The sequence below is a fragment of the Hippoglossus hippoglossus genome, chromosome 24 (assembly GCF_009819705.1).
Source record: "Hippoglossus hippoglossus isolate fHipHip1 chromosome 24, fHipHip1.pri, whole genome shotgun sequence".
Classification (NCBI taxonomy): domain Eukaryota; kingdom Metazoa; phylum Chordata; class Actinopteri; order Pleuronectiformes; family Pleuronectidae; genus Hippoglossus; species Hippoglossus hippoglossus.
Window position 1 is genome coordinate 2,022,648 of NC_047174.1, and position 138,910 is coordinate 2,161,557.

General features: G+C 43.3%; 10 protein-coding genes, 2 long non-coding RNA genes and 1 other non-coding gene across 27 annotated transcripts in view; 9 read left to right on the top strand and 4 right to left on the bottom strand.

Annotated features, from left to right (window-relative positions):
- Positions 1 to 10,867: 10,867 nt before the first annotated feature.
- znf512 (zinc finger protein 512) lies at positions 10,868 to 20,377 on the top strand. Of its 5 annotated transcripts, XM_034580959.1 has the most exons (18): positions 10,868 to 11,332; positions 12,358 to 12,458; positions 12,577 to 12,632; positions 12,777 to 12,835; positions 13,352 to 13,772; positions 13,809 to 13,923; positions 14,210 to 14,272; positions 14,363 to 14,464; positions 14,638 to 14,762; positions 14,832 to 14,918; positions 14,990 to 15,088; positions 15,400 to 15,567; positions 16,040 to 16,237; positions 16,358 to 16,459; positions 16,711 to 16,773; positions 17,094 to 17,192; positions 17,301 to 17,925; positions 17,960 to 19,769. In XM_034580959.1, exons 2-18 carry the CDS (start codon positions 12,359 to 12,361, stop codon positions 18,151 to 18,153), a joined length of 2,676 nt encoding a protein of 891 aa, XP_034436850.1. In that variant the 5' UTR covers positions 10,868 to 11,332; position 12,358; the 3' UTR covers positions 18,154 to 19,769. The 5 variants fall into 5 exon arrangements, with proteins under 5 accessions (XP_034436850.1, XP_034436848.1, XP_034436849.1 ...); XM_034580957.1 differs by having other exon boundaries at positions 13,352 to 13,923; XM_034580958.1 differs by having other exon boundaries at positions 13,352 to 13,923; positions 14,369 to 14,464.
- Positions 20,378 to 21,994: 1,617 nt separating this feature from the next.
- Positions 21,995 to 38,365, top strand: gtf3c2 (general transcription factor IIIC, polypeptide 2, beta). Of its 5 annotated transcripts, XM_034579842.1 has the most exons (22): positions 22,003 to 22,104; positions 22,280 to 22,299; positions 23,198 to 23,289; positions 23,740 to 24,253; positions 24,323 to 24,526; positions 25,090 to 25,208; positions 25,601 to 25,803; positions 25,981 to 26,069; positions 26,189 to 26,266; positions 26,718 to 26,819; positions 27,016 to 27,243; positions 27,338 to 27,449; positions 27,567 to 27,684; positions 31,425 to 31,456; positions 31,630 to 31,759; positions 31,976 to 32,120; positions 34,551 to 34,712; positions 34,917 to 34,995; positions 35,310 to 35,438; positions 35,698 to 35,967; positions 36,315 to 36,422; positions 37,176 to 38,365. In XM_034579842.1, the coding sequence occupies exons 3-22, from the start codon at positions 23,265 to 23,267 to the stop codon at positions 37,374 to 37,376; spliced, it is 3,048 nt and encodes a 1,015-aa protein (XP_034435733.1). In that variant the 5' UTR covers positions 22,003 to 22,104; positions 22,280 to 22,299; positions 23,198 to 23,264; the 3' UTR covers positions 37,377 to 38,365. The 5 variants fall into 5 exon arrangements, with proteins under 5 accessions (XP_034435731.1, XP_034435735.1, XP_034435734.1 ...); XM_034579840.1 differs by lacking the exon at positions 22,280 to 22,299 and having other exon boundaries at positions 21,995 to 22,132; positions 23,199 to 23,289; XM_034579844.1 differs by lacking the exon at positions 22,280 to 22,299 and having other exon boundaries at positions 21,995 to 22,132; positions 23,199 to 23,289; positions 23,740 to 24,193.
- A 1,007-nt stretch (positions 38,366 to 39,372) lies between these two features.
- Positions 39,373 to 40,949, bottom strand: LOC117758293. The gene is made up of 2 exons (XR_004613262.1): positions 40,124 to 40,949; positions 39,373 to 40,085 (listed from the first exon to the last, which is right to left on the bottom strand). It is a non-coding gene; the product is annotated as an uncharacterized LOC117758293 (long non-coding RNA).
- Positions 40,950 to 42,310: 1,361 nt separating this feature from the next.
- slc30a2 (solute carrier family 30 member 2) lies at positions 42,311 to 52,394 on the bottom strand. The gene is made up of 8 exons (XM_034579846.1): positions 52,034 to 52,394; positions 45,813 to 46,024; positions 45,084 to 45,230; positions 44,603 to 44,756; positions 44,203 to 44,428; positions 43,817 to 43,922; positions 42,824 to 42,958; positions 42,311 to 42,698 (listed from the first exon to the last, which is right to left on the bottom strand). Exons 1-8 carry the CDS (start codon positions 52,114 to 52,116, stop codon positions 42,553 to 42,555), a joined length of 1,209 nt encoding a protein of 402 aa, XP_034435737.1. The 5' UTR covers positions 52,117 to 52,394; the 3' UTR covers positions 42,311 to 42,552.
- Positions 52,395 to 54,112: 1,718 nt separating this feature from the next.
- Positions 54,113 to 71,405, top strand: si:ch211-243j20.2 (uridine-cytidine kinase-like 1). Its single transcript, XM_034579845.1, has 15 exons — positions 54,113 to 54,259; positions 55,843 to 56,051; positions 58,277 to 58,383; positions 59,171 to 59,341; positions 61,469 to 61,540; positions 63,267 to 63,456; positions 63,656 to 63,717; positions 65,358 to 65,374; positions 68,229 to 68,327; positions 68,574 to 68,667; positions 69,197 to 69,259; positions 69,451 to 69,573; positions 69,760 to 69,867; positions 70,477 to 70,633; positions 71,220 to 71,405. The coding sequence occupies exons 1-15, from the start codon at positions 54,171 to 54,173 to the stop codon at positions 71,294 to 71,296; spliced, it is 1,638 nt and encodes a 545-aa protein (XP_034435736.1). The 5' UTR covers positions 54,113 to 54,170; the 3' UTR covers positions 71,297 to 71,405.
- A 1,094-nt stretch (positions 71,406 to 72,499) lies between these two features.
- Positions 72,500 to 73,027, bottom strand: LOC117758292. Its single transcript, XR_004613261.1, has 2 exons — positions 72,897 to 73,027; positions 72,500 to 72,811 (listed from the first exon to the last, which is right to left on the bottom strand). It is a non-coding gene; the product is annotated as an uncharacterized LOC117758292 (long non-coding RNA).
- A 1,081-nt stretch (positions 73,028 to 74,108) lies between these two features.
- On the top strand, positions 74,109 to 82,483 carry mpv17 (mitochondrial inner membrane protein MPV17). 2 transcript variants are annotated; one of them, XM_034579291.1, is made up of 8 exons: positions 74,109 to 74,244; positions 75,327 to 75,403; positions 76,659 to 76,774; positions 77,673 to 77,765; positions 78,936 to 79,031; positions 81,253 to 81,285; positions 81,462 to 81,514; positions 81,742 to 82,483. In XM_034579291.1, exons 2-8 carry the CDS (start codon positions 75,331 to 75,333, stop codon positions 81,809 to 81,811), a joined length of 534 nt encoding a protein of 177 aa, XP_034435182.1. In that variant the 5' UTR covers positions 74,109 to 74,244; positions 75,327 to 75,330; the 3' UTR covers positions 81,812 to 82,483. The 2 variants fall into 2 exon arrangements, with proteins under 2 accessions (XP_034435182.1, XP_034435181.1); XM_034579290.1 differs by having other exon boundaries at positions 74,123 to 74,244; positions 75,324 to 75,403.
- A 1,749-nt stretch (positions 82,484 to 84,232) lies between these two features.
- On the top strand, positions 84,233 to 85,899 carry uts1 (urotensin 1). The gene is made up of 2 exons (XM_034579292.1): positions 84,233 to 84,268; positions 84,782 to 85,899. The coding sequence occupies exon 2, from the start codon at positions 84,785 to 84,787 to the stop codon at positions 85,223 to 85,225; it is 441 nt and encodes a 146-aa protein (XP_034435183.1). The 5' UTR covers positions 84,233 to 84,268; positions 84,782 to 84,784; the 3' UTR covers positions 85,226 to 85,899.
- Positions 85,900 to 90,019: 4,120 nt separating this feature from the next.
- Positions 90,020 to 99,094, bottom strand: trim54 (tripartite motif containing 54). Its single transcript, XM_034579283.1, has 9 exons — positions 98,592 to 99,094; positions 98,255 to 98,433; positions 95,850 to 96,027; positions 94,064 to 94,159; positions 93,110 to 93,343; positions 91,970 to 91,991; positions 90,791 to 90,916; positions 90,360 to 90,431; positions 90,020 to 90,157 (listed from the first exon to the last, which is right to left on the bottom strand). Exons 1-8 carry the CDS (start codon positions 98,781 to 98,783, stop codon positions 90,361 to 90,363), a joined length of 1,098 nt encoding a protein of 365 aa, XP_034435174.1. The 5' UTR covers positions 98,784 to 99,094; the 3' UTR covers positions 90,020 to 90,157; position 90,360.
- A 2,393-nt stretch (positions 99,095 to 101,487) lies between these two features.
- On the top strand, positions 101,488 to 117,726 carry cad (carbamoyl-phosphate synthetase 2, aspartate transcarbamylase, and dihydroorotase). The gene is made up of 44 exons (XM_034579282.1): positions 101,488 to 101,648; positions 102,260 to 102,399; positions 102,505 to 102,634; positions 102,859 to 103,001; positions 103,096 to 103,237; positions 103,326 to 103,497; positions 104,408 to 104,593; positions 104,710 to 104,819; positions 104,897 to 105,039; positions 105,155 to 105,286; positions 105,523 to 105,756; positions 105,878 to 106,099; positions 106,279 to 106,467; positions 107,030 to 107,154; positions 107,443 to 107,576; positions 107,769 to 107,881; positions 108,275 to 108,439; positions 108,534 to 108,619; positions 108,809 to 109,055; positions 109,209 to 109,307; positions 109,805 to 110,029; positions 110,193 to 110,375; positions 110,460 to 110,678; positions 111,015 to 111,182; positions 111,263 to 111,445; positions 111,634 to 111,738; positions 111,973 to 112,218; positions 112,326 to 112,407; positions 112,495 to 112,661; positions 112,765 to 112,929; positions 113,034 to 113,165; positions 113,344 to 113,545; positions 113,687 to 113,877; positions 113,977 to 114,117; positions 114,227 to 114,316; positions 114,410 to 114,551; positions 114,659 to 114,855; positions 114,947 to 115,021; positions 115,344 to 115,556; positions 115,665 to 115,790; positions 115,890 to 116,045; positions 116,180 to 116,281; positions 116,571 to 116,665; positions 116,911 to 117,726. Exons 1-44 carry the CDS (start codon positions 101,567 to 101,569, stop codon positions 117,008 to 117,010), a joined length of 6,699 nt encoding a protein of 2,232 aa, XP_034435173.1. The 5' UTR covers positions 101,488 to 101,566; the 3' UTR covers positions 117,011 to 117,726.
- Positions 117,727 to 118,532: 806 nt separating this feature from the next.
- On the top strand, positions 118,533 to 129,991 carry dnajc5ga (DnaJ (Hsp40) homolog, subfamily C, member 5 gamma a). 5 transcript variants are annotated; one of them, XM_034579287.1, is made up of 7 exons: positions 118,590 to 118,793; positions 125,236 to 125,363; positions 125,948 to 126,161; positions 126,311 to 126,467; positions 127,390 to 127,568; positions 128,256 to 128,299; positions 128,835 to 129,991. In XM_034579287.1, exons 2-5 carry the CDS (start codon positions 125,245 to 125,247, stop codon positions 127,563 to 127,565), a joined length of 666 nt encoding a protein of 221 aa, XP_034435178.1. In that variant the 5' UTR covers positions 118,590 to 118,793; positions 125,236 to 125,244; the 3' UTR covers positions 127,566 to 127,568; positions 128,256 to 128,299; positions 128,835 to 129,991. The 5 variants fall into 5 exon arrangements, with proteins under 5 accessions (XP_034435179.1, XP_034435180.1, XP_034435178.1 ...); XM_034579284.1 differs by having other exon boundaries at positions 128,259 to 128,302; positions 128,837 to 129,991; XM_034579285.1 differs by having other exon boundaries at positions 128,259 to 128,299.
- Positions 129,992 to 134,190: 4,199 nt separating this feature from the next.
- Positions 134,191 to 134,262, top strand: trnaa-ugc. Its single transcript has one exon. It is a non-coding gene; the product is annotated as a tRNA-Ala (tRNA).
- A 355-nt stretch (positions 134,263 to 134,617) lies between these two features.
- The window catches only part of ift172 (intraflagellar transport 172), a 20,763-nt gene continuing 16,470 nt past the window's right edge, over positions 134,618 to 138,910 (top strand). For both annotated transcript variants that reach the window (XM_034579382.1, XM_034579383.1), the window contains exons 1-14: positions 134,618 to 134,806; positions 134,842 to 134,967; positions 135,668 to 135,811; positions 135,950 to 136,062; positions 136,158 to 136,197; positions 136,375 to 136,440; positions 136,547 to 136,626; positions 136,784 to 136,868; positions 137,043 to 137,257; positions 137,369 to 137,492; positions 137,623 to 137,718; positions 137,818 to 137,979; positions 138,081 to 138,134; positions 138,275 to 138,378. In XM_034579382.1, the coding sequence (XP_034435273.1) occupies positions 134,929 to 134,967; positions 135,668 to 135,811; positions 135,950 to 136,062; positions 136,158 to 136,197; positions 136,375 to 136,440; positions 136,547 to 136,626; positions 136,784 to 136,868; positions 137,043 to 137,257; positions 137,369 to 137,492; positions 137,623 to 137,718; positions 137,818 to 137,979; positions 138,081 to 138,134; positions 138,275 to 138,378 (1,322 nt within the window). In that variant the 5' untranslated portion in view covers positions 134,618 to 134,806; positions 134,842 to 134,928. The remainder of the gene's footprint in view (positions 134,807 to 134,841; positions 134,968 to 135,667; positions 135,812 to 135,949; positions 136,063 to 136,157; positions 136,198 to 136,374; positions 136,441 to 136,546; positions 136,627 to 136,783; positions 136,869 to 137,042; positions 137,258 to 137,368; positions 137,493 to 137,622; positions 137,719 to 137,817; positions 137,980 to 138,080; positions 138,135 to 138,274; positions 138,379 to 138,910) is intronic.

Sequence of the window (138,910 nt, forward strand, 5' to 3'; positions counted from 1 at the left end):
GGCGGACTGAGCCTTATTCAACACATATATGAAGATTCTTCAGAAATGTGGTAATTGGATATTAAAACCCTCATATATGAACAGTCATATAGTTTAGTTGCTTAAAAACATATTTAAGTGCAGTATCTCTTTACGCTGTCATATTTGTGTTACTATCCCTCCACTGCATCTTATCAAGAAAAACAAAGACCGATTTGTCTTCTAAAATTCTGTTAATTTGGGAAACACTCACTTTATCTGGCTAAGTCAGTATTAAAAGACAGTTTAAAGAAATCTGAAGTCACACTTACAACTGTTGATGGACCAGTTCTACAAGGAAGAAAACGAGAGAAAAACATGAGTGATGATAATCAAACGGCATCGTGATCTTTAAACAGTAACAGTAATATGTCGGTAAATCCGGTCGTCACCTGGGGGAATCCAAGAAACCTCCGGATCTCAAACTGCGCGATATCGTTGCAGCTACAGCTCAGCAGTTTCTGCTCATGGAACAGACAGTTCACTTTGAGGTGGACACGCGGGTCGTCCGTCAGCCTCCTGCTGTCGAGTACGAGGTGGTTACGATCAAAGGTGTGATACATCACCACCAGGATCGTCGGTTTATTTTCTGTAAGAACAGAGAAAAACACAACAAGCAACTGAGTCGGACACAAGTGGAAAGTAACGAGATCCGTTTGGTTTCTGTGGCTCTTTTTATTCACCTTTTCCTGTATTTTCAATCCAAGCTATAACTACTTCTTTAAGTTGATATGGCAACGATCACACACATCTAGCAGATAGACCAACATTAGCATCGTTTCTGGGCTCCTAATGAACCTCTGTGTTGTATTTACTCTCCTGTTTGCTCTGTTTTGGTCTCCACCCACTCATTTCTCACCAGGAATGTGTCTGAGGGACAAACCCACGTCGGTTCCAACTCGTGAAGTGATGGGACAGAAGAGCAGACAGTAGTCACATTCTTCAGGAGTGGTGACCTCAGTGTGTCCGTTGTTTTTAATTATCTTTACAAAGTCTCCATGAGTGTCGTTCGTTTTTCCAGTCAGGACCACAAAGAACTTACTCCAGGACTCTGAAGGCAAAACAGAGGAGAAGAACATGATCATTAATCTGCATCAGGATTTTGTGCAACAACACATCCTGAGCGATCTCATGTGTGTGTTCTTACACTGAACCGCATCAAAATTCGTTAAATTAGCAACTGACTGAATTTAAAATCTACTAAAAAAGAGGTGTGTCCTGTTAATCAAGAGTAACAACAAATATTCGGCATTGGTTTGAAATCAGTGGGTCACATGACATGAAAGTTAATTAACGTTTTCGAAATTATTACATTATATTATGATTATATCAAATTATACTCATATAAAATAGAGGACACGTTAAAATCAGATAAAAAGAGGCAATAATATCTGACTTGATTTGGAGTCGGTTTCCCATATGACACTTTTATTATTATTTATTCCATTTTAAATATGTATTTCTCATTTAATATATCAGAAACACTGAACTCTATTGAATGAGGTGTGTCATGTTGTGGAGTCAGAGGCTGAAAGGACAGAAAACAGTGAAGTTATCTTATCTCAGAACACTTCCCTCATTAGTTAGATACTTTATATTCCTACAATAAGAACTAGACATTGAAATGAAGGATTATTCAGAGACATTCTAGTTTCTAGCAAAGAATAAAATCAAATGAAATAGTCATTAGTCCCACAGTGACAATGGAGAAATTCACTTTCACTTTTGATTCTCCACAAACTCAAATACTCAAATGGTTGATAAACGGTAGAAACATATGTTGTCACAGTATAAACACATTGAACGTGTTTTCTCACCTGGATATATCTGCGGCATGTCTCTGCAATAAAAACACACACAGAGAAACTTTCAGTCGACACAACTTAACAAAGCTGCATAAAGGTCAAATAAAAACACCAGTCGGTTTTAAACATCAGAAGCTGCTCAGCTCGAGCTTTCCTCCGGGACACAGAGTGGTAAATACCTGACGGGTTGATAATCTGTACTGTGTCGATGCATTGCAGAGGTTCAGCCGCTCACAGCCTCTTATTTCAACCACCTTAATGTAAGAAGCCTACTTACGAAATGGACTGATAGTCTCTGGATGTGGACGCGTCTGACATGTCGGCCCCACACTCTGCGGAATCAAGAAAACGCCCTCCGGTCGCTGAACGCCCTGATGCACTGTCACTTTCACTTTCTACCACAGAGCACAGTGGGGGGGGGGGCGGCGGAGACGTGGCAATGTTTACTGTCGATGACCATGGTGGTGGTGGTGGACGACCGCGCTGAGGAGGGAAGCATGAGAGACCATGTCAGATACAGATATCATCTTGATCGCCCCCTGGTGGTTGCAGTATAGGCCATACACTCTGCCTCCTCCATGTCGGTGGATGGGACATGGACCAAAAAGTCCAAATACGCATTGAATAAACTTTCTCAAATGTGGTTTCTGTCAGTTTCGGTCGTTCGTATCACTGATGTTTGTTCAAGTGCAATAATTTTTTCCAGATATTTCAGTTTTAAATATTTGATGCTATTAAAATATGGAGAAACATCATGATTGACAGCTGAGACGCTGTCAATTTGCTTTTTCAAGTCCATCTTAAAATCTGCGCTAAAACTATAAGACCATTATAACTTGAGATAACTTTTACATTGATTTAGATACAGTGAGTTAGTTTCCTTCTCCCTCGCTCATTGTCTGTCGCCTTGATTTGAAGCTCATATTGTTTTATGACAATAGTTTCAACCTTTTCAAGCTGCTCACTTTTCAACTTGCAATAACTTTCACCTGTGCGGCTCTGATCCCATAGACCACCACCTCTTTCCCAGACATGATACAGATGAAGGCATTAATGCGGCTCTTCTGGACAAAGCTGACATGAGCCTGAAGTTTCCCACTTTCGGTTGACATGTGGTTTTGCTAAGTCTTCCTTGTGGCCCAGATCTGGCAAACTGGAGTTGTCTTTATTCCTGTTCAATGCATTTTCTTCATTTTTCTCTCCTGAATGAAAAACTATGTCGTAACATTTCTCATGACAATCTTCAGCCCCGGAACCTTCACAATTACACATACATGACACTTTAGACTTCTCACTTTAGGAATAATTAATTGTGATAATGAGATTCAAAGAGATTTTAGATTCCTTATTTTGATTTTGTGTTGTCATGCGTGTTCACTGTCCTGTCATGTTAGTTCAGTTCCACGATAATGATCACCAGAGCAATGACAGAAAGAACCCCAAACAGGCCTAAACTGAAAATCACCGGATGGTTCCTGATCCCTGAAAGAAAGAAGAAAAACACATCGATGACTCATCAGGTACAAATCACTAGATGAACAATAACGATAAAGACTTATGTTACATACTAGAATATTAACACCCGAGTAATTCTCTAAAGTAATTCCAGAAGTTCCTGGGGCCAGAGACCAAGATATTTCCGAGCCACATGAACCACCGTGCCGGTGCCCGGCAGCAAAGCCATGCCCGGGAGCAAAGCCAGGTCAGGAAGCGAAGCAAAACGACCCAGGGCCAAATCACGTCTGAGGACATGGAGGGACAGGAGAAGACGGAGGACGTCTCTGAATGGTGGTCCATGACGGAGTTGACTTTTTCTCAATGTCTCTATGAGTATTGGCTCCAGTTTGAAACACTAGATGGCGGACTGAGCCTTATTCAACACATATATGAAGATTCTTCAGAAATGTGGTAATTGGATATTAAAACCCTCATATATGAACAGTCATATAGTTTAGTTGCTTAAAAACATATTTAAGTGCAGTATCTCTTTACGCTGTCATATTTGTGTTACTATCCCTCCACTGCATCTTATCAAGAAAAACAAAGACCGATTTGTCTTCTAAAATTCTGTTAATTTGGGAAACACTCACTTTATCTGGCTAAGTCAGTATTAAAAGACAGTTTAAAGAAATCTGAAGTCACACTTACAACTGATGATGGACCAGTTCTACAAGGAAGAAAACGAGAGAAAAACATGAGTGATGATAATCAAACGGCATCGTGATCTTTAAACAGTAACAGTACTATGTCGGTAAATCCGGTCGTCACCTGGGGGAATCCAAGAAACCTCCGGATCTCAAACTGCGCGATATCGTTGCAGCTACAGCTCAGCAGTTTCTGCTCATGGAACAGACAGTTCACTTTGAGGTGGACACGCGGGTCGTCCGTCAGCCTCCTGCTGTCGAGTACGTGGTGGTTACGATCAAAGGTGTGATACATCACCACCAGGATCGTCGGTTTATTTTCTGTAAGAACAGAGAAAAACACAACAAGCAACTGAGTCGGACACAAGTGGAAAGTAACGAGATCCGTTTGGTTTCTGTGGCTCTTTTTATTCACCTTTTCCTGTATTTTCAATCCAAGCTATAACTACTTCTTTAAGTTGATATGGCAACGATCACACACATCTAGCAGATAGACCAACATTAGCATCGTTTCTGGGCTCCTAATGAACCTCTGTGTTGTATTTACTCTCCTGTTTGCTCTGTTTTGGTCTCCACCCACTCATTTCTCACCAGGAATGTGTCTGAGGGACAAACCCACGTCGGTTCCAACTCGTGAAGTGATGGGACAGAAGAGCAGACAGTAGTCACATTCTTCAGGAGTGGTGACCTCAGTGTGTCCGTTGTTTTTAATTATCTTTACAAAGTCTCCATGAGTGTCGTTCGTTTTTCCAGTCAGGACCACAAAGAACTTACTCCAGGACTCTGAAGGCAAAACAGAGGAGAAGAACATGATCATTAATCTGCATCAGGATTTTGTGCAACAACACATCCTGAGCGATCTCATGTGTGTGTTCTTACACTGAACCGCATCAAAATTCGTTAAATTAGCAACTGACTGAATTTAAAATCTACTAAAAAAGAGGTGTGTCCTGTTAATCAAGAGTAACAACAAATATTCGGCATTGGTTTGAAATCAGTGGGTCACATGACATGAAAGTTAATTAACGTTTTCGAAATTATTACATTATATTATGATTATATCAAATTATACTCATATAAAATAGAGGACACGTTAAAATCAGATAAAAAGAGGCAATAATATCTGACTTGATTTGGAGTCGGTTTCCCATATGACACTTTTATTATTATTTATTCCATTTTAAATATGTATTTCTCATTTAATATATCAGAAACACTGAACTCTATTGAATGAGGTGTGTCATGTTGTGGAGTCAGAGGCTGAAAGGACAGAAAACAGTGAAGTTATCTTATCTCAGAACACTTCCCTCATTAGTTAGATACTTTATATTCCTACAATAAGAACTAGACATTGAAATGAAGGATTATTCAGAGACATTCTAGTTTCTAGCAAAGAATAAAATCAAATGAAATAGTCATTAGTCCCACAGTGACAATGGAGAAATTCACTTTCACTTTTGATTCTCCACAAACTCAAATACTCAAATGGTTGATAAACGGTAGAAACATATGTTGTCACAGTATAAACACATTGAACGTGTTTTCTCACCTGGATATATCTGCGGCATGTCTCTGCAATAAAAACACACACAGAGAAACTTTCAGTCGACACAACTTAACAAAGCTGCATAAAGGTCAAATAAAAACACCAGTCGGTTTTAAACATCAGAAGCTGCTCAGCTCGAGCTTTCCTCCGGGACACAGAGTGGTAAATACCTGACGGGTTGATAATCTGTACTGTGTCGATGCATTGCAGAGGTTCAGCCGCTCACAGCCTCTTATTTCAACCACCTTAATGTAAGAAGCCTACTTACGAAATGGACTGATAGTCTCTGGATGTGGACGCGTCTGACATGTCGGCCCCACACTCTGCGGAATCAAGAAAACGCCCTCCGGTCGCTGAACGCCCTGATGCACTGTCACTTTCACTTTCTACCACAGAGCACAGTGGGGGGGGGGGGCGGCGGAGACGTGGCAATGTTTACTGTCGATGACCATGGTGGTGGTGGTGGACGACCGCGCTGAGGAGGGAAGCATGAGAGACCATGTCAGATACAGATATCATCTTGATCGCCCCCTGGTGGTTGCAGTATAGGCCATACACTCTGCCTCCTCCATGTCGGTGGATGGGACATGGACCAAAAAGTCCAAATACGCATTGAATAAACTTTCTCAAATGTGGTTTCTGTCAGTTTCGGTCGTTCGTATCACTGATGTTTGTTCAAGTGCAATAATTTTTTCCAGATATTTCAGTTTTAAATATTTGATGCTATTAAAATATGGAGAAACATCATGATTGACAGCTGAGATGCTGTCAATTTGCTTTTTCAAGTCCATCTTAAAATCTGCGCTAAAACTATAAGACCATTATAACTTGAGATAACTTTTACATTGATTTAGATACAGTGAGTTAGTTTCCTTCTCCCTCGCTCATTGTCTGTCGCCTTGATTTGAAGCTCATATTGTTTTATGACAATAGTTTCAACCTTTTCAAGCTGCTCACTTTTCAACTTGCAATAACTTTCACCTGTGCGGCTCTGATCCCATAGACCACCACCTCTTTCCCAGACATGATACAGATGAAGGCATTAATGCGGCTCTTCTGGACAAAGCTGACATGAGCCTGAAGTTTCCCACTTTCGGTTGACATGTGGTTTTGCTAAGTCTTCCTTGTGGCCCAGATCTGGCAAACTGGAGTTGTCTTTATTCCTGTTCAATGCATTTTCTTCATTTTTCTCTCCTGAATGAAAAACTATGTCGTAACATTTCTCATGACAATCTTCAGCCCCGGAACCTTCACAATTACACATACATGACACTTTAGACTTCTCACTTTAGGAATAATTAATTGTGATAATGAGATTCAAAGAGATTTTAGATTCCTTATTTTGATTTTGTGTTGTCATGCGTGTTCACTGTCCTGTCATGTTAGTTCAGTTCCACGATAATGATCACCAGAGCAATGACAGAAAGAACCCCAAACAGGCCTAAACTGAAAATCACCGGATGGTTCCTGATCCCTGAAAGAAAGAAGAAAAACACATCGATGACTCATCAGGTACAAATCACTAGATGAACAATAACGATAAAGACTTATGTTACATACTAGAATATTAACACCCGAGTAATTCTCTAAAGTAATTCCAGAAGTTCCTGGGGCCAGAGACCAAGATATTTCCGAGCCACATGAACCACCGTGCCGGTGCCCGGCAGCAAAGCCATGCCCGGGAGCAAAGCCAGGTCAGGAAGCGAAGCAAAACGACCCAGGGCCAAATCACGTCTGAGGACATGGAGGGACAGGAGAAGACGGAGGACGTCTCTGAATGGTGGTCCATGACGGAGTTGACTTTTTCTCAATGTCTCTATGAGTATTGGCTCCAGTTTGAAACACTAGATGGCGGACTGAGCCTTATTCAACACATATATGAAGATTCTTCAGAAATGTGGTAATTGGATATTAAAACCCTCATATATGAACAGTCATATAGTTTAGTTGCTTAAAAACATATTTAAGTGCAGTATCTCTTTACGCTGTCATATTTGTGTTACTATCCCTCCACTGCATCTTATCAAGAAAAACAAAGACCGATTTGTCTTCTAAAATTCTGTTAATTTGGGAAACACTCACTTTATCTGGCTAAGTCAGTATTAAAAGACAGTTTAAAGAAATCTGAAGTCACACTTACAACTGATGATGGACCAGTTCTACAAGGAAGAAAACGAGAGAAAAACATGAGTGATGATAATCAAACGGCATCGTGATCTTTAAACAGTAACAGTAATATGTCGGTAAATCCGGTCGTCACCTGGGGGAATCCAAGAAACCTCCGGATCTCAAACTGCGCGATATCGTTGCAGCTACAGCTCAGCAGTTTCTGCTCATGGAACAGACAGTTCACTTTGAGGTGGACACGCGGGTCGTCCGTCAGCCTCCTGCTGTCGAGTACGTGGTGGTTACGATCAAAGGTGTGATACATCACCACCAGGATCGTCGGTTTATTTTCTGTAAGAACAGAGAAAAACACAACAAGCAACTGAGTCGGACACAAGTGGAAAGTAACGAGATCCGTTTGGTTTCTGTGGCTCTTTTTATTCACCTTTTCCTGTATTTTCAATCCAAGCTATAACTACTTCTTTAAGTTGATATGGCAACGATCACACACATCTAGCAGATAGACCAACATTAGCATCGTTTCTGGGCTCCTAATGAACCTCTGTGTTGTATTTACTCTCCTGTTTGCTCTGTTTTGGTCTCCACCCACTCATTTCTCACCAGGAATGTGTCTGAGGGACAAACCCACGTCGGTTCCAACTCGTGAAGTGATGGGACAGAAGAGCAGACAGTAGTCACATTCTTCAGGAGCGGTGACCTCAGTGTGTCCGTTGTTTTTAATTATCTTTACAAAGTCTCCATGAGTGTCGTTCGTTTTTCCAGTCAGGACCACAAAGAACTTACTCCAGGACTCTGAAGGCAAAACAGAGGAGAAGAACATGATCATTAATCTGCATCAGGATTTTGTGCAACAACACATCCTGAGCGATCTCATGTGTGTGTTCTTACACTGAACCGCATCAAAATTCGTTAAATTAGCAACTGACTGAATTTAAAATCTACTAAAAAAGAGGTGTGTCCTGTTAATCAAGAGTAACAACAAATATTCGGCATTGGTTTGAAATCAGTGGGTCACATGACATGAAAGTTAATTAACGTTTTCGAAATTATTACATTATATTATGATTATATCAAATTATACTCATATAAAATAGAGGACACGTTAAAATCAGATAAAAAGAGGCAATAATATCTGACTTGATTTGGAGTCGGTTTCCCATATGACACTTTTATTATTATTTATTCCATTTTAAATATGTATTTCTCATTTAATATATCAGAAACACTGAACTCTATTGAATGAGGTGTGTCATGTTGTGGAGTCAGAGGCTGAAAGGACAGAAAACAGTGAAGTTATCTTATCTCAGAACACTTCCCTCATTAGTTAGATACTTTATATTCCTACAATAAGAACTAGACATTGAAATGAAGGATTATTCAGAGACATTCTAGTTTCTAGCAAAGAATAAAATCAAATTAAATAGTCATTAGTCCCACAGTGACAATGGAGAAATTCACTTTCACTTTTGATTCTCCACAAACTCAAATACTCAAATGGTTGATAAACGGTAGAAACATATGTTGTCACAGTATAAACCAGTGGTTCTCAAACTTTTTCTGTCATGCCCCACTTTGGAGCTAGAATATTTTTCATGCCCCACCCCCCCCCCCCCCCCCCGCTCCCCTGCCCCAACAAAATTATGACCAAATGGGACAAGTTTAACATGTGTATTTACATAACATACACATGAACATTACATTCACATTACTTTCAGGAATTTCTGATGTGCAAATAAAAAACCTTTTTCAAACAACTTTTTGTGACATTTGCCACTTTTTTCAAAGAATAGTGCAATAACTTTGCTTCAATTCAACTTAATTGAAGGACTTTTGGTGACATTTATCACTACATTCCTCAGTCTGTACTTTTTCCAAAATAGAGAAAAAATAAAATAAAATTATAATCACTTTGTTACAACGATGATAAAGCTCAACCAAAAAGAACACATGCATGTGACTCAGGTGTAATGTTTCTAAGTGTCTTCTTAATTTGTTGGGTCTCATACTGTCAGCTGACCTAAAAGACACACTGGTCTGTCCTCATGTCCTCCTTCATTCACTGTGAACCCAAGAGCAAGACAGGCTTCATCGGACTTTCTTTTCAACTTGGATTGTGAACACTGTCTTGTTTGTCACTGAGCTGCTGCTTCACGTGAACGAGCTCTGATCTCACTGTGTGTGTCTGAGCGAGTGAGTGGGGGCGGAGCCCCGGGGCCTGTGTGTGTGCGCAGTCTGGGGGCACACGGACGGACGGACACACACACACACACACACACACACACACACACACACACACACACACACACACACACACACACACACACACACACACACACACACATTCCCCCCTCCCGGTGCGCGACACAGTTTGAGAATCATTGGTATAAACACATTGAACGTGTTTTCTCACCTGGATATATCTGCGGCATGTCTCTGAAATAAAAACACACACAGAGAAACTTTCAGTCGACACAACTTAACAAAGCTGCATAAAGGTCAAATAAAAACACCAGTCGGTTTTAAACATCAGAAGCTGCTCAGCTCGAGCTTTCCTCCGGGACACAGAGTGGTAAATACCTGACGGGTTGATAATCTGTACTGTGTCGATGCATTGCAGAGGTTCAGCCGCTCACAGCCTCTTATTTCAACCACCTTAATGTAAGAAGCCTACTTACGAAATGGACTGATAGTCTCTGGATGTGGACGCGTCTGACATGTCGGCCCCACACTCTGCGGAATCAAGAAAACGCCCTGCAGTCGCTGAACGCCTGATGCACTTTCACTTTCACTTTCTACCACAGAGCACAGTGAGGGGGGGGGGGGGGGGGGGGTAGGCGGAGCGGAGACGTGTCAATGTTTAAACTGAGATTAGATAAGAAGCAGCTGTAACCAGTTCAGGATCAGTAAGTTTTATTTCTCTGAGACAGCGACATCTCGTGTGCGTTATCTTTTCAGGTCGACGTCCCAAGAACATCTTTGGGAACCTTCTTCAAAATGTGTACAAACTTCACTTTGACTTAAAGAAGGAGAATTTAACTTTTTGTTTCTTTGATTATTGTACAAATGTTCATTTTGACCCAAAGATTAACTGAGTGAAACTTTGTGGTTGAAGGTCAAAGGTCAAGGAGGCTGCCACGAGCTGTTTTTGTGAAAAATACTTTTTTTTTTTTTTTTTAATCTTGTGATCACAATATCTCAACAACACCTCGAGGTTATAAATTCACCCACACATGAATTAAATTGTAAACCAGGATCATTTTGATAAAGATATTAATTTCATGCAATACACCACAGGACAGATTTCTTCACTTTGATGGGAAAAGTGAAGAGATAACAACTAGATAACAGGTCGATCAGCTGCAACGTGACACTTCACCACTAGATGTCACTGAATCCCGCACACTGAACCTTTAAAGGCCTTATTTCCCACAGGTCCTGAAGGCAGCAGCAGATGCAGGAGGAGGGCGTTCCTCTGAAGAAAATCGGATCTCACAGCTGGACCGGTTCTTTTCTCACACTTCTCTGGTCCGGATCACCCCCCCTCTTGGACCGGGCCTGTGCTGGGTGTTCGAACCGCCTGCTGCTCACCAGGGCCGGGGACAGGAGGCCGGGGATAGGAGGCCGGGGCTCGGGCTGAGGACATGGAGGCTGTGACCGAGCTGTAGGACGAAGCCTCGCTGTTCCTCCTCCCGGTAAGAAACAATGGAAGGCGGCAGCAGCTCGTGTGAAACAGCGCCTGGAGGTCCAGGAGAACAGAAGTCCGGAGAACCCACTGGTTCTGCTGCAGATTCACGTTCACACCAGTTTCCCTTCGTCTGAAGACAAATGTTGTTTTAACCACGCAGGCTGGGATGATGCGTTCACGTGCTCCTGCCTCAGTGTGGAGCTGGTGATTTGGGATCATGGAACCATAACAACAACTGCAATCATATGACGATAATAATATGTAGATGTAATGTAAAGTCGCCCAGGTGTAAATCATTTCACTGCAATATGCATTTCTGTCTGTGTATTTCATAGATAATGTATTCCACTGTATTTATTCTGTTTACACTCTATGTTATTTCTATTCCATTCGTGTTCCTATAACTTCTTTGGGTTTCCATTTGATTTTTTCCTTCGTTTTATAATGCATATTTACTTATAAGAATAACAATACTAAATAATCATAATTATAATAATATAATAATAATTTAAAATCTCTATTCCATTCATGTTTTTATATTTTCTTTGTACGTTTACTTATTACTTTACTGATGTTTATTTTTCGACTATTCCTCTTTGCTGCTGTAACTCAGCTAATTTCCCTTTAGTGTGACTAATATATATCATAAAGATAATACATCACGTCAAATAAAGTCTGTGTCCTCATAGTTTGGATTCTCTGCCCAAATAATAATAATAACAATAATTATGGTGAAAATGGAAATGAAATAAGATAAAACAACTGTCTTCAGGAATAATTATGTATAATGTGATTAAGATTTAGTTTTACATGCAAACCGATTCGAGCAGGAGCAGGTGGAGGCGTCATGTGACACCAACTGTTTTAACTCATATGATGATATATATATATATAAAATAGCAATAATGTATAGAATGAAAACACGATTGAAGTTTCACAGACAGAAAATGAGTATTTCACAGTAAAATTAAGTGATGTGTATGTTTATGATCTTTTCTTTTCTTGTGATTTCTCCCGGCTGTCGGCTCATAGAATGGACCCTGCCCACGTCGGAGGGGATATGTCACCTCTGTATGTGCCAAGAAAAAGAAAGTCAGCCCAGTCACACCTTAAAAGTGGATCTCTATGTCCAGGTACACAAAATAAAATGACAAATTCACATCATTACAATCAGTGTGAACGTGACTGTGAAACATCAGGATGGAGCTAGTTTCAGTTTTTCATTAATTTGAGTTTAAATCTCTCCTACAGTTGTTCAGCGATTGCCGGAGAGAGACTGTGAATCGAACGCAGGTGGATACACTAAGGTGAGAGTGAATGGATTATACACCACATCCTGCTGGTGTTGCATTTGTGGGGTCGTACCAGTAAATGTTGCTAATTAAAACACACAATCTGTCGACTTTATGCAAAGCGTTGGATCTTCACAGTTCTGTACTTGAATGTTTTAGGATGACGAGTCTCAAGCCCACGGTTCTCTGAAGATGAAACGGACGTACGGTAGAAAAAGGTAACAGAGCGATTCATTGCACCTTAAATGAGACATTTTATGCTCATATTCAGGTTGAACATTTTAATTAGTGTTATGTTTTCATGCTCTAATGTTCAGAAAACACATCACGTGCATTATGCAAATGTGTGACATCGTGACACATGACATCATTGATGTAGAAGTATTATATAATCCAAGAAGTTACTTGTTTTTGTTGATCTTAAGATGTAATTCAGGCTAAGATAGTTTATTTGAACTTAAGGATGCGTAAAAGTCAACAAACACAACGTTAAGAAAATTCCTGGATTCAGGCGTTTGTCTGGTTGTATTATTTTATCTTGTCTCAGATATTAATAAAACCTCTTATCTGTTACCAGTTTGGAAACTTTGAAAGCTTGATGATGATGATGATGATGATGATGATGATGATGATGATGACGACGAAGAAAAGCCAGTGACAGTCTAACCCCACGTTTGAACGTCTATCTGCTCCGCCAGTCTTTTCTGACACGTATAATATCTTTTTGACATCAGGTACGAGGACCTCCAGAGTGTTTCCATGGGAACAGTAGATTACCCAACCCCCAGCTGCTCAGTGATGTCATCAGGTGACCTGGCCAATGGGGTGGACCCAGGCTCCATGGCTCCACCCACAGCGAGGCTCCCTCCGAGGCTGGTGGCGAAGGAGGCGTGGCCTCAAGGCCCTGAAGCCTGTAGGGAGCAGTCCCAGCCTCAGGACCAGAGCTGTAACTCCAGGGAAAGAGGCCCCAACACCTGGGCCCCGGTTCGAGACCGACCCCAGGAGCAGGTGTGGAACTCTGGCAGAGAGCGAGCGGGACACTCGTGTCCAGACCAGACATGGATGTCAGGCAGGGACAGAGCTCATGGGGGACAGGAGCAGGCCTGGATGACGGGTCAGGACCGGGGTCCTGAGCAGGGCTGGGCAGCCGGCAGAGACCGAGGCCAGGATCAGGCCTGGAACGCCGGCAGGGATCCAGGAAGAGAGCAGGTCTCCTCTGGGCCGGAGCCGGCGTGGGGATCGGGACGAAACCAAGAACTAGTTTGGAGCAACACGAGCAGAGACAGAGGACACGTCTGGAGACCAGGTACAAAGATCCCAGACGCACAATTTCTCACAATTGTGTTGTCAAATATCTCAAGTTATGAATAGTATTTATTTATAGTGGACTGATTGGCTGCTGCACCTCTGTTTTCAAAATACTACAAATTGGCCTGAATTAACAAATATCAGTTATTTATCCTGAATCCATATTTATGGTGCATATACCTGAGTTTTTAATGTTAAATGCTCAAATTAAACTGTCCTCAAAGTGTATGCACGAGTATGTTTTGCTGATCTGTTGGTTTTGTTCCTCCTGTGTGGTTTTAAAGAGCTGAACATGAAGAAGGTCCAGAGACCAGAGATGGAGCAGCCACCAGAGAGCAGAGACTCCTGTGAGTTCACATCCTGTCTCATATTTAACCAAGTGGTGGCTGCTGCAGTTTGGGTCATGAACCCTACTCTTGTTGTTCTTAATGTTTCAGGTTCAGACGCAGCCAGTGGTGAAGCCTCCACATCTCAGTCCAGTGAGGATCACAAACCTCCAGTTGTCTCCAGTAAGAAGGAGCCTCCTACCTACGCTCCAGGTGAGAGACGTAAACAGGTTGAGTCTGTACTTCTACTTTTACTTGAGTATCTGTACTTCTACTTGAGTAAATAATGTGTGTACTTTTGCCACCTCTTCTAAATGAACCTCCAAACCGGCCATAACACCACCTCTTCTTCCGTGGAGTAAAATAGATAATGTTTCTCCCGACAGGAAGTCCAGAGGAGCGCTGGCAGCTCCAGATTGTGGCCAAAGGCAGAGTCACCTGTCCCAAATGTAAGAGTGTGAGCAGGAAGACGGTGGAGGGGCTGAAGAAGCACATGGAGAACTGCCGACTGGTGAGTACAGATTAAACATGAAGCAAAGCCCCGTTCACACCTGATGTTAACATGTGTCCCTGTGTGCAGCAACCGTTCACCTGTCAACACTGTGGGAAACAGCTGAAGTCTTCCACGGGGATGAAGTACCACGTCATGGCCGACCACAGCCACCTGGTAAGAGTCTCCCTCTCTGGTTCCTGCTGTGCCGACCTTCAGGTCTTTCCTCTCATGTTTTCTCTCTGTAGCCTTCAGCAGAAGAAGCCAAGGACCTGGACGACCGCACCATAAAAGACAAACTGCGCAAAATCCTGAAGCGACTGGGCAAACTAAAATGCTCCAAAGAGGTAAACTGACAAATCATATGGTGTCATATTGGCCACTTTATTGCATTAATTGAGATGCATAAACCATGCACACAGAAACACATCATATCTCACAATGTTCAAGAAAGAGAAACAGAAATCCTGGCTCTGCCCCCTGATCCATATCTGCACGTTTACCCCCCGGACTCATATCCCATCCATCCACCCAGTTTTATGGAAATCCATCCAGGAGTCTTTGCACAAACAAACAAGGTTATAAGTAAGATACGATAAGAGAAGATACTTTTTCTATATTTCCATAATATGTTCTTTTCTCTGTTTCCCCGTCTCAGGGCTGTACTGCTGCGTTCACCAGCATCATGGGCTACGTCTACCACATGAAGAAGTGTGGGAAGGAGGAGTCCGAGCTGGAGAAGCTGTTGCTGAACTGTTCTCACTGTGGGAAGACATACAAATCCAAGGCTGGTCTGGAATACCACCTTAAATCAGAGCACGCTCCTGTGAGTCAGGTTTTTAATTTGACTCAGATCACAGAAACTTAATGAACATAAATAAACAGGATCTTAGTTATAGGCTTTAAAGTCTTAAATCCATCAACGTATTACGTACGAGGTCTGAAGTACGATTTTGTTAATGTTGTTTCGTCCGTTACCTTTAGTGATAAATACATTAACACACTGTAATAAAACTACAAACAAGACCAACATGAGGTTTCAATTGTTTTTTTTCTTCTTAAACTTGAACTTATCTTCAATTATGAGGAAGATCAAGTGATTCAGAGACTCTGATTCCTTCATATCTGTTGTACTCGTCGTAAATATAAAATTTAATTCATTATAGTCTTAAAAAGTTCTAAATTTAACTTATTGAAACCTGCAGAAACTCTTATAAAGCAAACATGTTTCACACAAAAAGAACATTTGAATGAATAGCACCATAAAACCTTCAAACTGTGTCCTTCCCGTTACCCAGACGCCCCAAAAGCCTGAGGAAGACGAGGCTCTGAAGGCCCAGAGGGAGGCCAACCCGGAGAGGACGCCGAGCGGCCGGGTGCAGCGGGCCTCCGCACAGGTGGCCAACTTCCACTTGGCTGAAATCGCCAGCAACGACCTCCCCAAAGACTGGCCCAAGAGGAAGTTTCAGTGCGACCTGGTGCCCGACGACAAGAAGGCAAGAGGACATTTGTATGGAGGAGGAGTGGAGAATCCTTGTGTATTTATCTATACTCTGATCTATGGAAGAATGAATGAACCTTTGCACTTTAATTAACCTGCGTTCTGTGCTTGGTAGTTAAAATACGCTCGACCAGGCCTCCCTGCCTTCAGCCAGGAGGTGCTGAGGAAGTGGAAGAACGAGGTGAAGCTGCAGAGGAAAGTCCACTGTCCCAACCAGGTAGAAAACATCACTTCACATGCTGCATGTAAATTCATTGATAACGTTTTATATATACTGTGTATATATATATATATACACAGTATATATATAATATCTGCTGATATGAGCCTTTAACAGACATATTGGAATGAGTTTGCCAATGTGTGAGATTTCTATTTGTCAAATCCTTCTCTGTTGTCTTTATTTGTTCATCTCTCAAGTCCAATAATCAGGTTGTGTTGTTGGTTTAATATCATCTGTGTCCTCAGGGCTGTGGCTGCACCTACACCAGTGTGTCTGGGCTGAAGGCTCATCTGGGCCTGTGCATCAGGGTGAGTTCATTCTGTTCCAGACTGACAATGATCCCACACATCATAATACACCTTGATGACCCCAGTGCAGATGCAGTGAATCGTTAAGGCCACGTCTACACTAGATCGATCTCCATCCACACGAGCACTTTAGCTCTGCATCAGTCATAATCACCTGAAAACATATATTGACTATGAAACAGACCCAGAGTTTTCAAACTACAACAGGACCACCTCTATTTCAGGCGCTCAAACATTCTGGAGTGACCGTAGCAGCAATGTAGTAGTGTTGATGTTCCAGTGCTCAGTGGTCACAGATTTCTTATTTGATCCCATTTCAGGGTGATTTTGAAGCTGGAAAATACAGATGTCTCATCTGCAACAAAGAGTTTAACTCTGAGAGTGGAGTGAAATATCACATCAACTCTATCCATTCACAGGTAATGACATAGTTCACATGTATCGTATCACCGCACAACCACTGTTTGGACTTCCCCTGTTGACCTGTCCTTGTGTTTCCTCTCCTCTCGCTACATGCGTGTCGACAGGACTGGTTTGTGACCAACAAGAAGGCCTCCAAAACGTTTGAGAAGTTCCTGAAAAACCAGCACAAGGAGTTAATCCATAATGTGGACAAGCAGATTGTGGATCAGTATCACCAACACCACCTCCAGCATCACACTCACGTCCACTGCCCCCATCACCATCACCATCACCATCAGCAGCAGCAGCAGCTGCAGCAGCAGCAGCTGCAGCATCTCCAGCTCCAGCCCATGCAGCACCCTCTGCAGCCGCTGCATCACCTCCAGCACCAAACCCAGCTCCTCCATCCAGAGCACCAGAACCTCCCCCCGCAGGCGGACGCCCAGCTTCAGCAGCCCATCCTGCAGTACACCCCTCTGGAGCCTCCTGCGGGACCGCTGTGGGTGGACATGGACCGGAGAGGAGTCGTGCACGGGTCGGAGCAGGCCCCGCTCCACATGGAGGTGGCCGCCGAGGACAAACCCGCAGAGGACGGCAGAGAGATGGTGGAGGATAGAGAGAAGGGAGAGGGAGGAGCGGAGAGGGGGAAGGCTGACGGGAAGAGGAAGGATTGCTTTGGGTTCGATGCAGGTGGAGGCGTCAGCAGCTCGTCCAGCGAATTGGAGGTGGAGTGGAATCTGAAAGGGCCGGGCGTCATGGAGCCGCACCCTGAGGCCGGGAAGCAACAGCGTGGAACTTAAAGACGTCCCTGAAAACTTCCCCTCGTGGTCGTCAAGCGCTATCGTGCACCGGAGCAACAACAGAGGTAGGAAGAGACACCATCTGGAGTCTGTCCACATTTTATTAGACCTAGAAAGTTTTCCTCAAGACAGGGCAGCTAACGACAGAGCTGCACTTCTTGAGAAAGCTTTTCTGTGATGATTGGAAGGAAAACCTCAAGGTGTCACCGTGGATGGAGACTTCATGTTTCTCTGTATCGAAATGTTTGTTGCTGTGAAGCTCAGAGAAATCGTAGTTCTACCATTTATCTGTGTTTGTATGTAACAGATTCTTAAAACGTGTCTTATACTTTTAAAAGGTTTGATAAACACACTCTTTGTCTTTTACGTTTACCTGAAAGGGAAGAAGTTGCTCTAACTTGAAGAGAGGATGCTTCGGTATTTTTGTTAAACCGGTCCAGTCGTTCTCTGTCTGAAAACATTTGTGCCTCTTGAATATGATTTATAACTTCACACGACTCATCATCATCATCACGTGGAATCCGAGCTCATTTAAAAGCCTTTTCTGGGCTAAAGAGGATCAGTTCCACCTTTTCTCCTCATTTCCATCTGTGGCAATAAATGTCTGCTGGCTACTGAAATGGGCAAAAAAAAGTTTCTCTGCAGAGCTAAAAGGTTTCCATCAAGATTGCGTCTTGTCTGACCAACAGAACGAAACAAAAGTTAGTAAGTTTTGTATAATATCGACAAAGAAAATCATTAAATCTGATGTATTTATTATTTATCCTGAAGCTGGAGCTAGAAAACTTCTGACAACTAAAATTGTTAATCAATAATCAAAATAATCGCCCAACTGATTTCCTGCGATGGATTTAATAAATTGATCTTATTTGTTTTCGGTTAGGAAGGAAGTTTAACGTTAAATTGTGTAAATCGTTTTAAACATTCCAAGTGTTCACTAAACAAACTTCCATCAGCAGGGGAACGAAGAAAAGCACAGAAATATGAATAAAGACTCATCGATCTTGTCACAGTGAAGGGACGACGTCAGAGAGGCTGTTTTATTTATCTTCACAGCGTAGCACGAGTCCTCTTCACCTCAGAGTCGTGAACCGTACTGAAGGAAAAGCATTTAACATGGAGCGTTCAAACACAGACCTGCGTTCACCTCCGAATATTTAACCAATAGCATGTAGCCTAACGTTTATATACTCTATCTACAATAGTGCTTATGGATGGTTCGTTTGTTTGACTCTATTTTGTATTTTTCTTTTCACATTTATGAATGTTTTTGATTCTTAGTTTCTCTCCTGTTCTGCACTTCAGTTTCCTTTTAAAACAACAATGATTCTTCCCTTTAATCTGTGAATCTGTCTTAAACAAACTGTGTTAATGTATTTTACTGTTTCTGTTGAAAGTGTTTTCCTCTTCACTTCCCTCCATCAGATGCCTTTAGAGAGATCCGCCTGTGTCGTTAAAAGTGGAAAAAACCTCCTGTGCTGCATGGGAAGTATTTCAGAAAGCGGGATTTCTGTCTTTATTAATAACCGAGTATTTTATGAAGTAGTGATTTCTATTATTTTACATCAGGCCTGATAAGAAGTCTAACACAGTTTTTCTTCAGGCTTTGTTCCCAGAACGTTCTGTGGGAATCCGTCCAGCAGTTTTTTGCCTAACGTCTCTCAACAGAGCTCATTCGTCCATCAAGGCCCAACAGTTCAGTTAAATTCAAGCTGCAGGAAATCACACACACTCATAGATGTCAGCTCCCTCAATGTGCCTGATATTTTTCATCAAGATACGTGAATTATTCTCTTGGAAGACTCTCAAGAAAGTGATACAAATTCCTGAATCCTCACCAAAATTCAATAGTTTCTCCTCATTTGGTTGTTCTGGTTTTCTTACAAACAAACAAACCAAAGAGCAAACTAAAGGACGGAGGTGACCACAGAACCACTGCTGGTTCCCTCTGATCCTGAGTGTGACCTCTGACTCACTGTGTTGAAATACTTCCCATGTCCTTTACGCTTGTGACCAAATCTTTATCACCATGCTTGCCCTTCGAACTGTTTGATAGCACAAAGAGAAGCAGGTTTATTTCACAGAGCACCTTGGATCCCTGACCTCATTTTCTTTTTTTTTAAAAGCTTCTTACGTCAAATTAGAGTTCAATATCTGACATTTAATAATTTAAACTAAGGCTCAGACATGTTAGTTATGATAGAACTACTGAGACTTTTACATTTCGTCACATTGCTTTTCACCGTACAGCAGCAGCTTATGTTTTTATTGAGGCTGGAGCACAGTTCTATTATCTAAACTAGGTAAAAAACTAGATTGTCACTCAGTAGAGTTCATACTTCCTTCAAGGTCCAACAGTCCCCTTATGAAACCACATTTACTGGTAAATTCCTTGGTGGAGGGATAAAAACCTTATCATATATTTCTTTTATTTTGGTGCCAGTAGATGAGCTATAAACAACCATTTACCACAGGCAACCAATTCCACAGTAGAGAGGACTAGTGAGGGTCATCAATTTGTTTTCAAATACTAGAGGTTGAGTTTAGAAAGCTGGATTGAATTTATGTTGCACTCTGTTAAGGAGATTTTGATTTCATGACTTGTTGGAGGGTTTAATGTGGCTCAAGGGAAGAATACATCAAATTTAGGTGGAGATCCAGGAAAGCTTTTCACTTTCTTTGGCTTTGTGAGACAGTCTTTGACATTCTCACCATTTCTCAGAGGATAGTCAAAGACATTTGATGTTTAGGGAACTGATGATTGCGGGTGAGTGAAACTTGGTGCAGCTTAATTGAATGTCAGGGACTGTTGGGCCTTGGAGGAGGTGAGAGCTCCTGAGAGCCGTTCAACTCATTGAATGTTGTTGAATCAACCCCCTGCAGACACTGTGACTCGACGTATTTAGTGAACGTGTAAACTCGTGGTTGAACTCTTTGATTTGGTCTCGACCTCCAGAACTAGCATCTTGTGAAAAAGATGGCCGTCATAGATGTGATGTTGGGGCAGAAGTTGTGTTTTTAAACCATTGACAGTGAAGAAGCTCTGTGCGTCAAATGAATATTGAAATGAACGAAACACTGTTGTCATGTCTTAGTGCCTCATCCCCAACATCCATACAGATAAAACATATATATATATATATTGTCTAGACCAGATTTAATTAAGATTCAGTAATAGAAAGCAGTTACTTTTTTCTTTTTGTGGTATATAATTTCTACCCAAGTAAAAAACTGTTATTGTCTCTTTAAAAACTCTGTAAATGAATATGTTATGACTTGTTTTTTAGAAGTTACGTGCTGCTGTTTCATAGTTCCAGCAGTGTTATAACAACAGATAATTAAAAGTTGAATTCATGGTCCTTGTGTCCTCTGTGATGTTTGTACTATGAGCTGGACGGTAAGAAAAGCACAACTGTTACTCCTAGTATTTAGTGTTTTTATAGATTTTGACAACATAGAAACATTATGTAAAAAGAACTACATAAAATATACGAACTAGAGTGGCACTCAGTACAGTGCATATCTCCTCCAAGGTCAACAATCCCCCTAATGAAAACACATTTTAATAGAATACTAGATTTGTATTTAGATCTTCACACACTGATCGATACCAACCCCCTAAATATGTCTTTGTCATCAAGATTCACACATAGTTCTCTAAGAAGTCAACGGAAATGTCGAAAAACCAACAAACCACCCAACAGCCAATCAACATCCAACCAATCAACAACTAACCAACCAGCAGCCAATCAACATCCAACCAATTAACCAACAAACGCCATCACTACATCCTCATAAAGTTTATTCTTATTTCACCTTTCACACATGAAATACATGAAGACGTGTAATGAACATAAAGTGGAAATAAAATCCAGTATGTGAGATAAAATCTGAAGAATAAAACTAATTCACGATGGTAATCAACTGGTGTAAATAAGATTGAAAACCAGTAAGAAGATCATAAACGATGTGTGGAGTCAGTGAGGTTTGAACCCGCGGCTGCTGCAGAGGGTCCCGGTCTCCTGTGTGCCGGTAGGGGGCGGTGTGGAGCAGTAACATGGCGCTGTGAGTGTGGCTGAAATCAGCGAGAATCAACCCGATCAACACCGGAGATGTTTGCTCTTCGCCGCCGGTGAGAGAGGATCGTCCGGAGGCGAGTGTCGCTGGTGTCTGCGCGGCTCCGGACAGTCTCCACGGTGCCGGGCCCGCTCGGCGGACATTGGGATTCGATACCGCGAGACCTGAGACCAGCTTCCCGGGTTCAGTGCGCCGCCTGTCCGCCTCCGCCACCGGGGCAGAGAGTCCCGCAGCCAGGCAGGGTGAGTTATAAACGGTGCCAGTCGTCCCTGCCGGGAACGACTCCCGGTGCCGGGGTCGATTCCTAACACTACAGCAGATCTAACGAGAGAGACAGAAGCGCCACACTCCGCTCGTCCACTGTAACAAGTTAGCTTTAGCAGCGTCTGCTAGCTTAACAGCGTGGCTGCAGGAAAGATGCGAGTCACCGCGAAAACAAACGACTTACAGCAGTTTCTATCAGTTAAAGTCACCCGCTTCTCGCTTCGTTTCGAGTGAGACATTGATGCCGAATCATTAACGGGACTCGAAACATCCAGATTGTGTAATAATTGTGTATGTGTGACTCGTGTGTAGTTGTCAAAGCGGAAGAGAGAATAAAACTGTCACTTTGGTGGACGAGCTTTGGTTTGTCAGGCTCCAGGCAGAGTTTCCATGTGATGGCTGAATCTTCTGTATGTTGTTGGTTCATCAAACACAAGAAATACAAAATGTTAAGCTGCTTCTTTTTCTTCTTTTAAAGAAACAGACCAAAAAAACAACAATAACTTACTCCACAGTCACTGGCTGTAATCTACTACATTCAGCTTGGACCACAACAAACATTTACAGGACAAATACATGTACCGTACGTGTACTCGTGACTCAAAACTATCACCTTCAAGACTAAAGCCTGGGATTATTGTCATTATTGATTAATCTCTTGATTATTTTTTGCCAAATATTGAAAAATTCCGGCTTCATAAAATAGAGCTGCAGCTGATGACATTGAGAAAGTCAGTCGGGACAAACTGGGAGTATGATGAAATATTACTGCATAATTACAGTCACAGTCACTTAAAGGAAACATGTGTGGTTTCATTTTACAGATGCTGCAGTCAGGTTCACCCAGAAAGTCAATAAGTGTTTGTCTTGGTTCTATGTTTCAGGAACCTGCTCTACACATGAGGAGGCACCAGATCAGACAGCAACAGCACAAGAAACCCAGAGCTGATGGAGTCCACTGACCCTGGACCAGGTTTCTGCTTTTTTCACTTGCTAAGATAAGATCAGTCAATATTGATAATCATCACGTGAAAGGTCACATTATTATTATCTCCGCGAAGGAGCTTATGTTTTCGTCTGTCGGGCTTTGGCGGAGGTATGCGTTCTACTAAGTGAGTTTTTGTGCTTAAACACTTTATCTTTGACACAAAAGATTAATTTGAAAGAAATAATACCTGATTCATTTGCACAAAATAGTACTTAAAGAATACAAATGACTAATTACTGTGTCATCTGCCATATAATGTAGAATGCAGCTTATAAAAGTAACATTTGCTGAGATGCAATCACAAAACACATGGAATGATCGTTTTGATGAAGCTACAGCATATCTGGCAGTTTTATATATATTTATTATCGTATATTGTTTCCCTTATATAATGTCCAGTACAACTGTGGAATAACACTGCTACTGTCCTCACAGGGCAAGAGAAGCCATCAGCGCAGAATCAGGAACTAACCCCCAGCTCAAGAGGACGGCAACGGAAGAAAAATTCCAAATATGCTGATTTTGAAACTGATGATAAGTCAACTGGGCCAAAAACACCTAGAAAGCGCTCGGGGGGAGGAAGGACACCTTCTAACACATCTCCGGCAAAGAGTGAAGATGCTAAAAATGCGACACAACCTCCTGCAGATAAAGAAAAAGAAGCAACAGACACAGCAGCTCAAGAGTCTGATGGAAAAACCTCAGAGGAATCTCCGAAAAAGGCGGCGAGAGCCAAGAGGACCCCGTCAAAACAGACTCCCGCAAAACAGACTCCCGCGAAACAGACTCCCGCGAAACAGACTCCCGCGAAACAGACTCCCGCAAAACAGAGTCCCGCGAAAAAGACTCCCGCAAAAAAGTCTCCTGCAAAAAAGACTCCCGCAAAAAAGTCTCCCGCGAAAAAAACTCCTGCGAAAAAAACTCCCGCAAAAAAAACTCCTGCTAAAAAAACTCCCGCGAAAAAGACTCCTGCCAGAAAAACTCCCGCCAGTAAAACTCCCAACGCTGACAGGGGCTTGGCAACTGGAGAGGATGGAGCTGTAGAGGCTGCGCAGCAGGAGAATGGGACGCCAAAGCCAAAGAGGAAGTATGTAAGAAAGCAGCCTGCACAGGAAACACTGGTGGCAGAAGCACCAGCCGAGGAGGCTCAGGGAGAACATGCAGTTCCACCTGAGGAGACGCTCGGACCGGGCGGCCGCCGCAGGAGAGGTGCAGCTACAGCGTGAGTCATTCGATTTACTGAATTCAGTTACAAACTACGTATGTGAGTCGTATTTTACTTTTCTATCTGATATGTTCTCTCTACACTGCGCTGGAAAACTATTTTACGACAGTGGCCAGAGGCATTATGACTTGTGAACACGATATCTGAACAATGCCTTTAGGGAATTTCGTCAAATTTTGTACAAATGTTCAGTTTGACCTGAGGATGAACTGATTCGATTTTGGTGGTTAAAGGTCAAAGGTTAAGGTTGTTGTGACCTCACAAAGCATTATGTTGACTGACAGTGCACTGGTTGGCGTAGGCATACAACCACCGTGTGGTATTTCTAGTTATTTGAATGATCCCATGTACATTCTTAAAATACCCAAATCAATCTTTGTTTTGTGCCTTTTCTCAGTAAACATCTGTGCTAACTGTTGTGCATAGACAGTGAAACCTGTTGTTCAGTCAGAGCCTATTTAAACTTAAAAGGTAACGTAGGTAAATGCTACATGAGTAATAAATTCTGAAATGGCGATCTAATCAATCTAATCTAGAATAATGTGATTAATCTCTTCCAGAGCCTTGAAGTACCTCCAGATTCTGGCAAAAGAGGTGTTTGGTAATACGAATGATGATTCCCAGCCTGGTGCCAATAGCAAAGTCGACTCAGAGGGGAAAGGTCCCAGAGGAAGCAAAGGTACTGGGACAGTCCTGCTGGTAATCGTTCCCACTTGACTGACGGGTCCATCTCAATGTTGTTGAAACCTTTTTCCAACGAAGTCATGTTTTCAACTTTGCAGAAAGCTTAGCTAGCTGTTAGCCTCTGTTTCTAGACTTTATGCTAAACGAGGCTATAGCTGGATATTTCAGGGGGGGGGCGTCAATCTTCTCCACTAATTCATGGAAAGAAAGAAAATAAGTGCACTTCCCAAAATTGATATTTCCTTTAATTATATGTTTTAGTATTTTTCTGTTTTGAGTTCATTTTGTGCTTTGAGGAAAACCACCTCACAACGTTCGCACAATATAAGTCGTATACTTCTCGGGGGAGACGTTATGTACCCTGACATCAATGTTTCGTCTTTGCAGCGCGTAAAGGAAAGAAAAGGAAACGGCGTGCTTCTAACAGCAGCGGTGATGATGATGACGACTTTGTGCCTGGTGCTGAAGAAGACGAGGGTGAGGAGATGGAAGAGGAGGAAGAAGAAGAAGAAGTAGAGGAGTCAGATTTGGACTTAGACTTCGGGAACGCCAGAGGAAGTCCAGCAGTTTTTCACATCAACAGGAACAATGTTAGTAGTTTTCTGATGTTTCCTGTTTCTTTGAAATTACAATTTCGTTGTACTTGTTACTCTGTGCAGTGACAATAAAGTTGAATCTTGTCCTAATCTAAGAATCTGTTTATAGAGATCATCATCTCTGACTTCTCTAAATGTAACTGGACTGTAAATATGGTGTCTTCTCTCCAGCAGATTTACTCCAATGCCAAAACCAAGAACGGCCTCACCATGAGAATCATGGCAAGTGTTTGGAGCAGCTTTGAGACGACCAAGAAATTGTGAGTAGCTGCAGTTACTGCCGCAGTGTGGTTGTTTCTAGTATTGGTAATTTAACTGGTTGTTATTTGTTTCCCCAACACATTCATGGTATGTGATGCGATATGTTTGTGTGTTTTAGCCGTGAGGAGCACTTCAGCAGCTGGGTGTTCCCAGAGTGGGTCCCCTCCACCAGTAACTGGCACCTTGTAGCTCAGAGGTATTTCACCTTTGATGCTGTTTTTGAGGTGCATGACGTAAATGGATGGATGTTTCGTGTGCTGTGCTTTTAACTGTACATTGGTTATCTCACCACTGTAAATTCAAATTAATTTAAATTTCTACCAGATTTTCATCAAATGGACAAAAGAAAATGGACATTTATGTACGTTTCCATCGACTGCTAGTAGGAGTTGTAATAGTCTCCAGTCAGCTGCTGTTAAACCACTGCAGAAGAAGAAGATGCAAAAAACATCACGTAATTAAAAGAGCGCCAATAAAACAATATTCACAATATGATAGAAAATTGCTGAAATAGAAACACACCAATTCTGATTTGATTGGTAACTTAAAAACTCTCGGCTTGTCTGTATTGTGCCCTGCTTAGTGTCTTAAACCTCTTATACAAGTTAGTTTACTGTGTGTTTTCATGTGTCTTCCATGGGACTCAGTGATGTGGAGAAGTACCTGCCCCAGGAGCTTCGTTCAGCTGCTTTCAAAGTGTCCAGAGACGGCCTCGGTGAGGAGGAGACGTCTTTTCAAAGTCTCAACAGGTGAGAAAGATCTTCATCAAAACATTGATTCTTACTGAAGTTATCCACTGGACAAATGTGGCTGAACACTAGTTATAGAAGTATGTGTGAATCTGGTTGATCTAAAAGTCAGATTTGGTTGTTTTTCTTAAGGTAAATGGAGAAAATAGTCCTTGGTTCTTGTTTCTAAAGCGTTTCTGTGAATGTACCTGACCAGGTTTGAGGCAGTGCCTGCTCACACAGAACGCTGGGACATGCTGCTGTATGCAGGGGGGCCCGTCTGGGCCATGGAGTGGTGCCCGACACCGGATGGAGCTCCGGCCACACAGTACATCGCGGTGGCCTGCCATCGAGGCATGGACGACCAGCACTACGTCAACAAGACGTACACGGGACCCGGACTCATTCAGCTGTGGGACGTGGGCAAGATGGAGTACAACAGCAGGTACACATGATGTTTCAAACTGTAGTGTTTCCTGCTCCTTTGCTTGTTGCGATGCATCTTGTTCTCAGTCTTTACCTCCGTCTGGTCTCTGCAGCCCGGACTCTCAGCCGGCCCTGGCTTACGGCTTAGCTCAGGACAAAGGCTTCATCTGGAATCTGAAGTGGTGTCCTGCTGGAGGCTGGGAGCTCCCCAGCTGTGGCAGAAAGGTGAGGTGCTTTCAAAGTGGGCTTCGACCAAAGTGACTTCTTTGGAAAGCCAGTAGATTTGGTTTGGTGTTTATAGCTAAACATTATGTGACGTTTTTTAATTGTGCACCTCCGAAGGCTCCGTTCCTGCCCAGACTGGGTCTTCTAGCTGCTGCCTCCTCGTCCGGCGTGGTCACCATCTACAGCCTCCCCCACCCTGCCGCGCTGCATTCCAACAAGAAGCTCCCTGACTCTGGTGAGGCTGAGACACAACCTCCTTAACTCTAAAAAGGTCCTGACTCGAGCAGATTCACACACCCAGACGATGTTGTGCGTCTGGGTGCTCAGCAGAGGGCAGTGTTGTCTTTCTGAAGCCTGCAGTGGGTCTGTGGATTGTGTGATTCCTGCTGTTTCCTGTGAAGTCACGTGACTGCAGCACCACAGAGCTCAATTAGTGGTGATTCCTGGATCACCTATAAAATGTCAACCAGCAAAGTGAAGTGAAGATGCAGAGGCTGGTGGAACTTTAAAGAGGGAAAGTGAATTGTGTCATTTATTATTATTATTATTGATTTATTTTCTCAATTACCTGGTGAATCTGCTTTGGTCCAAAACATATCTGAAGACAATTGAACAATGGTCGTCGAGACTCTTTAAGTGACGATGAGTAAAAACCTTAAAATATTCAGTTTACAATCATCAAAAACAGAGAAAAGCAGAAAATAATTTAATTTCTCCAAGAAAAATGGCTTCAATGATTAATTGTCTATCAAAATACTTGCTGATTCATTTTCTGACGATGGACTAATCGATAAACAGTTTGAGCCACTGTGATGATTTGATGATTTTCATCAATAACGTGATTAACTCAAACCTAAGTATGAAATCCATCAAACAGCATCACACCAGTCATGGGCATCATTAACTGAACCAGATATCATATTCAAACATTCAGACAGTGTCCACGAGGGGTGTGTCTGTGTTGTGTGCTCGGAGGCTATCAAACAGTTTAATGCTGCTTCAACAAGGGGAGAAGTGAATCGCTCCTCTGAGAGATCTGAACACACACACACACACACACACACACACACACACACACACACACACACACACACACACACACAGTGCTCCAGGAGTGTATATATGCTGACATTATGGATGGTGGGGCCTGTGGTCCAGTCCATTCAGATCACTGCGCCAGCTGCCTCTGGGGCTCCGCTGATGGAATGCTGTATGAATGAGATTAATGGCGACCTCGTGGGCCACATCCATCATGCACACAAAGCTGTTTATATCTACACATTTGTGTGTTGATCTGCCTGCGACTGCCCTCGGGCACGGACTGATCTGAACCACTACACCAGTCTGAGACCACAGCATCTCAGAACACTTGAGATTAGATCAACACAACCGTCTCACATCCCAGCCACACGCGTCTGTGGGTCACATCTTGTCTGTGGTTGTGTAACATGAAGATTGGCTGATTGTTGTGTGCAGATTTTCATGCTGAATTTTATTCTCACAGTTTTAAACCACATGAGATTAAATTCTTGATTAAATGTTAATAACTCTATGATCTATCTAATCCAGCTGCGCTCACGATTATTTCAATTACGATTAATGAACGATTATTTTATGCCACACGTGTCTTTGCTAAGGTTGTAGAGCACCGTGTATTGGTATTTAATTGACATACGTTGTATTGGATGATTCTAATGTATTACACTTGGTTTTATGATTAAGAAATACTTTCAGTGCTGTAGTTGGGACATGAAAGCTCTATGAAGCCTGACATTTACACTCTTTGTTTTTTCCCTTTTCCCCCGTAGCTTCATGGCCGATAGTTTCCATTTTATTTTGTGGCCATGGGTCATTGGGTCTGTTTTCCAAAGAGCGACTCTGTCAGCCGCTTGCTTCCAACCATAGGTTATGGTTATTGGATAGAAAGGTTGCAGAGCGCTCACATTAGAAGACGCTGTGTCCTGAACACACAGACTGATGACCGCAGAGCCAGACTTGGACTTGGACTAAAACCGAGCTTTTCAATATGGTTTTCATACAAACGCTGCTTCAAAGGGTTCCCCACACACAGGAATATACTTAGTAAATACTTAATTACTCAATATGCTTAAAATCACAGTCTAAAAATATCGCATTTAGCTTCTAGAAAATCTACCATCTGTTTTTTGTTTTTTTTAAATCATTGAACGCTGGATTTACCACATATACAGAGGACGGGACCTCAATGTCTTCAGTGGCTGCTACAACCAACTCGATAGAAAACCACACGAGTGGTATCCGGGTGGTCAGTGTATATAGAAATGTAAATGTCTGCTGTTTGCACTTGAGCCTCAGAGTGATGAGGTCAACCAGTGGATTGGTTTTTACAACAAACCTTGAGGAGCACCCAGAAACATGAGGATGTTTTTCAACGAGATCCATGAAATCTGAAAAACGCCAGATGTTAAAGAACATGATCTGGATCCAGACCATAATGTAAAAGTCTCTTTCCTGACCCGTCCTGCCTCCTTCCACCATGTTCTGTGGTCTCCGTCCAGCAGTTTTAGTGAAATCCTGCTAACAGACATACTCACAGAAACTCATCATGTGGTGGTTGTGGGTAGATGTTGAATTTCTTTAGTCCTCCATAGTTTGCTCGCTGGCTCTGCAGCCACATGTCATTTTGAGCTGCTGAACTTTATTCTACCGACTTGACTGTTATTTTTTATTTATCTTCAACATGAAGTGACCCCAGAGAGCTGACACAGGTGTAGAGAAGGTGAAAGCACCAAGTGAAACCAAGTGACAAAAATGACGAATAGCGTTTTTTCTTGCTTCTCTTAGCCGGACAAGATGAGTGCTAATTGAAAACAGATTAGCTGTCCTGCGTGGAAATGATTTCTCTGGGTTTCCGTATCAGCTGAAAGGGTTAAGGGTGAAATTGGCTTGGGCGGGGGTTAAACGGGGCGTGGGCCTGTCTTCCCCACCGGCCCGGCGCTGTTTGCGACAGATAATTATAAATGGCTTTTGTCCGCCCAGTCGCCAGAATGAATGAGCAAGTGACTGAGAAGAGGAGCTGCAGAATTGTCGGGGGGTGGGGGGTGTGTGTGTGTGTGTGTGTGTGTGTGTGTGTGTGTGTGTGTGTGTGTGTGTGTGTGTGTGTGTGTGTGTGTGTGTGTGTGTGTGTGTGTGTGTGTGTGTGTGTGTGTGTGTGTGGCGGCGGCGGCGAGAGGAAGGAGGAGGAAAAAGACAAAAGGGAGAATGTGAGACGCTGAAGTGAATGCACATAATTTACAGTGCCGTTCTCCATCAGACAAGGATCTATAATTGAAATGACAAAGAAGATGCATCACCGAGCCAGTTGTTAGTGTTGGAAGCTATGAATTTAAGGCCTAGTAGCGGACACCTCGTGTATCCCGACGCTGTCAATCATCCAGGACTTATTTTTGGGAGGGGGGCGGGGGGGTCACAGGGAGGCCAAGTGAATGTGCTTCAGTGTGTGTAGTACTTTTATTCATTATTTAATGGTTGTTGCCTCTGTTGTTCCTCTTCAGGACGTGAGGATGTGAGTTCGCAGGTGGTGTTTGGTTTGGATGAGGGTAACATCAACTGCATTAATATTAATTAACCCAAACCCTGTGTATGATGCCAGATAATCACCATCATCAGTCACATCAAACTGTGCTCATCACGCAGGAGATGAAACGGTGTGAAAATGCCAACCACCAGGGGGCGATCAAGATGATTTGGCTTCACTTTTGAGAGCCCCCATATCCTGTATGGATGAAACCCACATTAGCTTTCCTGAAAAAACTCTTTGGAGTTTACTTAAAACAGATTTTAACATGGTTTTCCCCAGTGGATGTAAAGCAGACTTACATCCAAAGCTCAATTCCAGCTTTTTGTTCTATGAAATTGTTCCAATTTGAAAGCTTAGCTTTAATAATCATCAATAATAAACACATTAAAAATGGTGATTCATGTGTCTTTCCACAGGAGATGCAAACCAGCAGCTGCCGATATATAAGGTAGGCCTCTGTCACACTCCTCTCCCTGTTAAATCGTATCCATTTTCACATAAGCTGATTTAAAACATAACATTATATAAAGTATAAGACAATACCCAACGATAAAATGTATCATCCAACTCTGCGTTGTTGTATCTGAAGCTGTGTTTGTCGTGCTTCCTGTTGTTCTGCAGGCGGACGCCGTGTTAACGCTGAAACTCGGCTCCCTCAAAGCCCCTCGCCATGAAAACAGTGGACAGGTCCTGTCCATGGACTGGCTGCCTGAGAAACCACACAATATAATAGCTATTGGATTCTACGACGGTATGAATGGATTTCTTGCGGATGTTCTTGATGAATTGGTTCAGTGTCTGAAAGACCAAACAAATGAGCAGCCTGGATCCCGTCAGGTTCATCTGTACCTGACGAACACAAACATGATTCACTGGTGTCTGTTGCACGTTAGAAGAATATAATCCATTATTGTCTTTGCCCGCGTCGTCAGTGCATCACACTCTTTCTGCTGGTCTCTGTCTCCAGGTGTCGTCGGCCTTTGGGATCTGTCCACTAAGTCTACGTTGCTGCAGATGCGAGAGTCGGACGGTTCGCTGACTCTGCTGCCCTTTCGATGCTTACTTGCCCACGATCACGCTGTCCGGGCGCTGGCCTTCTGTCCCGCCTCCAGGTAAATGTTAGGTTATGTTCATTTGTGTCCCCGTGCCGGCGATTTCCAGGTTGTCCGTCCATTCCACTGTTTTGAACACGATATCTTCACAACACCTCGAGGGAATCCTATCAAATTTGGCACAAATGTTCACTTAGACTAAATCGAGTAACTGATTGTATGTTAAACATAGTGTAAGATTCATAACAAGACTATTACATTTACGTCTGTTTTCACGTGGTCATTCGTTCTCGTGCCAAGCTGTTGACTCATTTAACGTCATTGAATCGCTCTCCGGATAAAATGCTGTGACTTCTGAGTCCGAAAACCTGTAATTTATTGAGCAACAACTCAGCTTGTCACTGCATCACATAGAATTATGACTCATGAATAGTGAATGGTTGCGTTAGTGTTTTATTGCCGCGTCAGGGATCATGTTGTAAATCAGCCGAGAGAAAAAGTGTATCTGTAAAATCTTTTTTCATTATAAAATCAGTTTCTATCAGCATTAAAAAAAACCCTCGAGCAAAGAAGAAGAGAGAAATAATTGCTTGGATCTGTTGATGTTTTCCACCCCCCCCCCCCCCCCCACCCACCCCCCCATCTGCTTCAGTTTGGCACTTTTATTCACGAGCCTTTAAAAAGTGGGTTGAAGGCAGCTCAGGTTCTTTGCTGCCAAAAAAGCAGCAGAATAAATCCTGAGCACAGAGAGTTGTGCAGAAGTTTGGCAGAAGGGCCGTTGCTCCAGTGTGTTCAGGCACTGATTCATAATGTAGGGTACAAGGCCTCGTGTGCAGCCACGTCCTCTCTGAGCCGGCACCATTTAAATGAGGTAGCCTCACTTATCTCTGCACATGCACCGACCTTCAGGCTCGAATCATCTCCAGTGAGATCTTCTGTAAACTCATCGTCCTGTGGGGAACATTTATGGATATTTCCTTCCTTCAGAGAACACAGTGAACTCTTTTCAATGCTACTTATTCTCTTTGGAGGTTTTTAGCTTCTTCTAAGTAAAGAAATAATGAATGACATGCAGGTTTCTGAATGCTTTCTTGGATTAAAAGAGAATTATCGATAATTAGATGTAAATTTTGTATCCTTAAGTCATTGATAAGAAGCTCAGTTTGACTTTAGAACGATTTGGGGACCTGGAGGAACATGAGCATGTAGATCGAAGACTGACTGTCCACTATCTGATATGTAATTAAAGGCCACAGCTCAAGATTTCACGTTAACTCGTAGGAACCGTCTCACTCCATTACTCAGCTGATGTATGTGTAGATGAGGGGGGGGGTCATTTACATCACCCGTGTCCGCCACAAGGATTCACTGACGACACTGATCCGCAGTGCGAGTCAGCATCGGGGCTGAAGCAATAACCCCGGTCCAAATTGGCTTTTTATTAAAAATCTGATATTGGCCAGTCGGTGTGTCCAGTGGTCCCACGTCTCCTCTCCAGTAAAATCTGCAGTGGAAAGAAATCTGCACAATCATCTTCTGAGGTGAGGACGGGCGACCTGGAAAATGATTAACTCAGCGTTTAGCGTCACGTGATGCAAACGGCTTCACGGACGGTTTTCTGCCTTGACGTGATTCAAGAGTTTGGGAGAAGTAGGGAAATTAGTTTTTAAAGAAGGTTTTAGTTTATTTAAAAGAAAGTTTTAAGGTTTCTGATTTGATCGTCTTTCAAACTCTTCATCCATCAGTTTGACCTTCAGTTACAGTGTCAGCGGTGATTTCCCCCCCCCCCGTCTGTTGGTTTGTTTACATACATTCCTGTAGATAATTAATGTTGTCATTCACATCCCTGCATTATTGTTGGTCTGCCGCCAGATTGGAGGCTAATTTGATGAACAGCCGTGTTCCCCCGTCCGTTTTCTGTCATCCGTCAGTGTCGACTCGTGGTTTTCTGTGAAGGCAGATCTGAAAGTTATGGAGCCGCGGCTGAATAACAAGATTAATCCTGCAGCCGAGAGAGAGAGAGGAGGACAAACATCTTGTCTGGATCACTGCTTTTTAATTACACAGCCATGTTGAGAGAGATAAAACTACCTCCTCTCTCTGTCCCTCTCTCTCTCTCTCTCTCTCTCTCCCCCCCCCCCCCCCCCTCCCTCTCCCTCCCTCCCTCCCTCTGTTCCACTTCTCACCTGAACTCTTTGTCATCCCTTCTCCTCTTCCTCTCTCTCCACATTCATACACCGCTGTGTGTTTCTGACACAGTGAAATCATGCATTGCATTGCATTGATTGCTCTGTCTTCATTTGTTCTACGGCCGACGCCGCTGTCACATTTGATCAATGCTGGTGTGATGATGCATTTCAGATCAGCGTTCAAGCCTTTTTCCTCTGGCGGGAAAAATCGTGTATTGCTTCTCGCCATTAAATCAAAACACGGACAGTGACTCTTCTTTGCATCTTTCAAGTTGTCGAACTCTGTGTCTGTTTGTCTCAGGAACCTGTTGGTGACAGCAGGAGAAGATCGCTACATGAAGACGTGGGACCTGAAGAGGCTCGATCACCCAGTCACTGTTCAGAAGCGCTATCTGACCAATGAGATCCACTGGCCGTTGAATGCGCCGGGCTACCTGGTAGCCCAGGATGCCGCCTACGTGGCGTAAGAAGAACTTTACACTTAACACGGCTGTTCCAGGACCTTCGTCGTGTTAAACTCACATTGGATGAGCTTTGTCTGTAATTAGCATCTAAGATTGAGGCGATGGAAGAATCAGACCGTTTTATGAATCCAACATCTCTCCTTTCCTTTCTTCCTACCTCTCATGGTTCATTCTGTCGGTGTTATGTTTTTGAATTTATTTAGGAAGGGTTCCCACGGAGTCCACTTCTTTGACCATTACATGCAAAGTGTCTACGCAGTTCCTCGGACCGGCAGCCTGTGGGTGAGCGTGACTCAGTATTTCAACTTATACTTATTTATTAACCCACTAATGATGAATATGTATGTCACATACTTAAAGAACATGAAGACGCCTGTTCATCATAAGGAAGGATTCATATTTTGGGTCTTTTCATGATTTTTATACAAATCAAGATGTTAAATTGTTCTTATACCTCAAACTCTCTTTAAATGTCTTGATTTCCCTGTAGCTCGTTTAGTTTTCTCCCCTGAAAGTTACAGTCAGTTCGTATTGGGCCAAAAAAAACCTTTCTTCATTTCACCAGTGCTGATTGGTCTGTTTCTGTTCTCCTGCAGTCCTTGTCTTACACTGATTGGATGAACAGCGTGGTGACAGCGGACAGTCTCGGCGAGTTGATCTTCGCCATTTTGCCTCCGATAAGCCACAGCTCTCCGTACATCAAACGCACGATAGAGAGACGATTTGTAAGTTTACAGTTTCTTTTGTTTCTGTCCTAACTGACTCTGTTTTTACTCTAAGATAATAATTCAAATTTAAAATGATATTCAGACAGCTCGACCTTATCTGTGTTTCCTGTATTATTAAACACCTGAAATAAAAATAAACACTTTCTTTTGAAATAACTGTCAAAACTCAAACTGTACAGTTAAAACACTAGATTGAATATGTTATATTTTCTGATAAAATAAGAAGACACTCCTTTTCTTGAACCTGTTTCTTCAGCCCATATACATAACGTCTCTGGTGCCTCACGCTACAACTGAGGAAGAAACTCCGGAGATGGGAGGAGCAGCGGAGGAGGAGGAGGGAGGAGGAGAGGTGGGAGGAGAGGTGGGAGAACAGGATCCTGGATCCGAAGCAGGGGATGAGAACGTGGATGAAAACGGAAGAGAAGGACGAAGAGGTCGAAACAACACAAGTCCCCCTCTTCGGTTCCAGACGTACAAAGAGGCTTCGAAGAAATACTGCCTCCACCACTCAGACGGCAACATGGTGCGTACACTGAGAACGACCTGTATCTGCTGACCTCCTCAAAGCTCAAGTCACAAAGGGCCTCGCACAAGGCAGCACATAAAAACAACCGAGTAATTAAAGGAATGAAAAGGTCAATTAACGACCTTATTAGGTTTATATATAAATGATTGTGATGATTTATTTCATCTGGATAAAGATTTAAGAGCTTTTCCTTCAGATGATCCTTTGATTATTATTGTTCAGAAGAGACATATGTATTTCACCATTTCTTTCACCAACAAGCTCTAACTTCCTGTCTATTCATTCATTCATCAGCTTTATTGAAACTAATTCTTTCACTGAAAATGCTCATCCCCGACTTCCAGCTCAGCTTTGTAGGAAGCGAGAAGCAAGCGACCTGGAAACACATGAAAGACACGGAACTGAAGACGGTGATGAACATGGACGAGATGCAACTGGCCGCACTGCACAAGGTATCAAACACACACGGCGACACACCGTCAGACTCCCGCTGCACCTCAACACGTTGATGAAGAAGAGAAGGATAGACAGCAGCACTAAAGAGGAAAGGAAAGGAAAGAGAGATAAGTGATGGCAGAGGAGCCTCTTCCTCCCTCGTTCTCCTCCTCTGATGGGCGGCTATAAAGACGGGCGGAATGTAATGATGTGTAAAATGAGAAAAATGTCACCCTCAGAGGAGGGAGGGAGGGGGAGATGGAGAGCAGCCATTTGAGGATTTGATGTGTTTAATTTTAAGAGCGGCAGAGTGGTGGGTGTCGGCGGCGTGCCCTCTGGGATGAGATGATGGACGGACACTTCACGGGACAATCTCAAAAAACAAAACGCCATCGGCTGCGTGACTGGATCTTCTGTCTGAAGGGGATAAATGGATTAGACGGGGCGAGAGAGTGACTTGAGAGAAAAAAAGAGAAGAAGAGAGGCACACCTGAAGGATTTATAGTGATGAAGAGGGGGATAGATGAAGGAGGAGGCGGGGGTGTTGACCTGCTGAGAGCTGCAGCTGAGTCATTCACACAGGAGGGACTATTAAATCATCACATTAATAAGAATAATCCAAGTTAAATGACGACTAAATGTCCCACAACTTCCTGCAACTTATCAATCACATGTGTTGTTCTGATTTTAAGATGTTCCTGATGGTTTGAGGTCTGGAGCTACAATGACTTTTAGGAAACGTTCATTTCTCCTCCTCCTCTTCTCCTCAGGTGCGTTTCAACCCAAACATGAGCTGCCACATCTGGGTGGCGTCGGGAGGCCAGACGGGGCTGGTCCGCCTGAACTGCCTCAGGAGCATGATCAGCCCCAAGATCAAGAACAAGATCAGGGGGAACCAGGCCCAGTTCAACGCACTGTACTCGCCAACAGACCAGACGGGGCCCGTCCAGACCGAGGCTGAGCAGCTATAGCAGGAGCTGAGCTGCGGGACCAGAAGGTGGATCACACTGTTACACGGGTGTTTGGCTGCAAAAGAAACAAACCTGCAAAAAAAAAAAAAAACGAGTCATTAGCACCAATGTACATTTACTGTTTATCATATTTCAAATGGCTTAAAATGATCGAACGCAGCATTTTTAAATTCAAGCAGAAGGAATTAAATGATCAGCCAGTTGAAAGTCAAACTGTCATGAAACTCTTCCCGTGGGAATTCTGCCTGAAAGTGTTTGAGGTTCACGTGGAGGCGCAGGTAGGTTTATCTTCCGCAGACCGAACCGAGCTTCACTCCGCACCAAACGTCTCACGGACATATTGTTTTAGTCCTTTTACACATTGGGCAGTTAGAGCAGTTGGCAGTGCCTTGTTTAAAACACTCATTTATTATTGATCCCTAGTAGATCAAGTTCGGTTTCTGTTCGCTCCAGTTTCTCTTATTTGGCAGCGAGTCGACCGTTGGCAGCGGTGGAATCAGAATCCGGCTCATTATCATCCACTCTCACCGTCGTAAAGTCAACCCTCAGGAAAAGTGGTGAGCACCTGCCGCCGTTTGCTCCATGGAGATAAATTCATCAATGACAACACGTACGTTTAAAACGGTTTTGCTCGGAGGATCATAACGACTCAAAGGATTCATTTCAACCTCGTGTTTTTCTCCTAAACGTGTTGTTCTACTTTGTTATTCCTCTACATCTGTGGAAAATAAGCCAGGTTGGAAGAATCGGTTCCTCAACAACAACAGTCCACTTTAATTCAATCAAGCAAATTGCACACGTTCACGGATCAGTCCCCTAAACATGGCTGATATTTTCCTCTGAACATCCATTAATGAATTCCTGAGAAATAAGTGGTGTCAGACATCAGAAGACTTCCTACCTCTTAATGTTAAAGAAAGTGAAAGAATCCTTGGATCTGCCCCCGAATTGAACCTTTTCTTTCTTCGCCCGTTTCTCTTCCTTTCACCAACTTTGATGAAAATCCGTTCTGTAGTTTTATTTATTTTTTTACATAATCAAACAGATGAACAAACGGATGAATAAATAACCTCGGAGGTGAATCTCCCTCCGACCGGCAGTGGTTACAGGACGTCGGCCGTGACATCACCGACGTGCGTGTTTACGTTACATTATTTTGACAAAGTGTTCGTTCATAACCAGCGACACATTCCGTTGTGATCCACGTGATCTTGAGTTTTCAGATTTCTTGCCTTATTAGAACGTCAGTGTCGTATTGAACTTGGATCAGAACCACTTGGGCTGGTTTTGTTTCCAGACTCTTCGCCTTAAGACTCTTTTGACAGCAAAAGATATTCACGATAAACTTTCTGGTTCTGTTCTCCCCCCCCCCCCCCTCGAGTTTCAGATCATCAGTAACCACCGGGGGAAAGTCCCGGGTCGTTAGGATCATTCACGCCGTTGTATTTTTGTAATTGATTATTTTTCTCAACAACTCAGGCTTTAGCTGAGTGGAAATACTTGAATATTTTTTATTGTGACTCCGCTGGATGTAATGTTGAGAAGTTTTAAGGTCTTTTTCCCCCCCACGAATTTGTTTGTTTCTTTACCTGTTGAATTTATTCCTGTTGTTATTCTGATATTTCAAACATTTTAATTCAGTTTGCAGCTCAGTGAAATTATTCTAATTTATTTTTCAGCATCTACAAAAACATTTAAATATGTAAATATTTACAGACGTGACAGGTTCATTTAAGGGTATTGGTCTATTTTTTCTAATAACTTACAACTTTAATTGACAGTTTCTGAATTAGTTTTAATAAACACAATGATAATGTTGTCAGCCATGATAATAATTACTGACAATATTATTGCAACATGTAATTCATAAAAGTATCAGACTGTACAGGACCTGCTCTTATTCAGTTTTTCTGTGTTATGTTTTTTTAATGAAAATATTTCAATAAATGATTAAGATTCTAATTTCATGCCTCGTAATAATCCAGCCTCTCTCTCCATCATCTGCAGTCTTTTATTTCACTTTACAAAAATCTCTTGCCACACACACAAAAATGAAATATCAAACATCACAGACGTGACGAGTGGGTTTACGCATCATCACCAGCACACGGAGACAAAGGACTTTTCAAAGGCCGATTGTACACGGACGGTGAATGTATTTACACAAGTATACACAAAATCATACACAGAAAATACACAATATTTGACATATTTACAACAGTCACAAACGTACATTTGTCACGGGCACAATACAGAGAGCATTCTCAAACGGTGGACTTCCATAGTGAACAAACGGGAACGGTGGTTTCCTGGAATTAAATGAACTTTTATCAGAGTCTAGCTGCAGTTTAACGCTTCAGCCAGTTTGTGCGATATCAAAACTACAGTGAAATGCATTGGTCTTCATTACATTCAGTTAGTTTTGACTCATCGCTGCTGGGTCCACATATATATTCTGCTTTCCTCTGACTTTAAAGGGAAAGAATTATGTAAATATACAGTTTATCCTTAGAAATGGTGAAAATACAGAATTTTTAAAGAAGAGAATTTTTCTCTTCGATTAATCGTCCGCATGGTCTATCAACACGTTTTGATTGGCAGTTGAACAAGAAACTTTTGACTGTACATGATATTAGGTAACAGCAAACAACCATGCACGCTATTTGGATCTGGATGGAAGTGGACGAGGTGTTTACAATGTACAATGTCCTGTTCTTTGAAAAAACAAACCCACTTATCATCAACACTACAAGCACGTGGACCGGCTCATGGGCTGTTCTTATTGGTGCAAATGATAGAAATGATTATTACTCGAGTCCCAAACGCTGACCAACCAACACCAGGGAACGGGATGAAGCTCCAGAAAAATGCTGCTGGTCTTTATGGCCAACCAGAGGATGAGTCCTTATTATATTGATGATGACAGCGGTCGCACCACCATATGCCATTTGAAAATACTACCATTCAAATACTACTTTCATTATCTCGTTTCCCTTCTAAATTAAACAATGTCCCTCAGGTCAAATCCTCCCTGAACACAGTGTATTTCATCGATTCCATCCTCCTCTGCTAAAGGGTTAGAATAATGTGCCGGTTATTCTTCTGAATTGTTTGACAAACACAAGCACCATTTTGTGTCAGATATTTATCCGACTTCCCGGATCAGTAAACTGCAAAGTAACTGGGAACTGAAGTTGATTGACTTGGGAAAACCCAGGTGGACGGACGGATCGACGGGCTGACGGGGAACAGGGAGACGTCGTAGATGGATTGTTTCCTCTGAAGCTGCAGGACGAGTGACAGATGCTTGAGATGGATTGAATCTCAAACTAATCGTCCGACTGCAGGACTGAATCCCTGTTGCCCTCGGACTCGATACTCTGCTCACTGTTAACCGGCTTTCAAGGTGAGTTTATCGACTTGACTCTGGAAACTGAAACAAAAGCCTGCAACACAACAAAACTATCAAAAGAACCACCACTGAAAATAGCCCTTAACATTAGATTTGAGGCTGTCGGCATCGTAAGAAACTACGAATCTACTACACATCAACCAATCCTCGTATTTCCACTGATTCCACTGATGCTTCCTAATGTGAAACTGATATATTACTGACCCACCGTCCAGCACAGAGATGAAGGTTTATCTTTGGTTCAAAGTAAAGTACAGCAGTGAGTTTGGTGAACTATAAGAATTGAATTATAAGAAACACTTGAGCCAGCATGTTATGAAGTATAACACAGTAAAATGTTTAAAGGGAGAATAAGAACATTCCAGGTCGAGGCCAGTGTGGAATCATTTCACCCAAATGTACTTTTCCTCTTTAACTCAAACTAGGACTTAACGATGCCTCTCGCAAATCAAAGAGTTTAAAAGTCCCTCAGACTAGAAACATTTTCTTTTTGTGATAACTGCTGTGATGATTGGTGGAAAAGCTGCTTTGACATCATGGTTTTCATTTATCGTGCGTTCACGTCTTCTGTTAATATCGATGTTGGGACGATGTAACCGCACGATGTGACCCTCGCTCTTTCTGTGATCTCTCTAAGGCAACTACCAACAGTAAGTGCACATTTATATTTGAGGTATTATTCAAACACGTCTGTCCGTGTGGTACAAATTACAGAGAAGTTTGCAATGATGAGACGTTCAAAGAGGTTTTCAGCAGGTGAAACTCTTTCAAAATGTCCGTTAGGACCAAGCAGCAGTGCGGAGCTCCCTGTCGGACCTCCGGTGGGAAAAGCAGGCGAGTGGATCAAAGATGAGTCGACTGTTGAGTGAGAATCTGGTAGAAGATCATTTGGTAAAGTTGGCGCTGAAACAACAGACATCGAAGTCATCCATGTGTCCCGGGCAGATCTTTGCATCAGGTGCTCCAGACTTCACCCTCTTGCTTCGTACTAATAAATTCAGGATTTTGTGTTTCCAGGGAAGTTAGAAAATCAGCAGGAGCCGTAGCCTCTTTGTCTGGCAGTTTCTTTAATTTACATGAAATACTAAAAATCAGGCAGTGTTTTTTTAAAGATCACCCACTTGGACAGAAATGAGTTGTCTCCTGAAATTGTTGCATTAAAATAAACCTCGCTGGATCCTTTAAATTGACTTTTCATGTTACATCTTAAAGCTTCAGGATTTTAATCCCATTCTTAATTCCAGGCTTTGAAAGGGTGCTCATGATCGCCCCCTGCTGGTCATGTTGGTCATGTTCCTATGTATTGAACACATTCCATCGTCTATTTGTCTCCACCTTGATTTTGTCTCGGTAGATCTCTTTAAAAGAGCACCTTGTTTCCCCGGGGGTCGGAGGGTTATGGGGTCCGGGCATGTGTTTGAAAACCCCTTGAAACCCAGAGGACTGGAGCACCCCTTCCCCCCCTTCCCCCCCTTCCCCCCCCCCCCCCCCTTATTCAATGAGGACTTGATGGTGTATTCCCTCCTAACATGGAGCACCAGCATCTGCACTGGACGACCAACACATGGATGATTTCGCTGTCTGATTTCTCGTGACTTGATGGCAAACACAACAATCTACCAAAAGCTCTTTCTATACATTATTTTACCAGGAAGCTGTTTTCTTGAGTACAGCTCTGACTGAGGCAGCCCAGAGAGAATGAGGATGTGCCTGAGCCGTTCCATGTCCTTTTGGGTCCAGTCCAGTTGGGGTCCAGTATCAGCGTCAGTCACTGGGGTCCTGGCAGTGGGAGCAGTGGGTCATGTCCTCAGAGTAGAGCTCCACCTGGATGGTGATGCTGCGGAAGCCAAACTTGGTCTGGAGCAGTTCGGTGGCCTCGTGAAGAACAGACTGGGGGTCAGTTCCCTCCTCTGACGTGGGAACAGGAAACAGGAAGAGAACACAGTGAGTCCTTTGTGCTGGTTTATCGATATCCTCATATTTGAATTCACTGTCTCAGTCTATGTGGAGAGTGAACTTTGCTTCGTTACGTTACCTACTGCCAGGTGAACGGAGACCAGGGCCTGGCCCAGAGTCAGAACCCAGAGGTGCAGACAGTGCATGGACTTCACCGCCTTCACAGACAGCAGCACCTCCTTCACCGAGTTGAACTCTATCCCTTTAGGAGACCCTGGAAAACAGAGAGAGTTTCTGTGAATCGAGCTCACGATGGTGGACTTTACATTTCTACCCTACAGCACGTTGACATTATTTCAGTGTTTTATTTCACGTATATGTATTAAAATGATGTCAAATGAACGCTGCGGCCATCGAGCTGCTCATTAACATCGTAGGGTTCATTCCGTCGTAACTAAGAGTTTGAAAAGACGCCTCAGGGGACACTTCTGAGTTCTTAGTAAAATCAGTCATGTGCAAACAGATTTTTAGAATGTCCCCAAAGTCTTCAGGACATCGCCAGGATGAGACCACCTGTGTTCTTCTTCTTTGTTCTGCAAACACTTAAAGGTTGAGCCGGCCGATGGACGTCTGTACGTGTTTAGCAGAATCTTTTAACTCTGTTCAGCCTGTGTCGTGTTTCTGAAGGTGAGTCTCTCCATCTACAGACATCTGTGGTGAGTTACGATCATCCAAGGAATCGTTAGCGTTCTGCATGAACTCAGGGGAAAAGCATCGAGTGACTTTGACCTTGTTAGATCAGGTCGAAACTCGACAGCTGCAGACGGAGGAAAGAACTGTGTGCAATGGTCAGAATTACCACTTCATCCCATGTGGCTTCTTTAAATGGATAGTGTGACAAGGTTGGAGACGCCTTCATATACTTGCAGACAGTTACATGAGAGCGAAAACGATTCAGAACATTTAAATTCAAATTTCTTCAGTGATGAGACTGTTGTTTAGTTTTTTCTTAGTAAGTTGTGTACATAATGTTTGTGTTAAATGGGTTTAGGAACTACCATTCCAGAATAATTTTACTTTTCTCCTCTGACAACCAAATCGTTTATGAACAGTGGATCCCTTGGTCCGGTACCTTCCATGAGTATCCTGAAGACGTCTCTGAGGATGGTGACCGTGGTGAACAGGACGAAGACAGAGAACAGGAAGGTGCAGATGGGATCTGCCACTTTGTACTCTGGCTGAAAGAGGGAGAAGGAGATCGCAGACATCAGATGGTGTTTCCCCCCCCGTCATTAGGTCACAACACGCTCGGGGCAGAGAAAGAAGGGAGCATCTTGCAGACAGAAATATGAAACCCTGTCGTCCATAATAAACACGACTTCTGGATAAATTCAAGCTTTCTACACGTTTCAGTCACAGTTTTGGCAAAAATGACTCGATCATATCTGGTGTTTTTCTGTTAAAGGACCAAACTGACATTTCGGTCTCACCCTAACAGGAATGTGATCTATATCTGACCCGAAAGTAGATGATGGTCGCTGCCACCATGACGCCGACGCTCTGCAGCAGGTCTCCGACCACGTGGATGAAGGCGGCGCGGACGCTTGTGTTGCTGTGGCCCCCGAGGAGCGTGTGGCTGTGGCCGTGGCCGTGGGAGACGGGACTCTGACCGTCCTCGTCGATTTGGTGGTAGCCGCTGCCGTGAGCGTGGAAGGTGGTGGAGTGGTGGAGGATGTAGGCCATCCTGCAGAAAGACACAGGTACGATTGGTGGATTCATTAAGCAAACGATTTAGAATCAGTCCGATATGAACATCAAGTACATGATTTATAGCAACGAGCTTTTAAAACAACACCAGCACAGGTTCTAATGTTCTCTATTAAAGCCATCAATGCTCATTAGGTTCTGAAGCACTCACACAATATTTACGATGACAGCACACCCGGAGGTGATTAACATTACATGGCCGTTAATCTCGTAGTCGTTGCGTACGATCCTCTCGATGGCTAAATAGACCAGAGCCCCCGTCACGATCCAGATGGACACGACTGAGATGAACGCCCCGAGGATCTCTGCGGAGGGAAGAGAGGCAGGGAGCGTCTTCACTTCATCAAACACAGCTGATGTAAAGTTAAATAAGCAAACACATATAATACAGTCGAGTCAGAGAAGATAGAAGATAGAGTCAGGAGTCAGATCTCCAGGTCGATGGGATTACAGCATCAGACACCAGACACAACTTCCTCGGACACAATCTGACTGTTTTTGTCATTGTAATAGATATACATAAAACAAATTGGCCATTATTCTAAAATGTCATCATCAAACCTTAATATATTCGTATATATATAATGTCACATGTCATCAAACCAAGAAATCACACGATCCCTGCTTCTGACCTGATCTGTGCCAACCGAAGTTCATGGTCTTGGTGGGCGGTCTGGAGGAGATCCACAGCGAGAACAGGCTCACCATCATGCTGCCGAAGTCCGTCAGGAGGTGGGCGGCGTCCGTCATGATGGCCAGGCTGTGGGCCAGGTAGCCTCCTGCAGGAAACACAAGCAGAGAGACGTTTGTGTTCATTTGTCTGCTGTGTCAAAGGGAGAAAGGTTGTGTGGCAACGAGGTTCTAGTGATGAAAGAATAAACTGATTATTAGATAACAAGAAAAATCTAAAATTCTGATAAATAATGAGTTGTTATCGAGCAAGAAGGTGAAACATCTAGTTTCAGTGATTCAAATGTCTGGATTTTATAGTGTTTTGTGTTATAAATCATTGTTAAATATGTATCATTGGGTATTTAACTGTTTTAAATAACATTTTCACGTATGATCAGAGGAAATTAAAAGTTTGCATCTCATGATTTTTATTATGTTGGATGTTATTTGACTTTTAACCACATTTTAATCTTATTTATAAGCTCACATTACTTTACAAAATGTGAAAGACAGTATGAACATTAAATGAAGATACATTTGATTATAGAAAATGCTCTGATTCACTTCATGGTTCGTTGCTTTGACCCTTTTCTATTCTAAAAAACACAACTGAGGTTTTCCATCTATTTATTACAAATCTCTGACCTTCTGTTCTCTTTAATAACTGAGCTTTGCATCTGAACGTTTACCTATGACTTCTCCGATCATGAAGACGAGGCAGACAGCCGAGGCGATGTAGAGTTTCTTCTTGGCCAGCATCTTGTCCGCACTGTCCTCACACACCAAGGATTTGATGCCGTGGCAGTGAGCGCCGACGGGCCGCTTCAGCTCGATGGCGCCGGCCATGCCGCCATTCTTAAACGGGAAGTCGGGAAATTGCTCTTTGGAGTCTGGGAAGGAGCTGCAGAGATTCAAAGGTGCGTGAGACAGAGACAGTTTCATAATTGCAGGTGTTGTTGTTTTCTGTTGGACCGTTGGTGCAATGGTGAGTTTGGGGACATTATGGCGTCTTCTGTCCAACATGTCAACAGACTATGAGCTACCACTACAACATACAGGTGTGTGTTCGCCCTGAAACAGCCACAGATCTGCAATATAACTGTTGTTGTGAGAATTGATTTTGTGAAAAGATGTTGCAGCGAAGCACATTATTGTTTGGAAGCGCTACAAAGTGGAAATCTGACAAAGTGGATCAGGATCAATGTTCACTTAAGAGCGGTGAGACGGGCCATCGAGGGAGGAACCAGCTGGAATCGATGACTGCTGACACCGAGGAGAGGTGAGTGTGTTGTGTTGTGTTTGTTTTGTACATTTAAATTTAGGTTTTCAACCCAAATGACTCATTTCAGAAAGCAGAGATGTAGATGATGTGATTTAAAGGTGAAAAAAACACACAGACATGTAGTTTAACACATTTAATAATGACATTTCATGTCAAAAACTAAATTTAAATGCAGCTGCAACAAGAGTTTTGTGCCTGATGATCATCTCTGTTTTTGTGGCGTCTAATAAAAGCGTCTTCTGTATCAAACTGTGACTGAGGACGAGGGATGTTTTTAATGTTTCTACCTGGAAACACTGACTGAAGGTTAAACTACACATGTGGATATTCACCTGTAACACAACACACGTGTACATACAACTGGATTTCAATCATGTGAACTGAGCAAAATGCTGACTTCCCATTTCCATTACACACACGTACACAGACACACACACACAAACACAAGCAGGTTGCTGTTTTTCTTGCCTTGTGGGGGAGGAGCTTTGATGATGTGGCTAAATGAGGTGGAAAAAAACTAATTTGGGCTCACTTGAGATAACCACACACACACACACACACACACACACACACACTGCTATCCTTGTAAGGACACTGCATTGCCTTCCATCACTTGTGTGCAGCAAAACCAAAACCTTATCGCTACCTGACCACCATTCACATCTAACCTCAACCTGCACCATGTCTACTGGTCCTGACTGGGTTCGTGTTTATGCTGAAACACACACATCTGCAGGGATGTCCACACCAAACAGGACCAGTGGAGTGTGAAACTGATTCTGTTCAATCAGTGGGACACAAGAGCAAATACTCCCCAAATACACATATAAGCTCAACACACACACACACACACACACACACACACACATGTCACATACTGTGGACACACACACACGAGTGCTCTGAAGCTTCAGTATGTTTGGTTACGCAGATAAAACGATGAAGAGTTTCTCATGTTAAGATTACAAATGTTTCACAGTCAAACCAGTAGATATATATTTTTATAACTTGGTAAAAAGTCTCCTCACCAACTAGAGTCTGGGTAGATTATATTTTTATCACAACATCTGCATCTTGATCTCATAAATCATCGTCCTTTGTGCAAACAATATGGACAAAAACCCGTTTTCAAGTTATTGAAAATATATTCTTTGGGGATCTCAGTATTTTAAAGGGAGTTTTTCCTGGTTTGAGCAGAAATGGATTAAAAACATCGTGTCCCCTGTTCTGACAAATTGCTGCAATATCTCAAAAAGTATAAGTATCTGACTGTTTATCATTTGTGTGCTTGCAGAGAAATCTTCCACTTCTCCTTGTACAAATTTGTGGGGGTTAGGGTTAGGGACTTTTGGCTGTTGAGACTTTTTAATGATGGGACAGATTTTGAGTGTGAAAGGCGGAGGGAGAGCAAGAAAGACATGGAGGAGAACCCTGCAGTGGCTTGACTGGGAGGAACAGCCTGATCTGTACCTGAGTGGTTGATCTGGGACTTCTCAGCTTGTAGTGGATATTCCCAAAAGTACCAGTAATACCAGAACGCCCTCAGCCTAAGATCAAGAATCTGCCAGTGGACACCAGTGGTGAGGGAGGCCATCAAACTAGAGAAGGTGCTATAGAAGCTGCAGACGGGCGCCCAAGTGCCTCGTGGGCTGTGGCTCTCGCTTCTCTTGGCTTCACCAGCTTGTGACCTCCAGCGTTCACTCGCAGCCGAGTGTGAAGCTGCTCGCATGAGAGTCAACGCCTCCGAGTCCGAGGCCCTGGTTCTTTGCCAGAAAATGCTGGATTGCTCCCTTCAGTGTGGCAGCGAGGTCACTGTCTCGGGTGAAGGAGGTTCAGTATCTCGGGCTGTTTTTCACGAGTGAGGGTAAAATAGAGCGTGAAATCCACAGGCGGGCTGGTGCAGCATCAGCAGTAATGCGGGCGTTGTAGCGGACCGCTGTGGTGAAGAGAAAGCTGAGCCAGAAGCTGTCGATTTACCAGTTGATCTACGTTCTCTGTGAACTGACTTAAAGAACGAGATCGGGAATGAGTTTGAACATCTTCCACCTTTCTGCAGTGATCATCCTCCTGCACCGACATAAAAGACGTGGTTGGATGTAGCATTAGGTGCTCGCTTAGCAAAGTGACGGCAATGATCATATTCTGCGTCTCGTAAAACATCATCAATACTGAATTTCAATTTGAAATCGAGTTCATCTGTTTGTCAATATCCCACAGGGCAGGTCAGAGCTGCTTCTCTGACTCTCAGCATCAGCAGAGCAGACCTGAGGGAATATTCACCGATCTGTGAAATGATATGATATGAAGAGAAAGAGCTGTCCCCTGAAAAAAAATAACCACGAGCCTTTAATTACAGCTGCGATCTGGGCGCCATAAACTATTATTTGTAGCTGACATAACGACGCCTGCAGTGAGAGGGCAACGCTGCAGCAGAGATGAAAATGTTTTGTCTCTGGGGGATGATCCTGATGATCTTATCGGGATTATTGTTATTTAGCACTTCCAAAATGTTTTTATAGCTGATATACAGACTGAAGGAACGTTTTACTACATGTGGGCAGACATCTTGGATCCATCCACACGTATCAAGATATTACTTGTTTGTTTAATCTGTTAAAAAGTATAAACCACATGTGTTTTTTTAGTTTTTCACATTTTGTTGTTGTTTTTTTGGGCCAGAAGCAGAAACTTCCATGAATCAGTGTGTGAAGGAAACGACCCTCATGAAACTAACGTGTCATGGTGCAGAGTTTCTCCAGATACTCGACTGAAAGGTGAAAACGAAACTCGGGAGAACGTCCCAGTGATCGTTTGATTCCAAAGTGTGAAACTGTTCAGTAAACATTTGGAGCAGATGAAGAACATTAAGTGACACTTGTGAGTATTTGACTGTAAGTTGGGAGTCACCAAGAGGACATTTGTGGAAGCTGCTGCAGCCGTGACAGCGTCGTCTGCCAAACTCCCATCAACCCTCTGACTTCACCCACTGCCAGAACCATCCCAGCTGCCATCGAGCCAATCCTGGAAACGGGCTTTGTTAAATACAGCTGGGAAACATCACAAAGACGCAGTAATGAACCAGTCAGTATCAAAGGGAATTCATTGGTCCTCTGCATTTTGAAGCACCTCTTTGGTATGAATCAAAAACTAGGATGTCACTCAGTAGAGCTCGTTCCTCCGCCAAGGCCCGACCGTCCAAACTTCACACACTCATAGAAACCAGTCCTCTAAATATGAAATCTATAATGTATAAAATCAAATTGGTTTAAATGTGGATCCACACATCAGGGGGCGGATCTGGATCTTTGTCTCTTTAGTGCTTGTGTCATCTTGTTTACAAACAAAAGGAGCGGGGGGGGGGGGGGGCATCGTTTTTCTCATTAGAATTTATATTTTGATCTCAACGATTATGGTTTCATCTTTGATTAAAGGGTTAAGTTCTGGTTGCTTGTTCAGGTTCGTGGTCATGGTTTGACTGTCCTGGTTGCATCCTGGTTTATAAATAAATAAAAGGAAAAACATTTATTTTTATATATTCATGATTTCATGGGATCTGGCAAAGTTAATGTTTTTCCCAAGGTAAAAAATAAACACACATTAGTCCTCAAAATGTTATTTAAAAGGTTATTTAACGTTAGGTTGCAAAGGTTGGGCCAGGTAGAAACAAAACATACTGGAGTAACTTTACTCTTACACTGGTCTGAATGGAGCCAGCTGGGGAAAAAACACTGTAAATACACACACACACACACACACACACACACACACACACACACACACACACACACACACACACACACACACACACACATCAAATCTCTAACCAAAATCTCTAAACTTAACCATGACCAACTCATGTCTAACCATAAACTTAACCTAACCTTCACCAGGAGCTCAGAAAAGACCTCATTCGGACCATGGTCCCCATGAGGTCCCCTGGTCCTGACGAGGGGACTGATAAGACTATAAGACTGGAGAGGTCCTGAGGAGGCTACAAAAGCCAGTACACACACACACACACACGCGCGCGCGCGCTGCAAATGGTGCATGAAATCTCAAATGTTGTGCCATATGCACACCTCTCTCGCACGTTCACACGCACGCACGTGGAAATAAACAGCAGCACTTAATACACGCCCCCCCCCCCCCCCCCCCTGACTCTGAACCCATCATCATGATAATGATAATAATGATAAATCTTATTCCTGTTTCCTCACAGGTCTGAAATCTGCAGCCTCATATTTTACATGTTATCAATAATAATCAGGTTTTCCTCTGTGACGTGGACAATACATCATAAATACATGTACACGTCACTTCTTCAACACGTCGCATTAGAAAGTGACAAACCGCTGATGTGGACGTGACAGAGTTGATCAGAGGAGTCGGTGGTTAAAACGTGTCGGTGGTTAAAACGTGTCGGTGGTTAAAACGTGTCGGTGGTTAAAACGTGTCCTGATCAGAACAGACGAACCACGAGGCCTAAAAAAAACTGTTTCACAGAATCAAGAATGATAAATAAATCATCCTGACCAACTTCTGCAGATTATTGATCATAATAGATGTTTATTTATTATTTAAGTAACTGAACTGCGCTTGATATATATGATATATATTTTTTACTCTAAACGAATGGGCATTTATTTTGTCTTCACGTTTTTACACTGCAGCACAAAATTCAAGATTTACTATTTATTGTTAAAAATCTTTCCGGATTTGCGTCTTATAACTTTGCCATCATATTGTTTTCTTGCTATTATCAACACCTCATTCTTTATAATAATAATATCGATTGCACGGCAGCAACTCATTCATAATGTGTGATGCAATAATGTATTTTATTCGTCGTTGGGTTGTTTTGTTGTTTTTTTAAGTGCATCTTATCATAGGCCACGATCTTTTATTGTCATGATTCTTATTAATATTAATAATTTTGTTATTACTGTTATTATTTATTCAAAATAAAATTGTTTTATGGGTGCTGTCCTGTGTTACAGGTATAAACACCTACAGGCAGCATATTTACTCTTAATTCCTCAGTTTCATTTCGTCCCACGCAGCCTGAACGTGCACGGAGCTGCTGCTGCTGCCTCTAATGACAGATGATGAGTTTTTAGCATTGCTCAGTGAACTGGCCCCGGGGCCATTTGTCACAGGCTGTCCAGAAACAAGCCAAGCATGGAAATGAATTTGTTCATTCACATAAAACAGCCGGCGCAGCCCGCTTAACATGCACCACAGTAACAACTGCTGCCACTACACAACCTGTGCAACACACACACACACACACACACACACACACACACACACACACACACACACACACATGCAGGGATTCCTCCTGCAGATCTGCGCAATATTCACTTTTGCGCTTCTTTAGCGTCCCCTCACAAAATCCACCTGGAATCTGTCCACACCCTCTTATCGGTCACTTTCTTCAACTCCACACAATTAGAAGTTTATCTCCTTATTGTTACATATATATTCTATATTTATAATCGTTTTTTTAATCACATAAATGTTCAATTTAATCTTGAACATGCTCGTGTAAATTATGGCTCTGAATTCCTCACATGCGTTTTTATTCCCATGCAGCTGCAGTCACGTGGAACCGGACGTTTCTCTCACCTTTGCAGTTTCAACGAATACATCTTCGCATTCTTCTCGTGCATCAGGTGAGATTTCTCCGAATTTGCAGCGTTATTATCCATTTATTCCTCCTGTCTTCTCCCTGTGTCCGGTCTGGGAAATGAGAAGGATTCTCTGCTCTGTCTGCTGCAGGAGTTGAGAGACTCGACAGGTCCAGGGCTTTCTCCTCCTGGTCTTCTTCACTGGACGATGGGGAAAGTGGGTGCACACCTCATCCGTGCATGTGAGCACAGACTCTTCACCACAGACCAATGACTCCCTTCATTGCGGCTCCTGGGAGGCAGGAGGAGGAGACCCCGGGGAGGGAGGCTGGAGTTTGGTTGGAGTTGGAGCCTCGAACACGGAGCTGCGGCAAAATAAAAAAAACCCAGTCAGTGGATATATAGAGTCCGAGTGATCAGCTGGTTCAGGGCAAACATCAGGCTGAACGAAAATCAATCAGATTTAAAATAGTTCTGCACAACGAGGATTCGAATAATGTGTCGATAAGCATCAAATAATAGTGAAACACATCCGGTTGCACAACCTCACAATAAATATCACATGTTTAAATTCACTATAACTCTCAGGTTTAGGTTTCACAGCCTAGAGATTCATTTCCATCAGCTGGATTTATTTAATCCACATGAAAAGATCCTCAGATTAAAGCTAATTCAGTGCAAATGTGTATGAAATAATTATACTGATTTCAAAAAAGAAAAGATTGATGACATGTATTTGCACAGAATTAAATAAACATTTAAAATATAACATCGGTTATAACAGTCGCTCTGTGGTAAGATAAACACACAGTGTCATGTGGAGGCTCATTTAAACTATATATCTTCAAAGTGTAAATGCCATTTTGCTGCATGTGTAAAAATTATAAAGCAAGATTTATTGCAAAAATACATCCACGTTAATAATATAATAAATATATTAAATCTAAGTCACGTTGATAGATTAATAAACCGTTAATTGTCAGTTTAGTAAGAATAGATTTAAATGAAGTTCTATGTAAATCCCTTTAGTCTTAATGTAACATTCTAATCACACATTTATTATATGGTTCTAATTGGTTAGATGTAAATAAATGTAGCATTTAATTTACATATTGTTCATTAAACTAATAAATCTCTGTATTATATGTATAAATACATAGATTCTATATAATACGTGTTTTGTGAGTGTCAATGCTGCGTTCAAGTACATTGGGACAAACGTAAATAGTTTCACAGGTGAAGAGTTTCCTTGGTTTAATATCCAGTTTTGTTTTGTGAAGTTAAATGACTTCACTGTTCAATTATATAGTTTTTGAAAGATGTTTTCTGACTAAAACTTAGCTAATACGTTAAAACTGACGCAAACTGTGTTTTTAGAGTAATTTATTTGCTTGAAGGAACTTGTGTCATCATGTGGCCTCTAATTAGATCAATGTTTCTGATGCCATTTATCATTAGTATAGAACAGCACTTTATGAAACAGTTAGTGTTATCTCAAAGAAATCAGCACACGTGTATTTTTGTTCCTTCCCCAGAAATCTGTACTCTGCAGTAGATATGACTACTGGATGAATTGTTGTGGATTACAGGACTAACAAGTTAATACTGACACAAACATTATTATTATTATTTTACCTGTATTTAGTTTCTCTTTGGGTCATTTTTACTTAAGTTCAGCCATTTACAGTTTTATTTTTAAGACGTATATGATAAGATTGGTGATCCTCTATAAGGGGAATTCATAATCGGCACAGCAGCACAAGGGAAAAATTAAGTAAGAATAAAAATAAGATGAAATACAATACCATATAAAAGGAGGAACATTAAAACATGTACAAGCCAGTTTTTCTAAATGTGCAACATAAAGATGGCAGAAAACAGCTCGGTTATTGTACCGATATGTAACCAAGGTAACAAGTTGTTTTTAAATTCATAAATAAGTTTATTTAATTAAATGTAGAAGCTTTTTTCTGCATTATTCCCTAATTAATAGCGAAATCTCAACGTGGCGCTTTTGTCCGATTTCCGTAAATGTGGCATGGGGTTGCGTCTGACGTGTCCTTCTGACGTCATGACGCTGGCTGTGTTTGTTTTCCGTGCCGCGCAGAGCCGACCTGAGCCGAGCCGAGCCAGACATGGAGACACCCAGCAGCGACGGTAAAGCGGACGCGCTGCCCGCGGACGAGGCTCCGGAGGCGGACAGGTCCATGTCGCGGTCCGACAGGTTCGAAACAAAGACGATCACACAGAGAGTAATAGCATGCTAGGAGGCTAGCATGCTAACGCTACCTAGCTAGCTCCCTCGCGCGTTGTGTCAGCGTGGCTGCGGCGAACAAAACACAAACTACACAAACACAACAACACAACAACACGACAACTCATGAAAGCACACGTCAGAGGTTCGGTTTCACGTGTCACCGTGCTAACGCTAGCTGGTGCAGAAAGTGTCCATGCTAGCTAACGGGGACACCTCTTTGAAATCCACCAGGATTTAAGGTGTTTTGTGTCGTTACTGTTTAATCTGGTTTCAAACTGGTTTCTACCACGTGTCGACGTAGTGTGGTGAATTCGGCTCAACGAACCAGCAGCTGTGAGTCATGTGCAGCTTCAGGTGCATGTGTACAACTGATGAAGAGGAGGAGGAGGAGGAGGGACAGAAGCAGTAAGAGATTCACATCTACAGGCCAGATACAGTTACCACTGGTTTCATACCACAACGGGGTGGGGGGGCAGATCATCCTGTGTCTGAGCCACAATCTGTCCATTCACATTATCTGTGGTTATTACAGTTATAACACCTCCCGTGAGGATTGTGCTCCACATGTTGACTGGAGTGGAAGATTCCTCTGATGTGTTGTTCTCTCAGGTTGATGACGTGTTGACTGCAGGATAAATGTAGGTCATAGAAGCATTAATATTAATTTATGCACATGAATATGTGTTGATTTTGCTGCTTTTGACCCGTCACAATTTGAGTTAGTTGTTTCCTGAAGGCTTGTTACGTCTCTTCACTGAGAATAATCATATCTCACATAGATAAATATACATTTAAATCACAAACATTGCTCCAAACAGAATAGTCCCTCGATGCGTAGTGATCCGCTCTGTGCGCCCTCTGGATCAAACCACCGCTGGAGGAGCTCATCCTGAGGAGGCACAGACACAGGAACCGGACAGTCTGTAGTTTAAAGACTAAATATAAATGATCTTATTCTCTTGTTATGTAGCAGCCAAGTGATGACAGCCTTACTCATGTGAACGCAGGCCCCCCCGCCTTGTGCTGCGTCCAGGGCAGTGGTGTGACTTTCCTGGGGAGGGTCGGCGAGTTCCCCCTTCCTCCCCCTCAACCACACCTACAGTAGACCTCACTGTGGAGAGACAACGCAGAGGGAGACTCCGGAGCCCAGACTCCCTCTCGTCTCTCTGCAGGACACACGAGTATCTGCAGGTCCTCACAAGTTAAATAAAAGGCTTTGAATGATCAAACTTTTAAAACGTTAGCACCTTGTTTCTGCCCATTTATAGCTTCATAACTTTGATTAGCTGCCTTTCATTTAGCTTTGAGGAGCCTTCAGATGTCTTGCCGTGACTAAAATGCCTGTAATGGAGCAGCAGCAGCAGGGGGCCGACTATGAGCTAACAAGGCATCTCTGATGGCAACCAACACAAAAAGTCACAGCTTAATGTCTTTGTTCCGTTGCTTTGATCTGGTCAGTGTTTCACGTTGTAATTTAGGAAGCGCCCTAAAGAATTTTGTCTGACATGCGTGTCTCTGTCGTCTGACTCTGTTCTCTGTCGTCCCTTCAGTGGGAGTGGGGACGATTCCTTGGACGGCCTCTCCGCCCGTGTCCCCCGCTGCCCTTTGACGCCGTCCTTGTCGCCACGCAAACGGACCACGAGCCTGTCGAAGACGGAGCCTCCGCTGCTGCGGACCGACAAGCGGACCATCTACACCGCAGGTCGACCCCCGTGGTACAACGTCACCGGGACCACGTTCAAAGAGGCTTTCGTTATTGGTGAGAACAAGAAGGAGACTTTGATCGTCTTCTGTGTATTTACAACCGTTTTCGATTTTTAATTGTGAGAGGACGTCCAGTTTTCTCTCCGGGAAGCGAGTCACATGTAGAGTGAATTCAACAACTCAAAATTAACACAGAAAATATGTGAAACCAGCTTTTACAAAGATGATGTGCGTAAATCACTTTTTAATGGCAAACAATCTCACAAACACAATCTCATAAACACAATTGTGCGACAGAAATGCCTCTGGGGTTTCCTGACGGCCCCGACCAGGGTCTCTCCTGTGTCAGCAGTTCAAAGAGCTCGGGACCACCGGGCCCCTCAGACACCGATGTCTCAGCACTGGATGTTTGAGCGAGCGGCTCAAGCGGCCCTGGAGGATCATGGTCTTGGCCGTCGGCGAGAAGCCTATCATACAATATTTCTGTCGCAAAAGTGTGTGTGTGTGTGTGTGTGTGTGTGTGGGGGGGGGGGGGGGGGGGTTAGGTAGGCGTGTCTGAGAATTTCCCGTTTTGAGGCCGTAGAGTATTTAGTTTTTCAACCAAACATTCTTGCTTTAGATATTTCTGGTTTAAAACACTGGTTCGTGAGACTCTGGCCTGATTTTTACAGCCCAGCCTCCATCTTGCTGAGCAGCGCAGTAGAATATCTGCCTCAGGACGAGTAACAGCAGCAGTAAAATGAGCCGTGACACACAGACTGTATGTGTTTGTGTTTGTGTGTGTGTGGTGTGCGCTTGAAATTTGCGGAGCCAATGTTCCGTGATTTAAACCCATCAGATCGGCATTAGCAGGAACACGTGGAGGGAGAGGTGGACATTATCTTTAGTGGGCAATCTGTTATTGTCAATGGGCCTCGGAGTCTGGGCACAATTTCACACTCAGCTGTGCTGTGGGCGATGTGGGTCCGGTTTAAAGGACCAGACTCTGCAGAGAACTCGACAGAGCGAGGACGAGGAGGAGAAACGGTCCTGTGTTCAGTGGGATGTGGAGAGAGGGAAACACGTGGTGGATAGAAGATGTAGAAATGGAAGAAAAGATGGATGGATGGATGAACCAAACGTGGAGTGAGAAAGTGGGTAGAAAAACATTGTGAAGCATCATAGCTACCTGAGGTTGCTGTTATCTTACATTCTGGTTTTATTGCTAATAGAAAGACTGTTTTATCTGCTGTGACGGGACGTTTCACTGCTCAGAATGTGTCGCCTGCGCTGAGTCCTTTGAAACGCAGTGAATAAGTCCGACGCTTTGCTCCTATAACCCTCTGATGCTGTAATCATACATAGAAATGAGGAGCACTGCAGTGGTTTTTCCCTCGTCTCCCAGTCAGCAGTTTTGACCTTGATGGTTCTTATCGGAGCAAAAAACCCCATCCCAACACTTCACTGAGAGTTGTTTATAACACAGAAGTGGCTCCGTAGGCCATTTCTGTTCCCGTGCACACACGCGCGTGCACACACAAACAAACGCACAGCAAATGCATCCTGTTTTTCACCTTTTTTTGCCAGTCAGCCAGCGTGCGGTGCTGGCCCAGTTCCCAGGGTAGTTGTCCTGAAGGATTGCACTTGTGGTCTTTAACCCAGGAGGTCGGGTGAGGTAAAGAAACGATCCGGACAAACACTTATTTTTTTTACATCTGTGCCACAGCTGTATTTGTTTTTTCTTGTAGTTTTTGACGAAATATGGCTGCACACACAAATATTCTGCTGTGCCAAGCAAAACATGGTCACACGGCCATTTCTTTATGCCTCTGCCCAGTGACAGCCAGAGACAATATGTCCTCTCCAGCCACGTGGACATGATATCCCAAGAAAGTCTTGACGGAACTTCTACATATGTGGAACCAACGTTCAGCTCGACTCAAGGATGAACATGATGAGATTTCAATGTTCTGAGGTCACAAAACACATGTTTTACCTTTTGAACCTGATATCTCAAGAACACCTCGAGGAACGTTCTTGATTTGGTCCAAATGTCATTCCAGGGAGCTCTTATCACACTGACGTTAATAAGTTTGGTTTTGATGAGTTATTTGATCATATAAAAACGGGATAAAACGTCCTGGTTGACAGCTGAGAGTGATTCACACAGCACTTTGGATTAAAAAAGAAAGGGATCTAATGAAGATTTTGCTGTTGTCTTCCTGTAATATAACAGATTTGTTGTTTGATTTCTACCAAACGGTTGCTAACGGGTTTGGTGGTTCTGTGTTTTCCTCTCAGGTCTGTGCGGAGGAAGTGCTTCTGGTAAAACCACAGTGGCCAATAAGATCATCGAGGCGCTGGACGTTCCCTGGGTGGTCCTGCTCTCCATGGACTCCTTCTACAAGGTAATTTAAAATGTAAATAGGAGATTTGATTAAACGTACAATAACGTGCTCTGTGGACATTGTCTCCCTCGGGTTGTCGGTGCTGATTTCAGCACAGTAAGGAAAAGCTTCAGACTGATCAACACAGTAGTTCATATCAATTACACCCCCCCTCTCCTCCGAGACCCGAAGTCGATCATTCCTCAGCTTCACACCACTCACTGAATCTAAGAGTCAATTTACGTCTGCATGTCTCTGTGGATTGCTGCTGGTTGTTGTAGGGTTAGTTAAGTTCACACCAGTGAGTAAAATAAGTCGGGTGGGTTCATTCTTAAAGGAAAACTCCACTCTGCTCATATATGTACACACACATGCAGTAATACGTGCAGTAGATCTCTTGTGAGGTGTTCAAGGTGAATGGGAACAGACGTACTTTGCATTCTGTCTCACAGATGAGCTGGTGCACATCTTTCATGGCCCGAAGGCGTTAAGTTTTCAGGTTGGTCCGTTCCATTCTTGTGAACGTAAAGTCTCAGGAATGCTCGGAGGGGAATTTCATTATATCCGACACGAAGGTTCACCTGGACTCAAAGGTGCGCTGCAGATTTTGAAGGGCAAAGGTCACTGTGACCTCACAAACACTTTCTTTGGCCGTTTCTCAAAAATTCAACGTTCAAAATTCAATGTACAACTGTTAGATGGTAAATTAGTTTCTTTTAAAGATTCAGATCAATCCATATATGAACATCTTTAGTGTGAAGTCGTGCGTCTCTAACTGGTTCTCTGATGCTGTTTCTGTGTTTTTCAGGTGTTGAATAAAGAAGATCAGGAGCTGGCGGCCAAGAGCGAGTACAACTTTGACCACCCTGACGCGTTCGACTTCGAGCTGCTGGTCACCGTCCTCAGAAAGCTGAAGAAGGGCAAAAGCATCAAAGTGCCGGTGTACGACTTCAACTCTCACTGCAGGCGCAAACAATGGGTGAGGCTTTCTCACCACATCAACCGTGAGCTGACTCATGGCAGCGTGTTGTATCTCTCTCTTTGAGATGATGTTTGATTCCCCAGGTCTTTATTTACCGACGCTGTTTAAAACGAGAATGGTTCTCAGTCGAGTCGATACCTTCGCCGAGACCAAAAAGTCCTCTTAGATTCAATCAAGCTGGATCCGTCCCTTTGTCCGAAACTTGTGGCAAATGAAAACTTTCTTGGCTCCGTCCTTCCACCAAGTTCCGTGGAAATCTTCTCAGTAGTTTTTGCACAATCCTGCTGATAAACAAACAAATGGGCCGAGGTGAAAATACATCCTCCTTGGAGGTGATAATAGAGCTTGTGTCACTTTAGAGCTATGTGAGCTGTTCACATTGTGATTTTGGCATCACTACTCATCACCTCTGCCAAGTGGGTTATGTTTTCACCTCTGTTCATTTGTTCGTTGTGTTTACTGATGGTTTTCTGTTTGCAAGCAACATAACACAAAGACCACTTGACAGATTTCTTTGAAATTTGCTGTCAGGATGTTTTATGGGTCAGGGAAGAACTCATTATGGTTTAGTGCGGGTCCAGATCACGGGGCGCATACAAGATTAGTTTTTCATTTTCTTTAACTTTGCCTTATAGGATGTTTTTCAACATTTTCTAGGATTTCTCTGAAAATAATTAATGGATCTTGATGAATAAAGTCAGGCCAGTTATGTGTGAGTGTGAATATTGTGCAGCTTGAAGCTAATGGGAGATTTGGAGTTAATGAATAAAACAGTTGGAGTAAGAGTGTTGACTAAATAAAATATCACTATTTCTGTCATTGAATCCTTTTTCAATTGGAATTTCGACATCGTTCTCAGAAAAGTTGATAATCGTCTATATTAGCGAATCATATCCATGTCGTCGTTATAATTCTCAGTGGGACAAACCATTCCACTTCACTTTGAAGGGGATAATCTATCCTCATAAGAAGATGAAATTTAATTCTTGCTGTAAGAAATCACTTAACCCCCCCCGGGGACGTGTTAGTCTTTAGAGCCGATGCCAATGGAAATGTCGGCTAATTTGCTAATTATTAAGGATTTAGTGAACAGGACATTAACCCAAGCAAAGAGCACGAATCCCCTCCCAGGAGCATTGTGAAGAATCAATCTGGCCGTGTTGCACTCTGACAACTCTTCTCTATTTCTTTGCAATGTAATTTCATGGCTGAAAGACACAACGCCATGCGGGAAATCGCCTCTCACGACTTGTGACTCCGAAATCTTTTTATGGGCCTTTCGTACTGTTGTGAGTTTAATTAAGCCGCGGGGCCCCGAGGGCTTCGAGGGCCAACCAGCTGCAGGCTGTGTACACTCCCTGTGTTTATATGTGTGTGTTCGTTATGTGGACCAACCAGAGGCCACAGTCAAGTTTCTTATTCTCTCATAAAGTCGGAGGTCACCTTCTCTCGTTCTCTCCTTCTCTCACCGGCACAGATACTTAAAGACTCACTAAATCATCTCTTAGAAAAGAAAAAGGGAAATGAACTAATCGATAAACACTCAACTCTTTCTTCAGATTCCACTTTACCTCTTTACACACAACCTCTGTTCTCTCTCTCTCTCTCTCTCATTCTTTGCTCATTGTCTTGCTCTCTTTCTCTCTTCCTCAAAATCAATACCGAAGTGTCCAGTCCATTGACCCGAGCACGACGCCGGTAAGAGGAAGTTAATAGGATTGTGACAAGCTCAGCACCATTTTGTCTTTGATTGAGGGAGTGATTAATTTCTCTCGCTCCCACACAAACACGTTCACAAACAGCTCAGGTTCAGGATGAGGTTTATCAGATAACGAACCTGAAAAGAGCCGGTTGAGGTTTTCCTGTGTTTCTTGGCGTGATATCTATTGAGTCTATTTGAAAAATATTTAAAACATCGGCTTTGGAGAAGAAGACTCCTTCAGCACAGTTTCAGATCTCAAGTGTTCACGCAGTTTGATTCGGTGGAAGCTGAAAGTAGAAAGATGCTCCTTCTACTGCGCAGACTTTGCGGCCTCTTGCTGGAGGACGCCGCCGTTCAAAGAGTTGATGCTGATATTGAATCTCATGAAAGGTCTATTTAATCCGTATCTTTTTATTCTTCAGAAAACAGTGTACGGGGCCAATGTCGTGATCTTTGAGGGAATCCTGGCCTTCGCCAACAAGGAGCTTCTGAAGGTAAGAAGAGTTTAATATAATAATAATCCTCTTCCTCTCCATCACAGTGTTACATTAATCTGCAACTAATACTTCCACTCTTTGCTTCTGCCAATGTTTTTAAATCATACACCTGAAATGTTAACCCACATCAACACATTCAGTATTTAATTCTAGTAGTTGTTCTATGACTAATGATATTCTGGGGAAAAAAATCTGTTTTGGAAACCTAAAAATTCTCAAGGATATAAAGCAATTCAGTTTTTTTCCCCCCATTTAAATCCACTAGACTTGAAACTTTATTGTCCCCTGAGGGAAATTAGTTTTCAGTCATTTCAGTGCAGCTAAAATCTGTAAGGGACGAGCAGACCAGGTTTATGAGGAGGAACGAATCCTGCAGTCTTTACAATGACGCTGCCGACGCTCAGAGGAAATCCATGAGCTCTGAGCGCGAGTCGTCTTTATGGGGGAGCGGTCCTGCTGCATCCTTTTGTAAAGAGGGGGGGTTGTGTGTGTGAGTCTGTGTGTGAGAGTCTGTGTGTGAGAGTCTGTGTGTGAGTCTGTGTGTGAGTGTGAGTGTGTGATCTGGACCGTGGTGATAAGGCTGACAGCCTGCCCCCCCCCTGAGACCCAGCTGTGTAGTTGATTATCCTCATAAGAGCCATTGTCCGCAGTGATTAATTGTTTTCTGTGTCCATTCTCGGAATTGAAGTCAATTACAGCCGCGGATCTGATACGCTAATGAAGAGGTGTGATTGTTAGAGAGCGAGAGGCTGCGGACGCACACGCTCAGGTAGCAGTTTATTAGGTACACCAAGCTAAAGCTAACGCAGCCTAATAAAAGAGCTGAACAGTAAATCCTCCCTTTTAATATTCAGGCCCTGATCTGGATCAATATTTAATGAGCCCTCCCCTCACCTGCACCACATCCTTCCACCAGGTTGCTCTTCCATCCAGTGGTTTTTGTGTGATAAGCTCCTTGGCGGAGGTGACTGTGAACGTTCCTGTTTGAGCAGGTTAGAAAACGATGTGCAGCTTCAGCCGTGCTCTCTAACCTTTAGAAACAATCCTCTCCTCATTTACCTCCGTCTCCGGGCCGACGGCCGTGCTGATCCAGCAACATGCCATCTTTTGTTCAGTCCCTTTGTCAGATTTACAGCAGACGGGATCCAGCGGCTTGTTGTGCACTGAGTTATACCTGTATCCGCACTGTCCGGCCCGTCTACATCACTCACACACTCTTTCCCTGCTCATCAATTGTTCTTTTTCTGAGCGGAGCCGACGCCTCTTTGTTGTTCCTCCTCCGTTGTGGTACTGCCCCATCGATTTTTCCTGGTTTTTGCTGAGTTAAGGTTCAGTTTAATTGAGCTCGGTAGACGGATCAGCGGCCGACTTTCTCTTTTAACGGTGACAACGATAACTGATGTCTCCTCGGTTTTGCACTTCTGATCCCTCGACGCGGGCCGACCCCGGCGTCATGTCTCCGCTGTAAAAATGTCAAATCACTGAAGCAGCTCAAGGAGCTTTTTCACTGTCTCTTTCAGGACGGTCGGCTTCTCTGACGGAGCTTAAATATGAAGCTTACACAGTCGCTTTCCACACACTTGTACTTTACTTAATGTACGAGGGTTTCACTCAATATTTAGGGTCACAGAAATTCCTCTAAAGCTGCACAAGACGTGAAGAAATGTAGAAAACAAATCAAAGTGAGTTTTATAATTTCTCCCTCTGTCCCTCTATCCCCCAGCTCCTGGACATGAAGGTGTTTGTTGACACGGACTCCGACATCCGCCTGATACGGCGGCTGAAGAGGGACGTTTCACAGCGTGGACGGAACATCAGCGGCATCATCAAGCAGTACAACAAGTTCGTGAAGCCGGCGTTCGAGCAGTACATCGAACCCACGGTGCAGGTCGCCGACATCGTGGTGCCCAGAGGTCAGAGGAAATCATAGTTTTCCTTTTAATTGTGTCCACTCGTATGTTTATACTTAATAAGGTTTAGTTTGTTATTTTATGTGCTCTGTTATTATAAAATATAAATGATATCTCTATGTAAACACTGGATAACTTCTCATCAGCGTTTCAGTTACAATCATCTCTAACTCCTTGTTCTGTGTGTGTGTGTTATTTGCAGGAGGAGAGAATTTCGTAGCGTTGGATTTAATTGTCCAACACGTTCACAGTCAACTGGAGAAGGTAAAAAAAACTCCTCTCGGTTTTATTGTCGTGATTTTACTGTTTTCTTTGAATCTGGGTTATTTTCACTCTTACAGACGGTTACTCTTCGTTCAGGCTGTGACATTTTGTAGAGAAAGTGCTGCCTCAGCTCCATAATGTGCTGATAAAAATGTTCCAGTTTATTTCATAGCATCTGCAGTTGATTCTCCGTAAAGAATAGTTTAACGTGACTTCGCTTTATAACGATGAAAATAATAACAATTTCCACTTCTTTAGCTGCTAAGTTCTCTGAACTTGGAGGCTCCTAGATTTAATCATGCATCTCATAAACACTTCTGTCCATGCGCAGTAATATCTGCTCAAATAAGAAACTTCCTGAAGTTTATTAAGCCTCAGAACGGTCACTCTGATCCTCCGTCGGCTGTGTGAACGTGGCCGATGGTTCTTTAATCGCAGAACTCCTGTGGGTCATTAGTAGACAAATCTCTAAACCATCACAGGAAATCCACTAAATTCATTAGACGTACAAATTAAATGTTTTTGTTGACCCGGGTGTAAAACGTGATGCTTACATGTAGTGCACAGGAAGCCAAGGGAAACCTAATATGAGCCTTTCTCAATTGGAAAGGATGCGTTTTATAATCGAACATGTTGGAAACTTCCAGCTCACGATTCGATATCTGCACGTCTTCAAACAGACTTATTTTCTGCCATTTAACATTTTAAATCCTGTTTAAGATGCTCCCTGTCGGGTCGGTGGAGGGAACAGGTTCAGTCAAAGATCATTAAAAACACGTGAAGATGCTAAGTAACGTTAAAACATTTCATCAGCCGGGTCTGAAACCAATCTGAAGGCTGGTTAGGACATTTTCTTTCTGGATGACAGCGTGTTGGAAGTGAAGGTGTTTGTTTACCACTTCCTCCCTCTGCTGGTTGAAAGAGGTAAACGATGATCAGGGTTTCCAAGTTTCAGGAGGAATCCTGCACACGGACAAAATCAAACCGTGGATTTACTCTCATGACAATATTTACTTTGTGAGATCCTCTCCTCTCTGAACGTTGTGAGTCCACAGTCGGAACCTGAGATAAACGATCCTGTGAGAGAGCGGAGGTTATCTTTACTCACACACGCACCGTACTCTCATCCAGTCGGTTTATGACCTGTACCAAACTATGATTTGTTCCACCTTTAACATATTCATGCACGTCCACAAGCAGAACACAAGTAACCTACATTATGTAACGTGGACGAGTGCCACACACACGTTATTATTGAATATTCATCTGAGTTTTCTTGGATTCTAAAGATTGTTGTTGTTTCTAAACAAAATGAGATTAAACTACATCTGCATTACTCTTAATGTTTTTGATGGTTTAATAACTTGTACCACAAAGTAAAATATACAAATCTAAATGTATCATCAGTTCAGTTAATGTCTTTCCCACGTGAAGTTTAAACAGACAAACATTTACTTTGCTTTAAGTGTTTGAAAAATGGCTTTTTGGGGGATTTGACATTACAGATGATATTTTCTGAACAATGTCTTGTTGTTGTTCTCATGTTTTCTTATGTTTCTCACCCGTGTGTATGTGTGTGTGTGTGTCCTGTGTGTGTGTGACCCCCCCCTGACTGGCTGAATGCTGTGTAACCATTCCAGCGTGAGATCACTGTGAGGTACGACTGTCAGAGCTTTATATTTTGTGATAACTTCTGCAGCTTCTCCCTCTCACCTCCATTTTCTGCTGTTATTTTTCCCTGTCTTCATCTCCACATCCTTTAGAAACAAAAGACGACAGGCAGATAAAAGGGGTTTGAAACACATCAGAATCAGAAATGTCTGAATCCTTAATATCGGATCAGAACCAAAAATCCATATCGGTCATCTGATAAAACCCCTGCAGCAAACAGACATGAGAAATGAACCTTGTTAATACGCTGCACCTTTTTATTCACGACCGTAATAGAAAATAAAGTGTAATTCTCAAACAGCAGGTTAAGCCCCCCCCCCTACTACGTCAGTGAAAATATGTGATTTATATCTTTGCATAGAGCTGCATCCCCTGCTGTTAAAATGAATGTGATCAGGTGGTGTCCACTTGAATGGAGCAATAGATATAAAAGTCAGAAATTGGGACAGTAAAACTGGGGAACAGGAATAAATGACTGGCAGACACAATGAAAACAAATGAAGCAGGTCTTCCTCCACTCTCCTGCTCCTCCGCTCATTTCTATTCTCAGCAAGCGTGGACCAGTCTTTCGCTTAAAGTTATGAACCTCATTAAAAATCTTTACTGTTTTAAACATTTGGCCGAATCTGCATCGCACCAGGTTCCACAGGCCGCTTTCACACAGACGCACTAAAACGCACCGGAGCGGGAACTCTGCGCGAAGATAAACTCGCGATCTTCAACTTAAGCCAGCGGGAGGTGATTGATTCCTTAAATATGAACCGTCTCGCCCAAAGAAACATAAACATAGACTGTAAATAAAGTTAGACGAGGCGATGTATCCTCAAATATCTAATTAAAAGTAAACTAATTAGAAACTTGAGCACTTTGTTCCATCTGCAAACATGGAGGAGACGGATTTTGGCTTCACTTTGGGGATCTGTCGTCCATCTTTACACAGTCTGTGGTGAAAAATGAAATGTTGAGGGTTTGTGTTTCTGTAACAGACAGAGAAACTTTAAGTTTAATAGAACAAACACCGAAGTATAATCCTCAGGCTTTGGGTTAAAACGTCGACATTAAAGTAAAACAAAAAGAGGCCTGGTATAGAAATGTCTCGGCTATATTTCACAGATGAAGCCACATTTTAAAATCTACTTTAGTCTTCGGGTGAAAGTTGGTTTAATGGTTTTTGTCGTCGTCCTCTGAAGCTGAGATCAATTCTCCGCTCAGTGAATAAATGAGCAGGAACAGAGGCTCCACTGCCTGAGCAGCAATTAACCATAAATAATAATCAATGATCTATATTCTCCACCTAACTGAGCTATTTGTTGAGTGTTGCACGCAGCGGTGATGTAGTGGAGCTGCTTCTCTGCTCTAATACTGTTCTTCTTCTTCCTTCTCTTTTTTAATTTCACTTCCTGTCCTAGTGTGTATTATTTCCCTGTCCTGTATTTCTTTATCTCCCCCCCCCCCCCACACTTTTAATCACTTTATTCCACCAAATGAAAATCTGTCCCCTTCTTCAGAGGAAGCTCCGCTGGGATATGTGAGGCTCCCTTTGTGCATCCTCATAGTTTTAATGCACTCCGGCCTTTTGCTGTGCATCTCTGACTTAAACCAAAACCTTCACCCAGACAACATGCTACTTCCATATTTCTGACGTCTTTTATTAGAGCCCGACCGATTTATCAGCTGAGAAGTTCTATAAACCAATCACGAGACAAATCGGTATCGACGTCTATGTTTGCCGACATGAAAACATGTTTTACAGAATAAACCATGCAAAAAGAAAATGCAATTGTTTGTATTTGTGTTTTCTCTTAATTTATAGATATTTATATTAAAGCTTATCATTAAACGGAGCCTCTAAACTCCTGATGGGTGATTTTGTTTTTCTTGTGCGCACAAAATATTCTTCAAAACTTATTCGTGGAAGATAATAACCTTATGGGAACAAGTTAATGAGAAGAGAATTTCATAAAAGAACATCGACAACTTGTGGGCACAAGATAAACAAACAGGATGTCAGGATTTTGGGGAATCTGAATAAAACTATAAAGCTTCAATTACATTTCCTGTGCTATGAAGTTTTGATAGTAATACCTTAGGAATGATTGGCAATTTGTTTTTAAATATATATCTATCTCCCAATATTCGGTATCAGTCGGGCTCTACCATTTTATGACCAAAATTTGATGATGTTAGAGCAAAAGCATGATTTATTCTTGTTTTGTTTTTAAAGTTAAGACAAAGAATGCAGGCAAACAAAACGTCAGCTGTTATTTGGCGACAGAAATCTAACTTTCCTCTTGTTTCACGACTTGTTCACATGAAAGCATGTGTTGTGAACACGTTTGTGCCACATTTACTAATTCTTGTTTTTGATATTTGGCTCAAGGTGATGGTGCACACACTGAGACATGACTCAATCCTTCCTGGTTGTATCAATACGGGACGTCCCTTAGCCCTTATTTCGTATAAAAGATTATGATGTAAACATATTTCTATACTTGACATTAGTAGAGAAACATTAACAGAAGGAAATGAGTCCGTATCATTAACTTAGAAGTGAAGTACCAACACCTTTGGCTGCTTGTCAAGAAACAACATTGATTTCTTTGACTTTTCTTTGAAACCTAAAACAGACGCATGTTCATTTTCTTTTCTATCGCAGCTGCTTGTCTGACACCAGCATCAGTTTCTCTTGTGTTCGACTCGTCTGTACAAACAGGCCACGCTAACTTTCACTGTCTAAAGCTTCTCTGATGTTTAAAAGAGACTAATGTTTTTTTAATGTTTAAAATTTGACCACTCGAGTTATCTGTGTCAACGTGACGTTTACAGTGTGTTTGCCACAGATCGGCTCTGGCCTCGGCTCATCAGGGTCAGCCGTTACCCAAAACCCTCAGTGTCATGGAGAGCACGCCGCAGGTCCGCGGCATGCACACCATCATCAGGTCAGAACACACTTTCACGCTCGCACATTTCACGAGCAGCGTTTTCTGACAGTTATTGAAAATGAGATATGTCAGAAGATATTTAAAATCCCGTAAAGCTGGAGGAAATGAACAGGAAAGTCAAAATGGACAAAGCAAGAGGCCGAGACGTCCTGACTTTTACTCACTTGTGTGCGTCAAGCTTTTACAAATCGTTGTCGTCCCCTCTGCGTGTTTGCGTGTTTGTGTGTTTGTGTGTTTGTGTAGGAACAAGGAAACAAACCGAGACGAGTTTATCTTCTACTCCAAGAGATTAATGAGGCTTCTGATCGAACACGCCCTCTCCTTCCTACCTCTCAAGGTTGGTCCTTGTGTTTGTTTTACAATTACCTGACCTCGTGCTTCCAGTCCATTTCAAGGTTGAATACTGTTGAAAGTAAAGAAATATCTGTCCACTACTCAAAACTGGAAGAATAGACCTCATCTCTGCCAAGTCCTTCAGACCCTTAAACCTTAAATTCACTCCAGATGCACCAGAGTGCGTCAATATCCATAAATTATTCCCTGGGAAATCTGTGAGAATGTCAAAGAAATCTCCAAATGTTAAAGAAAGTAATCATAAAAAGTTTCTTGCCCTTTGCAACCATTTCAAAAATGTATTTCTTGAGCCATGTCCCGTCCTTCCAACAGACTGGGGTGAAAACATAACCTCCTCGGTGTTGGTAATAACAGCAGTAGCTTTGATTGTACATTGGTTTAACCAGTAGAAAACTGTGTGAACCTTCCAGTGTTCTGGTCTCTAACTGGTAGAGTCGGAGGTGGAGTCCAGGATGAAGTGAGGAGATGTTTCACTTGCTGTTTTCACTGATTCTTTCCCTTTGTCTCTGCAGCCAGTTTCTGTGGAGACGCCTCAGGGCGGCGTCTATGAAGGCAAGAGGCTGAGCGGCCAACGAGTGAGTCTGATTCTTTTCTGCTGCTCGACACAGTTAAACCTCAAACCCCAGTTTGCATCAGGCCATGATAGAAAAGTTAGGATAACGATACAAACGGCCCATTGTCTTTTCACTGCTCTTGGATCCAGATGAGCTGCTGCATCATTTAATCCTCTGAACATGTGGGATTCCTCTCCTCTGTGTTTGTGCAGATCACCGGTGTATCGATCCTTCGAGCAGGAGAGACCATGGAGCAGGCTCTGATGGCCGTGTGCAAAGACATCCGACTGGGAAAGATCCTCATCCAGACCAACCATGACACTGGAGAACCAGAGGTGTGGAACTTTTATACATTACAGCAAATCTGCCTCGTGTGCTCTAAAGAAGCGGCGCCTCACAAAGTAAAAGGAGATTCTCCGGAGAATTCACCGTAACTTTGCTTTTTTCAGTGATTTTAACTTTACAGAACAGACTGATTCAGGAAGTGTAAATCTATTAACTGTCCTGTCTCCTTCCTCCAGCTTCACTACCTCCGTCTGCCCAAAGACATCAGTGAGGACTACGTCATCCTGATGGACAGCACCGTGTCCACCGGAGCTGCTGCTCTCATGGCGGTCAGAGTTCTGCTGGTGGGTGAACACTTACTATCCTTAAAATCATTTCCATCTTTCAGTGGGTGGAGAACTGTCGTGCTGGCTCTTTCCAGTCCTCTTCCAGTCACTGTTTATACTTTAGTCATTCATGTAAGAAATGTAGAATAGACAATGGGGCTCTTCAGCAGTAGATTCAGGATGTGTCATGTCCACCGAGTGTGTAAATGGATGATATCTCATTAAAAGCTGCACTTACTGCAGGTGAGTAGTTTTATGTTTTATACAATATTGTGCAGGTTGATCTCAGACCATGTTACTGTTTCCCTTAACGCTATTAATGGAGCTGAAATTATGTGTATTTCAATTTTGAGCATAGTTTCTGGTTTGAAAGTTTGAGTTTGAAAGGTAAAATCCTTTTCTCCATCTTAAATGAATATCTCCTCTCTCCTCTCTCTCCTCTCTCTCCTCTCTCCTTCTCCTCTCTCCTCTCTTCTCTCCTCTCTCCTCTCTCCCTCTCTTCCTCTCTCCTCTCTTCTCTCCTCTCTCCTCTCCTCTCTCCTCTCTCCTCTCTTCTCTCTCTCTCTCCCTCTCTTCTCTCCCTCTCTCCCTCTCTCCCTCTCTCCTCTCTCCTCTCTCTCTCATCAGGACCATGATGTAGCGGAGGATAAGATCTTCCTGTTGTCGCTGCTGATGGCAGAGATGGGCGTGCACTCGGTGGCCTACGCGTTTCCTAAAGTCCGCATCATCACGACGGCTGTGGACAAAGAGGTCAACGACCAGTTCCACATCATACCCGGCATCGGTGAGGTCGTTTTCTGCTTCTCTCACCTCAGGCTGTCGTCTGTTGATTTGTTTGTAACTTGTATTAAAATAGTTTAGGGCTGAAACTAGTCTACGACACATTGAACACACTCAGCTGTCAGTCTGTCAGTGGGGGTGTTTCCGGCATCTCTTATTTTCATCTGTAGTCTTAAGATGAAGTTAATGTCTCAGTGTCCTGTAATAGGACCTGATTGTCCTCACAGAGCTGTAGGAGCTGCTCGGCTCAGTCTCGTACGTCAGAGTGAGCTGCTGCAGAGTTAATCTTTAACCTGTAATGGCAGCTGGCAGAGGACTGTGTCTAAAGGTGACGTATGGGTCCATCAGTGGAGGTTTTCAGCCGCGTCCCAGAGGAAAGAAAGCTGCTGCTCTCTGTGGGTGAAACTGTCCAATGGGCTCAGGTGATAAAAGGTTTGGAGCTCAAACAGCGAGTATTTGAGAGGCTCAATCTGATCAGATGAGAACTAATCAGATTCACACATATCTATAATGACTAAACGTATTCCTGCAGGTCTGTGTCTTCTGTCGTTTCACCTGCTGCAGTATCATCTCCACTTTCTCCTCCTCAGGTAACTTTGGAGATCGTTACTTCGGCACGGACGCTCCCTCCGACTGGTGTGAAAGTGACGAGGGGATGGACATCTGAGCAGAGGACCAATCAGAGACGTGGAGCGTTGTTACAAAAGCACCCTTCTTCATCCCCTCGCTGCTCCGATCTGCTCGTCTTCGTCCTCCTGACCCGCGAGGTGACGCCGCACCAACTGAGCAGAGTTCAGTGTTCGGTCGGCGAGGAGCTCGGTCCCTTCACGCCATCAGGTCTCAGTCCATTCCCCATTCCTGTTTACAGCAACGTGTAGAGACGTCAGAGTTCACAGCGTTGCCTCTCATGTGGACATTTTCTGGCTTTGACGTCTTTTCACACACTGACATCACGACGGTCTGTGCTGCACAACCTACTGAGAAGAAACAGCTTGATTATAATGTTGAAACTTGAGAAGCTGCCGACTGTGAAGCTTCAGAGTCGATGTTGACACCTTTAGAATGAACGTGAGTGTTTGGGTTCCTCTCAGGATTTCACTCGTCTCTTTGCCTTCCTCAGCCAGACGTCGGCAGTAAATCAGCGTTTGAGGAGATTCAGCTGGAGAAAGTTAAAACTAGAGCGATGCTCGGTTTCAACATCGATCAATCTGCTCCACGTTAATTCAGTAATAATACAATTTTGCACAAAGACACGACACCGTCCTTATCTTCTAAGACTAGTCTTTAGCATAAACATAGAAATATTAGTTATTATAATATTCTTAGCGTTTTTTTTGAGCTGCTGTTGCTTTACTGTTCTGTAAAAATTGTGTTTTCTCAGGCAACTTTTACTGAAAGGGACGACAAAGATCCGTGAACTTGAACAAGAACAATGTCGAGAGGGAAACAGTCCGATTTCCGTTAGCGTAATACTAAGTTACCCATTTAGCTTTTAGAAGCACCGATTTTAAAAAATGGTTTATAACACGTTTTAATGCAGCTAAGAGCAGATGTAGGTGTGTTGTTAACTCCTCCTGGTGCAGTAACACTAGTAAAACACAGGGGTTGTTATTTAAAGTATCACTGACGGAGACGTTATGTACTGTATTTCTGCTCGAGGGCAGCAAACTTCACTTTTCCCTGTTTACATCAGATGTGAGGCACAAAGCAGATCTCGTGTTGCCTTCGTGTTCTGTAGGAAATGACGTGAGAGCAAATGAATTAGACGTTGGAATAATACTTTTATTATATTTATATTTCTCGTCTTTTTAAGGAGGAGATGTAAATCAGACTGATTCATACGCTTGCTGCTGCTGCTTGTGGCCATTTTTTATTTTATTGTTTTGAATTATTTATTGTGTTGTACATCTCGACATTTGTTTTAAATGAAATCACTGCCATGTTTTCCAAATTGCAGAGCCAAGATTTGACAGGTTTTGAGTGTTGATGTGTTTTTAAAGACACCGACTGTTGTGCTGATACATTCACTGTCCAGCTCATAGAATGTAAAGAACTTCCTCCAACTCTCCAGACATGAAGGCAAAATATAAACTGAACCCGAGCGCTGCCATCTTGTGCGATTACGTCTCAACACACAACTTCCTGCACAGAGGTTCCTGATGTTTATTCTTCCAAAGCTTTGCTCGTGTCTATTCTGATTCACAGAATGGAGCAGATCTATTTATACAAGGTCCCAGTTGAACCTGTTCTCTAAGTCAACTGTCGACAGTCGTCCAACTTCTCCCTCTGAGCTGAGGGAGCAGGAAACTCCATAACTTGAAAGCAGAGTCAGCTGCTGTCACTTTTGTTTGTACTGTGTCACAGCGTTGAACTTTTTTAATCTGTGGAAGCTGATTATCTCGCAACAACTCGAGGTTTTTACTCATATGTTTTTAATTTATTCATTATTGAGAAGCAAACGGCAGCGTGAGGACTGATGAACCTTTTTCACAGCGGAACATCGAGAGACAAATACGTTTTCATACAAATTGTTCTAATAATCAATCGTTAAAGTCAAATGACGGGAAAGAGAAGTCGCTGTTTTAGCCTCAAATGTTCAGATTTCCTGCTTTTCTATTGAATATTGAGTTTTGAAATGTTGGTCGGACAAAACAAGACATTTTTAGAACTTATTATTAATTGATTGACTAATTGAAGGATGTTATATGAAGATTATTTAATAATGAAACTAACAGTTGTTTGATAAGTCGTCTCTTCTCTGTGAAAACCGTCTGTCACTTTGTTTGTTTGATTTAGTTTTTGTAAATGTCTTCTCACTTGTACAGAATTAAACAACATTACATCAACACAACGTGTGTGTGTGTGTGTGTGTGTGTGTGTGTGTGTGTGTGTGTGTGTGTGTGGTGTGTGTGTGTGTGTGTGTGTGTGTGTGTGTGTGTGTGTGTGTGTGTGTGTGTGTGTGTGTGTGTGTGTGTGTGTGTGTGTGTGTGTGTGTGTGTGTGTGAATGTAATTCTGTGGTTTTAGTCTAGAGGGCAGTAAAGGTCACATTTTCCTGTTTGCAGCGGAAGTGACGTACGATGCAGGATCTCATGCTGCCTTCACGTTCTGTCGGAAATAACGACTTTATAAGAAGTTCTGACTATTTACATTTTAATGAACATATAACAATAGAATTATAACTATTAAAATTACCTGACCACGCACTGACACATCTACACAATATATAATCTGCTCTTGTGAATATACATAGATTGATTGAAAGATGTATTTTAATGATCTCAAACTGGGAAATTCCTGTGTTACAGCGACATGAGTGAAAATATTGAATATATGAAATATATTTGCCTTAAACGTATTTCAGATTATTTCCGTAGAACAATTGTTAGTCGACTTTTATTTTGACTGTATCGCTGATAGTTATATTGCGATAATAATTATTATAATTATTGAGGTTGTTTTATCACCACGTGCAAACCAAGAGCTTCCAAAACCCTTAACTCGAGTGCTTCCTGTGGATGAAGTGAGAGACACCTACAGAGCTGCAGTTCCCACTTGTCCGAGCTGAGGTTTTGACAGTGAACGCACCAGCAGCAGCTCAGTCACAGCAGTCGCAGGCGAGTCCACGTTTTATTTTATTCACACTTTTTATTGACCCTGTTTTATGAAACGACCCTGAAAGCATCACACGCGCTTCACGTTGAACTGCAGCTCTTTGTTTATTAGATGTTTATTTATTTGTGTTTATTATTTTCAAGTTGCTACATTGTCTATTAAAGATTCTTTGATGTCACGAGTTGCGCAGAAGTTGTTTGATGTCACTTCGTTAGTTGCGATGATATTTTGTGTCCGGAGCGAAGATTCCACTGGTTTAACGAGCTGAGCCTGAACCTCGCGCCAGACTTCATCAGGAAAACATAGAAATTAAACGCGTCCTTCAATATTTGTACATTTACGTGTGAGCCAGAAAATATTTTATTGCTTTTAATAAACGAGTTGAGTTTCCTCTTCAATTCGGGCACCTTGAATTTCTCAGGTTAATGAAATCTTAACTTTATATCAGCTGTTTGTCAAGATTGAATCCATTGGACTGTATATAAGTTAAAAAGCAGATATATAACATAGAGACACGTGATATTTCCTCTTGTTATATGTTGAATTCTCCTCTGACTCGTTCGGTATAGAGGAAAAAGCTCCTGCAGCTCAGAGCAGTTAAGCTAATCAACCTTCTGTGACTGATGGATCGTGGAAGGGAACTGATTAGCAGGGGCGCTTGATTTGAGTCACATTGGCTGCCGGGTGGGGGTGTGTGGAATTTGGATTCAGTCATGAAAACGTTATTCATATAATTCACATGTGCAGTTTATGTGTAAAGTGACTGAAGAGGCAGAAGTAAGAAGCTTATATATGTGTATCTTATATTTCTGTTCATATCGTTAATCCAACAGATTTAAACAAAGCAAAACTAACAAGTTATTCATGTTTTTAATCCTCTTTAATCTTCAAAGACACTTTTATTGTTCCACATTCAAACACCAACACAAACACGTCTCTTCTCTCCTGAAATGAGAACTGACTTGGGAGTGATTCTGATTTGACCCTGAACATTAATTGTATTATTTTATAATATATCAAATCATGTAGTTTCCTCTCATGCTGTTCTGTAAGCAGTTGATCTGTGTGTTTGATCCCTCAGCAGGAGGATGGCCGGTCTGTGGAGGTCCTACCAGGCCCTGATGAGCAGATACCCCTGGACGGTTCAGATAGTGACGGCAGGTTCGTGTCTCACTCTTCACATTCAACCACACAACGGGTCAGAGACGCCACTCGGCTTCATCTTCGACCTTTGCTCTCTGAAAGACCCTCGGTTTTTAAGTCAACACAGACGCAGAACTTTGAACTGAGGGAAACCAGATTTGTTTCCTTGCAGCTTGTTTCTGAGCAGGAACGGCAGCTTTTATCAGGATGACTTTAAAGAGGCTGTAACAACTAGAATTAAACTCAAACCTCCACCGAGGTTCCTGCATCAGGTCCCTTGAATTCAATCCAGCTTCATGTCTGAAGCCACATTATCAGCTGCAGGTTTCTGACTCGGTCCGTCACCTTCACCCTCGTGGAAACACGTTTAAATTCACTACACCCAGATTATGAACTGGATCTGCACCAACTCACACTCATCAGTATCAGCACCTTTCATCAGGATCCAGGAATTAACCCGGTGGAGAAGTCGCCCTATTCTTGGTGATTATTGAGTAATTTTTGCGTAGTCCCCAATCTGTTTGTTTAAGCAGAACAACAACAACAAATCAATAAACTGTTATTGAATGAAAGTTTGTTTGGGCCAGTGCAGTTACGTCAAACCTCCTCTAGATGGAGGCAGTGTGCTCCTGATACATGAGAACAGTCAGGGCTAAAAATATAAACAACAGAAAATAAAACTTATAATCAGTGTTTCTAAGAAGATGGATCTTAAATAAAAAAGAAGCAGCTCTTTAAATTAACACTTTTTTCATTATTTTTGTTTTTGGTTCAACGAGGCTCGAGCTCATTTCAGCTGCTGCACGATTCATAATTATCTTCACGAAACATTTAACAAACACGTTTCTGTCTGTTTGTGGGTTTTTTTAAATAGAAGAAGAATAAAGAAGATGACGTCATGCATAGTTCAAAAGTAGATTTTTCAGATGATAGATCTCAAATACGATTTCACTTTTAAATAGATGGAAAAGTAATTAGTAGAGTTACAGTTGTAAAATTGTCTAAATAAGCATTTTTTTATTTAACATGTTTGTTGTAGTTTAACAAGTAAAAACACATAAATAACTAAACTGGGAAAACCACATGAACCTTTTATTAGTTAGTTGCATTGTATTTGTGTTTATATGTATTATGTGTTTCTTTAAATCAAACTCTCAGTGAAAGTGGCTTTGAACCCGTGATAACAGCGACTTGTTAAAACATCCAACATGATTTTCCCTCATCATTTATCCACAGGGGTTAATTAATAATATAATAATATTACCCCCCCCAGGTTCTCTAGTGGGAGTTGGTGATGTCGTTTCCCAACAGCTGATCGAGAGACGAGGACTCGCTCAACACAACGTGAAGCGGACGGCGAAGATGATGAGCATCGGCTTCTTCTTCGTGGTGAGTTTCCTCGGCGTGTTGCTGTCTTTGAGTTTCTGACCACGATGATTAAAATGTAAATTTGACAAAAGGTCTTTTTTAGTTTGGTCCATGTCCCATCTGCTAACACGGAGGAGGCCGGGTTCATGAGCTATACTGCAGCCGGCCACCAGGTGGCGATCCAGATGCTTTGGTTTCACTTTTGATGAGACGTCCATCTTTAAGTATACTCAGGACACATGAAATATTATTTAAGGGATATTAGATTTTCTTTATAAAGTTAAATATGTTTATTAAACGTTTATTTGTTTAACACAAGAAGAAACTAAATCTGTTAATTCACAATCTTATTCACGTTTGCAGCTCTATGTGAAATACACGCGTGTCGTCAGGCTTGTGTGTGACGTGTATTTCTATTCTGGTGTTTTATGTATTTACATGTTACATGTTCAAGCCTTTTGTATGTTTGTGGATTCACGTGTTTCACTCGTCCCGTCCTGTGACAGCTGCACAATGCGAAGACAAAGTTTATTTATATTTCCATAATCGTCTTAGGCTCCACCAATCAGCCGCCTCGTCTTTTCAGCAGAGAAGCTGTTTGTCTTGAACTCGTCTCCTCGGCCTCACTCAGGATTCACTTTACTACGTTTCACTCAAATGTTTCTACAGCAGCTGTAAATATCTTCATTCATCCACATGCAGCTGTTTTATTATTCATTCTCCCTCATTTATAAATAATATATATCGTTTGTTAGTTTACGTTTCATTTCTCTGCAGCCGAGGTTCAAAACATCTGTTAAACGGTTTGTGTTGTGATTAAGTTTAAGTTTCATTGGACTGTTTAAACCTGAGTGAGAGTAAATGTCACGCTTATAAAATGTATTTATATAAAAGAGGAAGATGTGTTTTTCTATTCAAGGGTCCAGTCGTCGGGAGTTGGTACAAAGTTCTGGACAAACTGGTCGTTGGAGGAAGTAAAAGTTCGGCTATGAAGAAAATGTTGGTTGATCAGGTGACGACAAATGTTTTTCTTCTTCGTCTACTGCGACGACTTCTTCCTCTATTCTTGTTCTTCTTCCTCCTCTTCTTCTTCCTCCTCTTCTTCTTCCTCCTCCTCTTCTTCCTCCTCTTCTTCTTCCTCCTCTTCTTCTTCCTCCTCACTCTTCCTCCTCTTCTTCTTCAAAACAAAACAGACTGACTAGGAGTAAAAATATTCATTAGTTCTAATTTATTATATTTGATCATTTGTTCAAAACCTAAAACAAACAAGAATAAAAACTATATTGAAAGAAATTTTAACTTTTACTCAAAAGCAGAAGTGGAGGAAGTACTCAAACATTTTACTCAAGTAAAAGTACAAATAAATAGATAAAAATATGCTAACGACGACCAACTGTAAAAGTAAGAACCACAGTAAAAGTAAATACTGCTCTCCTCTTAAAGAACTGAGGGAGCAGCTGTTTTTCTCTCCTCACTCTGCCCCCTGGTGGTTGATTGTATAAAACTACAGCAGAACAGATAAAACCTCCACAGGACGACTTCAGAGCTTTCAATACGTCCCTCTAATAAATGTTTAACGTAAAGTGGCCGCCTCCGTACGCGTAATAACCCACGAACCATTTGGTGACTTGATTGAAGGCGAAGCAGCGTCTTCCTGCGTCAGAGCAACAGAGACCAGAGTCCGACGAAGTGTTTTCATCACGTTTCCTCTGAGCGTCGTCAGTGTGAAGCAAAATATACAAAATCCACTGAAGAGAAAATATAGTTCATGTATATGCGTGAGATTTATATGAATCCTCTGATTCTGAGGACGCAAAACAAAACAAAACTTCCTATTTGGTTTTATCAACTTATTTCAGCTTCATAAATATTCACACATTTAAAGATGCTTTTCAAATCCATCACAATGTTGAACTGAATTCCTAATGAAACAAATGACTTCAGACATTTTAACTGTAAAAACTTTAAATGTATTTAACGGCACAAACTCAGTTGAATGTAAAACTCTATGCTGACGATCTGCTGTTGTTTGCATGTGACTCACACACACATTTAATCAGGAGCTACAATACAACTTCATGCCCCTCAGGTTCATTAACAGACATCTAATGAATTTGAATGTTTTTATGTTTCTCTTTTGTCTCGTGTTTATTTCCTCCTCGTTCTTCTTCTGTGGTCGTAGTTGTGTTTCGCTCCGTGCTTCCTGGGGGCGTTCCTCTGTATCTCCGGCGCTCTCAACGGACTGACGCTGGACGACAACATCGCCAAGCTCAAGAGGGTAATTTCACTTTTCATTTAACCTCACTCTCAAGATTCTTCTTCTCTTGTTTCAGAGGTTTGTCCCATAAACTGTTTATTATCCGAAGAAATGTTGAAAAGCTCTCAGGCTCAAATGTTTCTGTCCTCGGGTTAAAGGTTCAGTGTCAGACCTGATGTGTCCTCAGCACATTCATGAGCGCTGCATTAAAAGCACGACACAGGGTTCACACAACACACACACACACAGACACACACCGCACAGCCTCTATATGACGATGGACTGTAAACCTAACAGAAATTGTTGTGTGATTTCTTGTCATATTAAGTCAGAATTAAGAACAAAATGTGAACTAATCGTCAGTAAATTGATGCACATGGTGAATAACTGAGTTCAACTTGCAGAGGTTTTCCCGTCTCGTCTCCCTGAGTCGTTTTCAACAGCGTGACCTTTCTGCACCTGATATAACCTGGTATTTAAACTTTAGACGTGACAGTAACTGACTCTGGACTCGGTCAGTAAACGATCAGTGGGTTTCATGTACGAACACAACACATGAAAATGAGAGAACACAGAGAGGAAGTTTGGCTTTTTTTTCAGCGTCTGACCTCCAACACTCACCTCTCCTCATTATTAGAAACTGTTTTGTGTGATGGAGGGAGAGGGGGGAGGGGAGGGGGGGGACCGTGGAAATAACCAGAGTGACTCATTCCTGTGTGTGTGTGTGTGTGTGTGTGTGTGTGTGTGTGTGTGTGTGTGTGTGTGTGTGTGTGTGTGTGTGTGTGTGTGTGTGTGTGTGTGTGTGTGTGTGTGTGTGTGTGTCTGTATGCCAGGTCAGTGCTAACTGTCGTCTTGTGCCAGCTGCTCAAACGTCCGTCACCGCCTTGCTTACCCAACACGCCGCTGATCATCATCAATTATTTACTAAGGGGGGGGGGGGAGCTGAAAGGCCAAACTGGTAAATGTCAGAAAGGACAGAAAATAAATGACGAATCTGCTCATTACAACGAAGTCTGGCCCCGAGGAAATGTGAGGGGAGAATTAATGGAGCCGCCGGCGGAGCCACTGACCAATCAGACGCCTCGTTGATTAAAGGAGTCGTTTCTTGTTGATTCACCTCGAGTCTCGAACGCTGTCTTGGTTTTGTTCCTCATACGAACCATATAGGTGATTATACTATATTGTATTATTATATCAGCTGGAGCCAATCCCAGCTGACATAGGGCAATTGGGGGGGGGGGGGGGGGGGGGGGGGGGGGGGGTGGGGGGGGGGGGGGGGGGGGGGGGGGGGGGGGGGGGGGGGGGGGGGGGGGAAGACTCACCTGGCCAGGTCAGCAGCCAATCACAGCAGCGTCCGGGAGCGAAGCGTCTGACGAGCTCCTGACGGGCGGCGATTTCACCTCAGGTGGCGAAGTCGCTTGTTCGAGCGTAATTAGAAAACAACTTCATCCTGGAACAAAATAAAAAACAGGCAGTAGAAAGATTGTGGCTGGAACATTGGCTCCTTGTTTTTATATGTCGAGACATGTGGAGGTGACCTTTAAAGAAGATGACACAGGGTTTTTAGTGTTGTTAGATCCTGTGTGTGTGTGTGTGTGTGTGTGTGTTTGTGTAAACTCTGTTCTTTCATATTTACTGTGCAGTCAAAAAGACTCATTTAACAAAAACCAGTGTAGATTTTTTTTCAAGTTAAACAATGTTTTCCTAAACAAGATTAAATACATTTGAACTAATTTAACCTCGACAGTTACATATTTTAATATAATAAAGTTAGAAAACCTCGACCAAGGAGGTGGAAGTTTTCTTCACGTGTTTGTTTGTTGAGCAGAATTTAGCAAAAAGCACCGAATGTGTTTCCATGAAACTTGTTGTACATGTTATCGGTCGGAGAAGAGCTCATTACAGTTCTTATTTCACTTTCTTTAACCTTGTGAGATAGAACCTTCAGGTTTTCACTGTTTGCCCAGTGGAATAACAGATCTTGACATATTTATGATATTTATGAGATATGAACTTAAGGGACTGTTTGGGGATTTGAGCTCTACTGAGATTCTAGTTCAGATTCTGTCGTGAGTCTGATTCCTCTTGATTTATAAACCAATTTTATTTCTGAAATACTTTTGTGAATTCGCCTTGAAACACAATCGATCTCCTTGTTTTTCGGAGCTGACTCGTCGGAGCTTCTTTCAGCTTCTGGATGTTTCGGTGAAATGTTTCTGATTAAACGTTCCTTTGTTCACAGGACTACCCAGACGCCCTGGTCGCAAATTACTACGTAAGTTCTCCCTGCATTGTTTTTTGCTATTTCTTTTTCACATGCTTGTAGTTTATATGTCTTTGTTTTCTTCAAATTAACTTAGTGATTGAAATACAGCATATTCTCACTTGAAGTGTAGTCTTGTGTTTCGTGTGTTTTAAAGCGCCCCCTGGTGGTTTCTGTTTGCCTTTCAGCTGTGGCCTCCGGTCCAGATCGCAAATTTCTACTTCATTCCACTTCAACACAGGTAAACGTTTGAGTTCATTAATGCACAAACATTCATCACGTTTCACTTCATATCAAGTGCAAAGAATGAGACTCAGATCGTGATTATTATTATTATTCTGAAAGCTAGAGGAGAGAAAGACTGAAGAAGTAGTTTATCATATTATGGGATGTAGATATTATATATTATAGCCTGAACTTCTTCTTAACTCGTCCAAAATAAACACGTGGATTTCCTCCGGCTCGCAGGTTGGCCGTGGTCCAGATTGTTGCCGTGGTCTGGAACTCCTACCTGACCTGGAAGGCCAACAAGATGTGAAGGACGGTCACAGTGCAGCCTGTTGCTGCGGATGACGATTTAACACTCATTTGTAGTGTGTGTGTCTGTGTCAGTCTGTGTGTGTCTGTGTGTATCTTCCTTTAGGCTTCCAGCTCTTGTGATATTTGTGACGTGTAAAACTGAGTCATGTATAAAGGTCGAGTGAAAGTGCTCGTCTCCTCTGAATGACAAATTCTCACTTGAAAGTCAAACTTGAATTTGCAGAAACGTCTGTGAAAGTTTATTTATGGAAATGTAAATTGATAGTGGAGACCAACACACACAGACACACAGACAGACACACACACTCTCGTACATTTACACCTACTGTGTTTATAAGGAATTTAATAAGTTGTTAATTCTGACATTGTTTAGTTTCTCTTTAATCAGATTTTCAGTATTTTCATGAATTTCTCATATTATATTTGAGTTAATATATTTTCTTTACCTATTTTCTCTGTATGTGATTCCTCTGTGTACTTTTCCTCTAGTTACTCTTTTTCCAACGTTTCCCAAAATGTCTTCTTAACAATCCTCAGGAAAGGAAACACAAAGGTTAATATATATATATATATATGTTGTTAAACTGTAAATGTAGATGATCTGAGTCATAAGTAAGCAACAGTCTTTGTCACTGTTTCCTCAAGTAAATAAACATGTGTCTAATTCTGAGTTCTTGTCACATCAGATCGTACATATGAGTTTTCAACAGTCGTGTAGCTTTCACCTCAACATTCAAGTCTTAAAGGTACAGTGTGTAGGAATTAGTGACATCTAGTGGTGAAGTGTCACGTTGCAGATGAATACCACCCAAAAAAAATATGTACAGTATGTATGGCAGCCAGTTAGCCTAGCTTAGCAGGCTAACTTATTGCCTTTAATGAGCCATGCTAACAGTTCCCCCCTGTTTCCAGTCTTTGTGCTAAGCTAAGCAAACCAGCCGAGCACAGACACGAGTGATATCAATCAAGACAAATTCCCCAAAATGTTTCTATGCTCATTTAACTCTCAAGGATTTTAAATGATTTTCTTTCACCACAAAACCACAAAATAACAAAACAGACACAGGAAGTATAAAGAATGTTTTTATAAATATTTAGTTATAACTTGATAAACGTTTTAATATGAAATTGAAGTTCATTGGTGTTTGACCTCGCTAACTTTGGTAGCCAACTTAGCTTTGGATGGTTTGTTTGTTTGGACGGATGTGGAGGCTGGCGACCAAATTAACTACACACACACACACACACACACAGACACACACAGACAGACGCACACACACACTCTTCAGGGAACAGTAAACAGAACCGTCTGATGGATCCAGGGAAAATCTGCCAAACAGCCTCTTCCCCCTCTGTGCGATATGAAACATTTCAGTTTCAGCGCTGAGACTCGGTGTGTTTTTAAATATCAGGTCATTAAATGAGGATAAACTTAATCGGCTTCCACAGTTTAACCTGAACATGAAGCACGATGCAGCCGAACTGTTTCCTGATGCGTGATTTGACTCAGTTTTTCAGTTTCTACATCCTAACGTGTAGATATGATTAAAGTCATTGGGAAACTTCCTTTGTAGAATAATCTTCACAAATCCTATCTGGTCTTTCAATATGTGAATTTACAGTAAATGCAAAGAGCCTGAGTCCTTAAAGATGGTGAATGAAGTTTAAACTGTCACTTTAAGGTTGTATAGCTTATATATAATCCTGTATTATATATATATATATATATATATGTAAAACCAAAGAGCTGCTTCAGCACCAGGGACAGCTCCCAGAGGAATCCACTCATTCAGACCTGAGAGAAAAGTTTCTGATGTTTCATCGTAGTTTCATTAATATTCACAAATGATGGAACTTGAGAGATGAGAAATCAACTCAAGTTAATGTGAAAAGAAAACAGACTTTCTCCTCTTTTCCTGGAAGAAGAAGAAGAAGAAAAGTGTTAAAGCTACATTCATTCATCCTCCTCTCCTCATCCCTTCATCCTCCTTCCCTCATTCTCTCTTCCCTCATCCCTTCATCCTCCTTCCCTCATTCTCTCTTCCCTCATCCCTTCATCCTCCTTCCCTCATTCTCTCTTCCCTCATCCCATCCTCCTTCCCTCATCCCTTCATCCTCCTTCCCTCATCCCTTCATCCAGGAAGGTTTAAATCCTCCTGGATCCTCCTCTTGTTCCCCTGAGAGCTGCCTCAGCCCGGATGGATGAATGGATGGATGGATGGATAGAAAGATGGATGGACTGATGGATGGACGGATGGATGGACTGATTCATTCCCTCATTGACTCTGTGACTCGACACGCGTCCACTTTGCAACCCGCTGTCTGGGCTCCGAGCTGTGACGTCAGAGGCGCAGACTGGACGTATAAAAACGCTGCGTCCTCTCTGCGATGCGCACTGGGACCGAAGACTCACCTGGAATCCGAAGTTTCAGCTGCAGCATCTGGACGAAACAACGTGAGTATCACACTTTATTTAAGTTGTTCAGCTTCAGTCACATCGTTCTGTCTTTCTGCGGGTTCACTGTTCTCAATGTGCGTGAAATCCAAGTTATCCAGGAAAGTGACATTTAAGATGCATGTGAGATAAGATGATTTAATGTCAGTTTAGCAGGATTTCAGTGACTGGTGGAAATCAAGAGGGACGTTTTTTCTTGCCTGTGACATGCTTCGTTCATTCAACCTTTATTTTAACTCGGGAATAGACTTGTAGAATTTGAAACTGTCAAATCTGAAAATTAGCAAAAGCAAAGCAAAAAGGCTTCTGAATAAAGACACTTACATTTTATTAAAAGCAAATAACAACTGGAGGGAAGATAATGTGAAACTGAAAATGCCCTAAAACATGAAATGACAGTAACTTTACTCAGGTTTCGGTCTGAGAAGCTGCAGCTGAGCAACAACAAGTCTTGATATGAGTTTGATCATTTCATCAACGTTCCTCTAATAACGAGTCGTATTTAAATTCCAGGACATGAAGCCGGCCTCCCTGCTCCTGCTCCTCTCCTCCGTCCTCCTCTCATCACACCTCCTCCCCGCCGCCGGCAGACCGCGCTCCCCTCCCGGCTGGCTGGATGGCAACGGGCGCCTCCAGACGCAGCGACTGGACGAGGAGCTGCTCCGAGCGGCCGCCGCCGGGGACAGCGCCGCCTCGGACCTGCTGGGCGACAACATCCTGAAGTTTCTCCGGAGGAGGAACCCGGAGCATCTCCACCTGCAGCCCGCCGAGGAGGAGGAGGGCGAGGAGGAGGCGCTGAGGAACGCGGTGCAGCTGCTGAAGCGCAGCGAGGACCCGGCGCTGTCCATCGACCTGACCTTCCACATGCTGAGGAATATGATCCAGATGGCCAAGATGGAGGGCGAGAGGGAGCAGGCTCAGATCAACCGCAATCTGCTCGACGAGGTCGGGAAGTAAAACTCCACCGCTGACATTAGTGAGTGTTCCTGCGCCTGCCTTCCTCTTCGTGCCATTTTACGCACAGCTGGTGCCAAATTACGCACCAAAGCATATGCGAGTAAAATGTAAAACCTTAGGTGTTGTTTAAGAACTTTGTTGGAGAATATGGGAACGGACTTCTCAGACACCCTCCCCCCTCTCACACCCACTGGCCTCACCCCTTCCTTCACCCATCAATCCCCCTATCCCCCCCACACTGCTGGACTCCTGGTGGACAAAAGGAATCATCACTGGTTTTCACATTCTCTCATGTTTGACTTCTACACTTCTGTATCATTTCTGTGCACAATCAGGTAATACTCGCTGGTTCCTGGTTCATGTGAGTGTTTCCACAGAGGAAGCTTTAACTAAAGTATCTACACTGACAAGTCATTTGCATTTGAATTAATCACTGGGTTAAATTAAAGTTTGACATTTGATTAAACTTGAGCAGAACCCATTTCTCGTCAGTGTGCCGTGTGACCCTGGAGTTAATTAGGATGGTGATATTTACCCTCGGCGATAAACTCAGTGTGAATAATGAGAGTTACATTATGGATCATGTAATTACTGACACCCTCCATGAGATTAGAACCAGACGAGAACCTGAACTCACACACACATTTTCCCTGATGAATTAAACGAGGCTGAACTCTGACTAATATGTCTTATTAGTGAAAACTCTGAGAAAACCTTCTGGTGCTGAGGAGAATTTAGAAAACACTTCTGCTGAGTATAACTTGGTTGTTTCACGTCATTGCTCCAGGATCTAATGTCGCACCCTCGTTTTGTCCTCTGAGGCTGAAGAACACCTGACTGTCCCACACCATCAGCTTCCCTTTGTCCTCTGTCTGTCCCCCATGTAGAGCAGCATCACCTGTACTGTAACAACTGTAGCATGCAAACCTACATGTAAAAAAAACCACAAAAAAAGCTTGATTTGACTGTGTGAACGCTCGTGTCTGACTCTGATCACGTTCTCTTTGTTTTAGCAAATGACATGAAAAAAATCTGCTTTTTTGCCATTTATATTTTATAATAAACAAGTTTGGAGTAAAAGAAAAACCTTCCTGTTTGATTCTGTGATAAATGTGTTTTAACTACGAGATTATGAAATACATCTTATTGTCTCTGTCCTCTAATGTGCTTCTATAATAAGATGAGAGTGAGAACTTAGTTATGAGAACGTATTTCAACAAACGGCTGAACCCTGATATCTTTGGTGATATATCGATTTCTGTGGCACAAACATCAGGTAAAATTTTCCACATCCATGAAAGAAAAATTTAAATTGAATCCGACTCGTGAGCAGATCAGAGCAGCTCAGTGGTTTCATCTGTTTTTGGATTATTGGGAGTTTCCATGTCTCCAAACTTTCTGATTTCAGTTAGTCGGTGAACTTTTAGTCTTCAGCAACACTGTGTATTAAAAACAAGGAGCAGTGTCAAAACATGAGCCGAGAGTTTATTCATTTAAATGTTTTCCATGTGATTCAGAATGAAAATGACCTTAAACTTTTCATTCTCATTAAAATGCTCTGTCCAAAGAATCAAAAAAAATGTAACGAGTTCTTCTCCGACTCAGACGACATCTTTCAAGCAAGATTCGAAGAAATCTGTCCGGCAGTTTTTGTGTCGTCGTGCTAATAAACACACAAACAAACAAACCTTTGGACAGAGGCAGGCTAGCAGTTCCCCCCTGTTTCCAGTCTTTGTGCTAAGCTAAGCTAACCAGCCAAGTACAGGACATGAGTGATTATCTTCTTATCTGACTTCTTGACGAGGACTGAAATAAATTTCCAAAAATGTCAAACTACTCAACTAATTCTTATGGTTTTTAAATCATCTTGTGTATCGTGGCGAAAATAAAAGAAATCAATGAAGAAAGTGAAAGAAATTCCAGACCCACACTAAGATTTAATGTTTTTTTCTTTGTGCTGGTCCCCCCCCCCCCCCTCTACAAAATATCATGTAAGTCGGTTGAGTCGTTTTTGAGTAATCCTGCAAACTGAGGTAACGATAGAATAAATCTAAACAAATCGTAGTTAATTCATTTCTCTGAGAGTCGGTTGAGTTTTCTCGCTGCATCGTTTGTGACGATCGGATCAGAAACGATGGAAGTGACAGTTCAAAGTGAAGAAACGGCCTCAGCGGCCCGAGTTCTCTGACTCAGGCTGAACTGTGTGATTCTTCGTCCTCTGCTCATTGTGTTCCACACTCGACTCCACATCACGCGGATCACAGCCGGACGTGTGTCATCGAGCTCCAAACTTTGTTCATCTGGAAAACTCACGGACGAGAGCTGAGCGGAGGAAAAGAGCCTCGAACCAACGACAGCTCGGAGGTTTGTGAAGCAGCAAAACGTTTTAGTCACGTTTATTTGTTTATTGATTTACTATGGGATAGGGACAGTGTTCATTCATCAACACATAATTCTGTAAATAAGCCAGAGTTCAGCTAAATTAACTTTATGCCTCATGACAGAGTTTTATTCAAGAAATAAAATTCTGGCGTTGATTGAGAAGAAAGCAGAGAAAACAGCTGCTGTATATGAAACATAAAGTTAAATATTAGAGTCTATTAACAGATGATGTTTATTCACAAAGTCCACAAACTACGTGAAAGCACAATACAAATATATTTATTATCGTCAAAATAAAAACATTTTATAAAAATGTTCTGATTTGTCAGATTCCATCGTTTGTGTTTATACACAAAAAGACTTTTTAGATTTTTAGTTTTTTGAGTTAAAAACCTTTTATTATTATTATTTGAATGAACATATTATCTGTGGAGCCTCGCCCACCTCCGGCCTCTTTTCATTTCATCACTCGACCACGGGGTTTCGTCACATGACCATGAACGTGTCACCGTGAACCATTTCTTCTTTCCTGTTTTTCTTATGGCTCTTGTCCTGGTCACACACACACACACACACGCACACACGCACAGACACACACACACACACACTCTTTCAGAACCCCCCCACAAACAAAACAACATCATTTCCATACCTACAGTAATACGATTATCTACCCACTCATTTTTACATCCTGCTCAACCTATACAGTCGTTCTGTTTTTTATCCATTGAAAAAAAAGCACAATTCTTCTTCTGCATTCATAAAATAAAAGACAATAAACAGTTTCATCGCATTAACCCATGTAAATTGCTGTTTTTAATTAAAATCTCAATTCAAAGAAACCATTTCTCACTTAAACTTTGATTTTTATTTACGTATCATGTTACACGAGTTAAAAAACTGACACAACTCAAACACTGTGGACTTCCCAGGATCCTCTGCTGTACAAGGGCTTTAAATCCTGAATGAAAACACACATGAAGGAAAATCTTTTCCCTCCCACAGAGTTAAATCCACTATGCGTTTCCTGTCATCTACACACAGGCAGATATATTTACACACAATGAACAAAAGAAAACGACGTGGGAGGTAAAACTGCGGCCAAGTCGGACTTCCTGCGTCTGAAGGAGGAAACAGACGCATGAGGTTTATGAATGTATGATTTCTGACCATTCATTTTCTCTCCTGGAATCTCCCCTCTGCGTTTAGGAGTCGACTTAAAACCTGCCTTTGGGATACAGATTATGGGTTTGAGCCGTTTCGGGTTGGACCAGCTCTAGATTGTCAGGGGGGGACACACTCCTCCTCCTCCTCCTCCTCCTCTCTCATCACTTTAACGTCTCATCAATGCATGTGACTGACTCGACCTCTTCCCAGGAGACCTTGTGCTTTGTCGTTGCAGATCCAGGGATTGTGATCATGAATCGTGGATTATCATTAAAACTAGGTTGCACATATGTCTCCTCATTTATACTTATACTTAAAGTTTAATCACCCAAATTGTGACTGTGAATATGACTTCTACACAAATAGAATCTGACTGATGGATTGATGTTGTGTGGATTAATTTCCTGGAGGATTGTGATGAACCTCCATCTCCGTCTGGTTTCCTCGGCACCGCGGCAGCAGGGACCTGCAGCGAGGAACAAAGGACGAAGAAGATGAGATATTGTCATCGTCCCACGTCTAAAGAATCACCAGTGACTCTCCCCGGCCTCATGTCCCTGCTCGGCGGAGGAGGAGGACGATGCTGTTGTTGTTGTTGTTGTTGTTGACTCAGCATGAACACACTGCTGCCGTCTCCTCTCCGGAGTGGACGAGGGGAATCCTTCCCTCTCCGCTCACTTTACGTAAGCGGCCTGGTTGAGAGCTGATTTCACACGTCCGCTCTGCTGCTGCGTTCAGACGGTGCAGATCGTACAAATATTACAATTCATCAGCCGCCCGACGAGAACATCTATAAACAGGCTCTGACACATTTGCACTATTTGCATTTTTTCGTCAGCACAGTTCTGCCTTTTGCATTTTTGGAGACGTCAAGTGCGTCTGCAAGATGTTCACTGAGAGATTTTAGCTTTTTTAAATCGTGTGCAGTAATTTATTCTTCCATATTTTTGCTAGCTGATACAAAGGGATCCTTAAAGCTCGGGTTGGTAATCCTGGAAAATCAAAACCCCCCCCATCATGGGCCCGCCTGTCAAAGCTCCGCCCCCCAAACTCATGAACGTGCACCGACAACTGAAGACGACGTTTCTGTGACTCGTTCTCTAACTTCTGTCGTCTGGCTGTCGTCTCTGCTTCAGCGGTGAGCGAATGAAATGGTTTAGATTTGGATCTTTCTTCACTTTCTGGAACATTAAGAGATTCGGCAACATTTCCGATAAACAATTCATGGATCCTGATAAAAAAAATCATATTTATGGGACTGATGTCATGAGTTTGTGTAAATTAGTGATGATCCAAATGAAAATGTGGATCTAGTGAATTTAAATGTGGTTTCATAAGAGACTGAACTCTTCTGTGCCTTGAGGCTTTTTGTGACATGCAGGTTTAGGATGAACTGTTTTATTCTCGTAAACTAACTAATGTGAGGACTGTGACGTTTTCTCAAACCAGAACCAAACACACCACAAAGCTGTGGTCAAGATAAACCTGATCAATTCATCCACAGGTCAGTGAGGAGATCCAGATCAGAAACAGCTTCCATTTCCCTCAGAGAAACTCAAAATGACTGAAAAGGAAACAGTCACCTCTCAGTATCTGCAGCCAAAGTCAAGTTCTGACTCTTCTCCCACGTCTTCAGAGTCCTCTTCATCTCCCACACCTGAAAACACACACACACACACACACACACACACACACACACACACACACACACACACACACACAACACACACACACACACACACACACACACACAGTAAACAGCTCTATTCGAACCTGTGTAAATGGAGCCTAAAGGAAATTGTCTAATCCTCGAGGTCTCTGTTTCCCTGTGTGAGATGTTTACTGAGTGAAATTTATTATTTATCAAACATGTGCAGTTTGTGAGTAGAACAGGACGTTTAAACAAACTGATTCTTTAAGAAGAGTTTGACGCTTCCTCCATACGAAGGACAGATGTTCCATCCACACTATCACCTCAGTAACATGTATAGATCTCTCTCCACTTGAGTCAAATACCAGAGCAGAAGTCCATGTTCTGTAACATGTCCGTCAGGTCGTCAGTGTCGATGAAGAAGTGGCTCATGCTCTCGTAGCCGAGCTCCGGACGCTCCATGTTCGAGGCCCTCGCCGTCACCGCCATTTCTGTCAACGCACACACATACAGGTGAGAAGACTCCAGGGTTCAGTTGTCAAAGTTTTGCATCCTTTTATTTTATAACGTTACTTTCTATAATGGACCAAAAGCATTAACGTCATAATGTTTACGTCTGTGTCTGATTTGATCTATTTCAATTAAACTCCCGTTTTTAAGTCTTTCAAACATCATCAGACCAAACACGAAGAAGAAATAAAAACAGACTCAATGTGCAACTTGTGAAATCAGTAAATTGACAGATAAATATTGAACCAGGCGAACGTCCGTGTCACAAGTTATTGATGTCGAAGTATCGATAACCAAACACACACTAATCTCCAGGTCCCGTGAGGCGATCGCTGACGCCAGCGTTGTTTGGTTTTTCGATCTCTCGGGCCGCAGGCGGATCATCGTCTACATAATATATAAGAAATGACTAAATGTCCGACACACAATGTTCAGACACACACTCACTAACAGTCTAATGGGAAATGAAAGGACCAGTGGCTTTTATCATGTTTAATATAAATTATAGGGTTAGTTTTTTTCCATCTGTCCTTGTTTCATGAATTTTAATCACAATGTTCTGGACCTGTAATTTGTGTTGGATATGACAAACTGTGGGAGCAGTGTTGTAGTGTGTGTGTGTGTGTGTGGAGAGTTGGTATATGCATCTCAATCCGTGTGTGTGTACTAGTAGAAGGTCACATGAGGAACATGTGAAGGATGAAAACTGAAGTAAAAACATTGTTATATGGATCAAGTACAATACGAGCATATTTTCAGTCAAATGTATTTATTAAGTCTGATGTTTGACTTTATACTTTATTGCCACGTGAACCCAGTTAATTGGAATTTGTCTTGATGATAGACAAGAAGAAAATACTGAAAATCTGAATCTGAGCCTGATAATAAATCCTTAAATAACTAATAAAACCTCCTATGTATTAAATGTGTAGATAAGAAACTGGCCCCTGTAGGAGACAGACGGCTTTGGGACAAGTTAAAACCGATGATTTAATTAAAGATTTCATGCAGAATCAGGACAACAGGGACTTACGTCTCCAGAAGGACTGTGGCGCTCTGTGAATGAGACAGAACAGAGGACAGGGATGGAATGAATCACATTGTGCTTCAGATCCTCGGAGCCACGAACATGTGTCAGCGCGTTAAATAGAAAACTTTAAGAAACGCTGCCAGGACGACGTGGTGGCGTTCGCAGGCTGCGTCCAGCGACTCCATCTTCTTCACCAGCTGCTCTGACGGAGCGTGAGGCCGAATATAAAACAGCGACACCTGAGTCTCAGAACAAACAGTGTTTCCTCCGAGGAGACGCAGTGACGCAGACGTGACGCGTCGGCAGTAAAGATGCTGGATTTAGTAACAACAACAAGGACGGAGCGAACTGTGAGATGTCGGCTCTTCAGTCAACATCTCACCTTTTTCTGCTTTTTATTCTATTCTCAAACTGTGTTGGAGGTTTTTTTCATGAAGGAATTTTCTGTCTCGACTGTTCGAACAACAACTAACTGAAGCTCTTCGTATTCAGGGAGGCAGAAGAAGTTGGTTTATAAAAAAAAAATATATATATATACACTTTGTTCACACTTATTGTATTTGCACCATCTCTGACAACAGATGCTCTATATTATATAAGTTATAGAGCAGAGAGTGTTTATCTTTACATGGAAAATTAAAATCTACCTTTCAGCCATTTCTTTTGCTAGAATGCTGAGTGGCCATAATTTATTTTATTCTTTATGTTTATCTAGATGTATTATAATATTATTGGTTTCATTATTAGTTAGAATTAAGTAGCTTTTTGTAGCCATTATGATTATGATTATGATTATGATTATTGCCTTTTTTGACACAACTTGTAAAACCTTTATTTCAATTCATGCCAATGGAACTAGTTTAATATATTAAATCATTAATTAAATCGATCATGAAATATAAAATCTATATTTCAATAAAAACTGAGCTGAAATGAAATCACTGCAGTTGTTTAACAAAGAAATATAACATTTTAAACGTTTTCAATCTGCGGTAATTCGCAAAAACTACTAAGTCGATATTAATTTGTGGGAGTGGAGCATGATAACATGATAACATGATAACATGATAACACGATAACGATGAGTTGAGGTCAGCATCAGTCTCAAGCCGTGACAACAGCACACGCGAGGCGACGCCCACACCTGTATGAACAGAGGCATGTGCGGCTCGTCCATGGACTGAATGGCCGACTCCACCAGCGTGACCGCGGCCTCCTGGTGGTCGCCGTGCCGACGGATGAGGCATCGCAGGTGTCTCAGTTTGTCGTCCTGTTCTCTGGAGATGTGACCGACCAGCTCCTGCTTCCGCTCCTCCAGGACGGACACCAGGCCGTCGAAGTGGGCGGCGAGCTGCTCTCTCTGCCGCCTGCCGCTCTCCTGGAAGTTGGAATTAATGAAATATATACGACGTCCTGTTAAAGATCCGCCCCCTGATCCAGATCCCTCGCCAAAATGTTCTTAGCTCCTCCCTAATTTAGGCGTAATCCTGCTAAACAGACGAATGCAGATGAAAAGGTCAAAGGTCAGTGTGATAATTGTTGCCTTGTGAACGTGTTATCTTAACAACGCCTCGAGAGAATCCGTTCAAATGTAGCACAACGTTCACTTGTACTCACAGATGAACTGATTAGATTTGGGTGGTCAAAGGTCAAAGGTCAAAGGTCAAGGGTGTCTCACAAATGTTTTTGGGTCTCTTGAACATGATTTCTCAAGGTTGCCTTCAGAGAACCTCTTCAAATTTGACCAGTTGTCACTTGGACTCAAAGATGAACTGATTAGATTTCAGTGGTCAAAGGTCAAAGGTCACATATGTGACTGGAAAAAGAGAGAGTACAGACTGAAACCGCACTGGGTGGTGGCGGCGTACAACCACAGGGCCGAATTCCAAGTGGCCAACTGGTTTAATCAAATACGATGAGCTTTTGTTTTCGAGTTAGATCATGAGCTGTGGTTGAAAGCTCTGGAAAAGCTAATTGACATTTACCTTTAATATTCAATATCAAAATTTTATATTTAAAAATAAATTGTGTGTTTGTGTGTGTGTGTGTGTGTGTGTGTGTGTGTGTGTGTGTGTGTGTGTGTGTGTGTGTGTTTAACCTCCACAGTGCGGCATATTTCCTCTAGCTGAGAGATGGCCGCCTGGATGTTGTCGTTGCTGGCGACCAAGATGGCGATGCCGTCGCTCAGCTCCGTCTGCAAACAGAACAAAAAGTTTCCGGCGTTTATTCCTGAACAAACTCCTGAAATCTGTGGACGACTCACGACCAGTCGACACGATCGTCTGTATGCGGATCCACATGTTGGTGAAAAGTTAAGTTAAAGAGGAAAAGCACTGTGCGAACTTTCTAATGAGGACGTCTGTCACCAGCTGAAGCAACATGAGTCACCGGCCTGCATCAGTTTAAAGCTTCACACGACCTCGTCTTCATCACCTCACGTTGTTACAGCTGCTGTTTTACAGCTTTAAAGTGTCATCAGCGAAACAAACTCTCTGTTCTTATGGATTTGAGCCAAATCCAAACCACACTCATTGTTTATGAAATGAACTGTTTCATTGAGATGATCAACAACTTTCCTCGGCCTCATCTGAATTTCAGATGAGTGATTCAGAGACGGAGTGAGAGAAGGAGACGCCGGCGCTGAAATGTCAACAAAAGCCAAATGTTCGATACGACACCGGACGCTGCCGCTGCCGCTGCCGCTGCCGCCGCTAGCCATCTGCATAACAACACTGCTGCACTTGTCCTTGTGTGACTTTGTGAGTCGATGAGCTAATCAAGTTTTTGCTGATATGAACACTTTTATTTTACAGATTTATGTTTACATTTGATCTTAAAACAATATTTATTTTCTTAATTGAAGTTCTATGTATTTGTTGGTGTTTGAGGATGAAACAGTTTCATGGTGATCGTGGTTCTTTATTTATCGGGATTACCGCGGTGAGGTGCTGCTCACGCTCTGATCGTAGCTGGTTCACATCTGCTGTCACCAAATTGCGTGTTTAAAGAACTGATATCTCGTTGTGACTCTCAGACGTTATCAAACCTTGATTACATTTATTTATCATAAGGGATCGAAAACCACATCTTAGGGATCATTTAAAAAAAAAAAAGGTTATCAAATATATATATATATCAGCCGATATCTTGGAAGTGGAAATTTCTTTCCGCCTTATATCGGTCAGGCTGTAGTTTTTACATAAATATGACAAATAGGTTTGATTTTGCATGAAAACGATGTTTGGTGTCACTGTAGCTGACCTTTAAATGGCTGCATGACCAGATGTGTGCAGATGTGTCCTGATTTCAGTTCAGATTCAGTATCTATTTGCAAACCATCCGAGCAGGAGAGGAAACAGAAATAGACGAATAGAAGACTTAAAAAAAGAAAGAGGTTTGGCTCCTAAAGGCCATCGTCCGTTATAAGAAGTCACCACCAACACGCTCACGCACTTCTCGGAGTTTGGACTGTTGAATATATTCTGTGATCGTCCTTTGACCTTTAAACAAGCTCCCGCTTCAGTCGTGAGCGTGTTCGACTCCTCAGGAACCTGCCAGCTCACCTCCACAGCACCGACAGTGTCTCTGCCCGAATCTTTGGGTTTCGCTCGGTGTCTTTGTCTGACAGTGAACTGAGGTGAGGGGGTGTCGAGTGAGGTGAACCAGAGGAAACAGAGGGAACTGTGTGAGGTCATAGGTCACGAGACGCTCAGTATCAGGTCATTACGGGTCAAATCCTCACAATTCTGATTAGGTCACATGAGAAACCTGGACTGAAATCATATCTTCTTTGATACAGTCCACAGAGATTAGAATGCTGACCTCAAATAAAATAACAGTATCATGAGTGAGTGTGTTTGGAGTTGGATGGGTTGCTGATTCACCTTCTGTCTCATGTAGACGCTGCTGAGCGGAGCCACGTCACAGTCCTTGTGTCGTCCGAACACTTTGCACATGGAGCAGGTCGGCGTCTCACACGAGAGACAGTAGATGTTGATCTTCTCCTCTTCATGGTCGTCACACATCAGCTGCTGCTGCTGCTCCGGCTTCATGTTTACAAGCCTGAAGGAAAAAACACTCTAAAAGGTGAATTTACAGGATTTGTTATAAACCTTCTCTGGACACTAAGCTGATGCAGGTTTTGTGAGTTTCTCTCTGTTTCCAGGAGTGTGATCTTTCAGTTTAAGAGCAGGACTCATTGATTTCACCTTCAGATTCTGTAACTGGCTCCTGCTTGTGCTCAAACTGTGGGTTTAAACAATATCACAATATTTTGTTGCTTGGACATATTTTCTATAGCATAGCATAGTAAAGTATCGTATACAATAGCATATGATAGCTTTACAAAGCATGGCAGAGTATTAGTATAGTATAGCACAGTAGTATAGTATAGTGCAGTGTAGTATAGTAAAGTATATTATAGCTTAGCATCGCAAAATATAGCATACCATAGGATAGTATAGTTTTGTATAGTATTGTATATCATAGTGTACCATAGTATATTATATTATAGCATAGCACAGCATAATATAGTGTAGTGTATTATAGCAAAGCATGGCATAGTATAGCATGGCAAAAGTTTAGCATTACACAGCATGGCATAGTATTAGTATAGTATAGCACAGTAGTATAGTATAGTAAGCATAGTATAGTATAGTACAGCATAGTGTAGTATAGTATATCTCAGAATGTGTTTTTGTGTGATTCTACATCACTCTTCCTCTCAGATGTGTCACTGTGAACATAGATGATCCTTTCACTGCCAAACATGTAATTATCCCATGATCAGAAATAACCTGCTCCTCAACACTGGCCTGTCAGAGCTCACTCTGAAGACACGCTGGTACATGCACATGTATGTGCTTGGGACAGGCTTTGGCGTGTGGAGCCTCCTGAAAAGCAAACGGCTGCTCAGTGGAACCCAGAGTTTATGCAACATCACAGTCCTTTGTCCTCTGACGTACATGTCCGTGACACAAACGATGATTAAGTCATGAGAAATGTTTCCACCCGTGAAAAAATTATGAGAAACTACAAGTTACAGAACATTTGTGAACGTCGCTGTGAACAATCGCGTCTATTTTAGCCCACACAGATAATGAGGAGACCCCTGCCCTTCTGTCTCTAATGGATGCCAACATCTCTCTCTCTCTCTCTCTCTCTCTCTCTCTCTCTCTCTCTCTACCAGTGACTCATTTAGCTTCTATTTTGGTGTGAAAGTGACAGATTTACACTCGTGACGATTTAATTATCAGAGTAGAGTTGTAGTAAGTGTGCACACTTATAAAACAGAGGTAGATGCACTGAAGAGGCTTCTACATGGAACATTGTTATTATATTATTTATGCAAACTCATCTGAAGCTTCTATTCTCTTCTCTCATTTAAAACCAGTCACATGATCCAGTCACTACATCTCACATACACACACCTGCACTCTGCAATGTGTGTTTTTTAATGGAATATGCGGCAATTTGATTCTTGTAATTGTTTTAATTAAGTCATTGTTGTGTTGATTTTATGTATTAATACTTTGTCATGTTGTGTTTATTTGCTGATTGTGAATTTCACCTGTTCTCAGGTGTCTCTTGACAAAGACGTCTAAAATCTCAATGACACTGAATGATTAGATAAAGATTGAATCAAAATCAAATACATTTTTAAGTTGTACCGGACATTAGACAACAAAGATATGACCTCAATCATACAAATGATATGTAATGAAGTAAATAATATATACAATAAATCAATTATTCAGGTGAATCTAAATCTCTGCAGAACAAAAAAGGTCAGATACAACATTACAGCTCTGAGTGTATCATCTGAAATCAATTTAATTAAATGTAATTATCCTTTCAAGCTGATTTACACCAACACACAATCATTATTTACTATGAGACACTGGCTACTGTTGGTTGAATTGTCTGCTGTGAAAAAGTGACAAGTGAGTAAAGTATGTTTGTTTCCCTGCTGACGAAGAACTGTAGTTATTGAGGCAGTAATAAAGCACTGCCCCCTGGTGGTTGTCACTCAATATTACAATTACAATCCAGTGCTATTAAGACTTCTCAAAACCTGCAGCTTAACAAAAACCTTATCCCTAAATGACCAATTCAAACCTATCCTTAAACTAACCACAGTTCCCATCTGACCTCATCCAGGAGCTCAGAAATGACGTTTCACCACATTATGATTGAGCGTTGGTCCCCATGAGGTCTACTGGTCCTCACAAGGTCAGTGATTCTACTGGAAAAGTTCCCAAAGAGGTGATAAAAACGAGTGCACACACACCTGGAGGACTCCTGCTGTCTGTAGATGTCGATGATGTTCTCCACCAGCAGGTTCCTCTGCAGGCCGAACACTCCGTGGCGGTCCAGCGCCACCTCGTGGCGACATGACGGACAGCGGAAACGACCGCCACTGGCAGCGATGCTGGAGGAGCCGCGGCTCTGCCACAGACGGTTAGCTGACTGTGAACAGAGGACACGTAGGAAGAAGACTGAGCTGTGGCCTCGACCTCGACCACAGGAGGTCACTTTCTCAGATGAGAAGTTTTAGGTGGGGTGCACCTTTAAATTTGTATTAAAAACAAGTATATTATAATCGCTTAGAATCTGCTGCAGCTCACGTGGAAGATGTCGTTGGCGCACTTGCGGCAGAGGTTGTGCTGGCAGGGCAGGATGACCACGGGCTTGGAGAACATCTCCAGGCAGACGGGGCAGATCAGCTGCTTCTCCAGGTTCTCCATGGTGGCTCCTCCGCCGGCACCAGGCCCGGATCTGCCTGCTGAGGGGGGCCTGAAGCCGGGGGCAAAGTTCATCGATCTCCGGGGGCAGAGAGCGACGTATCAGAGGAGACGGGAGAGGAGAACGAGTGGAGGCTTCCAGAAACACAAGGTGGAGGATATTCCAGCTCTGTCTTCTTGACTTCAGGCCTCATACAGCTCGGTGTTCATCAGTCTTCACTTCTCCTGCGATATTCCCCTTAAAAAGTTGATTCAACTTTACTTTAAGTCGTATTTTCTCAGTGTTTTTTGCAGTAGCTCCGTCTCTTTCCCCAGCTGTCCCCCCCTTTATCCCTCTGCCAACCCTGATGTGAAGACCCTCCCATGCCCCCTGTCTCCGGCCCACAGCAGCCAACGCTCTGTTGACTGTTGGTATTTTTAGCTGCTGGGTTTGTTCAGGCTTGGGTTACTGTCTAAACTGCGTTCCACAGCCGCACCAGGCCACAGTGTGGGTGGGGCAGAGGATCAGGACAGTGGTCAGAGAGCAGGGATCAGATTATCATGTTTTCTGAAACATCCGAGCGGATCCTGCTCACTGAACACAACCTCTGACGGCCATTATCCCCTCCACATAAACAGGCTGATCCCAGTTCTCAGAAAGTCCCTCCAGAACACAAACCTGACATATCAGATGTCATCTTTGTGCCACATTCAGGGTCTTTCATCGGCTGCCAGTCAAATATAGTATAAGGTTCTCGTATTTAAAGCATTAAATATCCCAGATCTCTGGGATCCTCGGACCAGCTGCTCCTGAACGTCCCTCAGTCCAGGACGGGGGGTAAAGATGATGGTGTGTTTGCTGCGCCACCTCGAGACTTTCCAACATTTAATCAAGTCAAGTTTATTATTATTTTTTATTAATTTTAAGGAAGTCCCGATGTGAAATACAAGAAAAGAATAAAATAATATTGACTAGCATTAAAACAAAATGAAATAAATGCTATGATGTGGATAAAAACAACTTAAGGACACTCAAACGTTTACCGGTTACAATTAAATGTTCTCCTTCTGTAAAAATATTAAAGGTTAAGCTGAAGACTCACATGTTTTATCAGAGTGTCCTTAATTGTTTTAAATTCACTTCTTAGCCGTTTATTTTATTTTACTTTATTTAATTAGTTCTGTTTTATTCTTGTATTTCTCTCTTTGTGTTTTTTATTGTACAGCCCTTTGTTCACCTCTGGTTCTTTTATAAATGTGCTTTAAAAATAAACTTGTCTCCTCTATTTATCTTTCTTCATGACTCATCAGGAAAACACTATATTGACATGGCAGAGCTGAATCAACAAGTATTGCTCAACTTGTTGCAGAGTTAGTAGCCCTTAAATCTGTAGCTGCTGTGTTTTGTTATTTGTTGTTGGGTTTTCTATTGGCCAATGAGTTTTCAACTTTTAGGAACACGTGTTCACTGTGTTTAAACTTTAGTAACACGTGTTCACTGTGTTTAAACTTTAGTAACACGTGCTCACTGTGTTAAATATCAATGTGACCATGTGTATGTTCCAGGATTAACTTCCTACCGTGTTTTATAAAACTCTTCAGTACAAACTCCAGATGTTGCGAAGTTGCTGATGCACGTGCCCCCATTCACCCGCCAGCGGAGTGACGTCGGCGTGACGCAATGTGCAGTGAATTGCACGATTGTACCGGAAATGAGAGACTCTAACTTCAAAATAAAAAATCCAACATGCGATTGTCATTGATTTTTGAAAATAATTTGCTAAACTGGATTAACCTGTGAAAGTTCTAGTCATGTATGTATTGTGACGCTTTCACAGTCTTATCAACACAACACAAAGGGCTTCACATTACAAACGTATTGTACGAATGTGTGCGCATTCACATATTCACACACACATTCATACACAGCATGTTTTTAGGAATGCTGACTGGAGGCAGCGGGGATCAAACCAACGACCTTCTGGTAAGAAGTCTCTATCTCCTGAGCCACGGCCGCCCTGCATAGTCTCTGTATACATTGTTTGTATAGAAACACTTTATGGTCTTCTTCTATCTTTCTGTGCTGGTTTTGTTGTATCTTTTTCATCTCGAAGGTTATTACGTGTTTCTTTGGGGTCATTTTGTTCTTCAGTCTCTTATGTGATGTCCTGCTTCTCTCGTTTCACCCTTCTGTGTCTCTCTGTGGACGTCTGGCATCTTTCTGCGGAGGTTATATTTGAACTTTCTGAGTTAACGGCCTCATTATCACCATGTTTTTAGCCTGAAAGTCCTCTGTTGTCCTCACGTTCATGTGTGGATCACAGAGGAATCAGGCATATGGAGGCAAGTTGTGTTTGAAGTAGTGGTCGCCATTCACTTCAATTATATTTGAACCCTAACCCCCCCCATCATAGTAGATAATGAGTGAACTTTCACTTTTCGGTGAACTAACCCTTTAAGAAATAGAATCATGACTTTGGGGGGGTTTATTGTGAAGTTGCTCCCCGGAAACGCGTCGTGTCACCTGGTGTAACTTCACCGCTCCGGTCCCCGAGCTGACTTCCACTCTACCGGCGGCGCGTGTGGGACTCTCTCCCGCATCGTCCCGTCTCACTGCCCGGTCACTTCTCCCGCTAACTCCCCGTCTTCTGTCTCCCCCGGTTCCCTCCTTCTCCAACTCTCTGTCCGCGGAGAAGCCTGCTCTTCATCCTCCTCGTTCGTTCACGCCTCTTCCTCCTCCTCCGCCTCTTCCTCCTCCTCCTCCTCTTCCTCCTCCTCGCGGCGTGAGCTTCACGTGGAGACCGGAGCTCGTCAGCGCCGCAGAGAACCATCTTCAGTTCCCGGGAAACTTCGCTAGCATCGTTAGCTTTGACCCGAACATGGCCACGCTGATCCTGGAGGACGGAGCCACGTTCAGGGGCCGCCCGTTCGGAGCCGCCGTGTCCGTGTCCGGGGAAGTTGGTGAGTTCACTTTCCCTCGTTTCCAACTTTAACGTTTAAAACCCACCTGCGCGTGGAGCTAACTTCGCGGATCGGAGGTAAAAAAGATCAACTTCAACCTCCTCCTGTTCCCGAACTCCATTCAGGTGTCTGTTCCCTTAATGTCGGCTAAGCTAATGTTGTCATTTCATATGCGTCACATGGCGGTTGACCTCTTCATCAGGAGCTGGGTCTTCATCTTCTTCATCTTCATGCTGCTCCAACCTGCCAGAGGCGCGTCTAGCTGCTCTGGGGGCCCCGGGCCCCCTTCAGCAATGTGTCTATACAACCAACCAGAATTAAATGTAACACCCACTAGAATAGAAACAATCCTGCTTTATACATAAAGTGGTGTATAATCTCAGATTTACCTTTTAGCCTCAGCGTACCCCGAAGTTCGGCCTGTGCCCAAAACACTTGATTACGCTAAGGTGCAAAAGTTATGTCCCTAACATCCGCTGGTGGCCGCTAACACCTGCTAACATCCACTGGTCGTTCGTGGCTTAAATTGTGTTAAAGACCACATGTGTTAAAGGGACGCACAACCCTTCTTCGCCTGGGTCGTGCACTGACGATTGTTTTTGCGTGGTTAGTGTTTCAGACGGGTATGGTGGGCTACCCCGAGGCGCTGACTGACCCATCCTACCACTGCCAGCTGCTGACCCTCACCTACCCCATGATCGGCAACTACGGGGTGCCGCCCAACGAGGATGGAGATTTCGGACTCAGCAAGGTGAGCGTCCATTACAAGTTTTGGATTTTGTTGAAACCTTTCACGAAGACGAGCAGCTCATGCTAACACCTCGTGGTGATGTGTGTTTTTCTTGTGCTCCCTCAGTGGTTCGAGTCGTCTAAGATCCACGCTGCAGCTCTGATTATCGGAGAGCTGTCGGACAGTCCCAGTCACTGGAGCTCAGTCAAGTCACTGGACCAGTGGCTCAAGGAGCATGGCATCCCCGGAATACAAGGTCCGAACTCCCAAAACGCAACAGATGATATAGTGTCAGACACATTATAATGGGAAATGTGGAAGTAGTATTAATCTTAGCTTGTATTTAATTCAGAAATGGTGTAAAAGCAACTTCAACAACAAATGAATGATGCACGTTACAGACTTTATAGATTTTATGATCTGCGGATCGTAACGCTTATGGGATGGGTTTTGTTGGACCATATCTTCCATGTGCTCCAGGGATCGACACCCGCTGCCTGACCAAAAAGATCCGAGAGAAGGGCACCATGCTGGGGAAGCTGGTGCTGGACGGGACTCCAGAGGACAGTATTCCCCTGGATAACCCCGACCACAGGAACCTGGTCCAGGAGGTGTCCATGAAGGTAACGGCACAGACAACTCTCTAATAGCCTTTTTAAATCAAAAGACCGTCTTGTGAATAACCTGACACACAAATCTGTGCCGTGCCTCTTTCAGGAGCCCCGAGTATTTAACCCCAGTGGCAGTCCGCGAATCACGGTGGTGGACTGTGGCATCAAGTACAACCAGATCCGCTGCCTGGCTGAGAGAGGGGCCCGTGTCACTGTGGTGCCCTGGGACCACCCGTTGGACAGCGCAGGTCAGTGCCACACTGCTCCTGCTGCTCATCTCTGACATTATGAAACGTTGGATCCCAGTGCCAGCTTTTCTTTCTTGTCTTTTTCTAGAATTTGATGGTTTGTTCGTCAGTAACGGTCCCGGGGATCCTCAGCTCTGTCAGGCCACGATCAACAACCTGAGGAAGGTCGTGTGCGTCGATCGCCCCAAGCCAGTCTTCGGGATCTGTCTCGGACACCAGCTGCTCTCTTTGGTCATCGGAGCGAAGACGTACAAGATGAAGTCAGTAGCTCGTACACGACCATAAACCCACTCAGGCCTAAGCTGCTGAAAGAAAACACAGTTTGAAAACACCCACCTACAGCGTGGGGGTTTTTTCTGAAGAGCTGACAGAATAACCAGCGTTTACTAAAAGCTTATTCTTTCAGCCTCGGAAGCAGATAGAGACACGAAAACTAAAAAACATTTGATCACTTAAACTTTCATTGTAAATCGTTGACTTTTCCCTAAAGAAACAAACTCATCCGTGAGTTTTTAAGTGTTCAGTCACATCATGAAAACGATGACAAAGATGTAACTGTTCTCCCAGAGGCCGGAGCCAAGGAACCTGTAGAAACACAGACAGTCACATCCACACTCTGTCTTTTGGGAGAGCTGTGATGTGAAATGCAGTTTTCTGCTGTTCTCAGCAGTCTGGGCTTCCCTTGTTCGAGCAGCGTTGGACTGACCGGCTGTGTTATGAAAAAGACTAAACAAACAAGCCAAGACAGGAGGGTCGGCTCCTCACTGTGGGTCTGAGAGGTTTTGTTCTGACTCGGCTGCTTTATCAGGCTCCGTGTGAAGGTCAGGGCGGGCAGGGAATGTTCCCAGTAACCTGCTCCTGGAATTTTGTTGGCATCTGCAGCTGACAACAGGACTGTGGGATCTGTCCAGTGACATTCAAACACAGGGTTGGACCTCAAACACGACCAAATACAGAAACACGTTTGTTTTCAGCTAAAAACAAATGGTGTCGTGGTTCAGTTTCACTTTTGTGATTCAGGTTTTTATGATAAGTGTCTTTTTGAGGCTGTAAATTTTCCTCATTAGAATTGTTGATGAAGTAATACAAAGAATCGGCCATCTTTTGGATGGTGTGAACATGAGCCGTGGTACCTGACCCCAGATGTTTGATTTTCCGCTCGTCTTTCAGGTACGGTAACCGAGGCCACAACCAGCCCTGCATCCACCACGGGACAGATCGCTGCTTCATCACCAGTCAGAATCACGGCTTCGCTGTCGACCCCGACACTCTCCCCGCGGACTGGGACGTCCTCTTCACCAACGCCAACGACCACACCAACGAGGGCATCGTACACAACGTGCATCCCCTGTTCAGGTAAAGTGCTCGGAAAAACAGAGGCTGAAGGGGAAATAAAGTTTGTACCAGGATGTAGTTGGTCATTCACCTCGTTTGTGACTGAAATATGTGATTTATTTAAATGTGTTCTCCAGTGTTCAGTTCCATCCGGAGCACATGGCTGGTCCGACGGATCTGGTCGGCTTGTTCGATGTCTTCCTCGACACTGTGAAGGACCACAAAGACGGCAGCGCCTCAAAAACAGGTAAAAACAATTGAAGTTTTTATTCTTTTATTTACGTGTCTTATGTAGAGCAACTTTAAATTATTATTTTTCTTCAGTCAAGCAGCAGCTGGTGGATCACCTGACCTTCCCTGGTTCCCCGAAGCCGGAGGATGTGACCCGACCCAGGAAGGTCCTCATCCTGGGCTCTGGTGGTCTGTCCATCGGCCAGGCTGGAGAGTTTGACTACTCCGGCTCCCAGGTCTGTAGAAGAAGAAGAAGAGAACAGTGCAGCTGTGTCTGTACTAAATGTAATCATCGCTTTGAAGAAACGGACTCGAGTGATATTCCAGCTAATGTTTCGTTTTGTTTTCCAGGCTATCAAGGCTCTGAAGGAAGAGAACATCCAGACTGTGCTGATCAACCCCAACATCGCCACTGTCCAGACGTCCAAAGGCCTGGCGGACAAAGTCTACTTCCTGCCCATCACTGCAGAGTACGTCACTCAGGTACGAGTCCCCTCTTTGATTTAATGAGCTTTTCTGGTGTGGAGACGCAAGAAGTTTGACATTTCTGTCACGTAAACTTCTGTTATATAATTCAGGGAACTCAGAATAAAATGTGGTCGTACCAAACACAAAAATGTGAATGTCAGAAGCAGCCAAACGATACCAAACAACAATTCAACACTCAAGTCGTAACAAAGAGTATCTCCATGTGGTGTGAATGCTGTGTCTTCCCACAGGTGATAAAAAATGAACGCCCTGACGGTGTCCTGTTGACCTTCGGCGGTCAGACGGCGCTGAACTGTGGCGTGGAGCTGACCAAGCTCGGTGTCCTGGAGAAGTATAATGTTAAAGTTCTGGGAACTCCGGTGTCCTCCATCGAGATGACTGAGGACAGGAAGGTCTTTGTGGAGAAGATGGAAGAGATCGGCGAACATGTCGCCCCCAGTGAAGCGGCGCTGTCTGTGGAGCAGGTGAGGAGATGTTTATCCAACATGCAGCCATGATTCTTCACTTTCATTCACCAAAACATGGCTTCTGTTTAGTATTTTTATCCACTTTCAGCATCTAACTTCAACTCTTTCACTTTACTAGGCGCTGGCTGCTGCGGAACGCCTCGGCTACCCCGTCCTGGTTCGTGCAGCGTTCGCCCTCGGAGGTCTGGGCTCGGGCTTCGCCAACAACAAGGAGGAGCTGACTTCTCTGGTGACGTCGGCCTTCGCACACACCGTCCAGGTACTGGTGGACAAGTCCCTGAAAGGCTGGAAGGAGATCGAGTACGAGGTGGTCCGAGACGCCTACGATAACTGTGTCACCGTGAGTAAATAAATACGACTCCCGTGTTGTTAAGAGTAAAGAAACCGGCATTGACAGGTGATGGCGTCACAGAGGTCCATTACTAAATCAAAGTTATAGATATAGTTGATGAGTTGAACAAGAGGTGTCTTGTGATATTTGACAGTACGTGTGTCTGCATTCATTCTTGTGTAATACAGGTGTGTAATATGGAGAACGTTGATCCTCTGGGCATCCACACTGGGGAGTCCATTGTGGTGGCGCCGAGTCAAACGCTGAACGACCACGAGTACAACATGCTGAGGAACACCGCCATCAAAGTCATCAGGCACCTCGGGATCGTGGGAGAGTGCAACATCCAGTACGCTCTCAACCCTGAATCAGAACAGGTACTGTGTGAGGCTAGTTCACACACACACACACACACACACACACACACACACACACACACACACACACACACACACACACACAGAACAGACACGTCCTGAGAAAACATGATTTCAGTTCACACGGAGGAAACATTTAACCGTCAGTCACTCACAGAAAGTTACAGCAAAACAGATAAGACAGGACTGAAATATTGAAATAATATAAAAATATGAGAAATATATGCGGGGAAAAATGGATTGTGTCAGGGGATTGAGTTTGTTGTCGACTGGACAGATGTGAGGATTCACATCAGTTCTGGAACATTAGAAAAACAGCCGTTCATTCTATCTTATATTTACGTGGGTGTGTCCAGGTGCAACTTCAAGGTTGTGTTGCTTTAAATGTTGCTGCTGCAAAGAATTGTGCAATGTTATTTTCTCCTTTCCTTTCAAGGATGGTCACACCCACACACACACACATACACATACAGAGAGATGGACACACATGCATGCACGCACACAAAGAGATACAGAGACACACACACACACTCAAGCCTGTGTGTGTGTGATGTTTTTGCAGTATTACATCATCGAGGTGAATGCTCGTCTGTCCCGGAGTTCGGCCCTGGCCAGTAAAGCCACTGGTTACCCTCTGGCCTACGTAGCGGCCAAACTCAGCCTGGGGATCCCGCTGCCGCAGCTCAAGTACGTTGTCACAGATCATCGAACCTCAACACTTTTGAGATACTGATGGAAACAGAATTGTGTCTTTAGCTCCGAGTATTGAAACTTTTAAGTTTTATAAATGTTGTCTTTTATATATTATAACTCTAAGGCTTTTTAAAGGTTTGGAATTATTTTGTTGGATAAAACACATTTTCTAGGAGAGGATGATGAAATTAAGGTATTTTAATGTGTGTTAATAATGAAAAATTTGCTTATTTATTGCTTTTTTCCCCCGTATATTTATTCTCTGTTTGTGTCTTTCTGTAGAAATTCTGTCACCAACTCCACGACAGCAAACTTTGAACCCAGTTTGGATTACTGTGTGGTGAAGGTGCCTCGCTGGGACCTCAGCAAGTTCCTCAGGGTTTCCACCACGATCGGCAGCTCCATGAAGAGTGTTGGTAAGAGCCGGTGAAAGAGTTTATCACAATTGATATTATCGCTATTATCTTCCTCTGCTGTGGTGCTGGAAAGAGAAACGAGTATTTGAGATCCTCACCTCAACCTGCTGTTTATAACTGTAGCTCTGTCAAATATGTTCTACACTTCAGCCGATATTGTGCAGTTCAGTGTTTGAATCCTTTTCTCCACAGGGGAGGTGATGGCTATTGGCCGCAGCTTCGAGGAGGCCTTCCAGAAAGCTCTGAGGATGGTGGACGAGAACTGTGTCGGCTTCGACCACACGATCAAACCTGTCTCTGAAACGGTAAAAACAAAATAGAGCTTGTGTCTCTTCTAAAGTTGTCGTTTGACCTCTTATCCTGAGTAGATCCTCAAACCGGTGGTGAGTTGTTCGATGATGTGACAATCAAAACAGGATTTAAGTGTTTCCTAATTTCCATAAACCGAAATCACGCCTGAGCAGGTTTTGGTTGCCTGCAGGTAAACAGTCTGTGTGGAGAACAAAAGAAACACATTGACATGCGTTGGCTCGTAGTCGAACATTCATATAGCTGTTAATAGAGATTAGCCAAGAAGTATCACCGTTTGTGTTTAGTGTGGAGAAACATTCGACAGAAACTAGTCGGACTGTAAACTGTGTCAAACGGAGACTTGGCCCAGAAGATGATGTCCTCCTCTCGCCCTTTCTGTCCACCAGGAGCTGCTGATTCCCACAGACAAGCGCATCTTTGTGCTGGCGGCGGCGTTTAAAGACGGCTACACGGTGGACCAGCTGCACGAGCTCACAAAGATCGACCGCTGGTTCCTGTACAAGATGAAGAACATCTCCGACCACGAGCGGCTGCTGGAGACGTACAACCAGGTGAGGAGTCGTAAGAGGGAGACGTCCTGGAGAAGTAGCAGAGTCTTTCTTCTACGTGACACTTTGTTCATTTTGTCTGTGTCGTCTCTGACAGAACGAGAGCACCATGCCTCCAGATGCGATGCTGAAGGCCAAGCAGCTGGGATTCTCCGACAAGCAGATCGGACTGGCTGTACAGAGGTGGGTCGGGAACTCGTACAGTCTTTAGTACACATTGTAAAATCAAGCAGCCGCAGCAGCACAGGTTGTGTTATGTCCATTTTCTTGTAATTTTCCTGTTCAGCTGAAACACTTATAAATATGTCTGTCTGTGATTTGTCCATCTGTTCATACACGGGCGGAGCTTGATCGTTTTTCTTTCTCCCGCAGCACTGAGCTTGCGGTGAGGAAGCTGCGCCACGATTGGTCCATCATCCCCGTGGTGAAGCAGATCGACACGGTGGCCGCCGAGTGGCCGGCTTTCACAAACTACCTGTACCTGACCTACCATGGTACGGAGAACGACCTGACCTTCGAGGACCAGCACGTCATGGTGATCGGCTCCGGCGTGTATCGCATCGGCAGCAGCGTGGAGTTCGATTGGTGCGCAGTGGGCTGCATCACCGAGCTCAGGAAGGTACGTCCAGCATGATCTCATCGAATCACCGCCAGGGCAGCGCTGCAGGTTTTATTTGTTTGCTGAAAACGGACGTTGAAGAACTTGAAAGTCAGATTATTCTTTGGAATGTACCTGAATGAATATTTAACCTCGTTGTCCCATTTATTGCAGATGGGTTATAAGACCATCATGGTGAACTACAACCCTGAGACCGTCAGCACAGACTATGACATGTGTGACCGCCTCTACTTTGATGAAATCTCCTTTGAGGTAAGACTCTTGTACTCGACTGTGTGTGTGTGTGTGTGTGTGTGTGTGTGTGTGTGTGTGTGTGTGTTTGCAAAATGACTGGATGATTAACTTTTGGTCAGGGGGGGCGTTATACACATTATACATACATACACATTATACCAGAAATTAGGTCATTTCCATGGCATGCGGTGTCGTTTCGGCCGATTGTGCATGTCCCAGCTTTTTTAAGTTGGTTCCTGAGAGGAGATTGCAGACACTGTTGGTAAAGACGAGACATTTCGCTGGAAACTATGGAAAAACCTCTGTGACTGGTTTGTCAAAGCAAAGAAGTGTGAACAAGACTATTCTGTTTGTTTTTCCTCTTCTTCCTCTTTGCCTTTTTTCGGCCGTGTTGTATTTCCCGAGAGGCGACACCTGTTGTTTAGGAGAAGACTGCACCGAGTCACTTGTGCCTAAGTTCATGCTATTTTCTTACCCCTGTCTAGATTGTGTATTAATACGTGTGCACGTTCCAGGTGGTGATGGACATCTATGAGAGGGAAAACCCAGAGGGGGTGATCCTGTCGATGGGAGGCCAGCTGCCCAACAACATCGCCATGTCGCTGCACCGTCAGCTGTGCCGCATCTTGGGGACGTCGCCCGAGTTCATCGACAGCGCCGAGAACCGGTTCAAGTTCTCCAGAATGCTGGACACCATCGGCATCAGCCAGCCACAGTGGAAGGAGCTGTCCGACACTGAGGTACAGACGACTGCAGTTTAAAAATATCCACATATTTAGTGTCAGAATTTCAAAAAGAGCACTTAAGTAAAACTTAATCAGTTTATTGTCTATGTACTCGGATTGAGATTCAGGGACATAAGTTTTCTTACATTTGTCATCCTTCTCCGTCCTCTGTCTCCAGTCTGCTATGACATTTTGTGAGAAGGTGGGATATCCCTGCCTTGTTCGTCCTTCCTACGTTCTGAGCGGAGCAGCCATGAATGTGGCCTACGGTGACACCGACCTTGAGAAATACCTGAGTAACGCTATGGCTGTGTCCAAGGAGCACCCTGTCGTCATCTCCAAATTCATACAGGAAGCTAAGGTTTGAAAAAATAAAGATAGAAATACAAAACTGTAGAAATGTTTAAATGAGTGTTACATTTAAATTTTTGTTGCCGTTTTCCAGGAGATAGATGTGGACGCGGTAGCGTGTGACGGGGTCGTGATGGCCATCGCGGTGTCTGAACATGTGGAGAACGCCGGCGTTCACTCCGGTGATGCCACACTGGTGACGCCGCCTCAGGACATCAACCAGAAGACCATGGAAAGGATCAAGATCATCGTTCACGCCATCGGCCAGGAGCTGCAGGTCACCGGACCCTTCAATCTGCAGCTCATCGCCAAGGTGAGAAACGGATCTGAAGTAGTTTGCCTTGTGACCCAGCAGAGGGCGCTCTCTATCAGCTGGAGGCATTGCATGTCCTCTTGAATACCAGAGAAGTAAACCAGTAATGTGAAGCTGTTGAAAGAGGCCAGTGTTCACAGATTTGAATAAACTTGAATGAATTGTTTTTCATGTGAAATTCATTCGAACTTGACTTTTGGAAGAAGTGAGTCATAGTAGTTGACTCAAGCTTCGTTGTAACACTGGTATATTAGTAGTAGTTAAACTTTCCTCATCAGTACTTAGTTAAAATCTGAGCATGAACTGGATTATAATCAGGTGTCACTCCTGTAACAGGATGACCAGCTGAAGGTGATCGAGTGCAACGTCCGGGTGTCCCGCTCCTTCCCGTTCGTATCCAAGACCCTGGGCGTGGACCTCGTTGCCCTGGCAACACGACTCATAATGGGGGAGGACATGGAGCCCGTGGGCCTGATGAGAGGGAAGGGGATCGTAGGAGTGAAGGTAACTGAGAGGTAAAAGGAGTCGGTCTGAGAAAGTGCCCGTCGTGTTTCCCTCCTAACCTTCTGTCACGTGTGCTCCAGGTTCCTCAGTTTTCGTTCTCTCGTCTGGCCGGAGCGGACGTGGTGCTCGGGGTGGAGATGACCAGCACCGGAGAGGTCGCCTGTTTTGGGGAGAACCGATACGAGGCGTACCTCAAAGCCATGCTCTCCACGGGCTTCAAGATCCCCAAGAAGAACATCCTGCTCTCCATCGGCAGCTATAAGGTACTTGTACCGTGCGACTGGTTGGTAACTTCTCAGATGTGAATACTGGGATCCAGACTCAGAGGATCAATTGAAAATCTTCTTTGAGATGTTTCAGGTCTGTTGTGTTTAATTTTTATTGCTGCAGATTCACCATGTTTAAGATTTTTACTAACAACGTTGTCTACGAATGATCTGTGTGATCGTAGAACAAGAGCGAGCTGCTGCCCACCGTGCAGGCGCTGGAGTCTCTGGGTTACGACCTGTACGCCAGTCTGGGCACCGCGGATTTCTACACCGAGCACGGAGTCAAGGTAACGATCAAAGTTAAAGGAAATCAGAGTTGTTGGCTCCAGATCAACAGCTTGATTCACAGTATACTCGCTGTTTAAAGAGCATTTTAATCTTGACGGTACAAATCCCAAACTCTGTCTCTGATTCACAGCTTTAAAAACACCTGATGCTCATCAGTTTGTGTGTGTTGTTTTCTGGGGACACCATTCACTCAGATTATAAAATGGCACGGTAACCCTTCTGTTCTTCTCCAGGTGATGGCGGTAGACTGGCCGTTCGAGGAGGAAGAGAGCGATTGTCCCACTAAAGAGAAGCAGCGCAGCATCATGAACTACCTGGAGGAAAACCACTTCGACCTGGTCATCAACCTCTCCATGAGGAACAGCGGGGGTCGTCGACTCTCCTCCTTCGTCACCAAAGGCTACAGGACGAGACGCATGGCCATCGACTACTCCGTCCCGCTCATCATCGACATTAAGTGCACGAAGCTGTTTGTTCAGGTCGGTTCTCTCGTTTTAACCCTTTTTGAAAATGAAATGACGATTTAAACTCGCGGCACAGTTTTTCAAATGATCACGTACAAAAATGCTGCGTGGACGTGTTGCAGGCTCTTCATCAGATCGGCCCAACTCCACCAGTGAAGACTCACATCGACAGCATGGCTTCCCAGACGCTGGTCCGGCTCCCTGGTGAGTCACGGGCACATGTACACGTCGCTGATGTCTGATGCAACAAGTCAGAAAGAGTTAAAAAATACGTGTTGTATGATTTATCAGGTCTGATCGACGTGCACGTTCACCTGCGCGAGCCTGGTGCCACACACAAGGAGGACTTCTCCTCCGGTACGGCAGCCGCTCTGGCAGGAGGCGTGACCATGGTGTGTGCGATGCCCAACACTTCCCCGGCCGTCACGGACGCCAGCACTCTGGCTCTGGTACAGAAGGTACGAAGTCGTGTTAGGATAATCCCTGAGTTTTCTTCTGTTTTGTATCTTTGTGTGATTTAAGTGTGATAGATGTGAAGTAAATGTTGTGTTGTGTTGTCAGCTTGCTAAAGCGGGCTGCAGGTGTGACTACGCCCTGTATCTGGGCGCTGCTTCAGACAACGCTGCCGTGCTGCCGTCTATCGCCAGCCAGGCGGTCGGTCTGAAGATGTACCTGAACGACACGTACTCCACCCTCAAGATGGACAACGTGTCTCTCTGGATGGAGGTAGGCTGAGAGATGCCGCAATGCAGTCTAGTGGCCAATAGAGGAGCTGCGTCTACAGGTTTGTCTCGGGTGAGAAACTAACTGTGTGGTTTTTTTGTTTGAAGCACTTTGAGAAGTGGCCCAAGCAGATGCCCATCGTGGCTCACGCTGAGAAGCAGACGGTTGCTGCGATCCTGATGGTGGCTCAGCTCTACCAGCGCCCGGTCCACATCTGCCACATCGCCAAGAAGGAGGAGGTAACAGACTGTGGACAAAAGAGAATATTAGTCTTAGTTTTCTATACCTGAATCTTATTTGGAGTTATGTTATGTTGCTCAGAATATTTGTACTTTGATATTCTTCAAGGTTTCATACTTGCCACGACCCAGTTTCTTAAGGAGGATTGATATATGATTGATTACCTCTTCCTGTCAGATCCTGATCATCCGCGCGGCCAAGCAGAAGGGCATCCAGGTCACGTGTGAGGTGGCGCCTCATCACCTCTTCCTGTGTGAGGACAATGTGCCGGACATCGGTGATGGTCCAGCGCAGGTCCGACCCATGCTGGGAACCCGGGAGGACATGGAAGCGCTCTGGGAAAACCTGGACATCATCGACTGCTTCGCCACAGACCACGGTGAGTCGTCACTGACCACACATCCACGTGTGAGTCCAGGTGAAGGTTAGATTGTGGCGTCGTCTTTAAAGTGATCTGGTTTATTTATGCTTCATTAAGAGAGAACATGTGATAATGTTAGTATTTATGATGCGTTGTTAGCGCCTCACTCTGTTGAGGAGAAGAACAGCGAGCGTCCTCCTCCTGGTTACCCCGGCCTGGAGACCATGCTGCCGCTGCTGCTGACCGCGGTCAGCGATGGACGTCTGACTCTGGACGATATTATCAGACGTCTCTATGACAACCCACGCAAGATCTTTAACCTGCCTGTCCAAGAAAACACCTACGTAGAGGTATACACAAATAATCACAACAATAATACATTTTTCTTTGACGATTAATTTGGGACACGCAAACGAATGATGTTCAAACTTGTGTTTCTTTGCTTTCAGGTGGACTTGGAGCACGAGTGGGTGATTCCTCCGTCCATGCAGTTCACCAAGTCCAAGTGGACGCCATTCCAAGGTCTGAAGGTGAAGGGTAAAGTCCGCCGTGTGGTTCTGAGAGGAGAGGTGGCCTACATCGACGGGCAGGTCAGCATTCATGCACCACATCCCAGAAATACAAATATCAGGACCACCAAGTTTCCTGGGAACTCGTCCCTTAGTGTTTACATAATCCTGCTATCTAACTCTCTCTCAGGTGTTGGTACCTCCAGGTTATGGTGAAGATGTGAAGACGTGGCCCACGGCCCCCATCATCCCTCCCGAGCCAGTTAAAGAAGCTCCTATGGTATTAATAGTGAATAAAATCATATTTCAGCAGACGTCCTGCTCTCGTCTTGGATGCATTGATTCTACATGTATCGTATTTCCTGTGTTTCAGACTCCAGAGCACACTCGTCCCACTCCTCCCCGTGAAGGCCCGATTCGAACCCGAGCCGCGAGCCCCCGGCGCGGCGCAGGGGACGGCCGCTACCTGCTGCCACCGCGCACCCACCGCTCATCTGATCCCGGACTACCACTGGGTACTTCTTGACTGTGACACTCTCTCTTACATGTTTATTTACTATACTATGTGAAGTTTTATTTATTTAACTTGGAGAAATAATTGGTGCACTGTGTTGTTCTGTAGAGATGCTGATGATGCTTCCTCCAGCCGTTGTGGCGGACGGTTACGGCCACCCCCCCCCTCTGTCCCGGCTGCTCTCCCCTCAGCCGGGTCCGGGTCAGATACTCGCTGGACCGGCGTCCCACTTCCAGACGTCTCCGCTCCTGCACCCGCTGATCGGCCAGCACATCCTGTCTGTGCGGCAGTTCAGCAAAGAACAGGTACACACAAGTTGTGTTCGTTTACAAACTTACAAAACGTTGTCTAACGTGTAAGAGGCTTTTGAGTTGATGTGTTTTCTCTGTGTTCCAGATCTCACACCTTTTCAACGTCGCCCACACTTTGCGTATGATGGTTCAGAAGGAGCGAAGCCTGGAGATCCTGAAGGTACGTCATGTCGTTTTCAAATTACAAATACACAAACCTGCACGTCTGAAAACCCAAACACGGAGTGAAACAACGTCTTAAGTTAAAGCAACACAACCAGAGTTTGATGTTTGAGTGAGTGTGAACATGGAGAAAGTTTCCTCCTTCACTCCCTGAACGTCTGTTCTCTGTAACTCTGGTGAGTGGGTTCGATTTCCTGTGAGAAGAACTGACAGAGTCACAGCTTCAACTGTCACAATCGGAGTGAAGCTGAACTGTAGATCATTTAAAAAGACTCACTGCTACTGTGCACACAGCTCAATGACTTTTTGTTCATGTCCAGGGTAAAGTGATGGCGTCCATGTTCTACGAGGTCAGCACTCGCACCAGCAGCTCCTTCTCCGCGGCCATGCAGCGTCTCGGCGGCTCCGTCGTCCACTTCAGTGAATCCACCTCGTCCACGCAGAAAGGAGAATCTCTGTCCGACTCGGTTCAGACCATGAGCTGCTACGCTGACGTTCTGGTGCTCCGACACCCGACGCCCGGAGCTGTGGAGGTGGGTTCAACGTGTTCCTCACGGCTTCAGTGACATTCTCTTCCTAACAGCAGAGTTATTGTCAGTGTTCATGTCTTCATGTAACTCATCTCGCTCTGTGGCCCTCAGAGTGCGTCCCGTCACTGCCGTAAACCAGTGATCAACGCTGGAGACGGCGTCGGGGAGCATCCCACCCAGGCCCTGCTGGACGTCTTCACCATCAGAGAGGAGCTGGGGACAGTCAACGGCATGACGGTGAGGATCCTGCAGAGCTTAAAGCCTGATCCTCACAGAAATACTCACCTGGAACCAGCTTTCTGTAGAAAACTCATCATAATAAATGTTTTCTCTCAGATAACTATGGTCGGTGATCTGAAACATGGCCGCACAGTTCATTCCCTCGCCAAACTGCTGACCCAGTACCGCATCACTCTGCGCTATGTGGCGCCCAAGAACCTCCACATGCCGGCAGAGATCATCAGCTACGTGGCCTCAAAGGGCATCAAACAGGTGGGGGCGCTGTGTACACATGCACACAACAATAAGAGATCAAAAATCTAAATCTCTTAAATTGCTGGAATATTTTATCTGAGTTTGACCAACGACACAAACTAAACGGATGATGTGTTTTCCCCGGTTTGCAGGAGGAGTTTGAGAGCATTGAAGAAGCTCTGCCTGAGACCGACGTCCTCTACATGACGAGGATCCAGAAGGAGAGGTTCGCCTCCGAGGAGGAATACAAGGCCGTGAGTAAACTCTGCTTCATTTCACTGCTGCTTTGACGTCGACTCTTCAGAGGAGAGTGAACAAAGGGTCTGGACGTGTCTTTTAAATATCTGTTCCCTTTTAAACTACACTTCAACTCACACTTGGCCTCATGTTTGTGTTCATATCCAAACTCTCTTTGTACGAACATGACGCGTCAGATTCAACAAACGCTATCGTGTGTAAACTCGGGTCGTGGGTTGACAATGTGTGCAGCGTGTTTCGAAATCTTTGATCCAACCCGCTGTGTCCCTGCTGCTCTTCTCTCAGTGTTTCGGTCAGTTCATCCTCACTCCTCACATCATGACTGTGGCCAAGAGGAAGATGGTGGTGATGCATCCGCTGCCCAGAGTCAATGAAATCAGGTAAAACACTATGAGACATCGTTTCAGGCTTTTTACAACAGTTTTACGGTTGTGGTGATTTTTCAAAGTTTACCATATATTTATAGACTAAACAATGTGTTTAACCCAGAGATTTCAAGACTTTAATATATTAGAATTCAACCTAAATGGCCTTCAACAGGCCCCATATGAGATTAGATAGATTATTTTACTGCTTTCTCCATTTGATTCTTATTTTACCTTCCCTTGATTGTTTTCCCCCGCAGTGCCGAAGTGGACACGGACCCGAGAGCAGCATATTTCCGTCAGGCGGAGAACGGCATGTACATCCGAATGGCCCTGCTGGCCACCGTACTGAGCAGATAGAATCCACGTGATGATGAGTGTTAGAACCTTCGTGTTGATCCCTGAAAATAACACAATCGACAGCACAGTCTTTGATGTCAGCTGATTTTCAATCTGTAACACGACGCTGCTTTTCTCCAGTTATCTTTTACGTCAACTGTAAAATTTCCATATTTTTTTCAGCAAATGTTCTTTTTTTTTTATATATATATCTTCAGACAAATTAAGCATTATCCCAAAACCTCTTTAAAGTCTTAATTTTTTGGGCGGGGGGGTTTTGTTTGTTGGCGACAGTTCAGAGATTGAGTGTTTATCAGTGAGGGAGAAGAAGCTGCTTGGAGGAGACCTGGGGGCATTGAAATCAGTAATATCGTCAAATGATGTTGATGAAATGAATCTTCTGGTTGCTCCGTATGAAACTCGACTAGTTAACTTTAAAGGGACCAACTCGCACACTGAAAAGGGAGAATGTAGCATTATATAGACACAGCTATTGGTCAGAATAGGGTACGCTCTGTTACTTCTTTTTGTATGAATTGTTTCTTCTGTAATGTTTCTTTCCTCAAATGTGATAGCATTAACTGCAGGTGGATACGCACACGTCTCACAGGTTGAGGGGTATTCGTCTTAGAGGCAAACCTTTTTCTTTTTTTTAATCCAAATGGGACGTCGGGAACGTGATGGTGAATGACTGTATCATGTGGAGAAATAAATAATAAAAGGACAATTTTCCCATTTGTAGTTCATGTTGTTTTTAATGTCACAGGAAGCAACATGACACATTATGATGTTAGGAGAATTAAATGTTTGGGTTTCAGCCTTAGACTGGAAACAGGTCCAGCTTAAGATGTGAGAGGTGTAACATTAATTACTTATGCATTATTTTAAAGATGATAAAAGATATCGACACAAATGTTAGGAAAACAAAAGGAATATAGATAAAACCATTAAATTACATTTCATAATAAAAATGTGGGCTTTTATATCAGCTCCTGTTTATCAGATTCATATTTGTCTATATTTTGTACATGTCCTTACACTTCAGTATCGCATGTTACGTACAGATCCCTTTTTTTAAACTTGCTGCTGTAATATTGCAAATTTCGTATCTTAACTTTTCTTATCTTAAAAATAACTAAAGAATTAAATGTATAAATGAAATAGTTTAATGTAAATGCTGTAGTAAAGTGTGAATAAATCAAAATGATGATAAACTCTGAGGAGAAATGTGATGACAAACTTTTTTTTTACAGCTGATGAGACGTTCACGGACCAGATTCAATAATAAAACCCTGCTCTTTATTCCCTGGATTTTCGTGTTGTGTAACATCCTGCAGAGAACCACATGCTTTCTGTTATAATTCCTGGACTTTACGGGTAAATGAAACCTTTAAAAAAAAAAAAGGCTAATTTCACGTTTTCGTGTTTTGGAGAAAAATCCTCTGTAACCGCATCGTCGGGCTTTTGTTCCCTAATCAGCTGCAACATGAACAATCAGGGAACTGGACGACGAACGTGAGACATTAATAAAAACATGTGATTTCAGGATCTGCTCTTTGGACCGAGAGGAGGATTTTTGGGGGAAACCTTGAAAGCACCGCGTCGTCAGTCGGTTCCTGGAAGGAGGAAGAAGAAGAAGAGACCGGGCGGCCGCAGCAGCAGCAGCGGGCCACCACCTCTCCACACCCGGGCTAATTTCACCGCGTTCCCGAGCCTTTAACCGGGAGTTCAGCCCATCGGAACCGGATGCCTCTATGGTCCAGTTAACCTCCCGGCGAGACACACCGCGACCAGTTAGCACAAGGTGAGCTACTCCGACACTTCCAAATTAGCTAGCACACAGCTAAGCTAGCCGTCACGCTCGCCGGACTCCATTCGCAAATCCGCCAATTTAACGTGGACTCGCTTCTCGTCGTACCGTTAATTTCCGACCTGTACCACGGGCGTGACGGTCCCGGGGAACCACAGCCTCCAGGCTCCGTTCGGACTCGAGTCCAAACGCCATGTTCGATGTTCACGGTGTAAATTCACAGGGCGGTGGCAGCGACAATGTGAACGACTCTTAATGAGGATTCGCACCCTTTGTTCAATTGAATGTTGCATCGTTCGTGTATGCAACCTGCGCCGAATTGATCTGCGTGGCCGGGTTAGTGGTTTTGTAATGGTCGGGCAGAGTTTTGCGTGAGATTGTCGCGAACAGACAGGCGTGATTAGTGAAATTGGCGAATTCGTGAATGGGGTTTCGCATTGTCTGTGTCTAGCCGGACGCTTCGTGTAACGGGCCACAAGTGCCGACTGACATGTTTACACACGAATGCATGAAGTTCTGCTGGAGGAGACCCCTCCAGGCAGCCACACAGGTAGGGGAGCTAGCAGTGAGCTAACGGCTAGCCGCAGCATCAGGACTGAAAAGGCGAAGAAGAGACAGAACTCATGGGGGTGCAGGTGCCGTGATAGTGCGTGAAGAACCGGGTTGTAAAACCGAAAGTAACCGCTTCTCCTGTGCAGGCAGATTAGCAAAGGATTAGAGCTCCAACAAGGACAAACAGGCGACAATCACGCGGCGTCCCGCCTCCACCGGAGCGGACAGACGTCCCAGAACATCAGCCTGTTTCCCCGCAGAGCAACATGTGAACCCCCCCCCCCCAGGTCCAGGGTGTGATGCCCGAGGACTCATCAGCCCATGAGCACACGTTCAGATCTGCAGGACCAGTGGAGGAAACTGAGTTTTATGGCTCACATGTTAAAATCAGGTTCACGTGGGAGGTTGTGTTCATCCACTGACCTAATTATGGAAATCAAGTCTTTGTGTCTCCCAACATGTGCTCTCCCCCCCACCCCCCCCCCCCCCAAACAGATGTGGCCGATGCGATATTTCCGGTGATAAAAACATGACGGTTAACCACAAACCTCAGATTTCCTATCTCTTATGAGCAGAAGTGACATAAAACCTGCGTTGTAAGTCGGAGGCCCTGTTGGGCTGCGGTGGAGGAAGTATTCAGATCTTTAAAATAAGTAGTTTTACCCGCAGATTGATTATTTAAGATGTTTTAAGGGACGATCGGGTCCAGACTCTTTCCGGCCATTCGCAGGAGACGTTCACAACAACAGAAAACCCCCCCGAGCGATCAGGTGAAGGGTGCTGCAGCGTTCAGGACCAGGAAATAGTCTGTGGCGTAAATCAAGTGTTTTTGTTTGTAGCGCTCCGATCTCCTCATCTTTCCAAGTTGACATCTTCTTCAGCATCTCCCCGGTAGATGGTCCAGTCTGATGGTCGCTCAGTGTCCTCGAACTCTCAGTCAGGCTCCCCCCCGCTCCTCCTTATATGGTCACTTATGGTTTCAAAGAACAAGATGGCGCTGTGCAAAATAGCAAAGCTGGGGCTTCAGAGCGGCAGCTCACCGACCAATGGGTGACGTCACAGTGGGTCGACCCTCCCACGCAGCAGCAGTTGTTCTTCGTGCCACAGTTTGATCCCCACGTAATGAAGGTCCAGTGTCGTATCGACCGCCTCCTGGGCCCTGCACGCCATTTAGAGCGACTTCCCTTTCTTTTGTAGCTGCAGGCACTGGCAGCGCTAAGTAACTGCAGCCTTTGTTGTCATGCATGTGATTTTTTTCTTTCAGTGTGTGGTTTAGTATTCAGAATAAACAGATGCTTCTTAACAGACGTGGACACGATGAAGAACTTTTACTGTTGGGAAAGTGGAGCAGAAACAATCATAGATTCATAGAGATCTGAGTCTGTAGATGTTCTGCTAGTTTCCTGTTTGTTTGTTTGTTTGTTTGTTTGTTGGTTGGTTGGTGTCCAACTTTCTAACTAACTTAACTAGTTTGGTACCCTGACTTTTCAGTTTAGTCTGAGCTAAAAGAACAAGTGTTCTGCGTCTGCATCAAACTGAACCATGGTTTGGTTCGTTCACGGTTTGAAAACCTTTTTGTTCTGACTTTTGAATCAATTGCAGGAAGTTGAGACATTAAACAATAGAAGAAGAAGCAGAATCGTGTCGTTTGACACATGAAGTTTGTTTGAAGTTCGGACTTTGAGGTGTGAAACTGGACATTAGACTGTTTTGCTTGTAACTATGATGTTTAGTGTGGTTCATTGTGTGGAACGTTTTTGCATGTCTGTTGTTGCAGATACAGTTACACACACCTTAGAAAGCCGATGTTATTTTTAACTATAAAGATCTATTTTAAGAGCAACACAACTGACGGATCTTAAGAGCTGTTGTTCTCGCTGAATGAGAAGTTTCACGGGAGTCGTTGCCCTCGATCCTCAAATCTTTTTCTTCACTTGTGGTTTTGAAAAAAATCTTTCTTGAGCTGGCACAGGACTGAGATGTTTGAAGAGTTTACTTTTGTTCTCTTTACTAATAATAGATTTAAAAAATAATCATGGATGCTGGTAATTAATCCAGTGTGTTTGTGTCATTTATTTTTATACCGGCTGAAATTGATTTAGAATTGTTTTATACGGGTTTACATTAATGGACACTCATAACATTTTTGTAATCTTCTTTGAAAGGGATTTGGTGAGTGTATTTGTTTTACAAATATCTTGTCTTTTAGTCAGTGCTGTGACTCATGTTTATTTTTGGCGTTGTTTATTTTTTCCAGTTTGGATCATTTGCGATCAAACAAGCTGCTCAGTGACTTTGAGCTTGATGTTCTGTAATATTGCATCATATAAAGCCACGAGTTGTATATCAATGATGATATAAACCAAATTATTTCATTAAGAATGCACCAGATATACCAACAATGTCTCAGTAGATGCCTTTTCACAGCAGGAACTTTCCAGCAGATCTAGGAACCTTTGCTGAACTCCTTGCGCTTCCACCACAGGGACCAGGGTCTAAATGTGTGTGTGCTGCTGTTGTGTTTTTATATTTCATTATCATTCTATCGCTCCAGTTCATCTGATGAACGAGCACCATGTGTATAGATAGTTTAGTTTTTTAAGTCGACGCTGCAATGACTGCAGTTGGCTAATTAACCTAATAGAGCTGGCTCAGAGAGGCTCGATCGATTGGGAGCTGCAGGGGGACGGTGGGATCAGAGCAGCGTCTCCGAGGTTTTACATTAATTCAAATGTGTAAGGGCCTGGTTTCACTTTCCCGGTGGAACTGGGACCATGCAGGATGCTCCAAGGATGCGTGAAGTATTAACATCTGCTTCTTGGCCTCAGCCGACACGCCATCTGCGCCTGCAGCGCTTCCATCGTTCAGGAAAAAAAGAAAAGGCCTTTTTCATTTGCCCTTTGCAGCGTTTATTCCAGTCACTAGCCTGACAGGCTTTCTCTCTGTTCTTTAAATGCTGTCATTTAGCTTAAATTATACTCCAGAGTTAACAGATGCTTGACTGAAGTGACACCGTCAGAGCTGCTGCTCGGGCTGCAGCTAATAATTATCAATTAATCTGCAGATTTAGTCTTTTAAATATATTAATCAATTGGCTTTTACACCATCAAAGTGTTATATTGGTGTTATTTAAATCTTTTTGTTTGAAAATGTTTCTTTCATTGGAAAAAGCTCCTGATGTGACCCGAGTGACACTTGTACATTTGTGTAAAGAAGAAAATAGGTGCGTAGTGTCAGTTTAAACCTTCAAGTATAATATGTTGCAATTACAAATGCATGTGTGAAGCTTTATTTTTATTTTCACAACAGGCTCTGATCTAATCGGATGAAGGACTGTCAAAGCAAAGCTGCTTTGGTGCAGTGAATTATGATTCAGGGGATTTTCTTTGTTAAAAGCAGAAAAATGCCCATGAAGCACAAGCGTTGAGTCAGTGAGGCTGATTATCACCTGTCCTGCTCTCACTTCCTCTGGAAGACGCCCTCTGGATGGGGGATCTAATTTTAGCACATTAGAAGTTTGGGTGTGAACAAAGTGAAGCGCTGTTTGTGTTTGACTGGGAAGAACAGAGCAGATATTGTTGGAGTGTTTGTGTGTCTGAAACACTTTGCTGTCACAGTGTGGGGGAGGTTTACACTTTGAGTTTAAGATTAAATATTGAGCCGATCGCTTGATTCAAACGAGCCAATTGAAGATGTCGCCTGAAGAAAAGCTCTTTGAAATTCTGTCATTTTCTCCTCCAACGGGATTCTTGATTTCTTTGGCAAGCTTTTAGTTCAAAACAAATGAGATGGACAAATAATTGGTTGAAATACATCCATGTTTAACGATAAACTTCCAACGTCGTTACTGAAAGTTAAAGGAACTAAGTGGTGGTATCAAGGAAGGTGTATTTTATCTTACAGGGCACGGCACTGATTCATTTTTAAATAATCAACGAATGAATCTGATGGAAGATATTCAGGAGGAAACCGCTCTCCCCCTCAGCCGCTCTTTTCTCTTAATAACTTCAATAACTAAGATGAGAGGCTTTGGGGAAATAACAGAACCGTATTCAGGTCCTGTATAAGCTGGGGTCACTGTGTTATTTGTAATAATTGCGAGTTTTTAATCCTTTGTAAATCTGTCTTGTGTGTAAATTATAAAACAGAAGAGCTTAATAAGAGCGTTTTGCTCTGGGTTCGCTGCAGTCGACCGCACAGCCCGTACAGTACGACTCTCCCCCCGTCTTCGCTCTCCAGCACCTTCTGTTTGTCACCCAGCGGCACGGATCTGTGGATACATGCTTAGCTGGTCGGGGCGTGCGAGTGTTTGGCCAGACTCTGACCGGGACGTTGGCCCTCTCTGACATGGACTTGGACGGGTAATCTGTGAGATCAGCAAAATGTAATCTTCTTTGGTCAACGACCCGCACAGCATTATTTGTGCGGCTGAATAAGAGCCTGTGTGTGTGTTCAGTAAAGAGGAATCCTGCTGTTCATTGTAGATGTGAGACACTTTGTGGACATTAGCGAGTTCCCTGTGACACGTTACTGACAATTAGAGCACGACTGATGTGGAGTTTTGGCGGCTGCGGCCAATACCGATGTTAAGAAGTAAAAAATTCGCAATAGTGATATATATATTACAAATACAACCAAATATATTGAACTTGAATTAAGAAAAAAAACATTTATTTATGTAAAACGTGAACATAAATACACATCTTTTCTTGTTTATTCTGTGAAATGAAAGTTGAACATAATCTTCACACTAATCGTTGGTTAGAGCCCCGGTAATCTGTATGTGTGTAGACGCCTGGAGGAGACGCTGCTGCTCACAGCTCAGCTCAGATGAAAGAACCACGTGGACTAGAATAAGGTGTGAGAGCAGACACACCAGGGAGGATCGGTTCCTCTCGAACACCGTGGAGAGTAAAGCTCTGCGCTGATTACAATCCTGCTTGTGATGCTGTTCAGTCGATACAGGCTCATTACGAACCCCCCCCCCCCCCCCTCTACCATTGCAGTACAATTGGTTTATATGGGAATTACCATCATAATCCTGGTCTTTGTTAACAGGAGGTGGGATTGACACAGTGGGCGATCATGTGTCTTCACTTGAAGAACAGTTGGTCTAAATCAATATTTAAGTTTTACTGTATTCATTCATTTGAATTGTTGGGGGGGAAACGATGTAGGACCTAGACTACGTGTTTTTGTCCTGTTTATTGCATTGTTGAGTGGATATTCTTAAAGTGAAAGTACAATGTAGTTTAATTCTATTGCTTTATGTAAGGATGTGTTATGGGGCTTCAAGTAACTGTTGTAAAATTAATAATCTTTTAATTGTTTGTTCTTTAAAATGTCAGAAACTATTACATACTCATTAAACAGCTCGTTTTGACCAATAAACAGCAGTTGAAAATTAAAAAAATTCGTTGCTCGACTAAGCAAACAAGCAATAATGTTTTTCTTCTCTAGTGGATGATGTCAGACCATTGACTGTAAACAAAGATGGACGACACATCTCCACTCTTGTTTCACAAAAAGATGCTAAAATATCGCAGGATGTGTGTTTGTAGTTCGGTCTGTGCCATCCACTAACATGGAGGAGGTGGGACTTTTTCCCTTAACTTCAGGAAACCGTCTTCACTTCAGTGCCGTTCTGAAAGCAGCTTACACTTCTGAAACCTTCACCTCTGCACTATATGACTCACAATCTATACAAAGCACTCCAGGCTTCTCCCTCAGCAAACAGCAGCAGTGGGAAGTTTCCACAAACGGATGTTATCGCTCTCTCAGCAGAGTGTTGATGCTGCTGTGCTCAATCCTGCTTCGTTACGTGGTCTTAAATAATGAGTCGTAATGATGTTTGATTCATTTTTTTATTTTTCTTAATCGACAGAGGTGAGCCATGGCTGAACCAAACGCCTCCCGTCCCCAAAGGAAGATGTCCACAGCTGGGGAGAGTGTGTACAAGGTGCTAGGGCTGGAGAAAGGAGCGACTGCTGAGGACATCAAGAAAGCGTACAGGTGAGCGCGCAGCAATGTGAAGTATTACTCAACTTTTTAAGCCGTCTCAGTCGACTGGATTAGTTTGTGCAGAGTAGACGGGGTAATGGCACCGTAATTATTACATCAGGTATTTCCTTAATCCTTCACTTGAATAATCGTGTTCCTTGTCGTGTTGGAAAATGCGTCTCATAAATGGCCTTAAGTCGTATTCCTGCAGAGTAAGTTTCTCCCTGTGAAGAGAAACTGACAGGAAACGTTTTGCTTGCAAGAAAATAATGATTTTCCTCATTTAGAAATAATCTATTCTTGTTTGTTTGTTAATAAAAGCACGTATAATGTTTAATTATCAGAAATTCATCTATAAAATATTGTAAATAAGACCAAGTCATGATTTCAACTTGAATTTTGTGGGTTTTCTGTTTATCTGAATTTGATCTGGTGGTAGAACCAGCAACCTTTCATTTAAATCCTCTCCCTGAGTAAACAGGACCAATGAGATGTTTAATTATTTGTTATTCATGAACAAGCTAAAGAAATAAATACCAGATTTGAACCCTTCAACACGACGTCTCATTATTTTGTTTCTCCTTCTGTTCTGTTAGAAAACTAGCACTGAAGTACCATCCGGACAAGAACCCGGACAACCCGGAGGCGGCGGATAAGTTTAAGGAGATCAACAACGCCAACTCTATTTTAAATGATGAGACCAAGAGGAAGATTTACGACGAGTACGGCTCCATGGGCCTGTATGTGTCCGAGCAGTTTGGAGAGGAAAGCGTCAAATACTACTTCCTTATGTCCAAATGGTGGTTTAAGGTACGTGCGTATCGTCTCTGTGGGTTTCAAACGGCTCCTACAGATGATTGTGTCTTCTGATGGTTCCTGAGGAGGTACAGACGGTTGTATCTCCGCCTCCTGCCACGAGGCTGAACCTTGCTCCTCTCTGTGTGTGTTCACTCCTGCAGGGTCTGGTTCTGTGCTGTACACTGTTCACCTGCTGCTGCTGTTGCTGCTGCTGCTGTTTCTGCTGTGGGAAGTGTAAACCACCTGATGACGATGACAACTACCAGTACGTGGACCCTGAGGACCTGGAGGCCCAGATCAAAGCAGAGCAGGACGGAGGTGAGAGCTCGGGGGGGGGGTGAGGTGGTAGTTTAACATCGTGTTGAGAGATTATTAATGTTGTGAATATTCCTGTTACTCTGGACTGCATCTTCTGTCTTTGTGATTGACTGTTCATCAGTGACTGTGCATTTGGGAGACGATAAAACATCCAACAAGACGACAACTTAACGATCCTCTGTTATCTGAGTAGATTTATCATGAATACAAACAGGCAGGAAATGAGCTCCTTGAACTGGCGAGCTGTTAACGCACCTTCCCCTCGGTCCATTAACCATAGTGCATCATGAAAGTTTTAGATTCTTTAACTATAGACTATATTTTGTGTAAAAAGAATCATTTACTTTGGTTTACCACACACGTGGGACTTTTTAACATTTAACATCCTCCGTCTCCTTTAAAACATGAAGTGTGAAGAGAACAAAGTTGTATTGTAATTTTTCAGCTGTACGAGCTCAGCAGATTAAACAGATTAAATGTCTGATCACGGCTGTTATTCAATGGCTGAAATCTGAGAAACAAAACAGAAATCCAAAGATTTCTTCAGCTCAGACACGAAACCAAACATTAGTATTAGACTTAGGACCAATCATGACTTGAATTGTTGCCTCGCACTAATAACATGTGTCCAAGTGGTGGTTTGAGGTGTGAGCACATCTTCTCTGTGGATTTCAAAAGACTCCAACAGTCGAATTGTTGAATTGTAAGTGTTCTGTGAAATAAAAGTTTTCATATCCGCAATCAATCTTAAATGCTGATATATCAATTGTTGGGGATTCATTTGTTTTGTGTGTATTGTTGTTGAAAATGTGTCTGAACGGTGCTGAGAGGCGAACCGACGTCAGCCCATGTTATTCTGTCTTATTTAATGTAACTTGCTCTCACACCGCAGGCTTCTTGTCTTCATGCTCCAACCCAACAGGTAACACAGTAATCATAGGCCAGCCCAAATCTAACCTGGCTCCAGAAAGCTCAGAAGGCCAGAGTCAGCCCATTCCCCTGCCGCTGGCCATGCCGCCAGCCGAGCCCAAGTCGCCGACCTCGGCCTGTCCAGCGGGGGCAGAAAACCCCGGAGAGACTTTACCAGAGTCGAAATGACTCGTAAGAGCCACGTCGTCCACGTTGTGTGTCGCCCTGTCTTCCATCGTGTGTTGTCTTGTGTGTCAGCTGTTGCCGGGCCGCACTGTTCAGCTTCCTCACGCATCCATAACAAACCGCCCATGTTGTCCAGTCACCACCGTCACGCATATTCACCGCAGCGGCCGCCATGTTGCTGAAGTCGTCTCGTACCTGCATGTGTCTTCACACTGTCCTGTTGTCACGTTGTGCCTGAAGAGCTCCGTCACAGAATGAGCATGGCTGAATTATGTGTTGTAACTTCCTGTTTGTCGTATTGTTGACACGTTTATATGGAATTCTTTTGTACTAACGACTTGTGTTTGATACTTGTGTGTTTTATCTGTTCAGTGAGAGGGGGAAACTAAAGGAAGCTACTGAGACAGAACACAGTGATATTTCAGATGCAGATATTTATTCATATTTAGATGTAAAAAAACAAATTACAGGCAAAATAGATTTTTCCTTATTCAAATTTCAAATATTTGACTTCAAATCCCAGCCTGTTGCAAACGTTTTGAAAACGTCAACTTGTCTGCGTGAAACCTGTTCAATGGTTCGTCTCTTTGGGTCTAAAGATTTCTAGAGAGAGGAGATTAGAGCTGTTTTTGCCTTTCGTCTGTATTTTTATGAATGAAGTAGAGATGACACATTCGTTCTCGTCTCCTCCGGCAGGAAAGTGACGGTGTGGATGAGCCTCGACGAGCAGAAGCAGATGGGTATGAAACTGTCATTTCTGCATTTATCCAAACATCCATTCACTCTCACATTCACACCTTTACAATCAATTTAGAGTCTCCAATTAACCAAACCCCAGTCTGCATGTCCTCGGACTGGGAGGAAGCTGAAACAAACCCACACAGGGACAAACTCCACAATGATCTTTATTTCTGTACATGTACTGTAATTCAGCTTCCTCAAAAACAGCTTGAAGCTCTTTAGCCTGTAGAGAATTGTGCGATTCGTATTGACCCTGGTTTCAGAAATATTAATCAATTGATTCCAAAGTCTTATCACCTCACATTCTCCTCTTATTGATCCAGGAAGCATAATTCAGTATAGGAGAAACGCAAACATCATAAAGATGCGAGTAAGTAAAATACCCAAGTTCCTTATATATTTTAAACTTGTTGACAACAGACCCTAACGCTCTTCCAACTGAACCTGCCACGATTTAAATTCCGACCGCTCCTGTGTTGCTGTTGATTCTGTTTCTCCGCTTCACTCTGATCTCTGCTTCTCTCGCCCTTCAGCCTTCCGAGCCCCCGTTACGACCCTGCCACATACGACTGCTGCCGGACATCCAGAAACCCAGAGATCCACCAGCCAGCCCCAGCCCTCGCCCCATAACCCAGCTCCTCCTCCTCCTCCCACTGGACCACACCTGCCAAGTGGGCCCTCGAAGGCTCTCGGCCCACCTCCACTGAACTCGAACTGTGGAGGAGTATTCATGTAAATCAAACCACTAGCCGCGCTCAGTGAGAACTTCATGCCAACCTAGTAAAAAAATGAGGCATCTGGCCATTCTTTAATGAATCCCCCCCCCGCCACAGTCCAACCTGGGGTGGGTGTGTCCACTTGTCCTGGGCTATGAATATGGGAATATGAGGGGACAAAAAAAAAAAACATGGTGGATCCTCTTATTTATCCACTATCCAGAGAAAGACTGGAATTGTCTCCATCTCCCATCGCTCCCAGTCTCCCTCTGTTCTGGACTATCAGGAGCGTATTTTTTACATTTCTTCTGCTTAAATTATTTTGCCCTTCAAAAAGAAAAGCCACGAAGGCGAGTGGTCAATTAACTCCTGTATGAAATTGTACAAATCATCTGAGACCAGCAGCGCAACGGAAACCACACATCTCCTCCTCTTCCTCTCGTCTCAAGGAACAATGGACTTCAGTTAAATGTTGCATCACTGCCCTCTAACGCTCGTTGTTTCATGGTTTGAAAAGATGTTTCAAAGGAGGCGTTGACAGTTGAGGGTGGAAGTCACGACTGCATTTCACACAAACACACAATCTGAAGATGTGACGCAGCAGAAGTGACTGCAGGTGCGACGCCCACGGATTATGTGTGTTGTTAAAAATGTCTGCGCCAAAACCTGGAGATGCAAGATGCCGAGGAGCGGAGTCGATTCTCACTTTCCCCTCCGTGCATGCATTTCTGTCCGGATGCATGCCCCCTAACTGTACAGCACTGGAATTACCCGACCACAGGTCATGGAAGAACTGCCGACTCAAACCTTACAAACTCTGGTTACACACTTCATCCTGTATACAAACACACACTTGTACCAGCCAACATGTCATTGTGTGCCACCCTTGGCTTCAAGAAGTATAACCCCCCCCCCAGCGTAATCTATATCTCTAGGTGGGCGATAACAGATGCCATACCATGAAAAACAAAGCGTCAAAGATATAAATGGAAACGACTTTGAATTAATTCTGTTTTGTCAACACTACATTATTACTCTTCTTTTGTTGCAGACTAAGGCTACATCCACACAACTAGGTTTTCGTTTGTTGACACACTACATGTACGCCTGGCGTCCAGAATACTCCGGAGTTTGTTTTCTCAGATTCATCAGGCTTCTATCACATGACCCCCCCCCCCCCCCGGCCACCAGTGTAGAACCCAAGATGGAGAATCCATTACAAGTGTTACTGACCCTGTTGTGCAGTTAAATTCTGTATTTGACAACGATACAACTGTTTACATGTGGAGGAGACGAGAGTTTGTTCGAGCGACGCGAGTGGTCACATGACGCGTGATTTTAAAACTGATACGGAGCCGAAACGCTCGCGTGAAACTCCACTTTCATTTGAAAACGTTGTAGCATGGATGTAGCCTTGTTTCGTAGACCAAAGCTAACAGCTCCATGTAGCCAGCCGACCCCTCACGAGTCGGGTGGAGGCTGATGCCATTTGCTCTGTAAGCCACAGTTCTGTTTGTCAAAGTTTTGTGTCATTTGCGTTTTAGGTGAAGCGAGTCTGATGCCACCTCATTATCTTTTCTGTCTTTTTGCCTCTTTTCTTCCGGAACAAAAGAAAACAATAGACTTTAAAGTGACTTGATTATCTATAACCTCAGGTCCACAGTCACTGAGGATGCATTAGTCTCCTAATTTGATTGCACTGAGTTTAATTCACTTGGCTCTGGAACAGCTCTGAGCAAGCAATCGATCATATTGTAAATTTCAGGCCTCGCTCATTAAGTCCTGCACCTTGTCTTTAATTAAATAATTAATCTTAAATCAGCTCTAAATTCAGTTTCTGAAGGCACCCAAACTCTAACCAAATTAGTGTAATCCTGCTATCTAACGAATGCTGCTAGCTAACCAGCTGCTAGCTGTAGCATAACGTTTGGTTACAGACGTCAGAGTGGAATCAGTCGTCTTCTCTTGAAGAAAGAAAAGAGGCACAAAACTGTCCTTTTTAAAATTGGGCTTATTTGAAAAGGCTTTTTGAAAACATCTCGTCTGACGCACATCTTGCTGCCGTGCCATCGTTCAGGATTGTGTGACAAACATTGCTTAATTGTCCGTGTGGAGTTGTGTTGCTTCTAGGTCTTTTTTGTTTTATGAGTTTTAAAAGAAATGTTTTCCCTCTTACAGTGGCGGGTGAAACTTTAAGGTTAATCCTTCATTCTTTTTCTCCTCCCATGATAAATAAAGTCCACAGTGCGTCTGTCTAGTAAATGTGAAGCTCGTCTCTCGGCTGCTGAAACTCTTCACTCCCGCCCAGTGAACTGCAGTAAACTAACGTAGACTCACACGTAGGAGCAGCTTTGTTTCATGTCTTTGAATCACAACCTGCTCGTAAACCAGCTGAGATCTGTTTCTTTATCCTGTCTTTGACATATCAGCTTGTATTTCTCTGTGGAACTGTCTGCAAACTTAAAGGTCATTATTTCATATGATTATTTTATTTTATATTTTTTACCATCAATAGCCAAAACCTGTTTTAATTACGAGAGCGTCTAGTTACATTTCAGGTCTTGAATTTTCTTCAAATCTTCTCAAATGAACTCACTTCAGTATAACAGCGATGAGGTGAAAGCAGACTGGTTATTTATTGTTTTTTAATTGTTGTAAATAACTCATGAAACAGCAAAATTAATGACAATAATTCCTTATTGTTAATAGACAGTTTGTATGAATTAATGTCTGTTATAACAGCGTACATGCATTTTTACTTTGTATTTATATTGCATAGAATTACCATGACTTAAATTTAATAATACTAACATTGACGTCTGCAGGAGGTCAACTTAATGATCAACTTTTTGGTTTCATCGTAGGTCATAATCCCTGCCTCCTCTATGTTGGTTGATGGGACATGCATCAAACTTCAAAAGAACACGTTAAATACATTTTTATCAAAGTTGGTTTCTCTAGTTTTTAGGTCGTTCTTATCACACAGATGTTTGTTCATGTTTCTGACAAGTTTGGAGATAATTAGTTATTTGATGATAAAAAACTGAGTGAAACGTCATGATTGACAGATGAGACTGACTCCTGATTGGTCGAGCGCATGTATCGATGGGACCTAGCTGCCATGGCTCCACCCCCCGGGTCACTGCTGTGACCGTGTCCGTGACATTTGGGCTTAACTTCTGGATTGTGGGAGCACAGACTTTAAGTTCCCGTGTGTATCTCAGACTATATAAAGATGCACAACACGTCTCCTCTTCCTCTTGAACAAAAACAAAGCTGAAATATCTCACATGCTGGTGCCATCTTTTTGCACTGTGGTGTGAAGCCACGGTATCGAACTACCGCTTATACACTCACTCGACCAATTGCAAGTCAGTGTCAGCCGTCAATCTTGACATTTTACCATGTTTGTACATCATCAAATGACAAATTAAAACCAAACTTTATTAGAAACAGTAACACTTAAACAATCATCAGTGTGATGAGGTCTACGTACAATGGCAGAAACCATCTCTTGGAAACATTTATTTGTGTGTGTCCCATCTGCTAACATGGAGGACGCGGGGGTTTGTAACCTATACTGCAGCCAGCCAGCAGGGGGCGTCACGTCGTCCATTTTAAAGTCATCAACACATCGTGGAGCGAACGTTCTTCCTTCGACTTCCTCGCTCTCTGCTGGGAAGTTGTTCAGTGGTACAATCTTCTAAAAGAAGTTTTTTTCTTTTCTTCAGTGTCAAGAAACTATTAAATTGAAAAAATGAGTCGACCAGCACGAGGAAGACGTTTTATCATTTTAGGTGACGTTTTAATTTTTTATGTTTTTCTTTTGGCTGTGGACGATCTGTAAATGAGTTATTAATGAAATTCAACCAAATAAAAAACAACGGGGATTTTATAACTTCCTTTGTCTTGTATTTGTACTTGATTGTGAAAACTGTGATAATCAAACGTGGACGTGCAGCAAAGACGAGGACAGAAGAGCTGGACAAAGATAAACAAACATAAATATGACTTGTAAAAAAAAGATATAGTTCAGTAAATGGTGAACATATCGAAAAAATACACAGCGAGCTACAACAAATTTTTACGATGTCTATATTACAAGTGTAGAGAGAGTGCTGCAATAAATATTACATAATAAAAGTTTCCTTGTGTAGATACAGGAGCCGGTTATGATTCATATGTTCCACCTGCCTGTAATTATATTTGACAAGTCTTTGAGGACGTAAACGTATAGAAAATATATTGCACACTTTGAGTTTTAAACTAAATACACTTTGTTGGTTGTTGGATATTTTACACCAGTGACTTGGTAAATGAGCAGCTTCAGGAGCTCCAGTGTTTTCTCTGGGCGAGAGGGTTCACAATTTAAAATCCCTGTTATGCCGCAGTCCATTTCTTTTAGATTCAAATAACCTTTGACCTTTAAAATCTTATCAGTTCATCTTTGAGTCTAAATGAACATTAGTGCCACAGTTGAAGAGGTTCTCTGGAAGCGTTCTTAAGATGACGTGTTCAGAGGGAATAAAGAGTTTTGTGAGCTCGGTTCTTCTTTGAGTTCAAGTGAGGGTTTGTACCAAATTTGAAGAAATTCCTTCGAGGCGTTCTTGAGATATCGTGTTCACAGGAATGGGACGGACGGCCTGAAAACATCATTCCTCCAGCCGCTGACCAACCGATCAATACCTTCGTGTCACTGACGACACCCTGAAGTCAGACTGGTCGTGAATAGATGAATAACTCTGTGTTTGTATGTTTAGCTCTCACAACAGCGGCCCTCTGCCCCCGAGCCTATAAATAGTGATGTAATCCCATTAGTGGCTTAGTCTACTTAGCCGACTCCATTTTGTTGATTGGTAAATACGTCTTGTGCTGAACGGACAGACTCCACCGCTGTCTCCTGCACTCATCAGGAAGCTGTCAGAGGTCAGAGGTCAGAGGGACTCCAGGGTTACACCAGTGTTTACTGTATATACACGTCTCATTCATTTCTAATTCATCTTAGTTTATTGTTTTTCCTTTTGACAACAGTGGGATGTTGTTTCATGATTTTTATTTATCTTTGCACAAAAGGATTTAATCTGAATATTTAAAAGGAAAAACAAGTCTTAAACATTACACAATGGTATATGATAGCTTAAATATACCTTTCCCCGCCCTACTGCCCACACGGGGATGTAGCTCAGTGGTAGAGCGCATGCTTTGCATGTATGAGGCCCCGGGTTCAATCCCCGGCATCTCCACTCTTTTCCTCTTTTTCCTCCTCACACGTCAAACTGTGGAATTTACCTTTTAACGTTACTTTTTACAAACACACGTAATAAAAACTCGTCCTTTGTGGTTTTAGTTGTAGTTTATACTTCGTTTAGTTCAGTTAAATCATCTGGAAACACGTTTACAACAGAGACTGAACAGCAAAGTACACATATTCACACTGTACACATTTTGTTTACACTGAATACATTCGTTTTTGATACATTTATATATTTTATGTGTATTATATTTTTTAAAGCTGTAATTTATTTATATTTTGAGTTCGACACCGGGCTGTAGTGTTTTGGGCTGTTTTTGTTGCCGTCGGGCGGCTTCGTGTTGACGTCACGCAGCCCTAGCAACCCTGGGCATCGGCCGGTAACCAAGGCCGTGTTGACAACGAGGCAGATGCAGTGCGACATCAAAGGCAACTCCGCCAAACAGCGTAACATCAAAGGCTGTTTCTGTTACCACCGGAAGTGCCCTCCACGAGCGGCCACGATTTGAGCTTGCTTACTGGAGAGCCAGCTAGCTGTTAGCTGTTAGCCGTTAACTGTTAGCCGTTAGCCGTTAGCTGTTAGCTGAAGAAGAGCCGAACACTCCTCTGTGGCTCAGGTCGGATTCTCACCTGAACGAGGAAGTAGAATATAACCAAAATGCAACTGAAGCATCTGCAGACGCTGTTGACGCCGCAGGTACGTTCAGCGACACAGTGACCTCATGCAGATGCTAGCAGGGCAACGTGAAAACATGAGAACTGTAACGAAACAACTACGTGCTCTCGTCAGACCCGCTTTGAAACGACTGAACTGATTCTCTGTTAACTCTGTTATAAACACAGATGTTTATGTTCACCGTACTTTACCCGCTAGCATCGGGATTTCCACAACACATTGTCCAAGTTTCTAATTTGTCAGTGGTCTCCCAGTGCATCAGTTTGTTTTTCCAGGTTTGAAACTGTGTAAATTGTGAAAACTGGTGTACGTACTTTGGGTCAAAAGAAAGTTCTGACACGCTGAAAGTTTGTTTTTGTTATTTCAGAACTTAATTCACAATTCCCTCATCATGCAAAACTTATTTTATTAGATTTCAAACTTTCACACACACAGTTTCAACCTCTCTAAACATTTTTTGTCGGTTTCAGATTATGGCCTGATATTTATATATTAACTTTGTAGTTCTTGTGGTCGCTCTGTGCCTCTTTGTGGTTGTTTCACGTCTTGTTGTGGTCGCTCTGTGCCTCTTTGTGGTTGTATTCGTTTCATAAGAAGCAGAAGCTCCAGCCCCAGGTTGCCGGTGACCCCTTGTCCTGCCTCGTCCTGTCCAGTCGTCCGTCTTTGTCATCGTCAGCTGGTTATATGACCTCTAACTCTTTGTCTCCTCTGCCCCCTGAAGGAGGGCGCTGCCAAGGTGACGTGCATGGCCTGGGCACCGAACAACAGCCGGTTAGCCGTGTGCACGGTCGACAGGGTGGTGCTGCTCTATGATGAGCACGGAGAGAGAAGAGACAAGTTCTCCACCAAACCCGTGGACTCCAAGGTGAGAGACGTCAGGGTGTCCATGAAACCCTCACAGCTATGGAAGACCTCTCTAAATACACAATGCTCACAATGATCATCATCAGCGTCTGGTCAACTTGTCCGTTATTTAACCACGATGCTCTCGTGTTTTTTTCAGTATGGGAAACAAAGCTATGTCGTCAATGACATGGTGTTTTCACCGGACTCCACCAAAATCGCCATCGGCCAGTCCGACAACATCATCTTTGTCTACAGGATCGGAGAGGATTGGTGATTTCCTTTTGACTGATTCAACTTTCCCTATTAAACCTGATTTTGTTCTGTGCGTCAGACTCATTTTTAATCGATGGTGTCTTCTCCTGTAGGGGGGACAAGAAAGCCATCTGCCACAAGTTTGTTCAGACAGTAAGTAAACATACACACATATGATTTTCATTTTTTTATATATCCTTGTGTTTATATTGCATGTTTGCTTATTTAGTATTTTCACTGATGTCCTCTTGCTTCTGCTTCTTATCTTATCTTATCTTATCTTATCTTATCTTATCTCATCTTATCTCATCTCATCTCATCTTATCTCAGAGTGCTGTGACCTGCCTGCTGTGGCCTGCAGAACATGTCATAGTTTATGGTTTGACTGATGGAAAGGTAAGTCAGTAACACGTCCATTCCCCTTTATAAGAAACCACAAAACTTTCATTTGTTTTTATTGCCATTTTGTCACATGGACATTCTCTTTCCCCTCTTTCCGTAGGTTCGTCTCGCGAATACTCAGACGAACAAGTCGTCCACGTTGTACCGCACCGAGTCCTGCGTCATCTCCCTGGCTCCCAAGTAAACACATGAATGATATTCATATAGAAGCAAGACCAGCTAGCATTGTGTCTGATGTTTTTTTTTTTTACCAAGATCCTTCAACTGTTCCCTGGGAAATTTCTGAAAATGTCTTTTGTGCTGTGACCATTGTTATGACATCTCTGCTCTGTTTCAGTGTGACTGGTAACGGCTTCCTGTCGGGTCACGCTAACGGGACAGTAGCTCGTTTCTTCTTTGATAAAGTCCCTGGGGAGTCTCAGGTACCCACAGCAGCACACATTCTATATTTACCTTATATCATAAACTGAATATACTGGAATCCATTTGCATATTTCGTGCAATCATTAATTATAACATGATGAATTTCCCTGTATTCCTCTTGTAGTCACCTTGTTTTCTCGTCTGAACTCACATCCACTGTGACTCTTACGCAGGGCGAGCTGTTGAAGCATCCGTGCCCCCCCTACGCTCTGGCCTGGGGTGCAAACAGCATCATGGTGGGCGGCTGTGACAAGAAGGTGGTGGCCTACGACAGAGAGGGTCACATCCTGCAGACCTTCGACTACAGCCGCGACCAGAATGAGAAGGAGTTCACAGTCGCCGCCACCAGCCCCAGCGGACAGTCTGCTGTGTTCGGCAGCTACGATCGGTCAGTCCACTCAAAGGGACATTTTTTTATTTTATACTTTAACATGAAGCCACATCTCATTGTCTGCAAACAACAAATGTGTCCACAGATCGTTTGTTTAATGTTTTTCAGAGTGCGGGTGTTTAACTGGGATCCCAGGAGAAGTGTGTGGGCCGAGGCCAATCCTAAAGAGATACGCAACATGTACACGGTCACCAGCTTGGCCTGGAAGAAAGATGGATCCCGTCTCTGTGCGGTAAATGTGTTTTCAGTTGTATTGTGTGAATCCATAGTGTGACTTCAACCTTGTACTTTTACTTTACGTGTGTTATTTACTTTCAGCATCTTTACAACACTTCATTCCTAAGTTGTGTGTGTCTCTTCAGGGAACCCTGTGTGGAGGCGTGGAGCTTTTAGATTGCTGCCTGCGAAGAGCCAACTATAAGAACAAGTTTGAGCTGACCTACGTCGGTCTGAGCCAGGTAGAGACAGACATAAACATGCTGGGCCAGTCATTCAAAAATGTTTTGTCCAGTTTGTCTTCACAACTTCACGTTTCCCCCCCCCCCCCGCGCCTCCAGGTGATCGTGAGGAACCTCTCCACAGGAACTCAGGTGGTCCTGAAGTCCGACTACGGTTATGAGATAGGAGACGTCAAGATCATGGGAAAAGATCGTTACTTCGTGGCTCACACGTCCGATACTCTTCTGCTGAGGGACCTGCAGACACATAACTCCAGTGAGGTCGGACTTCTCTGCTTCTTCTACATCTCCTCTCGAAACTGTTTCAATCTAGTTCCTTTGTGAAAGGTTTCGATGACTCCCTCTTTCTCTCTTTCCTTCAGGTGCCCTGGCCCAGTTCTGGAGGAAACGAAAAGTTCTTCTTTGAAAATGAAACAGTGAGTGAACACGAAACAGAGATTGTGAGACAGTTTTTTAATGATCTCGTAGAACCACAGTTCTTCACCAGAGTCCCTTTACCACTCCACCTATTCAGCTGCGTACCTGTATGTTTTACCATGATCCATTGGGTTTGCAGGTGTGCATGATTTTCAATGCCGGGGAGCTGAGTCTGGTGGAGTACAACAACAACGACATCCTGGGATCCGTCCGAACTGAGTTCATGAACCCTCATCTCATCAGGTGGGTCCAGTCCTTGTTATGTTCTCAACCAGTAGTGGCAGTGAGTGTTGTCTTGGGCCAGTTTTACAGGTTGTCCCTTCGTCCCTCTGAGTGGAAGACACACGAATGATTACATGATGTCGTTTGAGATGTAAGATACATGTGTTTTATTTATAAATGGGATTAATTAGCATATACAGGTGATGACTGTTCAGAGACCTCCCAGTGCCCCTTCACCCCCCCACCTGTGCACGTATACCCTTGTTGCTGATTGGCTGGAACAGTGTTCGGGTCGGCTGTGTATTTTAATAATAATTTGACAAAAGCGTATTGGATTATAATCGCTTACCCCACCTTTATTACCTGTTATTATCTTTTTAATTATAGTTCAAGACTTTATCTGTTTTCAGCTCTAAGACAACTGGAGGGAAATTTAATTAAATGTAGATAAATCCTTACTTCCATTGTCTGTATCCTTTTTAAGTGTCATAGTGGATCTGGACTGAATCTCAGCAGTCACAGTAAACCTGCCTCTCCACCTCTTCCTGAACCG

Coding starts and splice junctions, on each gene's coding strand:
- znf512 (XM_034580957.1), top strand. CDS start 12,359: ATGGACCCTGCCCACGTCGGAGGGGATATGTCACCTCTGTATGTGCCA. Junction 15,568..16,039: donor TTAAATCAGAGCACGCTCCT/GTGAGTCAGGTT, acceptor CCCGTTACCCAG/ACGCCCCAAAAGCCTGAGGA. Junction 17,193..17,300: donor TCAACTCTATCCATTCACAG/GTAATGACATAG, acceptor GCGTGTCGACAG/GACTGGTTTGTGACCAACAA.
- gtf3c2 (XM_034579840.1), top strand. CDS start 23,265: ATGGAGTCCACTGACCCTGGACCAG. Junction 25,804..25,980: donor TTCACATCAACAGGAACAAT/GTTAGTAGTTTT, acceptor TCTTCTCTCCAG/CAGATTTACTCCAATGCCAA. Junction 35,439..35,697: donor GCACGATAGAGAGACGATTT/GTAAGTTTACAG, acceptor CTGTTTCTTCAG/CCCATATACATAACGTCTCT.
- slc30a2 (XM_034579846.1), bottom strand. CDS start 52,116: ATGGATAATAACGCTGCAAATTCGGAGAAATCTCACCTGATGCACGAG. Junction 44,757..45,083: donor CTTCGGTTGGCACAGATCAG/GTCAGAAGCAGG, acceptor TTCCCTCCGCAG/AGATCCTCGGGGCGTTCATC. Junction 43,923..44,202: donor CGACCATCATCTACTTTCGG/GTCAGATATAGA, acceptor TCCCTCTTTCAG/CCAGAGTACAAAGTGGCAGA.
- si:ch211-243j20.2 (XM_034579845.1), top strand. CDS start 54,171: ATGGAGACACCCAGCAGCGACGGTAAAGCGGACGCGCTGCCCGCGGAC. Junction 56,052..58,276: donor CAAAGAGGCTTTCGTTATTG/GTGAGAACAAGA, acceptor TTTTCCTCTCAG/GTCTGTGCGGAGGAAGTGCT. Junction 68,328..68,573: donor GGCATGCACACCATCATCAG/GTCAGAACACAC, acceptor GTGTTTGTGTAG/GAACAAGGAAACAAACCGAG.
- mpv17 (XM_034579291.1), top strand. CDS start 75,331: ATGGCCGGTCTGTGGAGGTCCTACCAGGCCCTGATGAGCAGATACCCC. Junction 75,404..76,658: donor GGTTCAGATAGTGACGGCAG/GTTCGTGTCTCA, acceptor TACCCCCCCCAG/GTTCTCTAGTGGGAGTTGGT. Junction 79,032..81,252: donor ACATCGCCAAGCTCAAGAGG/GTAATTTCACTT, acceptor CTTTGTTCACAG/GACTACCCAGACGCCCTGGT.
- uts1 (XM_034579292.1), top strand. CDS start 84,785: ATGAAGCCGGCCTCCCTGCTCCTGCTCCTCTCCTCCGTCCTCCTCTCA.
- trim54 (XM_034579283.1), bottom strand. CDS start 98,783: ATGAACTTTGCCCCCGGCTTCAGGCCCCCCTCAGCAGGCAGATCCGGG. Junction 93,344..94,063: donor AAATATGCCGCACTGTGGAG/GTTAAACACACA, acceptor TCCAACTTCCAG/GAGAGCGGCAGGCGGCAGAG. Junction 90,917..91,969: donor CGCCACAGTCCTTCTGGAGA/CGTAAGTCCCTG, acceptor GTGCGTTGACAG/AAATGGCGGTGACGGCGAGG.
- cad (XM_034579282.1), top strand. CDS start 101,567: ATGGCCACGCTGATCCTGGAGGACGGAGCCACGTTCAGGGGCCGCCCG. Junction 112,408..112,494: donor GACGCTGGTCCGGCTCCCTG/GTGAGTCACGGG, acceptor ATGATTTATCAG/GTCTGATCGACGTGCACGTT. Junction 116,046..116,179: donor CCTCAAAGGGCATCAAACAG/GTGGGGGCGCTG, acceptor CCCGGTTTGCAG/GAGGAGTTTGAGAGCATTGA.
- dnajc5ga (XM_034579287.1), top strand. CDS start 125,245: ATGGCTGAACCAAACGCCTCCCGTCCCCAAAGGAAGATGTCCACAGCT. Junction 126,162..126,310: donor TGTCCAAATGGTGGTTTAAG/GTACGTGCGTAT, acceptor TCACTCCTGCAG/GGTCTGGTTCTGTGCTGTAC. Junction 126,468..127,389: donor CAAAGCAGAGCAGGACGGAG/GTGAGAGCTCGG, acceptor CCAACCCAACAG/GTAACACAGTAATCATAGGC.